Source organism: Phyllobates terribilis, unplaced genomic scaffold (genome assembly GCF_046119375.1).
Source record: "Phyllobates terribilis strain yellow unplaced genomic scaffold, ASM4611937v1 Scaffold_5__5_contigs__length_657084704, whole genome shotgun sequence".
NCBI lineage: Eukaryota > Metazoa > Chordata > Amphibia > Anura > Dendrobatidae > Phyllobates > Phyllobates terribilis.
The window spans coordinates 50,820,438-50,964,616 of NW_027362765.1; the positions used below are offsets into that span (position 1 = coordinate 50,820,438).

The 144,179-nt window shown below is 45.4% G+C and overlaps 2 protein-coding genes and 1 long non-coding RNA gene across 6 annotated transcripts; 2 read left to right on the forward strand and 1 right to left on the reverse strand.

The window, feature by feature from the left end:
* Positions 1 to 9,618: 9,618 nt before the first annotated feature.
* On the forward strand, positions 9,619 to 65,506 carry LOC141271928 (oocyte zinc finger protein XlCOF8.4-like). The gene is made up of 7 exons (XM_073682176.1): positions 9,619 to 9,674; positions 32,395 to 32,550; positions 32,680 to 32,859; positions 32,942 to 33,065; positions 33,149 to 33,246; positions 33,445 to 33,535; positions 65,001 to 65,506. The coding sequence occupies exons 1-7, from the start codon at positions 9,654 to 9,656 to the stop codon at positions 65,504 to 65,506; spliced, it is 1,176 nt and encodes a 391-aa protein (XP_073538277.1). The 5' UTR covers positions 9,619 to 9,653.
* Positions 65,507 to 101,610: 36,104 nt separating this feature from the next.
* On the reverse strand, positions 101,611 to 112,841 carry LOC141271943 (uncharacterized). Its single transcript, XR_012321948.1, has 3 exons — positions 112,086 to 112,841; positions 111,541 to 111,842; positions 101,611 to 102,481 (listed from the first exon to the last, which is right to left on the reverse strand). It is a non-coding gene; the product is annotated as an uncharacterized lncRNA (long non-coding RNA).
* LOC141271924 (gastrula zinc finger protein XlCGF66.1-like) lies at positions 112,842 to 135,471 on the forward strand. 4 transcript variants are annotated; one of them, XM_073682166.1, is made up of 8 exons: positions 112,842 to 112,930; positions 114,208 to 114,368; positions 114,442 to 114,591; positions 114,721 to 114,900; positions 114,982 to 115,105; positions 115,189 to 115,283; positions 115,482 to 115,572; positions 133,886 to 135,471. In XM_073682166.1, exons 3-8 carry the CDS (start codon positions 114,514 to 114,516, stop codon positions 134,632 to 134,634), a joined length of 1,317 nt encoding a protein of 438 aa, XP_073538267.1. In that variant the 5' UTR covers positions 112,842 to 112,930; positions 114,208 to 114,368; positions 114,442 to 114,513; the 3' UTR covers positions 134,635 to 135,471. The 4 variants fall into 4 exon arrangements, with proteins under 4 accessions (XP_073538267.1, XP_073538270.1, XP_073538271.1 ...); XM_073682169.1 differs by having other exon boundaries at positions 133,889 to 135,471; XM_073682170.1 differs by lacking the exon at positions 114,721 to 114,900.
* The last annotated feature ends 8,708 nt before the right edge of the window (positions 135,472 to 144,179 follow it).

Here is a 144,179-nt window from a genome sequence, read left to right on the forward strand (position 1 = left end):
GTTCCGCTCTGCTTGCTCACCGCACCAGCAGTTCCTCTCTGCTCTGCTTTGTCCTCCGCTCCGGCGGTTTCGCTTTACTCTGCTTGTCTACCGCATCTGCGGCTCTGTACCTGTCTCCCAGTATGTACTGGACCCTATCCAGCCTGCGCTCCAACCTGCTAGTACCTCCTTGTCTGCACTCCAGCCGTGCTTGCCAGTACAGTGGTGGCCAAAAGTATTGGCACCCCTGCAATTCTGTCAGATAATACTCAGTTTCTTCCTGAAAATGATTGCAATCACAAATTCTTTGGTAGTATTATCTTCATTTAATTTGTCTTTAATGAAAAAACACAAAATGAATTGTCCTAAAGCCAAATTGGATACAATTCCACACCAAACCTAAAAAAGGGGGTGGAAAAAAGTATTGGCACTGTTTGAAAAATCATGTGATGCTTCTCTAATTCGTGTAATTAACAGCACCTGTAACTTACCTGTGGCACCTAACAGGTGTTGGCAATAACTAAATCACACTTGCAGCCAGTTAACATGGATTAAAGTTGACTCAACCTCTGTCTTGTGTCCTTGTGTGTACCACATTGAGCATGGAGAAAAGAAAGAAGACCAAAGAACTGTCTGAGGACTTGAGAAACCAAATTGTGAGGAAGCATGAGCAATCTCAAGGCTACAAGTCCATCTCCAAAGACCTGAATGTTCCTGTGTCTTCCGTGCGCAGTGTCATCAAGAAGTTTAAAGCCCATGGCACTGTGGCTAACCTCCCTAGATGTGGATGGAAAAGAAAAATTGACGAGACATTTCAACGCAAGATTGTGCGGATGGAGGATAAAGAACCTCGACTAACATCCAAACAAGTTCAAGCTGCCCTGCAGTCCGAGGGTACCACAGTGTCAACCCGTACTATTCGTCGGCATCTGAATGAAAAGGGACTGTATGGTAGGATACCCAGGAAGACCCCACTTCTTACCCCGAGACATTAAAAAGCCAGGCTGGAGTTTGCCAAAACTTACCTGAGAAAGCCTAAAACATTTTGGAAGAATGTTCTCTGGTCAGATGAGACAAAAGTAGAGCTTTTTGGCAAAAAGCATCAACATAGAGTGTACAGGGAAAAAAAAGAGGCATTCAAAGAAAAGAACACTGTCCCTACAGTCAAACATGGCGGAGGTTCCCTGATGTTTTGGGGTTGCTTTGCTGCCTCTGGCACTGGACTGCTTGACCGTGTGCATGGCATTATGAAGTCTGAAGACTACCAACAAATTTTGCAGCATAATGTAGGGCCCAGTGTGAGAAAGCTGGGTCTCCCTCAGAGGTCATGGGTCTTCCAGCAGGACAATGACCCAAAACACACTTCCAAAAGCACTATAAAATGGTTTGAGAGAAAGCACTGGAGACTTCTAAGGTGGCCAGCAATGAGTCCAGACCTGAATCCCATAGAACACCTGTGGAGAGATCTCAAAATGGCAGTTTGGAGAAGGCACCCTTGAAATATCAGGGACCTGGAGCAGTTTGCCAAAGAAGAATGGTCTACAATTCCAGCAGAGCATTGTAAGAAACTCATTGATGGTTACCGGAAGCGGTTGTTCGCAGTTATTTTGGCTAAAGGTTGTGCAACCAAGTATTAGGCTGAGGGTGCCAATACTTTTGTCTGGCCCATTTTTGGAGTTTTGTGTGAAATGATCAATGATTTGATTTTTGCTTCATTCTCTTTTGTGTTTTTTCCTTGCAAGCAAATTAAATGAAGATAATAATACCAAAGAATTTGTGATTGCAATAATTTTCAGGAAGAAACTGAGTATTATCTGACAGAATTGCAGGGGTGCCAATACTTTTGGTCACCACTGTATCTCCCTGTCTGCATACCAGCCGTGCTTGCCAGTGCCCACCTGTCTGCATACCAGCCGTGCTTGCTAGTGCCCACCTGTATGCATACCAGCCGTACTTGCCAGTACCCACCTGTCAGCATACCAGCCGTACTTGCCAATACCCACCTGCCTGTATGCCAGTCTAACCTACCTGTTCCTGCATTCCCCGGTGTGAGTCAACAACTGTGACCGGGGTCTGACCTGGAGTCGCACCTGGTCCCTCTGCTCGGTTCCTCCTTGGTCCACGGAGTAGACTAAGCCGCCGTGCGACCTTGGTCGGATCGGGTTGATACTTAGTTACGCCCCTCCAGGCACTCCTCGGTTCATGGTACAGTGGGATCACTAATCACGCTCACGCCAGTCAGTCCGGGCGCGAGCGTAACACTGAGTATGATGTGCTCTATACTGCATATATACTGAGTATGCTGTGCTGTATACATACTGTATATAATGACAGAGAGAACACGTCCCCATAGTTCTGCAGCTCATAAAGAGGCGGCTGACAGAGGAGTCCCTGCACTACCAGGCTTCAGATGATTCAAATGAGCGTCTTACGTGGAACCGAGAACTCTAGCACCACGTGATACTCGTCACTGCTTGATACTCAAAGTATTAAAAAAATGTTTACTCACTATTCTAATCACCTTTCCCTACACCCTCACATTCTGTAATCTGGTTGGGGGTGAGGGGGTGTGAGCGAGGCTTGTTGCCAGCTTCCCCATGATAAAAATATTTCTAATGTGTGTGTGCATGTATGATGTGTATATCTATGTATTTCAGTGTGTATGTCTATATGTATATCTGTTTATGTTGCATCGGCGTCTCTGTCTCCTGCTAGGCAGAGACGCCGTCCCTCTCACCTTCCTGTTCAGCGCGCGGCGTCCTCCAGCGCTCCTTCCCTCACTGCTGCCGGCGCGCGCTCCTTCCCGGGCACTGTGCTTAGGGCGCGCGCGCTCCCCCTCTCTTAAAGGGGCCGCGCGCGTCGTCCTAAGGAGTCCCCGGCCAATTGCCGGAGGACTTCCCATATATAAGGCACCTCCTCCAAAATGGAGGTGCCCGAGCAAAGTTGTTTGCACTGTGTCTGATCTGTGCTTCAGCCCTCAGGTCCCGCTGCTAGCCTGACTTCTCGTCCTGCCTGCCAGCCTGTTATCTGCCCGTTTCCTGCCGAGCCTGCTCACCTGTTACCTGCCAGTTACCTGCCTTGTCTGTCTGCCCGCTCACCTGGCAGCACCCGCCTGTTACCTGCTGTGTCCGTCAGCCCGCTCATCTGGGAGCACCCGCCTGTTACCTGCCTCGTCTGTCTGCCCGCTCACCTGGGAGCGCCCACCTGTTACCTGCCAGTTACCTGCCTCGTCTGTCTGCCGGCTCACCTGGGAGCGTCCACCAGTTACCTGCCAGTTACCCGCCTCGTCTGTCTGCCCTCTCACCTGGGAGCACCTGCCTGTTTCCTGCCAGGAGACCCTTCCGTCACTTGCTGTGACCACCTTCCTGGTAAACTTAAAGACGGCTACTTGCCCTGCTTCCTCGAACTGTGACCACCTGTCTGCTACCAGAGACTTCCGCCTGCTTGCCGTGTCTATCCGCCATACCGGTCAGTCCCAGCCATCTGACCCGTGGGAGCCACCTGCTCTCTTACAAGGTCGTCCCCAAAGTAGCACCTGGTCCCTCAGCCCGGATCCGCCCTGGTCACGGTGTCGTTTGCTGCCGTACGACCAGAGTCGGTTCGGGTGGATACTTAGTCACGCCCCTCTGGGTCCCTCCTTGCACCTTGGCACAGAGGTTCCACCACCCGGACCCGTAACAGTTTATATGTAATTTTGTCTTCGAATACGTATCTGTACGTCTGCCAGTATGTGAACGTTTCTGTGTATGTCTGCATAATATATGTATGCATATCTGCGAACTGTGTGCAATCATGTGTGCGCGCATGTCTGCGTACTGTGTGCATGTCTGCATATGTGAAAGATGAGGGGGCAGGCTGGGCCCTGTGTTGTATACCTATATTTCTCTGCCATATCTGTGCATCATGAATCGTGGTATGTGTTATAGGGGCCTACTGAGATTCTTTCGCCCAGGGCCCACGAAAACCTGGAGCCGGCCCTCCCAGCTTCACTGCCGCAAATTCTGGTGGAGAGAAGAGGCAAAACTGCAAGCGTGATGTTACAACAACATGCCCCCAGAGGCACTGACTGGGCCTCAGGTGATTGTCATGACTTTCGCATTGAAGACATGGTGCATAGTTATGTCAGAGGACTTTTTCCTGCCAGAAGCTGCAATACTGAATAAAGCAGGCCAAACAATATGCACACGACAGGAGAGAACCCAGAGCATACTAGGGGACATTCAATTTGCATTGAATAACTTCAATATGAATACATTTCTCCTGTGACAAACTTGAACTTCAGCAGATCATAATCTATAATATAACCGGAGATATGTCCTTCTGGCCAAAGCCTCGGCGCCTGCACATACCGCACTGCAGCTCCCTCTGTATTGGGACTCAGCTGTCAGTCAGGATCGGGGCTGCGGTTACAGCGGCCGCTCTGTATTCTCAGAGCGATGACTGAACCAGCGCCACCCCCATGACTGAAACCGAATGCTGGTGGGGAGAATAAAATTAATTTTCTCCCAGCTGTATTTGGCTGTGTGCAGGCACCGGGCAGCATAATAACGTTGTTAACCAGCAGATTAATCACATATCTACAGGTAAACAGCGTTATTTCTGATGACAGGTTCCCTTTCATTTTGTTGTACAATACTTCAATAAAATGGCGCCAGAGTTGCCGCGCTATCCACATCTGTGAATTCAATAAAATGGCGCCGAAAATCGTAGAATGCGCATTTGCTGACTCCGGCGCCATTTTATTGACGTAATGTACTACTACGTTAACATAGCTGTGCGCATGCACCGCCCATTGCCATTATTCCTATGGCCGGCGAATGCGCACTGCTATGTTGTTATAGTACATAACTTCAATAAATGGCGCTGGAGTCAGCAAGTGTGCATACTGCGATCTCTGGCGCCATTTTATTGAGGACACTGTATATGCGAATTCACAGACTGTGTCTCAAAAAAATTGCCAATAAAAATGCTCGCCACCCGGTTGTAGAACGGATTCTATAGCTAGTCCGCATATATAGATATATATGTATGTAAGCACATGATGACAAAGAGTTGGGCCATGTACAAACACTCAGTATTTGATGAGTTTTTTACCTCAGTATTTGTAAGCCAAATCCAGGAGTGGAATAATCAGAGGAAAAGTATAAGGCTATGTGCCCACGATACAGAAATGCTCAGGATTTTTTCCTGAGAGTTTCTGCATCTACCTGGCTGAAAAAAACGCATGCGGATTGTAGATGCGTTTTTCATACCGGGGACATGCGGATGTGAAGCGTTCTTCACTGGCATTTCCGCATGCGGGTGTCAAGCGCTTTCCAAGCGATTTTAGCATCACTTGGAAAGTGCTTGACAACTCGGTCACACTATATAAATCCATGCAAACGGCATGGATTTATATAGTGTGACCCGAGAGAATGTCAAAAAATAAACCTATACCTACCTTCCGATGGCCCCTGCAGTCTTGCTGCGCTACTGTGCTGGCTGCCGGCAGATCACGGTACGCTGTACTGAAGGACCTGCCGTCACATGACTGTGACGTCACCCCAGGTCCTTCAGTCCTGCACGATCTATCGGCAAGCACAGGGAAGGAGTCCGGGGGCCGTCGGAAGGTGAATATAATCTTTATTTTTTATTTTATTCTTTTTTTTACAGCTTTTGGGTACCTGGGTGTGGAGGAGAGTCTCCTCTCCTCCACACCCGGGTACCATCCGCACATTAGAACGCGCCAATTACGCAAGTACAGATGCAGTCTTGCGGAATTGGCATGTTCTAATGCAAGTCAATGGCAGCGAAAACGCAGCACTTCCGCAAAATAATTGGTAGTGCTGCTTTTTTTTCCGCAATGATAATCCGCCGCGGAAATTTCCGCAGCATGTGCACAGCACATGCGGATTATCATTGGGGGACATGGCAGGCCTTCTACCATGCGTTTTTTAAGCGTTTCTGCAGTGTTTTTGCCGCTGCGGAAATGCTTAAAAAATGCATCGTGGGCACACAGCCTTATAGAAACACGTCACCACTTTTGTATTTATCACTGGCTCCTGGTTTTAGGTTGCAAATACTGAGGAAATAAAACTCACCAAATACTCAGTGTGCACGTGGCTTTTAGTGTTTTGTGAATGGGGGAAAGGAGAACAAGTACTATTATTACAAAAGGAATGTCGATTCCTGAGAAGGAACACAGCAATGGGGAAGGAGACTGGGTCAACTGCCGCATCACTGCATCTACTATGAAAAAGAGGCAGCTGCGGTCACATGAGCCGTTTTTGAATCCCTCCTGCACAGTACGATGTGATGGGATTAAAGTCAACAAGAAATCATATAAAAAGGGATTTTTTAATCTTGTTATCCAGTTTAAACATTTCTCTGTGAACATTTATACCTTTTTTAGGAGCTTTTATCCATAAAAAGTGTGTCACGGCACAACACCATTAAAAAAAATGTGTGATTATGAGGAGGATTTGGTCAGGTTGTGCTCAGTTTCTGCTCTAAAAACTCAGTGTAAGTTAGCATATGTTCACACTTATTTTTTGGAGCAAAAACTGAGCAGAATCTCTCCAAATCCTCCTCAAATACTCAAAACTTGGTTCTCGCGATGTATTGATATAAGTACCGCTTTCATTTTTTTGCGGTCCTTGGGATTGGTTCAGTATGGCATCACGGCCCTTGAACCAAAAAATGTTGTGCACCTCTGCACTAAAGGTTCCAATTTAGAATATGTGGGGGCATTGTGAAATTATATATCTTCCGAATATCTATTCTGTCTTATCTATCCATCTATCTCTTCTTTTTTGGGGCACTTGCCTGCTTCAATTTCCCAGTTCCTTTGATAGGTGTGTAAAAATCGGTCGCCATAAGGATGCTAAACGAGAATATAATCGCACAGTCACCTTACATCAATTCAACCATACGGATTCCACTCGTCCAACCTATCCGGAGCGGAACAGGACCGACTTTTTATACACGAATGTGAGAGAGCCCTTAGGGTATGTGCACACGATCAGTGTTCACTGCGGATTGGACGCAGCGCAAGTGTGCTGCTTGCAATCCGCAGCGGCCAGATGTTACAGCATAGTGGATAAGATTTATACAAATCCCAAGCCCACTATGTGTCTGCGGCACACCCGCGGAAACTGACATTCGGCGCGTCTTTCCAGACCGCAGCATCAATTTCTCCAACGGGTCCACATGTGGACTTTCCCCATAGACCTAATCTTTATGGGGAAAGTCTGCATGTGAGAAAAAAAAAAACCACGCCGCCGCTCATTTGCATAATGAGCAGAAGCCGGAGGCGGCTTCTCCACAGCCTCGGGGCCGCAGCTGGCTCCAGATCGTGTGGACCTAGCCTTACACTGCAAACAGACTTTACACCATACCAGCAACCATCGATATTCTGAGACATGGCTGTGGCGAGGTCAATGGGCTAAAAGAGGAAGCCCCTCATATACACACTGCTCTGCTCCGTACACCTCATACACACTGCTCGGCTCCTCACACATAGTAAACACACGCGGATTCGCTCCGTACACACGCGGCTCCGCTCCGTACGCCTCGTACACACACGCGGCTCCGCACCGCACACCTCGTACACGCGCGGCTCCGCTCCGTACACCTCGTACACGCGCGGCTCCGCTCCATACACCTCGTACACGCGCGGCTCCGCTCCGTACACCTCGTACACGCGCGGCTCCGCTCCGTACACCTCGTACACAGGCGGCTCCGCTCCGTACACCTCGTACACACGCGGCTCCGCTCCGTACACCTCGTACACAGGCGGCTCCGCTCCGTACACCTCATACACACGCGGCTCCGCTCCGTACACCTCGTACACAGGCGGCTCCGCTCCGTACACCTCGTACACAGGCGGCTCCGCTCCGTACACCTCGTACACAGGCGGCTCCGCTCCGTACACCTCGTACACAGGCGGCTCCACTCCGTACACCTCGTACACGCGCGGCTCCGCTCCGTACACCTCGTACACGCACGGCTCCGCTCCGTACACCTCGTACACGCGCGGCTCCGCTCCGTACACCTCGTACACGCGCGGCTCCGCTCCGTACACCTCGTACACGCGCGGCTCCGCTCCGTACACCTCGTACACGCGCGGCTCCGCTCCGTACACCTCGTACACGCGCGGCTCCGCTCCGTACACCTCGTACACAGGCGGCTCCGCTCCGTACACACGCGGCTCCGCTCCGTACACAGGCGGCTCCGCTCCGTACACCTCGTACACGCGCGGCTCCGCTCCGTACACCTCGTACACACGCGGCTCCACTCCGTACACCTCGTACACAGGCGGCTCCGCTCCGTACACCTCGTACACATGTGGCTCCCCTCCGTACACCTCGTACACACGCGGCTCCGCTCCGTACACCTCGTACACAGGCGGCTCCGCTCCGTACACCTCGTACACAGGCGGCTCCGCTCCGTACACCTCGTACACAAGCGGCTCCGCTCCGTACACCTCGTACACACGCGGCTCCGCTCCGTACACCTCGTACACAGACGGCTCCGCTCCGTACACCTCGTACACAGGTTGCTCCGCTCCGTACACCTCGTACACGCGCGGCTCTACTCCGTACACCTCGTACACGCGCGGCTCTACTCCGTACACCTCGTACACGCGAGGCTCCTCTCCGTACACCTCGTACACACGCGGCTCTGTTCCATACACCTCGTACACAGGCAGCTCCGCTCCGTACACCTCGTACACATGCGGCTCCGCTCCGTACACCTCGTACACGCGCGGCTCTGCTCCGTACACCTCGTACACGCGAGGCTCTGCTCCGTACACCTCGTACACAGGCGGCTCCGCTCCGTACACCTCGTACACACGCGGCTCCGCTCCGTACACAGGCGGCTCCGCTCCGTACACCTCGTACACGCGCGGCTCCGCTCCGTACACCTCGTACACACGCGGCTCCACTCCGTACACCTCGTACACAGGCGGCTCCGCTCCGTACACCTCGTACACACGCGGCTCCGCTCCGTACACCTCGTACACAGGCGGCTCCGCTCCGTACACCTCGTACACAGGCGGCTCCGCTCCGTACACCTCGTACACACGCGGCTCCGCTCCGTACACCTCGTACACACGCGGCTCCGCTCCGTACACCTCGTACACACGCGGCTCCGCTCCGTACACCTCGTACACACGCGGCTCCGCTCCGTACACCTCGTACACAGGTTGCTCCGCTCCGTACACCTCGTACACGCGCGGCTCTACTCCGTACACCTCGTACACGCGAGGCTCCTCTCCGTACACCTCGTACACACGCGGCTCCGTTCCATACACCTCGTACACAGGCAGCTCCGCTCCGTACACCTCGTACACATGCGGCTCCGCTCCGTACACCTCGTACACAGGCGGCTCCGCTCCGTACACCTCGTACACGCGCGGCTCCGCTCCGTACACCTCGTACACGCGTGTCTCCGCTCCGTACACCTCGTACACGCACGGCTCCGCTCCGTACACCTCGTACACACGCGGCTCTGCTACATCCACACTGTAAACCTCTCCTGACCCCACACATAACCTTCACCTCATCCAGCACCATGACAACCAGCACAGCAGAGTCCTGCATCCACTGAGGCCCCTGATCATGTGACCCCTGACTCCTCCCCTCCTGTGACCTCATCACAGGTCCTGTGCGCACAGAACAGCCATATATGTGATGGCGGCTCTGCAGGTGGAGGTATGTGGAGATTCCCCATTACTGGGCGCAGGGGGCATTAACCCCTCCATTCCTGGAGATAGTGTCCCCCAGTTCTGCCATGTGTATATGTACAGACCAAAAGTTTGGACACACCATCTCATTTAAAGATTTTTCTGTATTTTCATGACTATGAAAATTGTACATTCACACTGAAGGCATCAAAACTATGAATTAACACATGTGGAATTATATACTTAACAAAAACGTGTGAAACAACTGAAAATATGTCTTATATTCTAGGTTCTTCAAAGTAGCCACCTTTTGCTTTGATGACTGCTTTGCACACTCTTGGCATTCTCTTGATGAGCTTCCAGAGGTAGTCTCCGGACATGGTATTCCAACAATCTTGAAGGAGTTCCCAGAGATGCTTAGCACTTGTTGGCCCCTTTGCCTTCACTCTGTGGTCCAGCTCACCCCAAACCATCTCGATTGGGTTCAGGTCTGGTGACTGTGGAGCCCAGGTCATCTGGCGTAGCACCCCATCACTCTCCTTCTTGGTCAAATAGCCCTTACGCAGCCTCTAGGTGTGTTTGGGGTCATTGTCCTGTTGAAAAATAAATGATTGCCCAACTAAACGCAAACTGGATGGAATAGCATGCCGCTGCAAGATGCTGTGGTAGCCATGCTGGTTCAGTATGCCTTCAATTTTGAATAAATCCCCAACAGTGTCACCAGCAAAGCACCATCACACCTCCTCCTCCATGCTTCACGGTGGGAACCAGGCATGTAGAGTCCATCCGTTCACCTTTTCTGCGTCGCACAAAGACACAGTGGTTGGAACCAAAGATCTCAAATTTGGACTCATCAGACCAAAGCAAAGATTTCCACTGGTCTAATGTCCATTCCTTGTGTTCTTTAGCCCAAACAAGTCTCTTCTGCTTGTTGCCTGTCCTTAGCAGTGGTTTCCTAGCAGTTATTTTACCATGAAGGCCTGCTGCACAAAGTCTCCTCTTAACAGTTGTTGTAGAGATGTGTCTGCTGCTAGAACTCTGTGTGGCATTGACCTGGTCTCTAATCTGAGCTGCTGTTAACCTGCGATTTCTGAGGCTGGTGACTCGGATAAACTTATCCTCAGAAGCAGAGGTGACTCTTGGTCTTCTTTTCCTGGGGCGGTCCTCATGTGAGCCAGTTTCTTTGTAGCGCTTAATGGTATTTGCGACTGCACTTGGGGACACTTTCAAAGTATTCCCAATTTTTTGCACTGACTGACCTTCAGGCTGTGTGCCCACGAAACGCTTGGTAATCCGTCCCCCATGGTCCCCAATGACAAGCCGCAATGTCAATGCCCATGCGGATTTTTCCGCAGCATTTATGCTGCGCTCAAGAATCGGCAACATGTCCATTAATTTTGCGGACACGCAGCGTAATCGCCGCCATTGACTTGCATTGGACCGCGTGACATCCGCATCACTACATGTGCACAAGCGGATATCACACGGTTCAATGTGCGGATGGTACCCAGGTCTGGAGGAGAGGAGACTCTCATCCAGACCTGGGTACCATAGAAACTGTAAAAAAAAGAATTTAAAATAAAAAATAAAGATTATACTTACCTTCCGATGTCCTCCCGGTGTTTTCTCCCCTTCGTCTGGTCTGCTGTATGGTCTGCCACATGACTCAATGACGTCACCGCAGGTCCTTCACACCACCGCGAGCAGTGCAAGAGACCGGACGCGGCGGAGAAATCACCGGGAGGACATCGGAAGGTAAGTATAATCTTTATTTTTTACCATTCTTATTCTTTTTTTTTTTAACTAACTTGGTCACACTACTATATATCCATGCCGGTTGCATGGATTTATATAGTGTTAACAAGTTGTCAAGCACTTTTCCAAGTGATGCTAAAATCGCTTGGAAAAGCGCTTGATAACCCGCATGCGAAAATGCATGCAAAAACGCTTGACAAACGCTTCTACCTGGCAGGAAAAACGCATGTAAAATCTGCAGCATTTCTCCATCGTGGGCACATAGCCTCATTTCTTAAAGTAATGATGGTCACTTGTTTTTCTTTACTTAGCTGCTTTTTTCTTGCCAGAGACCAAGGTGACTCTTGGTCTTCCTTTCCTGGGGTGGTCCTCATGTGAGCCAGTTTCTTTGTAGCGCTTGATGGTTTTTGCAACTGCACTTGGGGACACTTTCAAAGTTTGCCCAATTTTTCGGACTGACTGACCTTCATTTCTTAAAGTGATGAAGGCCACTCGTTGTTATTTACTTAGCTGCTTTTTTCTTGCCATAATACAAATTCTAACAGTCTATTCAGTAGGACTATCAGCTGTGTATCCACCTGACTTCTGCACAACACAACTGATGGTCCCAACCCCATTTATAAGGCAAGAAATCCCACTTATTAAACCTGACAGGGCACACCTGTGAAGTGAAAACCATTTCCGGTGACTACCTCTTGAAGCTCATCAAGAGAATGCCAAAAGTGTGCAAAGCAGTCATCAAAGCAAAAGGTGGCTACTTTGAAGAACCTAGAATATAAGACATATTTTCAGTTGTTTCACACTTTTTTGTTAACTATATAATTCCACATGTGTTAATTCATAGTTTTGATGCCTTCAGCGTGAATGTACAATTTTCATAGTCATGAAAATACAGAAAAATCTTTAAATGAGGTGTGTCCAAACTTTTGGTCTGTACTGTAATATAACGCTGGATGTGCTCATGTATACAGGGGACATTAACCCCTCCATTCCCGGAGATAGTGCCCCCCCTTCCCCCAGTTCTGCCATGTGTACAATACAGACCAAAAGTTGGACACACCTTCTCATTTAAAGATTTTTCATCTTTTCATGACTTTGAAAATTGTACATTCACACTGAAGGCTACAAAACTAAGAATTAACACATGTGGAATTATATACTTAACAAAAAAGTGTGAAACAACTGAAAATATGTCTTATATTCTAGGTTCTTCAAAGTAACCACCTTTTGCTTTGATGACTGCTTTGCACACTCTTGGCATTCTCTTGATGAGCTTCAAGAGGTAGTCACCGGAAATGGTTTTCACTTCACAGGTGTGCCCTGTCAGGTTTAATAAGTGGGATTTCTTGCCTTATAAATGTGGGTTGGGACCATCAGTTGTGTTGTGCAGAAGTCTGGTGGATACACAGCTGATAATCCTAATGAATAGACTGTTAGAATTTGTATTATGGCAAAAAAAAAGCAGCTAAGTAAAGAAAAACGAGAGGCCATCATTACTTTAAGAAATGAAGGTCAGTCAGTCCGAAAAATTGGGAAAACGTTGAAAGTGTCCCCAAGTGCAGTTGTAAAAACCATCAAGCGCTACAAAGAAACTGGCTCACATGAGGACCGCCCCAGGAAAGGAAGACCAAGAGTCACCTCTGCTTCTGAGGAAAAGTTTATCCGAGTCACCAGCCTCAGAAATCACAGGTTAACAGCAGCTCAGATTAGAGACCAGCTCTCAGAATGTGACAATGCAAAATCAAATTCTTTTTTGTAAAATACTGGTTTTAGTATGTAATAATTGCAAAGCATAAAAAAACTATAAATCTGGTATCGCTGTAATCGTACCGACTCGACAAACAAATCGGTCTTATCACATTTACCGCACGGTGAATTGCACAAAAAATAAGAAAAACAGTAACTGAATTGCTTGTTTTTGTTCATTCTGCGTCTGAAAAATCTGAATAAAAAGCAATCATCATTTTTTGTGCCCCCAAAATGGTACCAAAAAATCTGCAACTTGTCCCACAATAAAATAAGCCATCATACAGCTCTGTTCGCCAAAAAATAAAATAGTTACAGCTCTCAGAATATGGCAACGAAAATAACTACTTTTTATATAAAAAAAACATTTTTACTGTGTGATAGCAGCAAAACCTAAAAAAAAAACCATATAAATCTGGTATCGCTGTCATCGCACCGACACGAAGAATAAATCCGCCTTATCACTTATACTGCATGGTGAACCGCGAAAAAATAAAAATAAGAATTATTCTTGAACTGTTGTCTATTTCTTCATTCTGCCTCCAAAAAAATCGGAATAAGGCTTAGCTCATGATTATCCTGCTCTCTCCGCTGAGCTCTTACGTTGGGGTTTCCGTGTAAATTCACCAAAACCGCAATTCTGACAAAAAACCCAGATGGAGCCACTCACTTATGAGACTGATGGAGTCCCTTTGGACTGGTCTCTGTTCCAGCGGCGTACAGTGATTTTAGCCTTTTTTTAGCGCACAAGTGAGGACGACCACAGATCTGTGTGCGCCTACAAAGATGAAGACCACCGGAGCAGACGTCAAACGGGCTCCAAAGTGTCTCCATTTGTCTCTTTGAGGTGGGTGGTTCCTTTTGGGGTTTCGTGTGAATCGCATTTTATGGGATTTAGACGGAAACCCCGACGTAAGTGCTCAGTGTAGACAGGCAGTCCAGTCTTATTCAGGAAGCAATCTAAAGTTATGTACCCCGAAATATTACTACTAAAACCTCAAATTTATCACACACAAAACCAGCCACCTCTCAGGTCCTTTATCTGTCACTGGGACTATAGGGGGTCCCACGTTACTGGTAGAACAAAGACTCTGGAAAAGCAACGGCTCCCACCCCCTCAAATAAAATCCAGTGAATTCTGCACTCCCAAATCCAAATGCCCCCTCCTTCTGAGCCCTACTGTGCCTAAACTGCAGTAATCGGCCACATGTTTGGCATTATTGTAGCAGGGAGAGCACTTAATTTATGGAGAAATGTATGGTGGCAGTATACTTTATGGGGGCACAATGTATGGACACTAAACTGGCATATTTGGAATTTTCCAGAATAAAGCCTGGCGTGGATGTTACATGATAGTCACTGCAGCAGTAGATGAATTCATGGAGATGTGTAATTTCTACAATGGGGTCACTTTTGTTTTTTTCTGCTATTCTGGCACCTTAGGGGCTCAGCAAATGTTGCCCACAAACTATTCTACCAAAATCTATGCTCCAAAAGCCAAATAGTGCTCCTTCCTTCTCAGCCCTGACGTTTGGCCTAACAGTAATTTCTGGTGACATATGGAGCATCATCGCTTTCGGGAGAAATAGCATAACAAATTATGGGGTCCGTTTTCTTCTATTATCCATTGCAAAAATTACAAATTTGGGGCTAAAACTACATTTTTGTGAAAAAAATGAAAATTTTCAGTATGACGACCTAATGTTATCAAATTCTGTGTAGTACCTGTGGGTTCAAAGTGCTCACTATACCCCTGGATGAAATCCTTGAGGGATGTAGTGTCCAAAATGGGGTCACTTTGGGGGGGTTCCCACTGTTAAGGCACTTCAGGGGCTCTCCAAACGCAACATGACACCCGCAGACCATTCCATCAAAGTCTGCATTCCAAACGTCACTCCTTCTTTTCCAAGCCCTGCCGTGTGCCCAAACAATGGTATTCCCCTACATATAGGGTATGTCCATACTCAAGAGCAATTGCACAACAAATTTTGGGGTCCATTTTCTCCTGTTACCCTTGTGAAAATAAAAAAATTGAGGCTAAAAGTACATTTTTGTGGGAAAAAAATTGATTTCTTAATTTCACGGCTCTACTTTATAAACTTCTGTGAAGCTTCTGGGGGTTCAAGGCGTTCCCCACACATCTAGATAAGTTCCCTGAGGGGTCTAGTTTCCAAAATGGTGTCAATTGTGGGGGATTTCCACTATTTAGCCACATCAGGGGCTCCCTAACTTGACATAGTGTTCACTAATTATTCAAGCAAATTTTACATTCAAACAGACAATTGGTGCTCCTTCCCTTCCGAACCCTGCCGTGTGCCCAAACAGTGTTTTTTCCTCCACTTATGGGATATCAGCATGCTCAGGAGAAATTGCACAACAAATTTTGTGGTCCATTTTCTCTAGTTACCCTTGCAAAAATAAAAAAAATTGGGTCTGAAGTAAACATTTTGTGAAAAAAAGTTAAAATGTTCATTTTTACCCTCCACGTTCCTCCAGTTCCTGTGAAGCAATTGAAGGGTTAATAAGCTTCTGGAATGTGGTTTTGAGCACTTTGAGGGGTGCAGTTTTTAGAATGGTGTTACTTTTGGGTATTTTATGTCATATAGATCCCTCAAAGTCTCTTCAAATGTGATGTGGTCCCTAATACATGGTTTTGTAAATTTTGTTGGAAAAATGAGAAATCGCTGGTCAACTTTTAACCCTTATAACTTCTGAACAAAAAAAACTTTGGTTAGAAAATTGTTCTGATGTAAAGTAGACATGTGGGAAGTGTTATTTATTAACTATTTATTTTGCGTGACATATCTCTCTGATTTAAGGTCATGAAAATTCAAAGTTTGAAAATTGCTAAATTTTCACCAAATTTCCGTTTCTTTCACAAGTAAACGCAAGTGATATCGAATAAATTTTACCACTATCATGAAGTACAATATGTCACGACAAAACAGTCTCTGAATCAGTGGGATCCGTTGAAGTGTTCCCGAGTAATTACCTCATAAAGTGACACTGGTCAGAATTGTAAAATTTGTCCTTCGTCATTAAGGACATAATTGGCTCCATCCTTCAGGGGCTCCGTCCTTCATACATATTTCATAAGCAGGTTGATTCTGTGTTGTAGCATTAAATTTTGAGTTAATCAGAAAAGAACAGATCAGTAGAAGCTGTATTGTTAAGGTAATGTTGTTGTTGAATGTATGTATGTATATAACTTGGCAAGACAACAAAGAGTAAACAAAACATTAACAATACGTCAGCTGATGTTTTTCTCGGACTCGCCTCAACATTAAGCTCATTATGTAGTTAGATAAGTAGGTGGTGGACAATAATGTGATCCACCCTGGGATATTAGTGTTCTAGATGGATATCTATGTGTGGGTTGGATCTGAGAACTGAGGAGAAGGATGTATTATTGCTTCACTTAAGAAGAATTTGAAAAAGTCAATTTCTGTGAGGCCTGTAGCGTCAGATTATATTAATGAAATCCTTAATAACCGGTTGATAATTTTCAGGGGGTGAAGTTCATATAGGATCAGTTGCTGTAGGGGTTGTCTGGGTCCTAGGACACCTTGCTTGTGATCCCTACTCACAGGAATTAGGAGGAAGAGGAATGGGGGATCTTCCTCACTGTCCGAATCCGTGTCGGAGACAAGGAAAGCGTATGCCTCCTCTGGTGAATTGTGGCTTCTTGACGAATGGACCGTTTTTATTTTATTCTTGTAACCAGTGGGGCTGTGTGTTTAAGTGGTGATTTTACACGTGTAGGCGTGTTTAAAGGGTACTATTTATTAAATTTACAAAAAATAAAAATCAGATGTAAAAAAAAGTTTGTATAAAAAATTACTTTCACTACACTATTATTTTAATGCAAAAGAAAAACAGAGGCCCGCTCTCCTAATTTGCTACCTCCCTACGTATAAAGCTACTCTACTATTATTTTTTTTCTACACAAAACTCTGACATCACTTACACTGGGATGTCCAGTACTATACCTATAGGGCAATTCTCTGGAAAGTGAAACCATGGTGTCAAATTTCAAATTTGTGTTAGAGATTGAATTTTCATTCTTTTTAGAAAGAACACACTCTAAATTAATGGAAAAAACTATAGCCACATAAATATTGAGCAGATTGTCTTAGAATTCGCTTTGTAAACTTGAATGTTTCTTAATAGGAAAAAAACACACAAAAGTATCTTATTTTGAAACAAGTTCCACCCAATAACTATCAGTCGCATTTAACTCTATTTATTTATGATGAAAGACACATCAGTTCACTACAAATTGCACACATGAAAGAATGGGTAGTTGCATTCTTGAACACTTGAGACTATACTTTAAATTCCACATTTCATTGTGCAGTGCATCACGCAAAATCTTCATTTTTTCTTCTTGTGCAAATAAAAAGTACATACATATTATTAAATATTGAAATACACTTTCAAAACAGAGTAATAACTAAGAAAATATAATTGAAATAATTCCCATATGGTCCACTGAGAAACAAAAAACAATATATCATGTGTCTCGTGCATCACGGCTCAAAGCACATTATCTTCAAACTTGTACTGTCCTCTTGAGTTCACCAGGACTGGAGTTGTTGTTTTCTTTAGAATTTGTCCTACTGATTAAAGTAACTTATCAGCCTTCACTGGCCATTTCCAATAGGTAGTTTTACCTGCCTGTACCATGATGGATGTCTCATATTCATTCTCTACTCTTCCCGTTATTTCACCAGGATAGAGTTTCCCATCATACTTGACTATGGCCCAGTCACCTGTTGTATAGCAGGCTGAACTAGCTGCATTCATTTCTACTCCAGGGCTAAGAGCATTCTTAAAAGCAAGCAAACATTTATTTGGAGAAGCTTTAAGTATATGCATGGACTTAATCTCTGGAATTGGGACACTTTTACAATTTCTGTCTCTGGAAATGTCTTGGTCATTTATTAAGAGAACTCTTGTCTTTGGCATTAGTTCTTTTACTAATTTTGAAAAGTCTGAAGCATTTTGCACAATTGGTGCTGATGCAGATTTACTCATAACTAGAGATGAGCGTTGTTCTACTCAAACTGTTCGCCAATCTCAAATTCGAGCTGTTTTGGGCGGTGTTCGAGCCGTTCGGCGAACACGAACAATTTGAGAAAAATTCGGCTGTTCGAGGTTATGTTCGATAACTGTTCGTGCACCAAAATCATAACTGGATTTTTTCTCAATAATGATGAAAATTAATGTTAATACGCAGTTTGAGTGTACAGCGGGGTGGGGGGAGGGGCAGGGGATGGATCTCTGCAGGAACAATGAAGATCTCCATTTTTTTTTTCTCTTTCCCGCATTTACAGTGGGGAGGTGCAATCTGTCAGCCTATCAGCAGCGCACATACGGAGCGAAGTGCTTTTTTTCACACAAGCAAGGGCATGTGTCATTGGCAGTGTATGTCACATGTCCTTGCCCTATAAGACCAAGCCATTTTCCCCGTCGCCACCATTTTCTCACTGCTGCAGCTGCGTGTTAGACGGCACCGCTGTTGCTGTGTGCGCTATACCTTGTTAATTTCAAGCCAATTTTCGCACAAATCTACAGATAGCTTGGGATTAGGGAATAGTTGTGATTGCAGTCCTTTTAAGGACTAGGTTACAGCATTTCCTACGACTTTTATCAGGCAGGTCTGTGCTCTTAAATAGATAGATTGTGGGAGTAAAGACTAATTGTAATTGGAGTCCTTTTCAGGACTAGGTTACATCAGTTCCTATCAGTTTTTGCCAGGCAGGTCTGTGCCAGTGCTGTGCAAGTTTTTTTCACAGCATTTGGCTGAATCTAGCAAAGCTAATCCTTTTTGGCCTATTGCAGAGTGTGTTAGTCAGTGGAGTACCCTATCTGTGTTGCAAGATATACCACCTGTGTATAGAATACCAATTTTTTTACTGCACCTAGTGAAGTAAAATCTTTTGGGCATATCATCATTCTATTAGTCCATCTATACTGACCTCCATCAGGTTGCAAATTGAATATAATTTTTTTCTGCATCTAGCTCTGAAAAAATATTGGGCTTCTAGCTGTGTGTGGGACTTTCTCTATTAGTCCATCTATACTGACCTCCATCAGGTTGCAAATTAAAAATAATTTTTATCTGCATCTACCTCTGAAAAAATATTTGGGCTTCTAGCTGTGTGTGGGACTTGTTCTATTAATCCATCTATACAGACCTCCATCAGGTTGCAAACTGAATATAATTTTTTTCTGCATCTAGCTCTGAAAAAATATTTGGCCTTCTAGCAGTGTGTGGGACTTGTTCTATTAGTCCACCTATACTGACCTCCATCAGGTTGCAAATTCAAAATAATTTTTTGTCTGCATCTAGCTCTGAAAATATATTTGGCCTTCTAGCAGTGTGTGGGACTTTCTCTATTAGTCCATCTATACTGACCTCCATCAGGTTGCAAACTGAATATATTTTTTTTCTGCATCTACCTCTGAAAAAATATTGGGCTTGTAGCTGTGCGTGGGACTTGTTCTATTAATCCATCTATACAGACCTCCATCAGGTTGCAAACTGAATAAAAAATTTTTCTGCATCTACCTCTGAAAAAATATTTGGGCTTCTAGCTGTGTGTGGGACTTGTTCTATTAGTCCATCTATACTGACCTCCATCAGGTTGCAAATTGAATATAATTTTTTTCTGCATCTAACCCAGCCAATAGTTTTGGCCTAATACCACAGTTTGGCCACTCAGCTCTGCTCGGTTCCCATCCATTGTTTTTTTTGTGCAAACAACTCCAGAGTTGTGAATTAGTTAACCACCAAAATGAGTGGAAAAAGGCCTGCTGCTGGTGGAAAGGGGAATAGGCGTGTTGGGAAGGGGAAAAAAGGTTGTGTCCGTGGGGTAGGTGTTAAAGCAACAGTAACATCTGCAGAAGAAAGACCATCTTCCAGCCAAACTAAAATGTCTACTTCTTTTAGCGGACAATGTGATAAGATCCCTTTCTTACGGCCACGCCAATCGCTACAAATTCCAGATGAGGCACAAAAACAGCAGGTGCTTCAACCGATATCAAGTGCTCCTTTAAGTGGGCTCTCCTCCACATCAACTTCAACATCACAAATACTCCAGTCCTCAAAGGTGTCACCCCAATCGCACTTGCTTCCTCACAGCTCCCAAATCTCCAGCTGCCCGTCTGAGTATGAGGTAGAACAGATGGTTGAGTCTGCAGAGCTGTTTACTCATACTATAGCCTGGGAATCAGAGGTCGACTCCAGCGCTTCTGTGAATCCAGACGAGGAAATGATCTGCACTGATGCCCAGAATCTTTATGAGTCGGATCCAGGACCAGACGTTCTGACCATAATGTAGACCCTCATTCCCAAACTGTAACTCCTGTTGGTGGAGACAATGAGGAAGACGATGATAAGACTCAAATACCTGATTGGAGCGACAACTTTAGTTTTTTGTCAGGGCAGGAACAGGTTGGCTCTGAGGACGACGGGTGTGATAACGCACAGGGTGATGATGATGAGGTTGGAGATCCCACTTACTGTCAACCCACAGTCAGCCAAGAGATGAGGTCAGCAGAGGAGGTGGAGGAAGATGCTAGTGACGACGAGGTCAGGTTGCGCCTTCCTGGACAGAGACGTAGTACTGGAAGCACGTCAACAACTGCATCCTCAAACACAACTCTGCCTCTCACCACAAGTCGTGGTGGCTCTTCAGGTCGCATGGGTGCTAAGCCTTGCATAGCCTGGGCATTTTTTCAGATCGATAAAGATGACCCAACTCGTGTTATCTGTAACATTTGTCAGCAAAAGCTAAGTAGAGGCCAAAAAATACATAGTTTGAGTACTTCATGCATGAACCGGCACATGGACATGAAGCATAAGTTGCAGTGGGAAGCTCAGTGTGCTACAATGCGGCCTAGCCGGCCGGGCCAACCACCGTCTGCCATGTCTTGTGCATCCGCGGCCTCTTCATCCTCTGTGACTGGGGGAACAGCAGTCACACCTGTTTTGGGGCGCAGACCTGCCACCTCTTTACCCGCAACAGCCAGCGTAATTGGCAGGTCATCATTTTCTTTGGAGGTGGTAACACCAGCTGGTGTTGAGCGCTGTCCGACATCGATAGCACCACCTTTGGATCAAGGCAACCTAACATGTCCGCCTGCATCTTCCTCACAGACCGGCAGTTTGCCGGGGACACCCTTATCAACCCCGTCTAAGCACAATAGCCAGCCCTCGGTCCCTCAGATGTGGACAAGTAAAAGACCATTTCCTCCTAGCCATGAGAAAGCTAAGAGGTTGAATTTCACCATCTGCAAGCTCTTGGCTACAGAAATGCTGCCTTTCCGCCTGGTGGACACAGAGGATTTTCGAGACCTTATGTCCGTCGCAGTGCCCCAGTACCAGATGCCCAGTCGGCACTACTTCTCAAAGAAAGGTGTGCCTGCGCTCCACCAGCATGTCGCACACAACATCACCGCTTCTTTGAGAAACTCTGTGTGTGACAGGGTGCATTTCACCACAGACACTTGGACGAGTAGGCATGGACAGGGGCGTTACATGTCGCTGACTGGGCACTGGGTAACTATGGTGACAGCAGGACAAGGGGCTGCTGTCCAAGTCTTGCCGTCCCCACGAGTTGTGCGTCAATCCTCTTTATGTCAAAGTTCCTCCACTGCTTCTGCCTCCTCAACCTCCTCTCGGTCTTCCACCTGCACCCAAAGCCTGTCTGGTCATGCCACAAGCTTTCTAACTGCGCAGAAGGGATCCTGCACACCTCCTTACTATGCTGGCAGTAGGGCTCAACGTCATCAGGCAGTTTTTACATTGAAATGTCTGGGAAATGTGGGTCACACAGCTGAGGAGTTGTGGTCAGCTCTGGAGAACCAATTTCATGAATGGTTGTCTCCACTGGACCTGAAACCAGGGAAGGCCGTGTGCGACAATGCTGCAAACCTGGGTGCGGCCCTTCGCCGGGGCAATGTCACACACGTGCCTTGTATGGCTCACGTGTTGAACCTGGTTGTCCAGCAATTTTTAGCCCACTATCCCAGACTAGATGGCCTTCTGCAGAGGGCACGGTCGCTGTGTGCTCACTTCCGCCGTTCGCATCCCGCAGCTCAGCGACTTACATCTCTACAGAAGTCGCTGGGCCTGCCACTTCACCGGCTAAAATGCGATGTGCCTACCCGGTGGAATTCAACTCTGCACATGTTGCAGCGACTGTGGCAGCACCGACAAGCCCTGGTGCAATACGTTCTGACGTATAGCCTGGGCCAACGAGATCCAGAGGTGGGGCAAATCACGCTGGAGGAGTGGTCTCAGATCAGGGACCTATGCACCCTTCTGCACAGTTTTGAAATGGCGACGAAGATGTTTAGTGCTGACGATGCCATTATCAGCATGACTATTCCGGTGATTTACATGCTGGAGCACATGTTAAACAGAATTCGGAGTCAGGTGGTGGCACAAGAGGAGGTGGAGGAAGTAGAGGAGGAGGAGTTGTATGCGGAAGGGCTAACATCTGCAAGGTCCAGACGGTCGGCAGCACCAAGGCGGCAAGCATGTGAGGGTGGGGGAGATGGTTTTACCAGGGCGCATGGTAGCAGCCAAACTAGTGAGGAAGGTGCAGGAGCCCAGGAAGAAGTGGAGGACGAACTGATGGAAGACTCATCAGATGAGGGAGACCTTGATCACATTTCTGTTGTGCGAGGTTGGGGGGAGAGGACAGAGGAAGGAAGCATGATTGTTACCTCGCCACCAACACAACAGGGACTTGGTGCTCCTGGATGCGCAACACACATGAGTGCCTTCTTGCTGCACTACCTGCAACATGACCCTCGAATTGTGAGAATTAGAAATAATCCTGACTACTGGGTTGCCACACTGTTAGATCCCCGGTACAAAAGTAAATTTGCAGAAATTATTCCTGCCATAGAAAGGGATGCACGCATGCAGGAGTATCAGCAGAGACTGTTGCAGAATCTTACATGTGCTTTTCCACAAAATGCCAGTGGTGCACGTAGTGAATCTCACAGTTCCAACTTGCCAACCGTGGGACCGTCAAGTGTTTAGCACTCAAACCGTAACAGAACCACAGTATCTGCTGGTAACATCAATTTTGCGGAATCATTTCACCACTTTTTTAGCCCATCCTTTGCAAGGCCACAGGAGACAAGAAGTCTGACACATAGTCAACGCCTAGAGACGATGGTACAGGAGTATCTCCAAGTAAACATTGAAGCCATGACTGTGTCACTGGACCCTTGCTCTTTTTGGGCTTCCAATCTGGATAAATGGCCAGAGCTAGCCACTTACGCCTTGGAGATCTTGTCATGCCCCGCAGCCAGCGTTCTGTCTGAACGTGTGTTCAGCGCTGCTGGTGGTGTGCTGACAGATAAGCGCACGCGGCTCTCCACTGATAATGTAGACAGACTCACGTTCATAAAGATGAACAAATCATGGATCCGAAACGACTTTTCTACCCCTGTGTCATCCTGGGGAGAGTAAAAGCTTGATGATTGGTTAAAATCACCCTACCAACCGTTTTAAGCTTTCAAATTACTAATCATGTTTATCTGTATCTTGACTGGAAAATAATTTGGGCTTTGTAGCAGTGTGCAGCACTGATTCTATTAGGCCATCTATACTAAAGCTTCACCAGATTTAAAATTAATAATAATTTTTAGCTGCATCTAGCCCGGAAAATAATTTTGGGGCTCCGAGATGCGCAAGACACATAAGTGCCTTCTTGCTGCACTACCTGCAGCATGACCCTCATATTGTCAGAATTCGAAGTAATCATGACTACTGGGTTGCCACACTCTTAGATCCCCCAAACTTTTCGATCAACCTTTTCATTTTAATAAAGACCAAAAAAATGGTCATTTTTGAAATTATAAGCATTAGCAGGTTGTTAGAAACTGAAATCAAACAGTTTTCAACTCAAAACTTTATTTTAGGTGATGTTACATTTTCACATAGGACCCCTTGTTCGAAAGGAGCTTCTGAACTCTCTCGTCCATTGAATTTGTCAGGTTTTGGATGGTTTCTGCTTCAATTGTTTTGCATGAGGACAGAATACCCTCCCAGAGCTGTTGCTTAGATGTGAACTGCCTCCCGCCATCATAGACACTCCTTTTAATGATGCTCCAAAGGTTCTGAATGGGGTAGAGGTCAGGGGAGCATGGGGGTCACACCATAAGTTTGTCCCCTTTTATGCCCATATCAGCCAGAGATGCAGATGTTTTATGTGCAGCATGAGATGGTGCATTATCATGCAAAAAAATGATCTTGCTGTGAAATACACGGTTCTTCTTCTTGAACCATGGCAGGAAGTGCTGTTTGAGAAAATCCACATACATTATGGAGTTCATCTTTAGCGCCTTCAGGGATCCTAAAGGGGCCGACAATCTCTCTCCCCATGATTCCAGCCCAAAACATTACTCCACCTCCTCCTTGTTGGCGCTGTAGCCGTGTTTGCGTGGGGTGTCCATCAACCAGCCATCCTCCACTCCATCCATCTGGACCATCGAGCGCTGCACTGCACTCATCCGTGAACAAAACAGTTTTGAAATCAGTCTTCATGTAATGTTTGGCCCACTGGAGCTGTTTCTGCTTGTGTGAAGTGGATAGAGGAGGTCGACAGGATGGCGTATGCACAGCTGCAAACCTCTGAAGGACCCTGCATCTTGTTGTTCGGGGGACGTTGGAGGCACCAGCAGCTTCAAAAACTTGTCTGCTGCTATGACAAGGCTTTTTTGCCGCTGCTCTTTCAACCTGACGTAATTGCCTGTAGGAAAGAGTCCTCAATTTGCCCTTATCAGCACGCACACGTGTGTACTGTGAATCAGCTACATACTTCTTGATTGCCAAGACACTTCATCCTGATCATCGCACAATGTTGATTGTAGTCATGCCTTGACCTAAACACTCCACAATTTGTTGCTTCTCAGCAGCCGACACATCCTTTTTCTTTCCCATTTTGGCAGAAAATGTAGGCTGCTTAATAATGTGAGACAGCCTTCTTAAGTAGTCTTGCCTTTCATTGGACACACCTGCCAAACTAATTAGCACAGGTGTCTGCAGTTGCTTACAGTGATATAAAGAGCCCTGACACACATCACCATCAATGAGTTTAACTGACAAACAAACAAATTCTTCCCTTATCACTCCTAAACACTTTTTGCATAATAATTTGGAACAAAACACCAGTGGTTCACGTAGTGAATCTTACAGTTCTAACTTGCCAACCGTGGTCTGTATGGAGTTGTTCAATAAAGGGCCCAAAATTAAGATAACATAGATGGGAGAGGTCTCTATGAATAGGAATTCCTAAGTATTTGATACCCTGTGAGGGCCAGGCAAAGGGAAAGTTGGACTGGATGGAATCCTATATGGATTTGGGGAGGGAGACATCGAGGGCCTCAGACTTCGCTGCATTGATTTTAAAATTTGACCATGTAACAAAGTGATCTATTTCAGCCATAACAGCATGGATGGATATATGTGATTGAGTGATATATACTAGGACATCATCAGCAAATAGAGAGCACTTGTACTCGGTGCCTCCCACCTCAATCCACCTAATATTGGGGTTATGGCGAATTGATGAGAGCAGGTGCTCCGTCACTAGGATGTATAAGAGAGGGGACAGAGAACATCCCTGCCTTGTCCCATTGGTGATTGTGAAAGGTGATGAAAATGTTCTGACGCGCCCCCTGGGCCTTGGGACACCCGGAGCCGGACCCTTTTTGGTGGATGCTGGTGGTTGTAGTCTCCGTGGCGGCGACCCGGTTCCGTGGCTCAGGGCGGTCTAACCAGTGGCGGAACTATTTATGTGGTTTTGATGTTTAAATGTCCGACTACGCCACCCGTGGATTGCGGTCAGAGTGAACCGCCGCTCCAGGGCAGACCGCTGAGGCTGGTGTTGTGGGTGCAGCAGAGCGTAGCATAACTCCCCACGGGAGGAGTATAGCCTCAGGGCAGTGTATGCGGAGGATGGGGGTGATGGTGCAGGGCAGCAGCAGTAACGACACGGAGTCAGTGATGCAGTCCAGGGCCTTTACTCACAGTTCTTATTATCCAGACCACGTCTGCAGGTAACGGCTGCCCACGTCGTACTGTGCTCACCAGGTGAGGGGCTCAGACAACTCCCAGATAACTTTGGAGCGCTTCACAGGACCCCCTTTGTGTGTCCTTTGTCTGGCCTTTCTTACCAACCCTTCTGTCCGGCTGCCTCAGGCCTCCTCTTGGTAAACTTGGCGCCAGTTTCCCTGACCCTATGTGGTGCCTTCCTAGCGGGTGTAGCGAGGGGCTGCGCCACATAAAATGTCACAGCCTCCTGTTTCTAGCTGAGGGTCGTTTCCTGCCTCCACTAGTTTCGGGGACCGGTCTCCCCCTTTGGCCTGACCCCTCCACGTAGGTGGATTCGGGCGTGCGGTGGCGACTCGCCCGTCCGCACCCCTGGGATCCCTTCGTTCCTCGTTCCTGGAGCCTTCTCCGCTCCTCTTCCTTCCTTCTCCCTCTTCCAGGCCTGGGCCTCTGTTACTAGGCCCGCCTCCGGAGCAGAGCTCATGCAGAGCCCCTGCTCCCTGCCACTTCTGCTCAGACTTCTCTGCACTGAACTAAGATGGTGCCCACCTTTTATACTCCCTTCTCAATGCACCAAGGAACTGCTTCCTCCCTGCTCCTGCACTACAGGGTTCCCCTTCCTCAGTGTTCCCTCCCCCCACTCCAGCCAGGGACAGGGACTGTCGTGCCCATCTCAGGGGCATATTGGTCGCCCTGCCCCACGGCAATGTGGTGTAATGCATGCAGGTGTCGGGTCCTGATCCACACTACATCCTTACCTGAGAGTGAGATATCACACCTCTGGGTGAGGTGCAATACCTCTGTAGCAACCGAGCCCTCAGGGTGTTACAGTTCCATTTATCTTCAGCCTAGGTGACGTATTGCGATACAGGGCCGTGATTTTGGCTATAAAAGGGTCCCCTAGACCCCTACCCCAAGCTTTTTAAGAGAATCATATATGGCGTGCCAGGAGACTCTATGGAATGCTTTCTCAGCATCCAACGAGAGTATCTAATTACAAATTTTTAACTGCATCTAGCCCAGGAAATACTTTGTGCCTAGTAGCAGTGTCTGCTAGTCAGCGGATTATCCCGGCTGTTAAGCAAGCTACACCACCTGTAGTTTGGACACTTAATTTTTTCAAAGGAAATGCTTCGGGACCACGGGATACTCAGTGAAGAGCATCAGGAGGCACCCCAAGGCATAGGGGCTGGGACTGGCAGTAGGATGCCTTGCGGTGGACAGCCGAGCTCGATCCTTATAAAAGCTTTTTAACTGCAGCAGCTTTAGTGGACGCTACTGGAGCTGGAATTACGCGGCTGCTGGCATGAGACTTGCCCTCCAATAGATCCTTGTAAATGGATTTAAAGTGTATTCATTCAAATTAGATAGACAATTTAAATTAAAAAGCTTAGAGCTGCCTCCACCACAGGGGGGCTCGCTCGACCCACCAGCGGACAGGCACCAGTATTGGGAGAGGGGGGCTGGCCGTCAGGGTTCACCGCGGCTCTGGCACAAACCCGGCGACGCGGAGGTGGCACGGGCAGGAGCGGACTGAACGTGTCGGCTTCTCACTTTTTGGATTTTAGAAGGGCATGACATGCCTATATCTGTGTCTCCCCCTCCTTTTACTCCTCCACCTCTTTTCTTTTCGCATGACTATATGTACTTGTCACTTTTCCATGTGTTAGTTGTGTCTTCTGAGCAGTTTGTCAGCTTTTGGACACCTTTGAAGGTGTTTTCTATATGTTTCTATGTGTTTTTGTTTGCCTGCCATTGGTTTTAACGGTGTTCGACGAACAGTTCGGCGAACACACGGGTGTTCGACGAACCGAACCGAACTCGAACACTACGGGGGTGGCTCAACACTACTCATAACATGACTGCGAACGAGAGATTTGTCTCGGCCACCAACGCCATCTACTATCCCCTTCCCGTGAGCTGTAGCAAAATACTTCCACGCGAATGGCTTTCTGTACTTAAAGTCTAATTCTTCTAAAAACTCGGTCATGAATCTGTTTTTGAATTCTGAAGATGGGCCATCAGACCATATGACCTAATCAATGTCTGGAATAGCATCTGGTTTCGGTTCAACAATATCATAAAGTGCACTGATGAAGCAAGCAACAGTATTTTTCTCTTTATATTTTGTATCTGAACATATAAGATATGTTTGGCAGTTGCCATTGAAAGTTGTAGCTGCAGTAAACAATGTTACACTCCCTCTACTCCATAGAGCACTCTGAACTTCACTTTGATATTCACAGCTATAGTTCATTGCAAAATCAATTTGCATTGTACCGACTTGTGGGTTGACTTTGTCTTTAGCAAATTCATTTGCTTGAATACGTTTAGTATTCAAGTGATGAGCCATATACTTGAAACTTTCCTGCGCTAATTCTTGCAGTTCAGCAGCGCAGCCCTCTTTAAGAGAGCAATGAATCCTGTTCTCACTTGACTTCTCCCATTCTCTCCACCATACATTTTGAGTGAGATCAAGTTCTGTGTTGCGCTTTACTCCAGAGCAGCATACATCACATAAACCAGTCCAGCAATTAGAATTCTCATTAGAGTTGCATAGCGTTTTTTCTCAAAGAGATTTTGAATCATAGGGTATTTTTAAACCTTGCAATTTCAAAAAGAAGTTTTCACAAGTCAGACATTTGCATTGATCAGCTGGTGTATCGTGTAAGAGGAGAACATTAGCTGGCCGAAGTTTACAAAATGTAGAAAACCCCACTTCAATTTCAGTAAAGGTATCACAAAATACTGTATAAGCTTCCCTCAGACTAACAGTCAAGTAGTATTTCCTTTCTTTGGTTTTCTTTCCATTTTTCCAAATAGTCATCTCATCTTTCATTCCTGGTGCAGTGTAAACAATATCTGGTTTGTTATAAAATTGAATAACCGTCTCCTGTACTTCAAGCCTAGAACTAAGTGTTTGTTTCTTTGGTGTTTCCAAATTTAAACCTATGTCTGCAACAAGTTTTGCAAGCACTGCTTTCTTTTTTGAAGGAGATTTAGGTAGTGCATTACAGTTTTTTTTAAAAGCCTTTCCAAATGCCTGGGGCGAACAATAAGTTCCACTTGGAGTTGATGGGACTGCAGTGCTGGTAGTATGTTCCCTTACATTATCTGATTTTTTCCTCTTCCTGTATTTAGCCTTCCTTAACCTCTCTTTCCTTCTCAAAATTTGTAGGTCAACTGTATTTTGATTTTCCTTTTCTAGTTTACGTTTTTCTCGCATTCAAAGTTTATTGCTCTCTCGCACTTTATCTGCATTTCTTATCCTGTACTGCTTAGCCCTTTCTTTGTCACTGACATTATTTATTTTCCCCATGCTCTGAAAAATACAAACCAGTTAAAACTACTTTTATATTATCTTAAAAAAATTAGAATATTACAGAATACCTTTTGGGTTCCCTTACACGCATCAACCATCGGCAGAAATTGGTGCTGCCGGCGATTGATGCGTTATCTGCCTGTTAGTGTGTGCTCACACACCTGGCACTGAGCGATAAGTCGCTCATTCGACTTGTGCTGCTGCTAATCAGTTGTTCTTTGGGGGTGTTGCTATGTTAGCTAAGAGCCAACAAGCCATAGGACCTTTGGTGATGTCATGTGAGCGATTTGATTGGCTCAAAAGGGTCATGTGCCGTTTTCAGCCAATGAAATCGCTCATGTGACCCGTGACATCGCCAGGTTCTCCAGCCTCTTAACAGCTAAAAGCACGGAGAGTTCTGCTGTCGATTATATCTTCTAAAAAAAAATATCGCCCAACAACCCATCCCATTCATAATGAGATAAGACACGCTTGTGATTTTTTGGCTCTGCGTCAATGGAGAGAAAAAAAAATCATCGGCGTGTCCTATCTTTCGGCTAGAATCGCTGCCCCTGTGCTAACACAATTTGAACAATTTACTCAAAAATCACCAGAAAATTGTCAAAACTCTGAGATCGCATGCGATAAAGCGGTGTAAAAAATCGCAATCACCTGTGTGCATTAACCCTTAGAGCGTGAGTACCTGATATCTTAATTCCACAACTCTGTAACATCGAGACTGCTGCTTGTTGCAGCCTGTAAGGGCTAAAACACACATGTATTTTCGGTTCGTCCGAAAATCGGGAGCATGTCCGAATTTAATTAATTCGTCCAAAAATACATTTTGAACTCTGTTTAACCCCATTCAAACACATGGGTTTGAATGGGGAGCTATTCTTCACAGAAATTCGCATGCATTGTTAATTAATGATGCAAAATTCTGACACACACAGGGCAGTGTACAGAATTCGTTTTAGCCCTAACCCCCTTGAAACCCATAGGTTTCAATGGTGTCCGATAGTGCGCCGAAATTCGGTCCGAATTTCTGATCGAAAATCGGAACACACTGCGCCAGTGTGTTTTAGCCCTAAGGGTGCCCTTAGTTACTTATCCACCTGAAACTTTCCTTTTTGTTCAGATTTCCTCCAAATAAATAGTTAATCAGTTGCAATATGGAAAGTAAAATAACATTATAACTATATAGGCAGACGACAACTGATGAAGATAAAATTTCTCATCCATCATACATGAAATGTCTCATGTAGGTAGTGTGACAACTGAAGGGAAAAAAATGTCCCGTGCATCACACACAAAATGTCCCGTGCATCACATTCACATTTAGTCATTTTTTAAGTGTATATTTAGGGATTTTTTAAAAAAGGTTCAAGCAATATCAAGAAAAACTATCATTGCAGTCCAAGGCTGAATATGGCTGTGAAAAGCTTCTTCAAATCACAGTAATGAATTAAAGCAAGTAATAAGCTTCTAGCTCATTTCTCTGAGTCCCGTGCATCACGCATATTTTATGTATTTTTTAAAATTCCTTTTTTGATATAAGAATTTTTCTTTTCCTTAAAATGGAATAACAGGAAGGTGTAAAAACTAGTAAAAGTGATTAATCAGTAGACATAAAATAATCTAGGATGTTATATTCATTTAATTACATGTGAATCACGCAATTCCGCTGCAGAAACGCTTAAAAAACTCATGGTAGAAGGCCTGCCATGTTCCCCAATGATAATCCTCATTTGCTGTGCACATGCTGCGGAAATTTCCGCTGCGGATTATCATTGCGGAAAAAAACGCAGCACTACCAATTATTTTGCGGAAGTGATGCGTTTTTGCCGCCATTGACTTGCATTGAATCGCTTGGATTCCGCATCACTGCATCTGTACATGCAGAATCCAAGCGTTTCAATGTGCGGATGGTACCCGGGTGTGGAGGACAGGAGACTCCTCCGGACCCAGGTACCATAGAACCTGTAAAAAAAAGAATAAAATAAAAAATAAATATTATATTTACCTTCTGATGGCCCCCGCTGCACTCGTCCTTCCATGCCGGCAGCTAGCGATGGACTGAAGGACCTGCGCTGACGTCATTTAGTCATGTGATGGCAGGTCCTTCAGTGTACCGCGAGCTGCCGGCAAGCCAGGACGAGTGCAGCGGGGGCCATCAGAAGGTAAGTATAGATTTATTTTTTAACATTCTTTACTCTCATACTATATAAATCCATGCCGTTTGCATGGATTTATATAGTGTGACCAAGTTGTCAAGCACTTTCCAAGTGATGCTAAAATCGCTTGGACAGCACTTATCAACCGGCATGCGGAAATGCATCTGAAGAACGCTTCACATTCGCTTGTCCCTGGCAGGAAAACGCATGAACAATCCACATGTACAATCCGCATGTACAATCCGCATGCGTTTTTTCTGCCAGGGATATGCAGAAACGCTCAGGAAAAATCCGGAGCATTTCTGCATCGTGGGCACATAGCCTACAGGAAATCTGCTGTCCCCTCTGACAGAAGCATGATATAGGGGCAGAGATCCTGATTATAGCGATGTGTCACTTACTGGGTTGTGTGTTGTATTTTGATAAAATCACTATTTTATCTCCTGCAGATCTACCAATTCTCTGAATGCTGAGCTCGATATAACCCTGCCCGCCCCACTGATTGGCAGCTTTCTGTGTACACTGTGCGTAGGCAGAAAGCTGGCAATCAGTGTTGGTGTTATACAGAGCCTTATCAATATGGAGGACTACACGGAAGCAGGTTTACTAATCCTCTAATGGTAATCTACTGCTGATAAAACTGAATTTATCACAACTTTATAATTTTACATTGGCTCATCTTCTTCTCATTCAGGTCTCCACAATATCAGATCCTCTCAGTCTCAGTGGAGATCTTCTATATAAGAGAATTTTCCTGATTGACCCATCAAGGATGGATAGGGACAGGGACAAGATGGCAGAGAGGATATTACACCTCACCCTAGAGATCCTCTTCTGGCTTACTGGAGAGGTGAGAGATTCTGATGACGTTACATTACATCATTCTTATCTATGGGAATAACAGATGGACAGAACTGGAGAGGTGAGGACTCTGGAAATGTCTGTAGTGAGATTTATTAATGTGTCTCTCCATAACCAGGATTACACAGTAGTGAAGAAGACCTCTAGTGATCGCTGTCAGGACCCTGTGTCTGAGTGGTGGGGAAGACCCCTGAGCCCAATCACGGGGCCTCCACCTCACACCCTGATACATGAGGACATCAATGATCAGAAGATCCTAGAACTCACCTACAAGATGATTGAGCTGCTGACTGGAGAGGTGACACTGCTGGGAATGCTGGGACATTATACAGTAACGCTATGAAGTGATCGGGGGATGACTGTATCATTGTATGTGTCAGGTTCCTATAAGGTGTGAGGATGTCACCGTCTATTTCTCCATGGAGGAGTGGGAGTATTTAGAAGGACACAAAGATCTGTACAAGGACGTCATGATGGAGGTTCCCCAGCCCCTCACATCACCAGGTAATAGACGGGACTAAATACACACGGCCTATAATTATCTGTATGTAAAGAATGAATTCAGTCCCTGTATGTGTCTCCTCCAGATCTATCCAGTAAGAGGACAACACCAGAGAGATGTCCCCGTCCTCTTCTTCCACAGGACTGTAAACAAGAAGATCCCGATGTTCTTCAGGATCATCAGGTAGATGGTGAGAAGGTGTCATGAGATCTCCCCTATGATGTGTAGACGGCTGTGAAGGTCTTATGCTCAGTCTTGTTTTATCCACCAGTATTATATGGTTTATACTTGAGTAATGAGAACGGTGGAGATGGCAGGATTAGAGCTGATCATAGATGTGACTTCTCCATCTGTCTGTGACTTTTGCAATATTTGTTTCAGGGTGAAGATCTGACCCATATTAATACTACAGAGACATATGTGAGGGGTGATGAGCGGTGTAAAGAGGAGATTCCTACAGATAAGAGCACAGGTGAGGAGTAACCAATAAACACAGTGAATAGTCTGATATTTTTTAAAAACTTTTATTGTGTAACCGATGTGACTTCCACAAATGATAGATGTCAGCTGAATACTTGTTACGTCAACTTCTGACCTCCTAATTACACATGAATGTTTTGCGAGGCCGAGACCTCTGGCAGCCGCTTTTCTCTTGGAGAACAAAATAATTGGATAATGAAAGGGAATGTATCACACTTTATATTTTTTCAATTATTGGAAAAAAAAATATTAATTTATTATTATTTTTTTAATAATTTAAAAAGTTTTTATATTACACTTTTAACCCCTTATCGAAATATGACGTATGGCTACATCATTTGTCTGGTCACAGACAGGCCGCATCTTTACCGGCAGATGATGGCTGGATTATTCAGCCATCATCTGCCTCTAACAGCTGTGGGAGGAGCGGAGTGGTACATTGATGGGTTACTATGACTGCTGGCGGTCTGCTGAAGACCTCCATGCTCATCATGACTGTTCTACTGTGAAAGCCAGTGTTTAGCTTTCGTTCATAAGAGACCATGATTTTTTATATATAGTAGTGCTGTAGCTCTGCTGTCCATCGTAGGAACGATCAGACTATCACAGAACTAAGGGAACTAACAAATACAGTAAAAAGTGAAGAAAAAAAAAGGTTTTTAAAAAGAAAAAAAGTTGCTCCATTATAAAATAAAGCAATAAAAAAAAAATAATCATTTGGAATCACTATATTCGTAAAAGTTTATTAAATATAAAATAAATTAATGCGATCGGTACACGGTGAAACGAGAAAAATCGAAACCGCCAGAATTTTTGTCCAACATTGCAATAAACGATTAAAGCATCGTACCCCACCCAAAATTGTATACATAAAAACATCAGCTCAGGGTACAAAAAAGAAGTCCTCACTCAGTCCCATATCATGATAATTGAAAATATTACAGGCCTCGAAAAATGGCGACACAAGAAATTCATTTATTTTTTTTTATTTTTTACAAAGGTCAGTTTTACCCCATAGTGAACATGGTAAATAAAAAAACAATTGTGTCATTGCACTTTTTTTTGCAATTTCATCGCACATTGAATTTTTTCCCACTTTCCAGCACATCATATGATAAAATGAATGGTGTCATTCAAAAGTATAATTCTTCCCACAGAAAACTAGCAAACATATGGCTATGTGGACGGACAAATAAAAAAGTTATGGCTTTAGGAAATAGGGAAGGAAAAAATTAAAATGAAAAAAGCGAAATTGGCTGCTGCGTGAAGGGGTTAACATGAGGGGGATCAGCTGCTTAAATACCGGGATGCAGATCCCTGTAAAAATGATGGAATGGGGGGCTATTAGCTATCACTTCTTATCATTGATCCTGTGCGTCTGAGATCACAATAGGTGCGATCAGGGCTGTGGAGTCGGAATCGGAGTCGGTATAAAATGGACCGACTCCAACTCCTAAAATCTATAATAAATTGGGTACAGTAGTTCAATGCAGTTTGTGGGGAATATTTTTTCAGAAGAATTTGGGAAAGTTATGAAATGTCCTATAAATTTCTGTCTTATTCCTGATCTAAGTGTCTAGACTTTTAGCTGAGATGAATCTGTGCTACAGTAAATTTATCACTTAAACATTAGCCATGTATGAGGGAGTCGGAGTCATGGAAATTGAGGAGTCGGAGTTTTGGCTTACCGACTCTACAGCCCTGGGTGCCATTACGTCAATACATCTCTCCAGCTTTGCCTCTGAAAACTGCACAGTCCGGAACAGCAGGAGAATTCTTTTTTTACAGTACATTTTGGTAAACTGTAGTGATATAATACTGTACCAAGGGATTGTGTGACATACTACTAAGCAAGGGGACTGCATGGGGATATAATACTGTGCCAAGGGGGGGCGTGTGAGGGACATCATACTGCATGGGGGGCTGTTTGGAGACATCACACTGTGCAAGAAGACTTTGTGGAGACCTCATACCATGTATGGGGCTGTGTGGGGACATTATACTGTGTAGATGGGCTGTGTGGGGACATAGTAGTCTGCAAGGGGGCTGTGTTGGGACATCATTCAATGTGGGGGGCTCTCTAGTGACATACTGTGCGAGGGAACATTATACTGTTTGAAGGAACTGTGGCACAAGGGCTGAATAACAGAATCAGTATAAATTTATTGTTTTATATAAACTTTATAAAAAGCTGCAAATTATATGGTTTTCTTTAGCTACTACCGGTAAGAATGCAAATTACAATAAGCCCTATCGTTATATATTAACAATAGCAGCGAGTTAGTAGACTTAATTCTGCTCAACATTAAGTGATAAAAATTTAAATAAAACAACAATAATGAGCAGAATTAAGTGTGACCGGTTGGTTAAGTGTGACCCTCTACAATAATCAGTCTCTCATGTGGCGTATTGGGAAAGTTAATTGCCCATGCGTTCTACCCCGGCAGAATTTTTCCTTTCTTGGCCTTGTTTAAGAGAATATGAATGATAACAAAAAACTTTTTCTCCACTTGTGGTTATTGCTTGGGTGAAGCCATTTATTGTCAAACTACTGTGTTTTCTCTTTTTAAATCTTAATGACAACCAAAAACATCCAAATGACCCTGATCAAAAGTTCACATACCCCAGTTCTTAATATAATGTATTGCCCCCTCAAATTCAATGACAACTTGAAGTCTTTCATGGATGAGGTTCTTTATTTTTCAGATGTTAAAGCTGCCCATTCTTCTTGGCAAAAAGCCTCCAGTTCCTGTAAATTCCTGGGCTGTCTAGCATGAACTGCACACTTGAGATCTCCCCAGAGTGGCTCAATGATATTGAGGTCAGGAGACTGAGATGGCCACTCCAGAATCTTCACTTTGTTATGCTGTAGCCAAAGACCGATCAACTTGGCCTTGTGTTTTGGATCGTTGTCATGTTGGAACGTCTACGTACGTCCCATGCGCAGCTTCCAGGCTGATGAGTGCAAATTTGCCTCCATTATTTGCTGATAACGTGCTGCATTCATCTTTCCTTCAACTTTTACCAAGTTTCCTGTGCCTTTGTAGCTCTCACATCCCCAAAACATCAGCTATCCACCTCCGTGCTTAACAGTAGGAATGGTGTTCCTTTCATCATAGGCCTCAATTTTGGTCTCATCACTCCAAATTACCTTGTTCCAGAAGTTTTGAGGCTTGTCTCTGTGCTGTTTGGCGTATTGTAGGCGAGATCCTTTGTGGCATTTGCGCAGTAATCGCTTTTTTCTGGCGACTTGACCATGCAGCCCATTTTTCTCCTTATTATGCATCTTGAAACAGCCACACTGCTAGTTTTCAGAGAGTCCTGAATTTCAGCTGATGTTATTTTTGGGTTTTTCTTTGCACCCCGAACAATTTTCCTGGCAGTTGTGGCCGAAATTTTTGTTGGTCTACCTGACTGTGGTTTGGTTCTTACAGAGCCCCAGATTTTCCATTTGTTAATCACAGTTTGAATGGTGCTGACTGGCATCACCAATTCCTTGGATATTTTTTTTGTATCCCTTTCCTGTCTTATACTGTTCAACTACCTTTTCCCATAGATCCGTTGACAATTCTTTTGCTTTCCCCATGACTCACAATCCAGAAACGTCAGTGGCTGGATGAAAGATGAAAGAGTCTGTCTGGATCCCAGAAACTCAGCTTTTCTGCACACACACTGATTACAAGCAAACAGATCACAGGTGAGGATGTTACCTTTAGTAGAGGCCAAAAAAAAACTTAAAGAGATGTACTGGAATATAATTTGGTGTGCATGTTCCCACTGGCCACTAAATAGACAAAACCTTCTTTTCCTCTTCTTGCTGCTGGCTCCCGGGGTATGCGCACACCTGGAGCGCATGCACCCGGTCTCTTAAAGAGACAGCATGCGCCATCCTAAAGTGTCCCCAGCCAACGGCCGGGAGACACTTATTATTTAAGGCACCTCCACCTGTTGAGAGGTGTTTGAACAATGGCAATGGGTTCATCCTGCTTGTTTGCATGCTTGCTAGTTCTCAGGTCCCCTGTTCTAGTATATTTGCTATGACTACCTGTGTATCAGCCATACCTGCCTGCACTGGCCGTGCTCGCATGTATACCAGCTGTACCTGCCTGCACTTGCCGGGCCTACCTATATACCAACCGTTCATGCCAGCACTTGCCTTGTCTTCCAGTATACCTGCCATGTCTGCCTGTACCAGCCGAGCCTTCCCATTCCTGGCCGTTCCAGCTTCCTGCCGCTTTGTGGGTCAGCTGCCGTATTCGAGCTCCATCCTGGAGTAGCAGCTGGCGTCCATCTGAAGCCAAATCTAACCATACCTTCAGGGACTGTAGCGAAGGGTCTGGTGTTCACCTAGTCACGCCCCTCCAGGCTCCCCTTAGTCCACGGCACTGTGGTTCCATCACCATTTCCGTTACAGTTTGCTTACGCTGTAGAACCCGCTGGCTCTCCATCCTCTCCAGTCTCTGACCTTTACCAGGAAGTCTCCCTCCAGAAGAACAAAATCTTGTCTTATCTGAGGACTGTGACACACTGACATCTGCGGCTGCAGCTCTCCAGTCTACCAGCTATGTCCCTGGTTCCAGACCCCGTCTGTTGGCCCCACCACATTATGACGGTGATCCTACTCTGCCGCGGATTCATCAATCGATGCACACTGCAGTTTGAGCGCTTCACACATCAGTTCTCTTCAGATCCAAAGTGGCATTCATCATGTCCCATCTTATTGGCTAAGCTCAGTCGTGGCTCAATCCAGTATGGGAGAGAGGGGATTTTCTAGTCTCCAACCTCCAGACTTTTCTTGTAGCCTTCTGCAAGGTCTTTGAGCCAGGCTGTGTTTCCTCTGCAGCATCCTCCCTCCTCATATTACTCCAGAGAAATCTCACTGTGTGCCAATATGCCGTCCGTTTTTGTACCCGGTCCTCCAAGCTCGCTTGGAAATATGAGGCATTGGTAGCCACCTTCTAGGGGGGCCTGTCCTGGAGAATTAAGGAAAAGCTGTCTGCTCGAAATGTTCCCACCTCTCCACCTCACCTAGTATCCCTGGCAACCCAGATCGACCTTAGGTCTTCTCTCTTGGATCACTTTCTTGGAACGCTCCTAAAACCTATGAGCTTGGCTCCTACTTTCCAAAGGTCAATCAAGTCACAGACCCCAGTTTCAGCACTTTCCTCTGAAACCATGCTAGTCTACTGAGTGAAACTGGCCGAGTGTCATCAGGAAGTCCGTCGTGCCGAGGGGATGTGCTTCTACAGTGGCAGTTAAGAACATGTAATTCGCTCCTGTCCCGAGAAGCCAGGAAACCCCAAAGCCAAGGGCCAGTAGGAGAGGCTACTCTGGCTATCATCTCTTCCACTGACTCTGTCATTGTTCGCTTCCTGTAGCAACGTCTGTTTCCTGTGGCAACACCCGTTTCATTGAATAGGCCTATCTGGAAATTTCATACAACATGCCGTAACAGATCGATTCCAGATACACCATCCGACGTCTACAGAGTCCTTTAGTAGTATCATCCATAGATGTGAGACCTCTATACAAAGCAGTTCTTTTTTTTCCCAAGCTGGTAGAACTTCAGGTAGGAATGTTGCACTATGAGAAGATCTACTTTTATGTGCTACCAGGTCTGTCCCATTCCCTGTTCCTTGGCCTGCCCTGGTTACGAGCACATGAGCCTGTCTTGGATTGGAGATCTGGTGACATACTTAGTTGGAGTCAGACCTATCACTAGAAATGTCTTGTTCCCATTCGTCCTGCTCGACTTCCAGCTACTCCATCATTCTAAACAGGCTTGCCTCTGACTTATTTGACCTACACGGACGTTTTCGATAAGGAGGCAGAGAGGCTACCACCACACAGGCTGTATGACTGCCTTATAGATATTATTCCTGGTTCTTCTCCTCCTCGAGGTCATATCTACCCTCTGCCCCAGGCAGAGACCCGAGCCATGTCCGAATATATCAAGGAGATCCTAGCCACGGGATTTATCCAGAAATCATCCTTCCCGGCTGGAGCAGGATTCTTCTTTGTTAAGAAAAAAGGATGCCTTTCTCGGTCCCTGTATTTGACTATTGGAGCCTTAACCAGATAGCTATCAAGAATAAGTATCTGTTGCCCCTCATGTCAGAGTTGTTTGATCATCTCAGAGGTTCCAGAGTCTTCACTAACCTTGTTCTGCAGGGAGCATATAACCTGATCTGAATTCTCCAGGGGGGACGAATGGAAGACTGCCTCTAACGCCCCGGAATGGTTATTATGACTAATGTGTAATGCCATTTTGGCTCTGCAATACCTTAGTAGTCTTCCAAGAACTAGTGAATGATATCTTCTGGGACGTACTCTACTCTTGTATGGTGGTTTACCTGGACAACATACTCGTGTTCTCCCCACTCTACCCACTTATAGGCGGGATGTTCGACAGATCCTTCAGAGGTTGAGGAAGAGGAAGAGCCATTTGTACTCCAAGTTTGAGAATTGCATCTTCGAGCAAACCTCTCTTCCCTTCCTAGGATACATCATCTCCGAGACCGGACTGAGAATAAATCCAGAGAAAGTGTCTGCCGTTCTGAAGTAGCCTGGTCCTGATGGCCTGAAAGCTATCCAGCGGTTTCTGAGATTCGCAAATTACTACTGCCAGTTCATTCCACATTTCTCCCCTCGGACCACCCCAATTTCAGCCCTGGCCCGAAACGGTGCTAATCCTAGGGTATGGACTGAAAGTGTCTTTTCTTCCTTAAAACAAACTTTCTCTTCAGCTCCAGTGCTGGATAGACCTGACAGTAATAAGCAATTCTTTTTGAGGTGGATGCTTCTTTCTAGGTCCTTTCTGTCTTCTAACCAGGAGGAAGAGCCTGAGCGCATCATTGAGTCCTCCAATATGCTTATTGTCGTTCCATTGGACTTGTCTAGGGTCCCATCTAGAAAGTCCTTTGTCGCTGAACCAGACATGAAGCGGGTTCTTCAGTGGGGTCACTCAACTAAATTGACTGGTTATATTGGACAGAATAAAATGTCTCTTCTCATTTCTCGGCATTATTGGTGGCTATCCCTACTAATAGATATTGCAGATTTCTTCTCGGCCTGTCCGTCCTGTGCTCAGAATAAGACTCCGAAAAAGCTTTCGTCTGGTCAGTTACTTCCTCTGCCCATACGGTCAGCTGCCTGGCAGTACATCGCGATTCATCACTAATCTTCTAATCTCGGTCGGAAGTACCATCATTTGGGTAGTTGTGGATCGCATCTCAAAGATGGTCCACTTTACTCCATTGTCTGGTCTCCCTTACCCTTCTGTGCTTGCTGAGAAGTTTATCCAGCATATCTTCACGAGTTACCTCTCCAAATAGTTCCTTATAGAGGCGTCCGGTTCACATCTCTGTTCTGGAGAGCTACCTCTAATCTACTAAATGTAACGCTGGACTTCTCTTCAGCCTACGATCCCCAATCCAATTGCCAGGTAGAGCGGGTCAACCAGATCCTAACCAACCTCCTCTAGCATTTCGTCAATACTCACCACAGTGATTGGGCCGAACTCCTGCCTTGGGCTGAATTCTCCTACATTAACCATGTGAGTGAGCCCTCTGCTTAATCTTGTTTTTTTTATTGTGTTACGTCAACATGCCAATGTTCCATTCCCTTTAGCTACTACCTCTGACGTCCCATCGGCCGAAGCTCTCACCAAGGGCTTCTCTGGAATTTGGGAGGACACCAAGGCCACATTGGGGAAGTCTTCAGAATAGATGAAGGGACATGCGGACAAGAGACGTCTGCACCTGCCTCAGTTTCATTCTGGGGACAAGGTTTGGCTTTCTTGTAAGTTTGTCCAGCTCAAGCTACTTTCATTCAAGTTGGGTCCTCATTTTATCGGTCCTTTTGAGGTTCTTAAACAGATAAATGCTGTATCCTAAAATCTCAAGCTCCCAGCCTCTTAACGTTTCCTGAACTCTTTCCACGTGTCTCACTCAAGCCTGTCATCTTAAGCTCTCTTTTCAAGGATCAGAGTACCTTTCCTGCTCCATGCGGCTCTAAAGATGTCTTCAAGGAGATAATATTCTGGCTACTAAAAGGGTAAGAGGAAAAACGTTTTTTCTTGTGGATTGGAAGGGGTTCGGTCCTGAGGAGAGGTCGTGGGAGCCCAAGGAGAACATCCATGCCTCTCATGCTCCTGGAGAGATTCCTTGGAGACTTGAAGAAGAGGGGGCGTGACAACATGACAACACAGCATTTATTCTTAATTAGGCCAGATTTATTTTTCAGTAGATCAGGAGACACCGACCATTGTTCATATCAAATATACCAAAAATGCCATCTAATATACAGGGAAAGTGGGCAACCATCTGTATTACAGATGTCTGTCCACCTGCATGCTGAAACAGCATAAATAAAGGAGGAGAAAAATGCAACATATATTGCAAAAGTGTATTTATTCAGTAGTGCACAATAAAACACATGAAAATAGAGACAATGAGGTAATCAGATGAAAAGGTGCTGACAAGTCAGGTAAGTATATATGATATGCCTATATTAAATTCATAAGTTAGCGTAATTACACCCTACTCACTCTAGTAATTAAAATTAAAACAGTAGGAAACTAGTAAATTCAAGCGGGTGAATGAAAATCACTAAATAGGCGCATGTATCATAGTCCCACTGGCTATTAGATAGACAAAAGTGAGGGTGGAACAGTCTAAAAAATATAGAATTCTGTGTCCCAACCCATGTGCCAAAGGATCATATTATCCTTGCAAGATAGTTACCTGGCAGAAAAACACAGCACAGATGGAGGAGAAGAAGTGGTTAAGGTGAAAGCCCAATGCATGTTTCGCCGGCGTCCCAGGCCGCTTTATCAAGGGCAAAGAGTAATGTCCTTACAATATCCCAGGATGCATATATATACATATCAAGTCCCAAAATGTCCGGAGTGCAAACAGCTGATCGGCGAGGCACGCACCCGGAAGTGGCCAGCTATGCCGGGGGCGTGCCTCGCGGATCACATGACGTGGGGCCTGTGTGCCATGTACGGCGCACGCGCGTGGCCCAGGGAACGTGCCGATCGCTCGCCCCGGCTGTCAGACCACCAACTGCGCATGCGCGAGAACAACAGTCCCATGCAGGCGCAGGGCGGTCAGCAGACAGCCAGGCCTGCGAGCGACACGACCCACACCGCGGGCACGCTCTCAACCACGTCAAAGGACAGCACGAGACACTGCTTGGAAAAGGTTGGATATAACGGGGAATACCAGCAAGAGAGGAGGCGATGAGACATAATCAGAGAGAAGCCAGGCATATAAATACTAAATAACAAAATCATTTTCAAAAACAATACAAGTTCAAATATAAATATAAATACAGTTAGTCCTCAGGTTACGACGGTCTCGAGTTACGTCTTTTCGTGGTTACGATGCTTTATACGACGCTCATTCCTACTTACGAGGTTTAGCGTCGTAAGTCGAACTGTACTGCTGCCCCAGTATCTCCAGCACCTTCTGCAGCTTCCTCCCAATAAGTAAGCCTGTTCTCTCTTTGGAATTGTTATCTTTGTTTATTATAGTACTGTACACTGTTTATTACTGTTACAGCATTACAGTACAGTATTTCATTATTAAACGAACTATACTGCACAATATTTTACTGTACCTATTTTTATTGATAATTATGTAGGGTACTGTGTTAGGATAGGTGTTTGGATAGGCTAAGTGTTTGCAGTACTGTACTATTATTATGGTACAGTACTGTATGAACCTATGATCCGACTTACGTCGAAATTCGGTTTACGACGCCGCGTAAGAACGGATCAACGTCGTAAGTCGAGGATTACCTGTATATCCAAAAGATCATATATGCATAACTGGCAACAATCATGAATCCTGGTAGTCATAACTCCCGTCTAGGCATTGGGTCCAATAGCTATATCCAAATCTCATTGTTTTCCGGACACAGATGGGATTAAGAGGACTTTCATAGATGTGGACTAATGAAAAGAGGAAAAAAGACAAAAATGAACACCAAATAAAACCAATTAAAACCGCATATGGATTAAATCCTCTTAAAATCACCCAACCCACATGTGTCAATACATACATGTGGGAATGGAGGTGTACAGGATAAAATTGCGGCTATAGGAAAGGAGAGAAACTTAGAGACTCGTTCAAACCATTGGGTGTCACTGTGTTCAAGCACATGATCCATTGTGACTCTTTTTGGGCAAGTGTCTTCCTGACATTGCCCCCCCAGATACCCATGTGTATTACATCAATGCCACGCACCATAAAAGAGCGGGGATTGCAATCATGTTTGGCTTTAAAATGGCGTGGTATCGTCTTAAGTTGACTTGGGTCATTTGCTGAACTGGCCACCACAATGTCCCTTACATGCTCCCTTATGCGTACCCGCAGCTCTCTTGATGTCAAACCGACATAAATGAGTGAGCAGCTGCAGGTAGCATAATAGATGACATTTGACGTACCGCAAGTAATATGATGTCTAATATCAAATGTCTTCATGCCATCAGCCGAGCAAAAGTTAGTACAGCGTAGGACATTGGGGCATGTCATACAGTGTCCACATTTGTAATTACCCAGTATCGGACCACTCGAACCAAATGGATATGATATGGGTGCTACATAATGGCTATTCGTCAAAATATCACCGAGATTCCGACATCTCCTAGGTGTCATAGATGGACTGTCTCTGAGGTGTCCCCTCAGGGCAGGCTCCATCATCAATATGCCCCAGTGTTTTTGAAGGATTGCTCTCATATGGTCCCACTCATGGTTATAGGTGGAGATGAACCGAATGGTATCATTCTTCCCCAATGTTGGTGTCTTTATTTTCATGTGTTTTATTGTGCACTACTGAATAAATACACTTTTGCAATATATGCTGAATTTTTCTCCTCCTTTATTTATTCATTGTTCATATCAGCCTGAACATTGACTCTTGAATTGATGTTTAGCCTTACGAGACAGGAATGCAGGGAAACTGAACAATGTTTGCTTGATTACCCATTGTTTATCAGTCCATGCAGCTTGTTGACCAGCAAACATTGATGGAAAAACTATGCAGATTGACTGACTGAATACTCGTCCCACCTTCCCTCTGACCTGTGGATGATGACCTGAAGGACAGATGTGGGTATAAAAAGGACTGCTATCCTTCTGCAGAAAGACTCTTCATGACAGTAGGCACCATGGCTCCAGCCGGAGGAATACAGATTTGAGACATTCTATAGGAAACCAACTTAAAGGGAACCTGTCATGTCATTTGGAGCTTGTAAACTGTCCCCAGGTTGTTGTTAGTGATGCAATGTGCATCACCAACATGCTCATTTGCAAAAACCACTTTATATACTTATATCTTACTTGCTCGTTTAGTTACAGGGGTGTTCTTCACTGTATTCAATCCGACTTTTCGCCACCCACTCAATTCCCACGGCTCCAGCTGGAGGAAAACAGATCTGATCCATTGACCATCACTGAACCCATGGAAAAATTTGGAGAAGCTAGGTTGGGACAATGAGATCACCTGGCCACGTACCTCAATCGACTTTCAGCTTCCTAAACTTGTTGTGCCTCCTTTGTGGGTGGCCGCCAAAATCGGGGTGCCACTGGTGGGGGTAGTCGGCCCTGGAAGCCCTGAAGTTGCAGGGGCTCTAATCCCGGTGAGACGCTGCAATTTGCACCATCTTCTGTATTCACTGAGACTGTGCTGTATGTTATTGTCTGTTTGTGGTTCAATAAAGTGTTGCCACAATGTTTTACCCTCACCCTGTATTGTCTGAGTAGTATTATGCCCACGGGGAATTAGTGCGGGCGTTCAGTGGGATGAACCTTGATCCATGCGGTCTTTCTAAAGACTACTGAGCCAGCGGATGAAAGCACCCACTGACCCTCGTGTCTCCACAGGAGGGAACTACTGTAGCGTCAGCATCCCTGAAAGCTTCCCATCCTCCTCTCCTCTGGCATGGACGCCGACTCACTCACCGCCCTGGCCCTCATGCCGCGCTTCCTCTACTTGCTGCTGCCTCTTGGGGTCTGCACACACCTGGCAGATCCTTGGGCACTGCTCTTTAGGACGACGCGCTCTCTCTCTTTGACAGACCAGGTGCTCGTGCATTTAAGTGTCCCCAGGAAGTGTCTGGGAGACACTTTTTATTTAAGGCACCTCCACCTATTAGGAGGTGCCTGAGCTACGTTTTCACTCTGCTTGTTTGCATACTTGCTAGTCCTCAGGTCTCCTGTTCTAGTATACCTGCTATGCCTGCCTGTATACCATCCGTACCTGCCTGCAACTGCTGTGCCTGTATTACAGCCGAACCTGCTGTGCCTATAACCAGCCGTACCTGCCTGTACCTGCTCTGCTCTTCGGGGTCAGTTGTCGTGTGTCCGAGGTCCATCTTGCAGTAGCACCTGACGTCAGTCTAAAGCCAAATCTAACCACACCTTCATGGGCTCCAGCGAAGAGTCTCTTGTTCGCCTAGTCATACCCCTCCAGGCTATCCTCAGTCCACGGCACAGTGGTTCCACCACCATTCCCATTACAGCAGTAAATAAGTAGCAAGATTGCATTAAAATAATATAGGGTTCTCAGTTAATGTGAATAAGGGCAGAGAAGGACTGAGACCCGACTAATGGACACCCGATCATGGAGGGCTAGTGAGGGCGATTTTACAGTGTGTATGGTTATTTGGAGCCATCATACTGATTAGAAGGTTGTGGGGGGCCGTTCTACTGAATGGAGGCCCATTATACTGTATAAAGGGCTGTGTGGTGATCACAGTTGGGGCATCATACTGTGCTGAGGTCACCATATTTTGCGGGGAGAGGGTTGAGGGGGAGGGGAATACAGTGGGGTCATCATACCGTGTGTGTGGAGGGTGCTGTGGAAGAATTCACTGTGGGGATATTATACTGTGTTTCGGCAGGACAATATAGTTAGCATCATACTTTATGGCAGCAATGAAAGGGCAATCTAGGGGCTTCAATAAGAGGAAAAAGACTTTTTAAGGGCTGCAAGATTGTGAAATACAGTACAGACCAAAAGTTTGGACACACCTCATTTAAAGATTTTTCCGTATTTTCAAGACTATGAAAATTGTACATTCACACTGAAGCCATCAAAACAATGAATTAACACATGTGGAATTATATACTTAACAAAAAAGTGTGAAACAACTGAAGATGTGTCTTATATTCTAGGTTCTTCTAAGTAGCCACCTTTTGCTTTGATGACTGCTTTGCACACTCTTGGCATTCTCTTGATGAGCTCAAGAGGTAGTCACCGGAAATGGTCTTCCAACAATCTTGAAGGAGTTCCCAGAGATGCTTAGCACTTGTTGGTCCTTTTGCCTTCACTCTGCGGTCCAGCTCACCCCAAACCATCTTGATTGGGTTCAGGTCTGGTGACTGTGGAGGCCAAGTCATCTGGCGTAGCACCCCATCACTCTCCTTCTTGGCCAAATAGCCCTTACACAGCCTGGAGGTGTGTTTGGGGTCATTGTCCTATTGAAAAATAAATGATGGTTCAACTAAACGCAAACCGGATGGAATAGCATGCCGCTGCAAGATGCTGTGGTAGCCATGCTGGTTCAGTATGCCTTCAATTTTGAATAAATCCCCAACATTGTCACCAGCAAAGCACCCCCACACCATCACACCTCCTCCTCCATGCTTCAGGGTGGGAACCAGGCATGTAGCGTCCATCCGTTCACCTTTTCTGCGTCGCACAAAGACACGGTGGTTGGAACCAACGATCTCAAATTTGGACTCATCAGACCAAAGCACAGATTTCCACTGGTCTAATGTCCATTCCTTGTGTTCTTTAGCCCAAACAAGTCTCTTCTGCTTGTTGCCTGTCCTTAGCAGTGGTTTCCTAGCAGGTATTTTACCATGAAGGCCTGCTGCACAAAGTCTCCTCTTAACAGTTGCTGAAGAGATGTGTCTGCTGCAAGAACTCTCTGTGGCATTGACCTGGTCTCTAATCTGAGCTGCTGTTAACCTGCGATTTCTGAGGCTAGTGACTCTGATAAACTTATCCTCAGAAGCAGAGGTGACTCTTGGCTTTCCTTTCCTGTGGCGGTCCTCATGTGAGCCAGTTTCTTTGTAATGGTTTTTGCAACTGCACTTGGGGACACTTTGAAAGTTTTCCCAATTTTTGGGACTGACTGAACTTCATTTCTTAAAGAATGATGGCCACTCGTTTTTCTTTACTTAGCTGCTTTTTTCTTGCCATAATACAAATTCTAACAGTCTATTCAGTAGGACTATCAACTGTGTATCCACCAGACTTCTGCACAACATAACTGATGGTCCCAACCCCATTTATAAGGCAAGAAATCCCAATTATTAAACCTGACAGGGCACACCAGTGAAGTGAAAACCATTTCCGGTGACTACCTCTTGAAGCTCATCAAGAGAATGCCAAGAGTGTGCAAAGCAGTCATCAAAGCAAAAGGTGGCTACTTTGAAGAACCTAGAATATAAGACATATTTTCAATTGTTTCACACTTTTTTGTTAAGTATTTAATTCCACATGTGTTAATTCATAGTTTTGATGCCTTCAGTGTGAATGTACAATTTTCATAGTCATGAAAATACAGAAAAATCTTTAAATGAGAAGGTGTGTCCAAACTTTTGGTCTGTACTGTATGTTCTTCTGTGACCCCGCCGAATATTACGTTTTTTGGGGGGGTGAGGAGGGCAAGCCGAACTGGAACTTCTGTTGTGTGGCTTCATGATTTCTATGTACGCCTCTGCTTCATACATGATATTACTGTTCTCCTAGCCATCTTACTCTGTGCTAAAATGCATGTAGGGAAAGAATAAGGCTATGTTCACACACGTTTTTTCTGCTGCTAACTTTTCTCTGGTAGAAGAACAGCTGCGTTAAAAATGCAGGTTTTGTTGTGTTTTTTGTTGCGTTTTTGCTGCGTTTTTTTGACCACCTAGTACTTCCTATGGGTGAAAAAAACGCTGCAAAACGCAGGTACGTTTTCTGCTGCAAAAGCACTGAAAGAAGTGACATGCTCTATTTTCCAAAAACACAACCATGTCACAAAATATGCAGCAAAGAAAGCAACATGTGTGAACAGAGAATTCTGGTTTCTCATAGACTTTGCTGGTACTGCAAAACACAGCTGAAAATTTGCATAAAAATCTGCTGCAAAATACGTTGCAAAACCCTATGTGTGTGAACATTAGAGATGAGCGTTGTTCTACTCGAACTGTTCGCCAATCTCAAATTCGAGCTGTTTTGGGCGGTGTTCGAGCCGTTCGGCGAACACGAACAATTTGAGAAAAATTCGGCTTTTCGAGGTTATGTTCGATAACTGTTCGTGCACCAAAATCATAACTGGATTTTTTCTCAGTAATGATGAAAATGAATGCTAATACGCAGTTTGAGTGTACAGCGGGGTGGGGGGAGGGGCAGGGGATGGATCTCTGCAGGAATAATGAAGATCTCCATTTTTTTTTCTCTTTCCCGCATTTACAGTGGGGAGGTGCAATCTGTCAGCCTATCAGCAGCGCACACACGGAGCGAAGTGCTTTTTTTCACACAAGCAAGGGCATGTGTCATTGGCAGTGTATGTCACATGTCCTTGCCCTATAAGACCAAGCCATTTTCCCCGTCGCCACCATTTTCTCACTGCTGCAGCTGCGTGTTAGACGGCACCGCTGTTGCTGTGTGCGCTATACCTTGTTAATTTCAAGCCAATTTTCGCACAAATCTACAGATAGCTTGGGAGTAGGGAATAGTTGTGATTGCAGTCCTTTTAAGGACTAGGTTACAGCATTTCCTACGACTTTTATCAGGCAGGTCTGTGCTCTTAAATAGATAGGTTGTGGGAGTAAAGACTAATTGTAATTGGAGTCCTTTTCAGGACTAGGTTACATCAGTTCCTATCAGTTTTTGCCAGGCAGGTCTGTGCCAGTGCTGTGCAAGTTTTTTTCACAGCATTTGGCTGAATCTATCAAAGCTAATCCTTTTTGGCCTATTGCAGAGTGTGTTAGTCAGTGGAGTAGCCTATCTGTGTTGCAAGATATACCACCTGTGTATAGAATACCAATTTTTTTACTGCACCTAGTGAAGTAAAATCTTTTGGGCATAGCATCATTCTATTAGTCCATCTATACTGACCTCCATCAGGTTGCAAATTGAATATAATTTTTTTCTGCATCTAGCTCTGAAAAAATATTGGGCTTCTAGCTGTGTGTGGGACTTGTTGTATTAGTCCATCTATACTGACCTCCATCAGGTTGCAAACTGAATATATTTTTTTCTGCATCTACCTCTGAAAAAATATTGGGCTTCTAGCTGTGTGTGGGACTTGTTCTATTAATCCATCTATACAGACCTCCATCAGGTTGCAAACTGAATATATTTTTTTCTGCATCTACCTCTGAAAAAATATTGGGCTTCTAGCTGTGTGTGGGACTTGTTGTATTAGTCCATCTATACTGACCTCCATCAGGTTGCAAATTGAATATAATTTTTATCTGCATCTACAGTACCTCTGAAAAAATATTTGGGCTTCTAGCTGTGTGTGGGACTTGTTCTATTAGTCCATCTATACTGACCTCCATCAGGTTGCAAATTGAATATAATTTTTATCTGCATCTAGCTCTGAAAAAATATTTGGCCTTCTAGCAGTGTGTGGGACTTTCTCTATTAGTCCATCTATACTGACCTCCATCAGGTTGCAAATTAAAAATAATTTTTATCTGCATCTACCTCTGAAAAAATATTTGGGCTTCTAGCTGTGTGTGGGACTTGTTCTATTAATCCATCTATACTGACCTCCATCAGGTTGCAAACTGAATATATTTTTTTCTGCATCTACCTCTGAAAAAATATTGGGCTTCTAGCTGTGTGTGGGACTTGTTGTATTAGTCCATCTATACTGACCTCCATCAGGTTGCAAACTGAATATATTTTTTTCTGCATCTACCTCTGAAAAAATATTGGGCTTCTAGCTGTGTGTGGGACTTGTTCTATTAATCCATCTATACAGACCTCCATCAGGTTGCAAACTGAATATATTTTTTTCTGCATCTACCTCTGAAAAAATATGTGGCCTTCTAGCAGTGTGTGGGACTTTCTCTATTAGTCCATCTATACTGACCTCCATCAGGTTGCAAACTGAATATAATTTTTTTCTGCATCTAGCTCTGAAAAAATATTTGGCCTTCTAGCAGTGTGTGGGACATTCTCTATTAGTCCATCTATACTGACCTCCATCAGGTTGCAAATTCAAAATAATTTTTTGTCTGCATCTAGCTCTGAAAAAATATTGGGCTTCTAGCTGTGTGTGGGACTTGTTGTATTAGTCCATCTATACTGACCTCCATCAGGTTGCAAATTAAAAATAATTTTTATCTGCATCTACAGTACCTCTGAAAAAATATTTGGGCTTCTAGCTGTGTGTGGGACTTGTTCTATTAGTCCATCTATACTGACCTCCATCAGGTTGCAAATTGAATATAATTTTTATCTGCATCTAGCTCTGAAAAAATATTTGGCCTTCTAGAAGTGTGTGGGACTTTCTCTATTAGTCCATCTATACTGACCTCCATCATGTTGCAAATTAAAAATAATTTTTATCTGCATCTACCTCTGAAAAAATATTTGGGCTTCTAGCTGTGTGTGGGACTTGTTCTATTAGTCCATCTATACTGACCTCCATCAGGTTGCAAATTGAATATAATTTTTATCTGCATCTAGCTCTGAAAAAATATTTGGCCTTCTAGCAGTGTGTGGGACTTTCTCTATTAGTCCATCTATACTGACCTCCATCAGGTTGCAAATTAAAAATAATTTTTATCTGCATCTACCTCTGAAAAAATATTTGGGCTTCTAGCTGTGTGTGGGACTTGTTCTATTAATCCATCTATACAGACCTCCATCAGGGTGCAAACTGAATATATTTTTTTCTGCATCTACCTCTGAAAAAATATTGGGCTTCTAGCTGTGTGTGGGACTTGTTGTATTAGTCCATCTATACTGACCTCCATCAGGTTGCAAACTGAATATATTTTTTTCTGCATCTACCTCTGAAAAAATATTGGGCTTCTAGCTGTGTGTGGGACTTGTTCTATTAATCCATCTATACAGACCTCCATCAGGTTGCAAACTGAATATATTTTTTTCTGCATCTACCTCTGAAAAAATATGTGGCCTTCTAGCAGTGTGTGGGACTTTCTCTATTAGTCCATCTATACTGACCTCCATCAGGTTGCAAATTGAATATAATTTTTATCTGCATCTAGCTCTGAAAAAATATTTGGCCTTCTAGCAGTGTGTGGGACTTTCTCTATTAGTCCATCTATACTGACCTCCATCAGGTTGCAAATTAAAAATAATTTTTATCTGCATCTACCTCTGAAAAAATATTTGGGCTTCTAGCAGTGTGTGGGACTCATTGTATTAGGCCATCTATACCAAGCTCCACCAGCTTTGAAATTAATAATAATTTTTAGCTGCATCTAGCCCTGAAAATAATTTTTCCCAATAGTGGTAGCAATAGAAATATGGGGCGCGCGCCTGGCTAACAAAAATATACGCTTCATAACACAAAACACCAGCCTAGCGCACTGCATTAATAAGATGGCATCATCGTCTCTCCCAGTGCTAGGCCTACTACGCAGACTAGTATTCCTGTGCCTAAAACACAATGTATGGGTCCGCGCTAGCCACTATGCTGAGGGGTATAAAGCTGCTGCTAACGCTTTATAACAATTCAATTGGCAGATTTTCACAGAGCTCTTCCACAACGCCCACCCATCGGGCAACAGTTGCCCACCCTCCCTATGGGATCTAGTGGCGAATAGTTGATGCCATTAATCAGAGCGTCAGTTGCCCCGTCAACGTGGCAAGCATACGGTAAGGCACGGGAAGAGTGGACACGACTAGTAGCAGGCAGACGGGTTGACCAATGTGAACAAGCCAGATCACAAGTCACCATAGAATTTCTCCACCAGCTAATGATGAGGGGCATATCAGGGGCGTCAGCGCAGCGGTGTCTGACCGGAGTAGCATTTCACTTCCAACTACTGAATTGGGGAGATGTGACAAAGATTCATCATCAGACAATCCATAAAAGGGTGGAAAAGGGGTCAGCCAAGTCAGGAATGTAGACGTCCCGTCCCGTGTCACTAAAACTGATTTCTCACATCTTATCCCTAACACCATTAACATGACACTCACAATTTGAAGCAACACTAATGTCTACTGCATTTGTGATCGCCTTCTTCGGGGCGCTATGTATAAGCGAATTAGTCCCTCAATCCAAAATTACCACCAGTGGACGCTTATTACACCAGGAAGTAGTCATAGCCAATAATTCAATACGTGTACGCATACACCAATCGAAAACGGTTCCAGCGGGCAGGGGTACTTGGGTACTTCTACAACCCACAAACGGTACACTGAGTCGGGTAACAATTGTAAAAACATATCTAACCATCAGATCACAAAGTAATTTCTTCGTATCACACATTGATGGAACGCCATTATCAAGATACCTGTTCCAAGCTATATTTAATAAATGCATAACATCGGCAGGGAACCACCCCAAAGATTACGGGACACACTCATTCCGCATAGGTGCGGCCACGGAAGCAGCAAGAGCAGGACTGTCAGAAACGGAAGTTCAGAGGATAGGGAGATGGCGATCCACGTGTTTGGCGAGATACATAAGACCGGACTTGTTATCCTAACGTGGTTTGTTTCTTTTACAGGTGACGCTAAGCCAACAGTGTGAGTGTAAGGCCACTCGTATATATATTGGGCACAAAAAAGGGCGAAAGTCCGCCCAGGCGGGAGGAAATTAGAGTTTCATAACACATATTTCAACTGGAGAGGTATTAGAGGCCTGCTATGGCCACAGGTACTAATGGAGGTAATCAAGGTAGGGAGAGAGGCAAGAGGTCCGGTCATCTTAGTTATACAGGCCGGGGGAAACAACCTAGGTCATCACAAGAGCGCATAACTAATGGTAATAATGAAACTAGACACTGAGCGCTTCAGAGAATTTTTCACAAAATTAGCTATAGTATGGTCAGAGATTGTGCCGATAGCGGTATGGCAAGGTGCGCGAGACATCACGGCCATCGAATGGACAAGGCGGGTAATAAATATTCGGATGGCAAAATTTAGAAGAGACAGAGGCGGTGTAGTGATACGACACCGACAATTGGAAGGAGATAAAGCAGGCCTCATACGGCCCGACGGTGTTCACTTAATAGATATTGGACTGGACATATTCCTGTCAGGACTCCAGGACGGAGTGGAACAAGCGTTAAGAGTGATGGGTGGGGGTCAGAGTCCTGCATACGAGTACGCTGGATCCTCCGTGGCCTGGAAATAGAAAGGACATGTTGGAGAGTTACACTTGTTGGCCAACTTGCCGGAGTGGGGACCCAGGGCATGCTGCAACAAGCTGAATTATTTTAGAAATGAAATGCCTTTCTAATGAAATGAGTATAAAGAGTTAATAAAGCTGTGACCGATCCTCACCCATCCAGTTGTAAGAGTTACATTATTGGGTTGTCCATGACAGGGGGGCGGTAGGGGGGCTGAGCATCTGGGTTTGGTTGGGGGTCCCCACAGTCTGCCTAGGCTAGATTAATTTAAAAATTCTTATTAGATACACAGGCGGTGCAGCTTGCTTCGCAGCTGGGCTACTACGCCCAAAGTATTGCCTAGGCTAGATGCAGTTAAAAATTCTACGCTGACTAGCAGACACTGAAGATTTGGAGCAGACCTCTGAGTAAACAGCTCTTCAGACTCAACCATCTGTGTTACCCCAAGCCATAGTGTATGTAGTTTCTTACAGTTAAAAGGGGGGGGTGCGACCCAACCCACCTGGAATTGACGATGCCAACGTCACGTAAGACACAGCAAGGGGACTCCCAAAATTGTGGCACAGACACCACTTAACCCTAGAACGCATACCTGTGGCCTTGCAGGCCCGCCCAGTTAATTGTTTTCTATTTTCTGCAAGATTGCTTTAGTTAGAATTTTGAAACTCTAGGTATTCTTCATGTATATAGTTGTTTGTCATTTGAGTTTGAGTTATTCCATGTTATTTGCACACGGGCCTAAAGGGCCCCAGGTATGTGAAAGTGTAGATTTTTATGGTCATGCGTTCTAGGGTTAAGTGGCATCAATTGCCCCACTGTTGCTTAAAACGGTTGGTGAGGTGATTTTACCAAATCCCCAAGCTTTTAGTCTCCCAAGGATGACACAGGGGTAGAAATGTCCTTGCGAATCCATGATTTGATCATCTTTATGAACGTGAGTCTGTCTACATTCTCAGTGGACAGCCGCGTGCGCTTATCTGTCAGCACACCACCAGCAGCGCTGAACACACGTTCAGACAGAACGCTGGCTGCATGGCATGACAAGATCTCCAAGGCGTGAGTGGCGAGCTCCGGCGATTTTTCAAGATTGGAATATCAAAATGAGCAAAGGTCCAGTGACACAGTCATGGCTGCGATGTTCACTTGGAGATTCTCCTGTACCATCCTCTCTAGGCATTGACTATGTGTCAGACTTCTCCTGTGGCCTTGCAAAGGATGGTCTAAAAAAGTGGTGAAACGATTCCACAAAATTGCTGTTACCAGCAGATACTGTGTTACTGTTACTGTTTGAGTGATGAAGACTCGACAGTCCCACCGTTGGCAAGTTAGAACTGTGAGATTCACTACGTGCACCACTGGTGTTTTGTGGAAAAGCACATGTAAGATTCTGCAACAGATACTCCTGCATTCGTCAATACCTTTTTATGGCAGGAATTATTTCGGCAAATATACTTTTGTACCGGGGATCTAAGAGTGTGGCAACCCAGTAGTCGGGATTACTTCGAATTCTGACAATCCGAGGGTCATGTTGCAGGTAGTGCAGCAAGAAGGCACTCATGTGTCTTGCGCATCCAGAAGGACCAAGTCCTTGTTGTGTTGGTAGCGAGGTAAGAATCATGCTTCCTTCCTCTGCCCTCTCCCTCCAACCTCGCACAACAGAAATGTGATCAAGGTCTCCCTCATCTGATGAGTCTTCCATGCTCATTGCCAGTTCGTCCTCCACTTCTTCCTCGGCTCCTGCACCTTCCTCAACAGTTTGGCTGCTACCATGCGCCCTGGTTAATCCCTCTCCCCCACCCTCCCATGCCTGCCGCCTTGGTGCTGCCAACCGTCTGGACCTTGGAGATGTTATCCCTTCCGCATACGACTCCTCCTCTACTTCCTCCACCTCCTCTTGTCCCACCACCTGACTCCGAATTCTGTTTAACATGTGCTCCAGCATGTAAATCACCGTAATAGTCATGCTGATAATGGCATCGTCAGCACTAAACATCTTCGTCGCCATTTCAAGACTGTGCAGAAGGGTGCATAGGTCCCTGATCTGAGACCACTCCTCCAGCGTGATTTGCCCCACCTCTGGATCTCGTTGGCCCAGGCTATACGTCAGAACGTATTGCACCAGGGCTTGTCGGTGCTGCCACAGTCGCTGCAACATGTGCAGAGTTGAATTCCACCGTGTCGGCACATCGCATTTCAGCCGGTGAACTGGCAGGCCCAACGACTTCTGTAGAGATGTAAGTCGTTGAACTGCGGGATGCGAATGGCGGAAGTGAGCACACAGCGACCGTGCACTCTGCAGAAGGCCATCTAGTCCGGGATAGTGGGCTAAAAATTGCTGGACAACCAGGTTCAACATGTGAGCCATACAAGGCACGTGTGTGACATTGCCCCGGCGAAGTGCCGCACCCAGGTTTGCAGCATTGTCGCACATGGCTTTCCCTGGTTGCAGGTCCAGTGGAGACAACCTTTCATGAAACTGGGTCTCCAGAGCTGACCAAAACTCCTCAGCTGTGTGACTCACATTTCCCAGACATTTCAAAGTAAACACTGATGACGTTGAGCCCTGCTGCCAGCATAGTAAGGAGGTGTGCAGGATTCCTTCTGCGCAGTTAGAAAGCAGGTGGCATTACCAGACAGGCTTTGGGTGCAGGTGGAGGACCGAGAGGAGGTTGAGGAGGCAGAAGCAGTGGAGGAAGTTCGAGATAAAGAGGATTAACACACAACTCGTGGGGACGGTAAGACTTGGACAGCAGCCCCTTGACCTGCTATCACCATAGTTACCCAGTGCCCAGTCAGCGACATGTAACGCCCCTGTCCATGCCTTCTCGTCCAAGTGTCTGTGGTGAAGTGCACCCTGTCACACACAGAGTTTCTCAAAGAAGCGGTGATGTTGTGTGCGACATGCTAGTGGAGCGCAGGCACACCTTTCTTTGAGAAGTAGTGCCGACTGGACATCTGGTACTGGGGCACTGTGACGGACATAAGGTCTTGAAAATCCTCTGTGTCCTCCAGGTGGAAAGGCAGCATTTCTGTAGCCAACAGCTTGCAGATGGTGAAATTCAACCTCTTAGCTTTCTCATGGCTAGGAGGAAATGGTCTTTTACTTTTCCACATCTGAGGGACCGAGGGCTGGCTGTTGTGCTTAGATGGTGTTGAGTAGGGTGTCCCCGGCAACTGCCGGTCTGTGAGGAAGATGCAGGCGGACATGTTAGGTTGCCTTGATCCAAAGGTGGTGCTCTCGATGTCGGAGAGCGCTCAACACCAGCAGGTGTTTCCACTTCCCAATGAACTGACGACCTGCCAATCACACTGGCTGTTGCGGGTAAAGAGGTGGCAGGTCTGCGTCCAAAAACATGTGTGACTGCTGTCCCCCCAGTCACAGAGGATGAAGAGGCTGCGGATGCACAAGATGGGGCAGACGGTGGTTGGCCCAGCCGGCTAGGCCGCATTGTAGCACAGTGAGCTTCCCACTGCAACTTATGCTTCATATCCATGTGACGGTACATGCATGAAGTACTCAAACTATGTATTTTTTGGCCTCTACTTAGCTTTTGCTGACAAATATTACAGATAACACGAGTTGGGTCATCCTTATCAATCTGAATAAATGCCCAGGCTATGCAAGGCTTAGAGCCCATGTGACCTGAAGAGCCACTACGACTTGTGGTCAGAGGCAGAGTTGTGGTTGAGGATGCAGTTGTTGACGTGCTTCCAGTACTCCGTCTCTGTTCAGGAAGGCGCAACCTAACCTCGTCGTCAATAGCATCTGTGATGCCCCGCTGCGCTTGGTATCACAGATCCTACAAGAGTGCATTGATGGAATCCTCCACAAGAGGCCCCCATAAACATTCACACATCTCCACCTTCCACCTCAGACCAGCAGAGGGAGCCCGTTAGGGATATAAATAGGGAAGGTGGAGCTAGGCAGTTCAGTTCCTCTGAAGAGTTCCTGCAGTAGAGAAGCCTAAGAGAGGTCAGTCTGCAGTGGAGCTCAGTCTAGTCTAGAGAACGCAGCTAATAGTTCAGCAGTGGAGCACGAGGCTCCTGCTTGCTAGATTCAGGGAGCCCAGATAGAGCTTAAGGTGTGCCGGTGCCGTAAGATCAGTGAAGCGCGGCAAGCTGCCGTTAGTGTGTATAGCCTAGTGAGGGCCCGAGTAGGCCGAAGGCGAGTGGCGAGTTAGTACATAAGGGGCAGAGGAGCTTAACCAGCTCACCCCGAAGCATTTACCGGACACAGGATCCGAGCTTACCGGTATCTCTATGACCCAGTAAGGCATAACCGGAATCCCTGGAGAACTACAAGTCCCAGGATCGCTAAGGTGCTGATATGTAACAGAGCCAGGAGACGCTTAGGCCCCGCATACTGGGAGCGTGAACTCCAAGAGAAGGCCCTACCACAAGGTCAGCCAGCGCAGGACAGAGACAAAGTTAGGCCTAGCTCCAGGCAGGTCAGAAACTTACTACGCAGAGGCAAGAAACAGGAGGCCCTACACCCGCTCATTGGGGAGGATCCTGATATGCACCCTTCACCCTACAGTGCTCTGGGATGTGCCTGAATTTCCACCAGTAAAAGGTACTGAAGTGACTACCGTGTCCGTTCCCGTTCTTGCTCTGACCCAGCTGCGTCTCGCCTGTCCTGCATTCCCCCTGCATACGCTGCCCTGAGACCTAGCTCCACCTGTGGGGAGCTATACCATCGAGCTGCCTGATCACCGGCCTCAGTGGACTGCTGCAGCGCTGGTGCTTGTCACCAGATACCACAGGTGGCGTCATGAACTCTTATAAAATTAACAATTATCCACCCTTTTAAAGAGAGACCCCAGGGTACGGGCCAGGGAGCCGACCACCGCGACATCCCCAAGGCCAGGCAAATGCCCGGGTACCGAGTCATCCCCATCCCCAGGGCTAGTCACATCCTCCTCCACCTCCTCTGCTGACCTCATCGACTGTCTGACTGTGGGTTGACAGTAAGTGGGATCTCCAACCTCGTCATCATCACCCTGTGTGTTATCACACCCGTCGCCCTCAGAGCCAACCTCTTCCTGCCCTGACCGAAAAGTCAAGTTGTCGCTCCAATCAGGTATTTGAGTCTCATCATCGTCTTCATCATTGTCTCCACCAACAGGAGTTACAGTTTGGGAACAAGGGTCTACATTATGCTCAGAACCTTCTTCATCTGGTCCTGGATCCAACTTATAAAGATTCTGGGCATCGGATCAGATCATTTCCTCATCTGGATTAACAGAAGCTCTGGAGCAGACCTCCGTTTCCCAGGCTATAGTATGAGTAAACAGCTGGGCAGACTCAGCCATCTGTGTTACCCCATACTCAGACGGGCAGCTGGAGACTTGGGAGCTGTGAGGAAGCAAGTGCGATTGGGGTGACACCTCTGAGGACTGGAGTATTTGTGATGTTGAAATTGAGGTGATGGAGAGCCCACTTGAAGGAGCACTTGATATCCGTTGAAGCACCTGCTGTTTTTGTGCCTCATCTAGAATTTGTAGCGATGGGCGTGTCCGTAAGAATGGGATCGTATCACATTGTCCACGAAAAGAAGTCGACATCTTAGTTTGGCTGGAAGATGGTCTTTCTTCTGCAGATGTTGCTCCCCCCCCCACCGTGGGGGGCCTCGACCCACCGGCGGACAGGCACCAGTATTGGGATAGGGGGGCTGGCCGTCAGGGTCCACCGCGGCTCTGGCACAAACCCGGCGACACAGAGGTGGCACAGGCAGGAACGGACTGGCCGTGTCGGCTTCTCACTTTTTGGATTTTAGAAGGGCATGACATGCCTATATCTGTGTCTCCCCCTCCTTTTACTCCTCCACCTCTTTTCTTTTCGCATGACTATATGTACTTGTCACTTTTCCATGTGTTAGTTGTGTCTTCTGAGCAGTTTGTCAGCTTTTGGACACCTTTGAAGGTGTTTTCTATGTGTTTCTATGTGTTTTTGTTTGCCTGCCATTGGTTTTAACGGTGTTCGAAGGTGTTCGACGAACAGTTCGACGAACAGTTCGGCGAACACACGGGTGTTCGACGAACCGAACCGAACTCGAACACTACGGGGGTGGCTCAACACTAGTGAACATAGCCTAAGACTGACAGAAGTTGACTCAAAAGTCCCTTTGTGTCTTTCCTGGGAACACAGTGATCACAGGCACACTGAAACATGAAACAATGAAGATTCTGGCTTCAGCAAAGAGTTGGAAATCAGAGCTGAAATTCATGGTGGTCTAACAAGTGTATGGTAGCGCTATTCATCACGCTGGGGGTACTCGCTTCACCGGATCAATTAAAGCACACATGCAACGTTTTCTGGTAACATGTAGTCCAGCAGTTTATTACACATCATAAAGCGCACATAACATAGTCCATCTCAGTAGCTCGCAGGAATGTTACACATGTTTCCCGGTGCCTTTTCAGTGGCAGCTATGCCTGCTTGGCTTCAAATACAGACTTCAGCAAGGTACAGCAACAATATTCACTTATAGCGCCGATTTACCTTTGCCGGGTCTCAGCTGCTTCTGTCAGCTCGGTTCTGCCACCGCTGTGGCTTTAAGGCTTCCCAGATGTGGCTTCCGGGCCATGTGCCTTCCAAGGCTACTGGTATCTCAAACACGGGGATCCAGCCTCTGCCTTCCAGGCTTCACCAGGTCTCTCTCTCTCTGTTTCAAAAACTACCAGGATTTATATATCCTTTTGTGCACACAGGACCTGTGATGATGTCACAGACATGTGATCAGTCACCTGAGGGGGAGGTGAATGGTCAGCCAGAACACTCCCCCTGGACATTTTAGCAATGCAGCAAGCTGCTGCATTACATATCCCCCCGCGTCTGTTCAAACTTGTGGGGTTGAAAACATAGTATACACAATCACATTATAACCCACGGTTCACACAGAGACAATGTACTTGACAATTGCGCTGCTCAGCCTCTGGAACATTAGTCATCAACATTATCCCATTCCTTAGGAACCTACCATCTGTCATTGTCACTAACTTCGTTAAGTCACATTTCCGAGTCGTAACCTTGTCAGACCTCCCAAGCTCCCAGCGGTCAGTCGTAACCTTGTCAGACCTCCCCCGCTCCTAGCGGTCAATACAGCAGTGTGACTTACTTGCCCTTGTATCTACGGTCAGGTCTGACTTCGTGCTGTCGCTTACTCTATTGGATCGTTTGTATGGGCCTCTCAGACCTGAGTTACTGGAGGTCTCACTACCTCTAAACTCACGCCCACTATCCTCAGGACATCTTCAAAGGTCTCTAACTTCTACTGTAGCCGTCCTATTATTTGAAGGGCCCTTTCTCTGCCTGGTCTCACAATTTATAGACGGCTGCCGTTTTCTGCTGCTCAGACGATGCTGTCTTTCCATTCGCAGTCTGGTGAGATTCAACTGTTCTACCTCTCGCAGGTAGGTCACTCGGTACTCCATCAGCATGCGTATATATGCAAGACTTTCTTCCATTCCTACAGCGGAGAATGACACCATGCCGTCTTCATCTGGTATCCAGTCCTGGCGATCACGTGGACTGCTTACTTTCATCACACCAGACTTCTTTACCATCATTTGCATGGCTTGACCATTTCTCCCAATGAGCTTTCTTAGCAGAGCATGAGGCACCCGGATGACTTCTTCCCACAGACTTTGCGCTTTTCTCATAAGCTCCAGTTGTCTAATGGCTTGTTCTGTCTTCAACCAGACAAACCGCTTCGTGCGAATACATCGCCAGTGTATGTCACTTAGGATAGCCACCCTCTTCACTGTGACTTCGGTCGTGGATAGGACCACCAGCTATTTAGCTTCTGAGGTCGAATACACCTTACAGGCTCCCACGGCCTTCTTAAACTCTTCATGCACTGACTCTCTGGTGCATTCTTCTCTCAAATCTTTGGGTACATCTATGAGGCACTTATACTGAGACGTTTCTGTCTCACCAGTGGTCTCCAAATAATCCTCTGGCTCAGGTTTCAGGGATAACTGACTTTCAGCTTCTTCACCCTGTGTGCTTCCCCTGAGCTGACTCACAGCAAAAATTCTCGTCTTGACCACTTTCATTTCATACTTATCTTCTTCGATAGACTCCTCCATCTTGTAGATTCTATCCTTAAGGCATGTCTCTGCCCTGTGGAGATCATCACAGAACGTCTGCAGCTCCTTCCCCTGAGCTTCCAGTCCTGGGATCTTTCTGCGAAGATGATCATTCTCATCCCGGGTGTCCTGTAGAGTGGTCTCAATCACTCGGCGCATGTGCTCTGCATCCGCCTTATCATCCTCTAGTTTTTCCTTAACCTTGAGGAGATCCTCATAGTCTCTCTTAATTTGTTTCAGATCTTTACTGAGTTCACCATACTCCTTCTTGGATTCACACAGCTCCCGGTTGAACTGTTCGCGCAGTCGTGCTAGGTTTTGATCACGTCGAGACACTTCATCCTGCAGCGCCTCTTTTAAGGCAGATAGCTCTAATTGTACCAGGGAGAAACGATCCTTCATCTAGCACAGCTCCTCTTCAAACTCCGCTTTTCAAGCTCCAACTAAAAAACCTCCTCTTTATTTTTCTGGAACTTTTCCTTCCATTTGTTGATTTCCTCGCTGCTTTCCTCCAGTTCTCGCTGCAAGTTCCTCACAACCTGATTTATTTTCTGCTGTTCAGACTCCAGGCTCAGCTGGTCTGAGGACACGTTCTCCATGTTTTTCTTTAGTTGCTGCACGTCACTCTGATACTGCTGCCTGACAAGCTCCAGCTCTTGGTCAGGATTGACCACCTACTCCTTCAGGGCTGTTGGTTCCTGATACTTCTGTCTCAGTAGATCATCCTTCTTGTAACTAATCTGCAGAACTGCATCCAACTCTTCCTCCTTATCTTCATTGTTGTCTGATACTGTACCGGAGGTTGCTACTGGCAACATCACATCCTCTTCCCTCCTGATCTCAGGAGGATCCACATTCGAAATAAAGGCACAAAACATTGCATTTTCTTTATTTGCCCTTTCAGCAAAGTCTACAGGAGCAACCTTTTTGTGGCCCTTGCGCCGTCGATGACGAGAGGGGACTTTCTCACCTCATCTAGCTCCTCCTGACTGAACTCTCTTTCTACTTTCGTAGTGTCACCGTCAGCTATGGGGTCTGTGTCACTCCCCATGGTGTTGTGGACCAACAAGTCACCTCCCGCTTTGACGTCAACCCCTTCTACTGGAGCTACCCCGTTATCAACGGTCAAATTGTTATTTTTAGGCAGTACCAACCCACAACCAGTAACCAATTTTGGTTTTCTATACTCCACGCTCTTTTGAAACTCTGCCCCCTTTTTAGACTCCGCCCCTTTTGGACACCCACACCTGTAGGGGGATTTTTACAATAAAAACCAGCAATAGTCTTAGGACCCAGTTCACAACATCTCTTACTACCTCCCTGGGCACTCTGGGATAGTGCCGGTGCCACAGGAGAACTCAAGACATGGTCCGCAACAGCCATTCTGTAAAGGGCCAACAGCTCCTGCCCTTCCTGTACCAAGAACTGTTGTCGTTTCTCAAATGCCCGTTGTGAGTCCTGTTGTCGTTTCTCAAATACTAGCTGTTGTTTCTCACATGCCTGCTGCTGCGATTTTAACAGGCACTTTAATCGTTCAACAGCTTCAGTCTCATCTGCTGCTCCCTTCACAGCCCTCTTTATCTGCTCCTGCATTTCTTCAGGAACCTCTATTTTGCTGAAGAGCGTTTGCAGCTGGACATCTAACCACTTCTCCCTTCCGTCTGGGGATACTGCTCCATTCATAGCCATCGCAGTACACTGTTCACACTAGACACTTCACACCGCTCTCCCCCGGAAAAATTTTGTGGCCCACCAAGCCACAGGAAACCAGGTTTGAGTGCGACGACAATTTTCGTAACCCCGCCGAGTTACAGCCAGATGCTTTAATCTTCGTGACCCCGCCGAGCCACAGCAAACCAGGTTTGAGTGCGATGACAATTTTCGTAACCCCGCCGAGTTACAGCCAGATGCTTTAATCTAAGTGACCCCGCCGAGCTACAGCAAGATGCTTGTATCCACATTCGTCGTCCTGTGCCATTACCCCTAGCAACCAGGCTGCAGTTGCCCGCATTCTCCAACCACATGTAAGGTAGCTCTATTCATCACGCTGGGGGTACTCACTTCACCGGATTAATTAAAGCACACATGCAACGTTTTCCAGTAACATGTAGTCCAGCAGTTTATTACACATCATAAACCGCACATAACATAGTCCATCTCAGTGGCTCGCAGGAATGTTACACATGTATCCTAGAGCCTTTTCAGTGGCAGCTATGCCCGCTTGGCTTCAAATACAGACTTCAGCAAGGTACAGCAATAATATTCACTTATAGCGCCGATTTACCTTTGCCGGGTCTCAGCTGCTTCTGTCAGCTGGGTTCTGCCACCGCTGTGACTTTAAGGCTTCCCAGATGTGGCCTCCGGGCCACGTGCCTTCCAAGGCTACTGGTTTCTCAAACACAGGGATCCAGCCTCTGCCTTCCAGGCTTCACCAGGCCTCTCTCTCTCTGTTTCAAACACCACCAGGATTTATATATCCTTTTGTGCACACAGGACCTGTGATGATGTCACAGTCATGTGATCAGTCACCTGAGGGGGAGGTAAATGGTCAGCCAGAACACACCCCCTGGACATTTTAGCAATGCAGCAAGCCGCTGCATTACACAAGACATACCTAAGTCTTTGCGCTGAGATTCTATTGTTGGATAGTGATTTGTTTTGTGATTAGTGCTCACACTTCTTGCATAGCTGTTGGACAAATGCTTGTTGGGCGAACAGTTACCTCCCTCAACTTCACCATGCATGTAATTTTGGTTTTGAATCAAGTCTCTACCAGACATCTCTGGTGGCTTATTTTCCATGAGAACAAAATATTAGGAAATTCAATATATTCTATTTATACACGTTAGAAGTATAGTCCATTCTGCCCAAATTGCAGAGTTTGGGGGATTTTCCTCCAATGTAGTTGGGGGCGTCAGGTATTAATAGGAAATTTGCTACATGTTTTGCAATTTATATTGAAATTTTAATTTAGAAATGTTTAGAAATTTAAAAATGTAATACCAGATTTTTTTCTTGGCAGAAGACTATGCTAGAAGCTCAGAAGGACATCTGATATCTTCAGATGATCGTGGCATGATAGAAGATGTGCATGAAATGAATTTATTCCTTCCAGCTATACTTTCAACCCTTCAAAGCAAAGATTTGTCATCTGATCATTTTCAACAAGTCCTATCTACTAATTCATTACATACTGTTAAACAAGATAATCATCACCAAAGCAGTGTTGAAAATGAAAAAATGTACAAAGAAGAAAGACCATTTTCATGTTCAGAATGTGGCAGTTGTTTTAAAATTAAATCAAATCTTGTGAAACATGAGAGAATTCACACTGGGGAGAGGCCATTTCCATGTTCAGAATGTAGCAAATTTTTTTCCCAGCATTCAGTTCTTGTTAGGCATCAGAGAATTCACACAGGGGAGAAGCCGTTTTCATGTTCAGAATGTGGAAAATGTTTTGGCCAAAAATCACATCTTACTGCGCATCAGAGAATTCACACAGGGGAGAAGCCATTTCCATGTTCATAATGTGGCAGATGTTTTGGCTACAAATCACACCTTACTGTGCATCAGAGAATTCACACCGGGGAGAAGCCATTTTCATGTTCAGAATGTGGAAAATGTTTTCATCAGAATTCAGTTCTTGTTAGGCATCAGAGAATTCACACCGGGTAGAAGCCATTTTCATGTTCAGAATGTGGAAAATATTTTGGCCAAAAATCACATCTTATTGCGCATCTGAGAATTCACACAGGGGAGAAGCCATTTTCATGTTCAGAATGTGGGAAATGTTTTAGCCATAAACCATGTCTTATTGCGCATCAGAGAATTCACTTAGGGGAGAAGCCATTTTCATGTTAGAATGTGACAGATGTTTTACTAATAAAGCAAATCTTGTTATACATGAGAGAATTCACACTGGGGAAAGGCAATTTCCATGTTCAGAATGTGGGAAGTCTTTCAATTGGAGATCATATCGTGTTAATCATAAAAAGACTCACACAAATGAGAAGCAATTTTCATGTTTAGATTGTTGGAAATGTTTTAAACGGAAATCTTCCCTTGTTTCTCATCAGAGACTTCACATAACTGAACGTAGGAAACATTTTAGTGTAAATTTTCTTTTCTTGTACATCAAAGAACTCACCGATTGAAGAAGTCATTTTCTTGTTCACATTGCATTTAAAAAAAAGCATTGTTCAGAAATCAAATCTTATTGGGAATCAAAAACCTCATACAGGGGAGAAACCATTTTCATGCTCCAAGTAAATATTCAAAGAAATCAGATCTTGTTAAAAACCAAACAGGGAAAAATGTTATTTTAATGTACTATGTGCAGTAAATGGTTTAACCAAATATATATTTTTAACTCATTTCCTTTAAAAATGGTACAAGAAAAAATACAACATTGCATTAAAGTCCATAGGTCATCAAAATATGTACTAATGGGTGAGGACACCTATTTCGGCAGAGTTTGGTTTATCTAACATCTATACAGTGGCTTTAAAAACTGTCCATTTCTAACTTAAAATTCTGCTTCTTGTGAAAAATGGCCACTAACCTTTGACCATTATCAAAATTGGGCTGGCATCAATGGCACAAAAGCCTTAACCTCTTTAAAAGGAAGCAGACTCAAAAGATACCAGCAGCTCCTGTGTTCCTGGTGAAGCCTTGGAAACGTTGGAAGATGATTAGCGAAAACCACTTTTCAGCAACTCTCTATACAGCGTCTCATATCCATCACTGCCTACCGGACTGCACCATCATCCACAATGTATCTGTACTCTGCACACCCATATACATTAACTCTTGATCGCAATGCAAGTCTTATTAAGTGGGGAAATGTGATTTGAATATTTGTGAAATGTTTTCTTTAGGCAGTTGTTTTTGTATGTTTTATTAGAATGGCATCAGATGAAAGTTCCAGAATCATCTGCTTTATCCACTGTATCCTCGTTTCCTTATTTTTTTTAATCCAGGCCGGCTAATCCAAAGAGGAGCCGCTGATTCTGGCAAGTAAAAGGCAGTTTTCAAGGCTCCCATCCAAAGACCACAAAATACTGACCTGGCCCTTGAACCTTATTAGCTCATCTCAACTCTTAGTCAAAATGGCCACAAATTGTTGAGCAGTACATTCATGGCCAAACATTTTTAGACTGACAAATTTTGTTTTTTACAATATTTCTGCTTCATTCTTTTTATCGTTATTTAAGTACATTTATAACAATTTCAGGTTTTTTACCTTTTATTAACAAATACATTTAAGTTTATGTAATGACTCAATATTTACAGTGTTGACCCTTATTTTTCAGACTTCTTCAAATTTTTTTCACAGAGTCTGAGTCAAATCTTGACTGATGGTAATTTATTCTTGTCTAATCACTGCTTGGAGTTAATCACAATCTCTGTGTTTTTGTTTGTCCACCCGCTTTTTGAGGACTGACCACAGTTTTTCAATGGGATTGAGATCGGGAGTAGCTTTTGGCCATGGACCCATATTGGCAATGTCTTGTTCAATGCTCCACTTTTGCCTTGCCATCATACTGGAAAAAGCATTGTTCATCACCAAATTGCTTATTGGATGGTTGGGAGAAGTTGCTCTTGGAGGATGTTTAGATGCATTCTTTATTCATGGCAGTGTTCTTGGCAAATTGTGAGTGAGGCCACTCCATGAATGAAAAGCCCCCACACATGAATGGTCTCAGGAAGCTTTTTTGGTTGACATGACACAGGACTTATGGTAGAGCTCAACTTTTCTTTTTCAGACAACCATTCTTTCGGATGGCTTCATTATGGGCGACAGTGCAGCAGTTTGGGTTCTTATTCTGGGAGTAGGAGTGCCGTTCACGCAGGGAGCTTATTCCTGAATTGGTCTTCTAATTAACTGCCTTTTATGAGCCTTTGGGTGAGGTGAGGCTCATACTATTTTAAACATCTAGCTGCCTGTAGTGGCCAGTTATAAGTTCCCTTACTCAAATTCACATGTGTTTTTTTGCCACTGCCCGGCTTATTGATTTCTATTTCTGACCTTGGCCTGTGTTTAGACCCATTGGCCCCTGCTTAAGTCCATATACTTGTACAAGGTTTAAATGGTGAAGGGCCCCTGAGGTCTTCTAGATGGAGTGGCTAGCACGAAGCCTGTCTGTGTAAACCTTATTAAGAGTTGCCAGGATACCAAATACAGACCCCCGTCACGGCGGACAATTCAGGGCACTGTGCATCATCATTTTTTACTAAATGGATATGACTGTGGTGCTCCAGTATAGCCCAATATGCAACACAAGCACCAAGAATTTTATCATCTCTGCTAATTCGATGGTGGCTCCCCAGTGAGGGGTTTTAGGTAACATAAATGTATAAGTTAATCTGGATCAGTACATCACTGCATTCCAAAAACCGTAATGTCAATTAGTTAATGAACAAAGTTGCATGAGGGCTTATTTTTGGGGGTGACAAGTTCAGGTTAGTTATGTGGATTCTTTTAGGGTGAGGATTAGTAAAAAAATAGCAACATTGTGCCCGATTCATTAGGACTGGCGTTTTGTACAGACATAATGAAATAAGTGCATCTTGCAACTGTCATGACATGAGTCGACGTACATCTCGGTCATAATTTATGCCATCCTTGTGGCATCAATGATGATGAATTTGTCAGGTACACTTGGTCATGCCCATTTTTCAAAAAGTTGAAGGAGCTGGATTGGACTGGTGTAAAAACACGTAAAGTTCCTGTATAAAGTTCTTGATGAATCAAACATATTGGGGTTTTTTTGGTCTCTATTTTTACACAAAAAATCTATAAAGCAATCACGGCATGTTGTTGGGTTTACTAAGCGCCGGGAGCACCAAGGCTGATTGATTTAGAAAACCTGTTGCTATGGAGGACCACAGTGGACATTCGACAAGGGCAGAGCTAATCAAATTGCTCATCTCAAATGTATTAGAGCTGTCAGTTTTAGGGCTCGCTCACACTGGCGTAAAATACAGAGGCGTGCAATGCAAGAAAACATCGTATTGCACTCTGATCAATGTTACTCAATGAGTCAGTGCTAATTTGCCTATTTTTTCTTGGGTCTAATCGGTGTCAGGAAAAAAATCGCAGCATTCTGTGATTGGCTGAGTACATTGAAGTATTCAGCAGGAGAGAAAATTAGGTAGATAAAATATATCTTTTAATGATCTGCTTAAAAAGACGATACCTAAAACTTAAAGTGCAAGTGCTTCAAATATTATTATTATTTATATAGCGCCATTGATTCCATGGTTCTGTACATAAGGGGTTACATACCAAGATACAGACATGACTTACAGAAAACAAAACTAACAATGATAGACTGACACAGAGGGAAGAGGACCCTGTCCTTACGGGCTCACATTCTACAGGAACGGGGAAGGAGACAGGTTGGGGGGTTGCAGTAGCTCCGGTGTTGAGGTGGCAGCTAGCAAGGTCATGGGAGACTGTAAGCTTGTTTAAAGAGATGGGTTTTCAGGTTTCATCTGAAGGATCCAAATGTGGAGGCTAATCGGACGTGTTGAGGCACAGAATTCGATAGGATGGGGGATATTCAGGAGACATCTTGGAGGCGATTGGGTGAGGAATGAATAAGTGTGGAGGAGAGTAGGAGGTCTTGGGAGGACCAGAGATTATGTGAGGGAATATATCGGGAGATTAGTTCAGAGATGTACGGAGGGGAAAGGTTATGGATGGCTTTGTAGGTCAGTGTTTGTAGTTACGCTGGGCAATTGGAGCCAGCGAAGGGATTTGCAAAGAGGGGTAGTGGAGGAATAGCGAGGTGAGAGATGAACCAGTCGTGCAGCAGAGTTGAGGATGGAATGGAGGGGTGTTAGGTAGGCCACAGAGGAGGATGTTGCAGTAGTCGAGGTGGGAGATAATGAGGGCATGCACAACCAGTTTAGTAGATTAAGGGTTGAGGAAAGGATGGATTCTGGAAATTTTTTTGAGCTGGAGGCGACAGGAGGTGGCGAGAGCTTGGATGTGGGGTTTGAAGGACAGGGCAGAGTCGAGGGTTACTCCAAGGCAGCGGATTGCCAGTACTGGGGAAAGTGTGGTGTCATTTATTGTGATAGAAAGATCAGGTGGGGAAGATATGCGAGATGGGGGAAAGATGATGAGTTCAGTTTTGTCCACATTGAGCTTGAGGAAGCGAGAGGAGAAGGAGGAGGATATGGCTAATAGACATGCTGGAATTCTGGAGAGCAGAGAGTTGACATCTGGGCCAGGGAGGTAGATCTGGGTGTCATCAGCGTACAGATGGTATTGGAAGCCATGGGATTTTATGAGCTGTCTCAGGCCAAGGGTACAGATTGAGAAGAGTAGGGGTCCTAGGACAGAGCCTTGAGGGACTCCAACAGAGAGGGGGCGGGGTGAGGAGGTAGCGTGGGAGTGGAAGACACTAAATGTGTGGTTGGAAAAGTACGAGGAGATCCAAGATAGGGCAAGGTCTTTGACGCCAAAGGAAGAGAGGATCTGTAGTAGGATGCAGTGTTCAACTGTGTCAAAGGCAGAGGACAGGTCAAGAAGAAGGAGTACAGAGAATTGTCTGTTAGCTTTGGTTGTAAGTAAGTCATTAGTAATTTTGGTAAGGGCAGTTTCGGTGGAATGGTGGGAGCGGAAGCCATATTGTCAGTTGTCGAAGAAAGAGTTAGATGAGAAGTGAGAGAAAAGTTCAGTGTGAACGTGTTGCTCAAGGTGTTTGGAGGCAAATGGGAGCAGCAATATGGGGCGGTAGCTGGACAAGACGGTTTGGTCGAGGGATGGCTTTTTGAGGATGGGCGTGATTGTCGCATGTTTGAAGGCAGCGGGGAAGGTACCAGAAGTTAATGATAGGTTGAAGAAATGGGTTAGGGATGGGATGAGTGTGGGGGTGAGGTTGTGGAGGGGAGGTGATGGGATGGGGTTGAGTGCACAAGTGGTGAGGTGTGATTTTCAGAGGAGATGAGTGAGGTCTCCTTCCGTGATGTTGGAAAGGGAGATTATGGGGGAAGGGCAATGGTATGGGAAACAAAGGGGTTTTAGTGGTCGGACAGTAAAGACTTGCGACGTTTGGTCAATCCTTGTTTATGAAGTGTGCGGTAAACTCCTCAGCAGAGATGACAGAGGTCGGAGGGGGCAGTGGAGGGCGGAGGAGAGAGTTAAAAGTGTTGAATAACTGTTTGGGGTTGTGGAAGATATGAGGGTTGTGAAGGAGGCCTGTTTACCAGAGGTGAGGGCTGATTTGAATGCGAGTGTTGCTTATTTGAATGCAGTGAAGTCATCTTGTGAATGTGTGTTTTTCCAACTCCGCTCTGCAACCTTGGACGCTTGCCGAAGCTGTTTAGTGAGGTTGTTGTGCCTGGGTTTCCTATTGACTCTTCGCGCTCTGCCATGCATGAGAGGGGCGACCAAGTCAATAGCTGATGTGAGAGTGGCATTGTAGAAAGCAGTGTCGTGGAGTGAGGATATGGATGTCAGTGTTAGAATAGAGTCAGAGAGTGTGTGTGTGTCTAGATGTGCAAGGTTTCTGCGGGGTTTTGCTAGTTGCTGGACATGGGTGACAGGTGAGGAGGACAGGGATGAGAAAGTGAGTAGATGGTGGTCAGATAAGGGTAAGGGGGAGGTTGTGAGGTTAGATAAGGAGCAGAATCGGGTGAAGATGAGGTCTGGTGTGTGTCAGTCTGTGTGGATGGCTAAGGAGGACCACTGAGTAAGTCCAAAGGATGAAGTAAGCGACAGGAGTTTGGATGCTGTTGACTGGCGAATGTCAGTGGAGATGTAATCGCCTATGATGATTGTGAGAATGTCAGCAGAGAGAAAGTAAAGAAGCCAGGAGGAGAATTGGTAAATAAAGGAAGTGACCGGGCCCGGAGGTCTGTATATGACAGCCACTTTGAGGTTGGAGGGAGAGTAGATGCAGACAAAGTGGATTTCAAAAGAAGGGAGGGTAGAGGTGGGATAGGGTTAAAGGTGCAGTTGGTAGAAAGGAGAAAACTCACTCCTCCACCATGTCTGTTACCAGGTCGAGGAGTATGGGTGAAGTGGAGGCCATCATAACACAGCGCAGCAGGGGAGGCAGTGTCGGAGGGTGTCAACCATGTTTCTGTGATGCCCAGGAAGGAGAGATGACGAGAGGTAAAGAGGTCGTGGACAAAATGGAGCTTGTTGCAGATAGAGCATGCATTCCAGAGTGCTCCAGATAGAGGGAGCAGGGGGGTGGACGTCAGGGGCACGGGTTTTATGTAGGAGAGGTTGCTGTAGTTTGCAGTTGGTTGGAAGCGATTGGAGGAGGAATTGGTGGGAGGTGTGAGTCGTGGGGGTCCAGTATTGGGAGATATGTCGCCAGCAGTGAGGAGAAGCAGAGAGAGGGAGAGCAGGTGGGAGAAGAAGAGTATCCGTCCTGTTTTATGTTTTGGTAGGATCGATCTGAGGTTGAGGAGCAGATCTGCAGATGAGGTCAGGTGGGGGGGTAAGAGGGAAGGAGAGATGATTATTTGGGTAGAGAGTGCTGGGGTTTGGGGATAGCAAAGGAGAGTAAGGATTAGTGGTGCAAAGACAGGAAGGGCGTATGTAAGCATAATGAAGGTTTAAGTGTGAATGAGAAAGAGAAACTAAGCACAATTAGTAAATAGTTACTCCTACCTTCTGGCCTATTTCAGCATATTTCAGATAAGACCCTTAAGCACGAGCCTTCAGAGCCAGACCTCTGGATATATGAAGCACATGGAGTTTGATCAGCTGTGATCAGGAGGAAGGAGCCAAGAGTGTCCACAGTGGGTACAGTAAAAAACAAAAATGTTCACAAAAAATTAAGCTCCTCTGTTGTGCCCCTGCATTGCTTCTGCCCTAACAAGGGCAGATCCCAAGTATTAGACTAAACTAATGTACCCCATTCAATCAAAAAGTGTATCCTGTATGCGGGTATGATCCCTACGCATCTCCTCCCCCATGTGGGGGATTCATCCGGGGATATAAAACAATCATGGGTGCGGGTTCCTGAAATGGCAGTTAACCAGAAGTCTAGCTAGTGTAGTCACTGCTATCTAAAGTAGTTTTGTCTGTAACACATTCGATCCACCATTTTTAAATGTTCCCCACTTTACTACCGGCGTCTGAGGTAATTTCCGTTTTTTAATTGGACCTCATTATTAGGGAGGGAGTGTTTATTTGTGTGGCTCATAAGTATATACCATGATGCGACCTTTGGACCGCATCATGGAACGCACCCTTTTCAATCAATGTATGGGTCTACCACATTATGCCATCACGTTTCCGGTTTGAGGATCAGATTCAACATCCTAATGTTACACCACCCACCAAATCACTGACTCCCACTGGTAAACCATAACATGGGGCCGCACCACTGTGGTGACGACCACAGTAGGTATTAGTGGTAAATATAGTGTACAACGCCCTGAATTTACAGGTAAGGTCCACAAGGGGGTTTACTGTAAGAAAAGCAAAATAATTTTGGCCAAACTGCAACAATCCGGAGTCCCAGATTGCCTTGAAAAAATATTAAACATAGTCACATCTGCTTCCAGGCAGATTCCATACAACAGCGAGATCAATGAATGAGAACAAATCAAAATATGGAGTAGGAGGAGAGTGGGAAGAAACTAAAATGGGCGAAGGGGGGAGAACGGAGACAAATCCATGATTCAAATGAAGCAACAAAAATTAAGTTGCTCATTGAGGCCCTGGGGTTGATATGTAGCCGAAAAATCCAACATAGCTCCCTTTGCAAAATGATTTTATCAAAATTACCCACGCTTATGGTCGATACCCCTAAATTTAATAGCTTTTAGATTCCCACCATGGGATTCGTTGATATGCTTCACCAATGGGGTATCTCTTTTATTACGAATGTCTCCTATGTGCTCCCCCCACTCTCCTCCTGAACTCCCTGTTGGTTTTGCCAAAATAACTTTTTCCACAGCAGCAGGTGGCCTTATGAATAACTCCTTGAGTTTTGCAATTGATGAAAGCTTTCACCACAAACGTTTCACCAGTAACATCATTGCCAAACCTCACCTAAAAGATCCCAATGGTTTTGCCGGTAATCACTTCTTACTAGTTGATGTGGGGGATAAGTGACTGTGTACTACTCTTGCAGTAGGTTATCTAGGGAAACACCCCAACAACATCCTTAATGTGCTCGTCCATTTTTAGTACACTCCAATGTTTCTTGAGAATCTTTTAAAGCTGATGCCCCGTTGTCAAAGATAGAAATGAGATGAACAGGGTTGTTCTCATTATTTCTGTTCATAGGTACTAGTAATCCCTCTCTGTCTTGTCTTAAAGCATGGTGAAAAGCTTCCCTCAGCACACGGTCAGGGTACCCCCTGTCATGAAATCTAAGGCACAGGTCATCCGCCTTATTTTTTAAATCTTCCATCCCTGAGCAATTTCGTCTTAGTCTCAGGTACTGACCCTTGGGGATACCCTTTTTCTGGGGATAAGGATCCCCAGAAATATCCTATCTCAATAAGGAGTTCGTGGAAGTAGGTTTACGATATACAGTAGTGTGCAAAGAATCTCCTTTTGCAGATTTAGAGATCAGAATATCAAGGAAAGGTAATTGGATAGGGTTGATTTCAAAAGTGAACCATAATCCAAAAGTGCTATGGTTCAAACATTCAATGAAAGCTCGAAAGGAGTCCTCGGTGTCTTTCCAAAGAATAAAAGCATCATCTATGAATCTAACCCATAGATGAATAGATCTACTATAATCCTTGAGTTCTTCGGTAAATACGACGGTATCCTCCCACCAGCCCAGGAACAGGTTGGCATAACTTGGAGCACATGGATTGCCCATGGCCTTGCCCCTGAGCTAGTGGAGGATCTTACCATCAAAAGTAAAAAAAATGTTATTTAGAATGAATTTGAGGAGATTCAACACAAACTCGTTATGAGCTTTGAATTGTTGGCCTCTGGTATCAAGAAAATGTTTAACATCTTTAATTCCCTGATCATGTGGTATAGACGAGTATAACGCCTCGATATCAATGCTGGCAAGCATGACTTGGGTATCAGTTGGGATGCCATTCAATCTTCTGAGGTCCATTGTGTAGCTGATGTAGGAAGGAAGTGTGCTGACAAAGGGTCTCAGGATTTCATCTAAATATATGCCCACATTATGACACACACTTCCAATCCCCGGCACGATGGGTCTCCCCTTTAGAGGAAAATAACTCTTATGTAATTTCGGCAGCCCGTAAAAGGTGGCCATGACCGGATGTTGAGGGAGGAAAAAAAAGAATTTTTCCTGACTTATAATACTATCAGTTTTAGCTAGGTGTAGCATAGTTTTAAGACATTTCTTGGATTCACCTATCAGATTATCTGTTACCCGAACATACGTGGATTGGTCATAAAGTAGAGAAAGACACATATTTTTATATAGTAATACATCCATCATCACAATATTACCCTCTTTGTCGGAGGGATTTATGACGATGGATGTGTCCTTCTCCAGCGTACAAAGGGCTGACATTTGCTTTCTTGACAAGTTGTGTCTTATATCAGTCACTTTCATGTTTTTAATATCCTCTGTCACTAGGTTCAAAAACACATCAATCGCTGAAAGGTCCCCCCCAATTGCAGGCATTTTAGAGCTGGGGTTTTTTAAGGTTGTAAACGGGCCCTGTCCCACTATTGATGGCATTGGTTGGTCTATTCCTGCTAACAGTTGAATGTCTGCCCAAAAATTCCTGTGGGATAGTTAACCCCTTTACAACCCAAGGTGGTTTGCACGTTAATGACCAGGCCAATTTTTACGAATCTGACCACTGTCACTTTATGAGGTAATTACTCTGGAACGCTTCAACGGATCCCCCTGATTCTGAGATTGTTTTTTTTCATGACATATTGTACTTCATGATTGTGGTAAAATTTCTTCATTATCACTTGCGTTTGTGAAAAAAACGGAAATCTGGCAAAAATTTTGCAATTTTCAAAATTTGAATTTTTATGCCCTTAAATCAGAGAGATATGTCACACAAAATAGTTAATAAATAACATTTCCCACATGTCTACTTTACATCAGCACAATTTTGGAACCAACATTTTTTTTATTGGGGAGCTATAAGGGTTAAAATTTGACCAGCGATTTCTCATTTTTCCAACAAAATTTACAAAACCATTTTTTTAGGGACCACATCATATTTGAAGTCACTTTGAGGGGTCTTCATGACAGAAAATACCCAAAAGTGACACCATTCTAAAAACTGCACCCCTCAAGGTGCTCAAAACCACATTCAAGAACTTTATTAGCCCTTCAGGTGCTTCACAGGAATTTTTGTAACGCGGAAGAAAAAAATTAACATTTAACTTTTTTCACAAAAAAGTTACTTTAGACCCAATTTTTTTTTTTTGCAGGGGTAACAGGAAAAAATGGACCCCAAAATTTGTTGTGCAATTTCCCCTGGGCATGCAGATACCCCATATGTGGGGAAAAACCACTGTTTGGGCGCACGGCAGGGTTCGGAAGGGAAGGAGCGCCATTTGACTTTTTGAATGTAAAATTTGCTTGAATAATTAGCGGACGCCATGTTGCATTTGGGGAGCCCCTGATGTGCCTAAACAGTGGAAACCCCCCACAAGTGACACCATTTTGGAAACTAGACCCCTCAGGGAACTTATCTAGATGTGTGGTGAGCACCTTGAACCCCCAGGTGCTTCACAGAAGTTTAGAACATTGAGCCGTAAAAATAAAATTTTCACATTTTTCCCACAAAAATGTTTTTGAGCCCCCACTTTTACATTTTCATAATGGTAATAGGAGAAATTGCACCATGCAGTTTGTTGTGCAATTTCTCCTGAGTAAGCAGATGCCCCATGTGTGGGGGAAAACCACTGTTTGGGCGCACGGCAGGGTTTGGAAGGGAAGAAGCGCCATTTGACTTTTTGAATGTAAAATTTGCTTGAATAATTAGCAGATGCCATGTTGCGTTTGGAGAGCCCCTGATGTACCTAAACAGTGGAAACCACCCACAAGTGACACCATTTTGGAAACTAGACCCATCAGGGAACTTATCTAGATGTGTGGTGAGCACCTTGAACCCCCAAGTCCTTTACAGAAGTTTATAACATGGAGCCGTGAAAATAAAAAAATCTAACTTTTTCCACAAAAATGATGTTTTAGCCCCAATTTTTTTATTTTCACAAGGGTAAGAGGAGAAAATGGACCCTGAGTACGCCAATACCCCATATGAGGGGAAAATACAGTGTTTGGGCGCATGTGCCTAAATAGTAGAAACCTCCCACAAGTGACCCCATTTTGGAAACTACACCCCTCAAGGATTTTATCAAGGGGTATAGTGAACATTTTGAACCCAGAGGTACGATACAGAATTTGATAACATTAGGTCATCATATTGAATAAGTTGTCATTGTCATTAGTCTTGAGCGCAAGTGCTCGCTACTTGAGTTTGCATCGGGTACTCAGGTATGCACCATGTATCGCGGGTGCTTGAGTGACATGCTCCAGTCCCTGCCCGCATGTTTCACGGTTATTAGACACCCAAAAAAAACATGCGGGGATCGCTCATGTATGGCAGGTAATCGCCGCGAGATTTTTTGGGCCGCGAGGCATATGAGGCAGAGACTCGAGCATGTCACTTGAGCACCCGCGATACTCAGTGCATATCCGAGCACCCGATCCAAACTCAAGTAGCGAGCACTTGCTCTCAACACTAGTCGCCATACCGTCATTTTTTTTTTTTTTTTTTTACTTTTGAAAAAAAAAACCTCTAACCCCAACCCTAAGCCCAACCCTAACTCCAACCCTAAGCCCAACCCTAACTCCAACCCCAACCCTAACACCAACCCCAGCTCTAGCGTTTATTTTTTTACGCTGTTCCTAGTGCAGTATAAGTGATTAGACTACTTTATTCTTCGGGTCGGTGCGACTACAGAGATACCAGAATCATATCGGGTTTTTATGACTGACAGCTGTCACACACTAAAAGACACATATTTTGTAAAATCTAGTTTTTGCATTGCCATATTTTGAGAGCTATAATTTTTCCATATTTTGTCCGACAGAGTCAAGTGATGGCTTGTTTTTTGCGGGATGAGTTGACGTTTTTATTGGTACCATTTTCGGGCACGTGACATTTTTTGATCGCTTTCTATTCCGATTTTTGGGAGGCAGAATAAAATCTGCTCCACGTGTGGTAAAATTGGTAAGGCAGCTTTATTCTACGGGTCAGTACGTTTACAACGGCACCACATTTATATAGTTTTTCTATGTTTTGGCGCTTTTACACAAAAGCTATTTTATAGAAAAAAATATTTTTTGCATCGCTTTATTCTGAGAGCTATAACTTTTTTATTTTTCAGCTGATGGAGCTTGTTTTTTGCGGGACGAGATGACGTTTTCAGCGCTACCATTTTTATTTACATCCATCTTTTTGATCGCGTGTTATTCCATTTTTTTGTTTGGCGGTATGATGATAAAGCATTTTTTTTTTTGCTTCGTTTTTTATTTCTTTTTTTTACCGTGTTCACTGAAGGGGTTAACTAGTGGGATAGTTTTATAGGTCAGGTCGTTCCGGACGCGGCGATACCAAATATGTGTACTTTTATTGTTTGTTGTTTTTTTTTTCCATAATAATATTTATTGATGGGTACATTATATTTTTATTTTTGGAGGATTATTTTTTTTATTTATTTTTTAATATTTTTACAATTTTTTTTTTCACTTTCTGAAAGTTTTTTTATTTGTATACTTTGTCCTACTATGGGACTTTCACTTTTTTTTATTCTGATTGCCTGAATAGCATAGGGATGGAGCACCATCCCTGTGCCATGCAGGCAGTCAGCGTTGCACAGGTAGAAGATCGTTTGGTCATGTACTGCGCATGACCAAACAATCTTACTGCTGTCTGGTGACCCGGATGTTTTCATGACGACATCGGGTCATCATGGCAACATCTGGGAAGCCGCGGCAGACAGCGCTGGAGGCCGGAAAAGGAGGTGAGTATCCCGATCACCTCCCCTTGCCACTGCAATGCTGTGATCGACTTCAATCGCAGCATTGCGAGGGTTAAGGTGCTGGGAGCGGTGCGGGACCGCTCCCTGCACATAGTACTGGGTGTCAGCTGTGACAATCAGTGTATTTTTATGTATATACAGTACAGACCAAAAGTTTGGACACACCTTCTCATTTAAAGATTTTTCTGTATTTTCTTGACTATGAAAATTGTACATTCACACTGAAGGCATCAAAACTATGAATTAACACATGTGGAATTATATACTTAACAAAAAAGTGTGAAACAATTGAAAATATGTCTTATATTCTAGGTTCTTCAAAGTAGCCACCTTTTGCAGATATGTTTAACAGACAGCTCATACACCTTGTTGCGAAGGACGGTGTACCATTATCATTATTTGCACGACCAGCTTTTACAGCTCTTAATGGAGAAATGGCCCGCAAACTTGGTGTTTGTATGGAAAGAGAAAGTATTAGAAAATTAGTGACTGAAGAAGGCATTAACCGAAAAAGATCTTAAAAAGACTCTCAAGAGACACTTTGTGTTTCTTAAAATGGATACCTGCTGTGTTTCAGAGGGAGGTGCCAGCGATATTCATTACTACTTGTAAAGGCTTTAGCAGAGCAGTACTTCGTCCTCTCTGGAGCTTGAGGATGTGTGCGCATTTGTCTGGATTCGTCTAAGCAAATTCCCCTGTTTGTCCACCCTTGTTGCCTTTAGTGTTTAGTGGAGATTGACTAGTGCTCATCTCCTCCCTTCCCTAGCCTTAGCCATACGCCAGGGAAAGACAGGGCGAGGCACGCATGCGGCGACTGGTGAAGAGCCAATACATGGACGTTAGGGGAGACAGGGTGACGCTAGATCAACCTAGGAGGTCTCCACTTTCCCCCTTTCCCTAGAGTCTGGGCTCCCTCTTCTTTGTGCTGTAGTCTTTCCCACACCTAGTGTGACAGCAGCCTCTCTGGTGGTTGTAATAGTGAGGAAGGACGTAGCCTTCCCTTGGCCCTAGGTAGTTAAAAGAAGTGTTCCTGTAGTTAGACCTCTCTGAACTGTTGGTAGGCCAAGCTAGGGGGTTAGCTTTAGTGGCCCAGTTAGTAGAGTAGAGGGGGAACTTAGTGCCTGATCAAGCCCTGCGTAACATAGAGCTTGTTCCTGGCATAATTCCTTGTGGGCTGCGGTACCTGTAAACAGCCACAAGATGCCACTGTTCTGGGTGCAGATGTCAGGTTGAGTCTGCTAGCAGGGTTACAGACAGGGATGAGTTAAGACTGTGTGATGACAGCTCACTGAGGGTGGGCACATTAGGAAAATCTCTGTTTAGTTTCCAGTATCAGGAAGTGATTATTCAGTAAGAGTTTGGACAGCAAAGTGTTCAGGCAGCCTGACTATAGTGGCTGCTAGGGTAGACGGGAGCTCCATACCCTCAGACAGTGGGATCACCAGTGTGCAAGTCTCCCCACACAAGAGCACAAGTCCTGTCAGCCTGCTGGAGAAACTCATCAAACGTAGTGAGGACCCGGGGCACTTCTAGTCTGCAGGAAGCAGAGGAAGATAAATAGGACTCCAGGCTAAGACGTGGGGGAGAGATATCGGATCCAGGTCACTGTCAGTATTTCAGAAGAGTCTCTTGGGCCAGAGATTAGAGTCACAGAGATGCTTCGCTTAAAGAGGGAGCCAGGGCTGAAGGAGTTACCTGCACCTGTGGGAGAGATGATAACCTGTTGGGCCTTATCCATTATTTCTGCCTGTAAATATTGTACATATTCCTCTTCCCCAAGTAAAGTCCAAGTTCTGGTTAAGAACCTCGTGTCCTCTGAATTTATTGCTGCACTGGTCCCAGAAGAGAAATGCCTGGAGACAGCCGCGATCGGATGGCTTGAAGTAAGTGAAGAGCACTACATACACAGCCACACTTCAGAGGGAGGACACGTATTGTCTGTAGGGTGCCATAGCGAGAGGGGGCTACAGCTCGCCCACAACTACCTCGCTGGGGCACCTTACATGGTGACAGAGGGAGAGGAGTGGGAGTCTCCTACTGCACAGCCCCTTGTGAGGAATGTAGGGGAGGCATTGGACCCTAATGTGAATGTTGGGTGAACTGCCCGGAGACACAGGAAGGCTCCTTGTACGGCTCAAGTGGACTCAACTCATAAGAGCCCATGGACCCAGTTGCACTCAGCAGTTGAGATTAGGGCTGGGACGGAGTGTCCTGCTGGATCAGAAAGGGGGTCCCTATCTGGGACAGGCACAGCGGCATCACTGGGGTCAGCTTCATTGTCATCTGATGAGGAGCAGGACTCTGGACCACCTTTAACCCCCTCCGCATGGAGAAAATTCCTGTCTCTTTTGCCTTCTAAAAATGATTTTAAAATATTGATTTCTGAGGTGAAAGAAGCCTGCAGATCTGAAATTACATGTGTGAGGCAGGACTTTCAGCACCTGGCAGGCCGCATAGAGGTGTTGGAGGAGGGCCAGGATGCTACACATACCATTTGCATTGATTGCACGACGTGGAGGAGTCTCGTCTATCCTGAGATCTGTGGGGATCTGTGGCGCCCCTGAGGGTTCAGTCGCCACAGGGGTACTGCACCTCAGATAGAGGTGTGGTATCTCCTCTTCCAGGTAAGGATGGAGCATCTCACAGGACCCCACTTCACCACTCAACACTACACCACTCCTGTCCTGAAGGGGGCCTAAATGCACCAGGGTGCTGTCCCGGTCCGGGATAGAGGAGATGGGGGAACCAAAGATAGGGGGAAACATGTAGTGGGTCAAGGTGGAGGACACACTTTTAAGAAACACTTATTCATTCACATTTAATCTACGGCCATCTTAAGTTCAAGGTCTTTGATTGAGGGTCTTCTGTCAGGGTCCAGCAAGAGGCTGTAGCTGGCGGAAGGTTCGCGGTCCTCGTACTCTGGCCTTGAGACGAGGAGCGGGTCAGAGTTAACCACTGTCTCTACCCGGTCAAGGTCCTGACCTAAGAAGGCCTTGGAGGGGAGCGGAGGAGATAGGCTCCACAGGCAAAAGGATCCCAGGGGGATACGGATGGAGCAGAGTCGCCACCTGTATTCTTTACTCTGGCCTAGCCAGAGCGATTCCTGCTGCAAGAGGGGTAACCGGCCCCCGACATCTGACTTTGCTACTTCACGTCTCAGTCAGAAAAGCCCGGAGGCTTATTGGATCCCAGGGGGATATGGACGGAGCGGAGTCGCCACCTGTATCTCTTAAACTGCGTTTATCCAGTGGGACCCGGCCTTACACCACGTTCATACCACACACAGTCAGGAGAAGACTTAGTGGGAGAAATTACTAAGGAGAGGAACACACACCAGAGGGGTCTCGACAGGTGCTCCTGATCTGCCTGGGAAGTGCTGAACCCCCTTCCCGGTGGCCGCAGTACGCCGTGTGTAGCAGAGAGAAGCTTTGTGGCTGATAGTTCATCTTAAGTGAGTAAAGACCCGGATGACTTTATACACTGCCTCAGCTTGTTATTTCCTGCGTGGCACTGCACCCACCATTTCTTTTCACACTGCCCTGAGGCCTGCTCCGTCTGTGGGGAGCCGTTCCATCTTAGCTGCCCCTAGCACCAGCCTCAGTGGACTGTTGCAGCGCCGGTGTCCATCACTGGAGACCACAGGTGGCGTAGTCGAAATACCACTCATCTTTGAAAGCCCAATACCTTCTTTTTATTGTGACAGCCCTGGGCATGGAACAGGTCGAGGCCACGACTGCATCCCCTGCGACCCCTACACTGACCCGGCTCCGAGTAACCCCACCGCTCAGGGAGGGCTAGTGCGCCCCACAAACTTGGCGTAGTCGGCAGGATTGCGTGCCCGCAGCAACGGAAAAGAATAATCCCCATTGCTGACGGGTACTGTGCGCCTTTTCACAAAAAGACTGTCATTTCACACTCATGTGGCTCCCGCCCCGGAAGAACGGACGCCATTATGTGCAAAAACAACAGCAACCAAAGTCCTCCCATCGTGGGCCTGGCTCCCCAATGGCGCCAAAAGTGCAGACCTCCCCCTCCAGCAGAGACAGTCCGCATAGTAGTGTCCGTCAAGATGGATGGGACGTCCCAAGGAGTGCCTGTCAGCCAGCCGCCCTGGAGCCGCCCCAAAAGAAGGAGGAGAAACAAACCGCACCCAGCAGCAAAGATGGAAGCAGCAAAGGAGATGTCCTCTGTCGCTGGCCCACCTGCTGCTACCCCCCTCACTATAGAGGGAATTTACCTGACCGCGGAGGAGGCCGACTTCCTCCGTGGTGAAACGCAGGACCTGACCCGGAGGGTCGAAGAGGCCCAGCGACTGGCCGCCACAGAGTGGAGAGAAGAGGTGTTGCAGAGGATCAGGGCCCGCCGCCAGAGCTCGTCGCACCTGACAAGTGAGGCTCCAGCCCAGGTGGAGGAAGCCCAGGAGGCCCCGTGCAGCCCAAGTGCGGGTAAGACTGAAACCTCTATCCCTGGCGCGGGACGCACCGAAGCCCTCCTAGATATCCTGCCGGCACCCCTATCCCCGGGTGCCATCGTATGGGAGTCGCTCCTGGCTCCAGAGGCCGAGGCCCAAGCCACCGCCACTACCAGAGACCTGGCATGCCTCCCGACTCCCGTGCCGGAACCGCCTGCGTTTACCTGGGCGAACACCTGCCCCAACCCGGACTGGTCCGCACCAACAGAGGGCCCGCAGCAGCCCCTGTTACAGCCGCTACCCGCACCTCCGGTCACCTGTCAAGCGGCCGAAGAGTTTGCCTGGGACAACCGGGGGGGGCTACCTGATGGGCTTCCCCCGGGAGACCCAGGCTGAAGCGCGTAGGCGGGAGGAGAGCTGCAGAAAAGAGCTCCTCCAGTTTGAGAAGGAGCGGCGAGACAGGAGGGTCCGCTGTGAGCGTCTGGAGGTGCGTGCCAAGGCTGCCAAAACACAGGCCCGCCAGGCGGAGGTCACCCGCCCAAGCCCCCGGGAAGAAGGCGTTATCGTGTGCTTCCACCAGGTGGCAGGATGGGGCTTCATCCACAGCCCACAGTTCGACCGAGACATGTTCATCACCTGGCGGGATGCCGAGCCGCTGCTGGAGCAGGGCCACCCTGGCCGGAACCTCTACCTGTTGCAGCGCCGGTGTCCATCACCGGGGACCACAGGTGGCGTAGTCAAAATACCACTTATCCTTGAAAGCCCAATACCTTCTTTTTATTGTGACAGCCCTGGACACGGAACGGGTCGAGGCCACGACTGCATCCCCCGCGACCCCTACACTGGCCCGGCTCCGAGTAACCCCACCGCTCAGGGACGGCTAGTGCGCCCCACAGATCTAACTGCCTTTTGTGAAACTTTGAGAATTTATCCCTACCCAAGATCGTGGACTTGGATGCCCCGCAGCCTTCTGGGGCACCCTTAGCACTCTGGAAGAAGAAGAGGGGGGGGGGTTGATGGGGGCAGGACGGCGACGGACAGCGGTCCCTTGGTCCCCCCGTCCATGTTGACTTTTTCCTAGAGACGCTGAGGGTCTCTCCAGCTCACTAGATCGGGCTAGTGTATTTTTCTATTTGTACTGTCCGGTACTTTTATTTGCTTAAATGATGCGATTTTTGCCATAAATTAGTACTGTGGGATACCTACAGGTTCATTAGCTTTTGGTGTTCAGTAGGGGGGTGTGAGGAAAGGCACTGACACTTCTTCCTCGGTAGCTCCGGGGACTCTCCTCCCCAATTTTCTCTCATTAGGGACCCTTTTTTGTGTCTTATTTCTTTCTCAGTAGGTCTTTCATTAGTGAAGCCACTTGGGTCACCTGCAGCCTTACTGATTGATATCTTGTGGGCTCATTTGTTGCCACAGGAGATGTACTTTACCAGGAAATTTTCTGGGAATCTTGAGCTTATTGAATAGTTTTTTATGTTATCTATATATGTTAATTGTTGTCTTTGTCTAGATACCCCCTTTTTGTGTCCTCCTCCTCCCCCACCACAAGATCAACTATTCATGCCCTTGAGTTGTGAGGGGTGCAGGGTGGTAGTAGTGGCGAGGGACTGTTGTTTTGTTCCTACTCCCTGACAAAGACAAATGTCCCAATTCTGTTCTGTGAGTGTGGTGCAGAACACTCACGTTTTGGTCACAGATCTCTGCTGTCTTCGGTTTTTCCACTTCAGGAGCCGCCACGCACACAATAGGGGACTTCCACTCAATTTTATAAAAAATAACTTAACAGTCCAACTTCAACATGAGGGAACATGCAGTATTGGGTACATCCTTTTCCAGGTTCACATTTCATTGCACAGCATATTTTAATATTCACCGTCCGTTTGTCCTGAACTGTCCCTTCCATAGTCGACCTCTTTGGCCTCTGAGACTCTCGCAGATTTAACAGTCCCGTTCCATTTTCTCTGTACTATTTCCCCGTCCGACTTCCCCTTCTGGGAAGATTTTGAGACAAGCTACTCTGCTGACTCCTGTGGACCGTAGGCCCCGAACGTTAAGGGAAAGTCGTTTTAGAGTTCCTGACTAACGTTCCTCTGCTGCTGGTCGGACCGGGTTTCTGTGCCCCCTGGACCTCCAACTGCTGCACTTCACATCTCTCCCTCAGACTCTAACTAACTAACTGACAGGAAAAACTGTTGCTCTGCCCTGGACCAAACTCCTCCCCCTTTTGACTGGGCCAATCACCAATCGTCCTTAGGTTGCTGGGCAGACTTGTTATTACCCTAGCTCCTCTTACACTGGAGCTATTGCTAAACACATTAACTGTTTCTATCCTAAACTATTGTGCCCACCACTGCACTGTACCAGGTTTCTGATCTAATACTCTATCTATATCTAACCTATACTGACCCTATAACTAACACATCAGACATTAGGTCACATACATATATATATATATATATATAAACACAGAGTGTTCTGGTGTCCTTGATGAGGGTCATCACAAGAGAGTGAGTAATATTATTATATCAACTTTTAGACAATCATTAACATGTAAACATGACACATTTACTATCTTTAAATGTTAAGGGGCTTAACTCCCCCAAAAAGCAAATAACCTTACGGGAGTTGAGAGCAAAAATTGTTCTCCTCCAGGAGACCCACTATGATTAATCTGGAACCTTCCACTTTGCAGATATCCACTATCCTATTGTATATTCAGCCTTCAATAGGAATAAGAAGGGGGTAGTGACTATATTGACTTCCTTGACCTGCCCACTTCAGGTGACTAGTTCCCACCTGGACTCAGATGGCAGATACATCATATTGGAGGCCCTCCTTGGGGGTAAACCCATTATTTTATGCAATATTTATGCTCCAAATGCGGGTCAGATTCGATTCATAAAAAGAGTATTTTCCCTTCTTCGGGGCCTGAGTGCAGCACCTTTGATAGAGGGAGGGGATTTTAATGTCCCATTCTCTGAATCCTTAGATAGGTACTCAATAAGAGGCTTACCTCCATCAGTAAATTTAGTTAATGTGGCAAAAAACTTTAGGAGGTTGATTAGATCTCATTCGCTGTTTGACCTGTGGAGGATTGCCCACCCTAAAGAGAGATTCTACTCCTTCTACTCACCTCCTCATAGCACTTACACTAGAATAGATTTCTTCTTTGGCAACATCACTATACTTAGGATGATGTCTAATGTGGAGATGGACCCCATTACGTGGTCAGACCATGCCCCAATTCTCTTAGACTTGAAATCAACATTCCCATCAGTACGGACATGCCACTGGAGATTGAATGAATTCTTGATAAAAGATCCTAACATTAAGCAAATAATACTGGATCATCTAAAAGAATTCTTTCTAATTAATATGGGCTCGGTGTCCTCTCCCTCAGTACTTTGGGAGGCACATAAGGCGGTAATGAGGGGTCATTGCATTAGGGAGGGGACTAGGTTAAAAAAAAATACAAATCATTCACGCTAGACTCATCTCCGAAATTAAACACTTGGAGAGAAAGTTGGTGGTTGAGCCATATAGGAGGGTTCTGAGGAAGCTGATAACCACAAGAGCGGAATTGAAAGATCTTGCTATGCGTAAAGTGGAGAAGATGCTTTTATATTCTAGACCGAAATATTATGAGAAGGGCAATAAGGCCCATACCCTTCTGGCCAATTGAAGGAATGCTCTGTGGCCCTGGCTCCTCAGGCTCTTAGAGACGAGAAGGGAATAATTCATTATTACCCTGCTAAGGTCTTGAAAATATTTTATAAATTCTACAAAAACCTTTATAATCTGCAAGACCCTCTTCCAGTGAATCAGGATAGGAGGGCCGAGCTTTTGAAGTGCCATTTGTCTAAACTTAATCTGCCGGTTCTTCCCCCAGAGGCAGTTGACTCTTTGAATAAGATTATTACATCAGAAGAAATGGAGGAAATTCTTAAGGACCTCCCCTCGGGTAAATCTCCAGGTCCAGATGGCCTTACTTGTACTAGAAGTCTTTTGGAGAGTTGCTGTTTCCTCACATGGTTAAAATGTTTAACTCTTTTCTGGAGGGCTCACCCATTCCAGAAACTCTGTCCCACTCTTTTCTTACTTATCCATAAGTCTGGCAGAGACCCATTAGATTGCTCAAATTATAGACCCATTGCACTTCTCAACTCGGACTTGAAAATATTTACTCGCCTTCTTCCTGATAGATTGAATCGATGACTTCCGCAGCTTATACACAGGGACCAGATGGGGTTTGTCCCGTTCTGTCAGGGGAGAGACAAAGCATTACTCCTAAGCCTGCATGTGGAGAAAGCTTTTGACCGCCTCAACTGATCCTTCGTGTTTGAGACTGTGGGGGAATTCGAGATTTTGGGATCCTTTCTTACAGCGTTAAAAGTGCTTTAAAAAATTCCCTCTGCGTCTATTAAATTACCCCTTTGCTCTTCCCCTTCCTTTAAAATCTTTAATGGAACAAGACAGGGGTGCCCCTTATCCCCCTTTTGTTTGCACTATGCATAGAACCACTGGCAGCAGCTGTTCGAATTAATCCCAATATAGAAGGGGTGACAGTGAGAGACAAGATTTTTAAGATTTCATTGTTCGCTGACGATGTCCTATTGACTTATTTAGGGAGCTAAAAGGCCTACTAGCCAAGTGGAAGACTTTGACAATTTCCCTAATCGGTAGAATAGCAGCAATTAAAATTTCCTACTTCCTAAATTAATGTATTTTTTCGAAACCCTCCCAGTCAAAGTCCCTCTGAGTGAACTCAAATCCTTACAGCCTGGCTTCCTGAGATTTATTGGGGGTGAGAAACGTCATAGAAAATTGAAACAAATTCTGATTATCCATAAACTTCATGATGGCTTGTCTGTTCCTGATATCACTAAATATTATTGGGCCGCCCACCTACATAGAATTCCTTCTTGGGCTTCACCTTGCGCATATAAAAAATGGACTGAGATAGAGAAATTTTGGTTAGCACTTATCCACCCAAACTCATTATTATGGTCGCCAAATCCCATTAAACTAACGGCCCCAATTTTAGGTCCCATTCAGTTAACAAAGGATATTTAGGAACGTTTCGGCTTATCCTCCCCAAACTCACCAATGGTCGCCTTCATTTTCCAACCCTTATTATCCAATAATTCTGACCTGAAAGTACAAAATATTAATGTTCTGGTATCACACTGCGGAACTTTTGCATAAACTTGACCCCGGGCTTCCAGATGTCTGCTGGCGCTGTGGTTCCTTGGGTGGTTCTCAGTTTCATATTTTTACTTTCAAAATTGTTTTATTGAAATATTTTCTTAACAACATAGAGTATAACCTCTCTTATATAATATGTTTTCCACACGGAAGTCTCAGACAGCGAAGTGTACACTCCGATATATAACATATAGAAACAAAAAAAGGAAAAATAAGAAGGAAAAGTAGGGAAAGAAGGGAGGGGATGGGAGTTTCTTTGTTGGAAACCTCAACTTAATGATTAATATTTGCATACAACAGTAATTATCGGAATTTACAGTGAGAAGTTTCCAACTAAAGTTACTAAATGACAAGCACACTATGTATAGCAATATGGCATGTTATATCACCATCTATATTAGATTAGGTTCGTCAGTCGGGTACAACATCACAGCACCTTGTTTACCCGTATAGATCACTTACGGGGAGATATTTATGGAGCAAGTCGGGAGGGGCTCTAGGTGGGAGTCTATCCAGCGGGTCCAGACTTCAAAGAATAATTCCAATGTATCAGTCTTAGTAGCTTCAATTCGTTCATACATCATAATGTTATCTAGTTTCTTTTTTTACTAAAGATAAAGAGAGAATTGGTGTTTTCCATTGAGAAGCCATGTGGATTCGGGCAGCCATGGTAAGATAACTAAGTAGGCTGAATGTTTTATTGGCCAAGCCTAGAAGCCTATTACCAAACAGTAGAACTGCAGGATCAAGCCAAACAGACCCCCCTATTACACCTTTAATAAGAGATTTAACCTCTTGCCAGAAAGTTATCAAAAGAGGGCATGACCAGCATATATGTTTCATGTCTCCTGGAGCATCGCATCCTCTAAAACATCTATCCGTGACATTATGGTAAATTTTATGTCATTTTACCGGGACGTAGTAGGCTCTGTGTAGGACTTTCAATGAAGTCTCAGTGAGCGAAGTCTGGTGGCTACATTTTGATAAAACTTCACAACATCGGTTCCACCTGTCAATAGACATGTTAATTCCAAGGTTGTTTTCCCATTGTTCTATACAAAGTTTTCTGCCTCGGGGGAAGATTGAATATAGAGTACAGCAGTGAGATAAACCCTCGCCCAAAAGGATTGTACATGCATTTTCTTTCAAACACTGTAGGTGGGGTGGGAGGTCTATCGTTGGAATTTTTTTTTAGTGTAAGACTTGATTAATGGGCATCATTTCACCTAAGGGGGGGTTATACTTCTGTACGATTTCCAGTCTAGAGATGACGGATTTATTGGATGCCTAGAGGTGATATGTTAGTTATTACCCTCATCCTCCACCATTTAAAGGAATTTGGCTCGAGTCCATGTGTGAACATAGGATTATTAAATAGTGACAATAAAGGGAAAGGATTAGATTGCATTTTGAATTGAAAACGGAGCTTTCTCCTTAGTGTGAGGTAGTGATAGGTATATGGAGAGAGGGTAACTAATTTGAAAGGTAGTTAATCTGTCGCCCACATTAAGCCTGAGATGGAGTATGGTGAAATAAAGGAGTTTTCGAGATCAATCCATCTAGGTTTCCCTGATGGAGAAGAAATTGTATTGCGTTATTTGCGCCGCTTTGTAATAAAGGGAGATGTTAGGGAGTGATACTCCTCCTTGTCGTCTATGATAAAATAGGATTCGTTGGGATATCCTGGGGCGTTTTTTATGCCATACAAATTTAGAGAATGTATGTCTGAAAAAATTTTGCTCGGTATTGTGATAAGTAGAGATATGATTAGGTGTAGAAAACGTGGTAATGTTACCATTTTTATTGAATGAACATAGCCAGGAGAGGCAAGAGGAGGACCATTTGTTGAGATCAATCTCTAGTTGCAGAATTAAAGGAGTATAGTTCCATTTAAAAAGTATTGACTTATTTGTAGATAGGTTAGTGGCGCTCATAGCAATTGGGACATGACAACCACAGGGGTCTGCTGCAGACCCTGAGTTGTCATGCCCACCCATTGGTGACCCACGATCACGTGATGGGGTCACCGATGGGCGGGGCCTAGGATGCGCTTCCCGGAAGCGCGAGTTAAATGCCGCTGTCAGAGATTAACACCCGCGATTCCACCCATGGCTGTTGCAGGCACATGTCAGCTGTAAGAATCAGCTGACGTGCCCGGTTCAGTGCGGGCTCAGCGCCGATCCTGGAATAGGTCTTGTGTGTAAGGGAGTAATAAGTATATCCTCTCTTCTGGTCATTTGCCTCCTTCCGTGAGTCGGCTAGGTTATGTTGTTTTAAGAGTGAATGAATTTTTTTTTTATCCGATTTAGTTATATCCAACCTGTTCTGTGCAGTGCTATCTAGATCAGGATTCAGGGTAAAATTGAAATCTTCGCACCAAATTAAATGGTGGCAATTAGTGGTTGATATTTTTTGTTTATTATTTTCCTGAACGTATATAGCTGCGCTGAAGCAGGTAAGTAGCTATTAATTATGCAAATTTCCTGTCCCCGAAGTGAGCCCAGTAGGATAATGAAGCACCCTTCTGGGTCCGAATAAAAAGTTGTGATATGCAGAGGGAAATTAAGTCGGATAAAGATGGCCACTCCTTTTTGTTTTTTTCTCATGTAATTCAATGAAAAATCTAGAATATTGTGGGTTAAAGTATTTAGGGTAAGAGGAAGAGGAGAAATGGGTCTCTTGAAGACATAGCATGTCAGGGTTATGTTTGGAGTAATCCATGAATGCTTTTTTACGTTTCGTGGTTGAAACCCACGGACATTGTGAGATAATACCCTACACATGATGGTCAAGAGTCTGTATGCTATAGTGACCTCTCTTTTTTTTTTTAGGTCTCTGTTATCGTTTGACCGACATGACCAAATTTTTGCCCTAAAATGGCCTTCGTCTTGTTTAGTGTACTGGTTCCCAACGCTGGAAACAGGGGTGTTATAAGGGTAGAAGGGGAGGGATAGAACAAATAAAGTGCTCAAATAGTACAAAAGAAAATGGGTGAAACACCCAACTTGGTTGGTGATGTGGAATCCTATATTAACAGGGGGATCGCGGACGATCACCAGGTTTGAGCAACATGTTAATTCCCTGGATTTGGGTTTAACAGATTATAAATCAAAACCAATTTAGTCCTAGTATTACTGAATATTAAACAAGCTTAACGTATCATAACATATAACAGTGTTAATCAATTGGTAATAACAAAGATCAGCAATGGCATAACACCAAATCAATCATGAATTAGTAAATTGTACGCTATTTGAAATAATGACGAAACAAGGGTTGTTATTTCTACACTTCAGGTGATACGGGCAGGTCGGCTCCTTGATCTGCCCGCTTCCTTCCATTCTCTTGCAGGGCGTTGAGCACGGGGGGGGGGGTGAGTTTCATATTTTTTGGACCTGTAAAATAATTATAGGATTTTGGGAATCAGTCAAACCTCTTCTTCAGAGGGTATTATTTACTGATGTTCCCTTGGATCCACTTACATACCTGCTGAACGTTACCCCTAGGGCAGTGATGGCGAACCTTTTAGAGACTGAGTGCCCAACCGGCAACCCAAAACCTACTTATTTATCGCAAAGTGCCAACACGGCAATTTAACTAGGGGCTGAAGCAGACATCACAGGAGACTTGCAAAATACTCCCCACACACACTGCCCCTCTGCAAAATACATACACATACTGCCTCTCTGCAAAATACACACACATACTGCCCCTCTGCAAAATACATACACATACTGCCTCTCTGCAAAATACATACACATACTGCCCCTCTGCAAAATACATACACATACTGCCTCTCTGCAAAATACACACACACACTGCCCCTCTACAAAATACACACACATACTGCCCCTCTGCAAAATACATACACATACTGCCCCTCTGCAAAATACACACACATACTGCCCCTCTGCAAAATACATACACATACTGCCTCTCTGCAAAATGCACACACACACACACACACACACACACACACTGTTCCTCTGCAAAATACACACAGTGCCACTCTGCAAAATACACACACACACTGCCCCTCTGCAATATACACTGCTCAAAAAAATAAAGGGAACACTCAAATAACACATCCTCATTGAATACTTTGTTCTGTACAAAGTTGAATGTGCTGACAACAAAATCACACAAAAATCATCAACGGAAATCAAATTTATTAACAAATGGAGGCCTGGATTTGGAGTCACCCCCAAAATTAAAGTGGAAAAACACACTACAGGCTGATCCAACTTTGATGTAATGTCCTTAAAACAAGTCAAAATGAGGCTCAGTATTTTGTGTGGCCTCCACGTGCCTGTATGCCCTCCCTACAACGCCTGGGCATGCTCCTGATGAGGTTGCGGATGGTCTCCTGTGGGATCTCCTCCCAGACCTGGACTAAAGCATCCGCCAACTCTTGGACAGTCTGTGGTGCAACGTGACGTTGGTGGATGGAGCGAGACATGATGTCCCAGATGTGCTCAATCGGATTCAGGTCTGGGGAATGGGTGGGCCAGTCCACAGCTTCAGTGCCTTCATCTTGCAGGAACTGCTGACGCCAGTGGTGACTTTGCCAATCCTGGTGTTCTGTGGCAAATGCCAAGCGTCCTGCACGGTGTTGGGCTGTGAGCACAACCCACATCTGTGGACGTCGGGCCCTCTTACCACCCTCATGAAGTCGGTTTCTAACCGTTTGTGCAGACACATGCACATTTGTGGCCTGCTGGAGGTCATTTTGCAGGGCTCTGGCAGTGCTCTTCCTGTTCCTCCTTGCACAAAGGCGGAGGTAGCGGTCCTGCTGCTGGGTTGTTGCCCTCCTATCGCCCCCTCCACGTCTCCTGGTGTACTGGCCTATCTCCTGGTAGCGCCTCCAGCCTCTGGATACTACGCTGACAGACATAGCAAACTTTCTTGCCACAGCACGCATTGATGTGCCATCCTGGATGAGCCGCACTACCTGAGCAACTTCTGTGGGTCGTAGAGTCCGTCTCATGCAACCATGAGTGTGAAAGCACAACCAACATTCAAAAGTGACCAAAACATCAGCCAGAAAGCATTGGTACTGAGATGAAGTCTGTGGTCCCCACCTGCAGAACCACTCCTTTACTGAGTATGTCTTGATAATTGCCAATAATTTCCATCTATTGTCTATTCCATTTGCACAACAGTATGTGAAATTGATTGTCAATCGGTGTTGCTTCCTAAGTGGACAGTTTGATTTCACTGAAGCTTGATTTACTTGGAGTTATATTCTGTTGTTTAAGTGTTCCCTTTATTTTTTTGAGCAGTCTATATACACACACATTGGGCCGGCTCCAGGTTTTTGTGGACCCAGGGCAAAGAGTCTGTGGGCCCCTTTCACACATATTACGATTAATGATGCACAGATACAGCAGAGAAATATAGGTTTACAACACAGGGCCCAGCCTGCCCCCTCATCCTTCACATATGCAGACATGCACACACACACACATGGTACGCAGACATGCACACACACACATGGTACGCAGACATGTATACACGGTACGCTGATATGCACACATACAATATGCAAACATGCCCACACATACAGTACGCTGACATTTATACAGAGTACACAGACATTTATACAGAGCACACAGACACACACATACAATATGCAGACATGCACACACATACAATACAATACGCAGACATGCACACACATACAGTACGCAGACATGTATACACATTACGCATATATGTATACACAGTACGCAGACATGCACACACATACAGTATGCAGACATTTATACACAGTACGCAGACAAGTATACGCAGTACGCAGACATGTATACACAGTACGCAGACATGCACTCACATACAGAACTCAGACATGCGCACATACAGTACGCAGACATGCACTCACATACAGTACGCAGACATGCACTCACATACAGAACACAGACATGCACTCACATACAGAACACAGACATGCACACATACAGTACTCAGACATGCGCGCACACACTACGCAGACATGCGCACACACAGTACGCAGACATGCGCACACACACATACGTAGACATGCGCACACACACACACGTAGACATGTGCACACACACATACGTAGACATGCGCACACACACAAATACATATACATACTGTACATATACATATTTGAAGACAAATTGACAAAAACAAATATAAACAGACATAAATATACACACTGCTACACTGCCATACACACTGACATACATAGATATACACATAATACATGCACACACACAGGCACATTAGACTTTTTTTTAATATGGTGACTCTGGCAACAAGCCTCGCTCACTTCTCCCCGGCTTGTGTCACATCTAGCGACCCTGTCATGTGGCTGTGAATGGCGCGCTGCTTTATTGCCGTCACTTAAATAGACATGGCCGCGCGCCATGCACCATGCGGCTGTGTCTGCTAGTACTGATGCAGCCGGGTTGGCACTGCACCTTTAATTTTGCTTTTGCGTCGCCCTGGCTGCGTCATTACTAGCAGACAAAGCCGCACAGTGTACTGCGCGCTGCCATCTCTGCTTAAGCGACAACAATTAAGCAGCGCCGGCGGCCCTGCACAGCAGGCGGGGGGCCAGCCAGGGCCCCGACGGCGAGTGGCCCCCCCCTTTTGACCAGGGGCCCGACACTTGCCCGGGTGCTGATGCTGGCTCCGAACACACACATTGCCCCTCTGCACAATATACACACACATATACTCACTGTTCCTCTACAAAATATATATATATATATATACGCACACACACACACTCAGCCCTCTGGAAAATACACACAGACACACACATTGCCCCTCTGAATAAAGCAGCCCCCCATCCCCACACACTGCCTCTAACCAAACTCCTGCTGGAGCTCTTACCAATTCCCTACTCACAGCGCACTGTCTCTGCTCCTCTGCGGCCCTGGCGCAGGCTGCAGTGTGATGAGGTCAGTAGCTGGATGACATCATCACACTGCTGCATGTCGGACCCAGGACTGACAGCCGCTCGCTCCTCTGCCTCAGTCCGCGCAGCACTGTTCAAATGTATTCACGTTTAAAAGACGCAAATGCATTTGAACATGGGAGCAGAGTGGCGTGCGGGCGGTGGGCCTGGCCTGCGTACCCACAGGGAGGGCTCTGAGTGCCACTTCTGGCACATGTGCCATAGGTTCGCCACTGCTGCCCTGCCTAGGCAAATGGGTAAGAACTCCTCAAAACTGCTACTGTGGCGCCCTTGAGGGTTCGACCGCCACAGGAATGCTGCACTTCTTCCATGAAGTGTGGTGTTCCTCCTCTGAGGTAAGGCCGGTGTGATGGTAGTGATCTAGCCTTTTGCATCCAACACCACATTTCCACCAGAGGGAGCTAGTATGCACTAGGTGCTGCTCCCCTGGTTACAGGGAGACTGGGGAAGACAAAGTGGTAGGAACCAGTTAGTGGGTGTGGGTGGAGGAACGGTTAGTTGGTGACACTTCAAATTTCATATTTAATAGAATGCCATCTTGGTCCTTGGTCCTTCATACCTTTTGGTTCTTTCGGTCCATCTGACCTGTGTGGTCTCTGGCAGTCTTCTAGTGGTCCTACTGTGCTGTCACCTACTGTGTGTTAATGTGACTTCCCTCCGGGAGCGCAGATCCTGTGTGGGCCTGCACCGGCATGGGACACAGCCCTCGTACCATGTTCATGGGACGAGAGGAAGGTTATAGACTTGGGAATGTCTCAACCCAGCCAAGGACTAGGATCAAGAAGGCCCGGGAGCTTTAGAGTGTGGCTCCCTAGCAGATGGGTCCCGGGGAGGATTCAGACGGAGCGGAGTACGCCACCTGTCCTCTCCTACCTGATCTATTCAGAGGGATTCCGGCTGCAAGAGGGGTACCGGCCCCCGATACCCGACCTCGTACTCTACGTCCAGGACGGGAAAGCCCGGTTAGGCCCTGAGGATCCCGTCGGGCTTCGGATGGAGAGGAATTGCCACCCGAGCCCTACACCTGAGAGGAGCTCAGAGGGAGACCTGGCCTATCCACACACGCACAGACGGGAAGGGGTAAAGTCTGTAGTGCAGGAACACTCTGGTGTAGGGTCGCTACCGAACACTGGACTTACTCGGAGGTAGTCGGACCCCCGTCCCTGGTGGCCGCAGGACTCTGCGAGGAGCAGGGAGTCGCCTTCCCGCTAATACATCTGAGTGAGTAAAGCCTTGGAAGTTCACCCCTATGGCCTCCGGACTGTTCATTACGCGCCATACCAAGAGACGAGGTGCCCGTACTCCCGCACTACTACCCCCCCTCTATCCCGCCTAGCCTGCCCTGAGGCCCTGCTCCGCCTGTGGGGAGCAGCGAGAACTTTAGCCGCCATGACACCGGGCCTCAGCGTACTGAAGCCGCGCTGGTGGCCTCTCACCAGACACCACAGGTGGCGTAGTCGACAAATACCACTCAACCCTGAAAGCCCTTACATCCTTTTTAATGTGACGGCCCTGGGCACGGAACGGGTCAAGGCCACGGCTGCATCCCCCTCAAACATCTGACCCGGCTCCGAGTATCCCCCATCTTCCCAGGGCAGGGCTGCGAGCGTCACATCACTTCACTTGCTGACAGTGGCCAGATGTTTAATAGCACTCACTGGAAGAGGGGTGATTCCCCCTCTCGTAGGGATCTATTAAGTAAAATTTCTGATATTAGGAGGATGGAATACATGACAGCCATTTTAAATGATAGATTGGTTCTACTTGATACAATTTGCGCCCCTTGGGATTACTACTGGGCACAACATAATAGCTGATTGGTTTACACTGTCCCTCCCTTTCCCTATCTGTCTGTGTCTTATGTCAATTAATCTGTATAGTTATAAGATATAAAATATAAAGCCTCCGGATGATTTGGAAGGAATTTTTATTTACTGCCGGAGGACCTTAGGGTGAGGGGGGCGGTGGGGTGAGCTTGCTTTTCGGGTTCATTCTATTCTGACCCTATTGATTTTGTTAAGAATGTTTGTATTAGGCTCTAAGACAAAGAAGGTCTTCTTAGTTATATAAATGTTTTCATTCCACCTGTTCAAACCATTTAATATGCTAAATGTTGTTTGTTATATTTTATACTTTATTAAAAATTACAGTTTTAAAAAAAATGGATGCCTGCACACGACACCGAGTGAACTATTTTGCTATCACGTTCGATATGTTTGTGACAACAAAGAAATAGTTACCAAGACGCTGGCAGTAAAAGACACTAAAGCTCATCACACCAGCCAGTTTCTCCAGGCCTTAGTGGAAAAGTTCTGCAAGATTACAAACTCAAAAAAGAACAGGTTCTTGCTATTGTAACAGACAATGCTTCAAACATGATAAGTACAATTAAACTGATGAATGAGAGGAATGAACAACAGCTAGAAGAAAATTTAGGATTCAGTATGTTTGAGATGGAAGGCCACAGTGCTGTTCATGTAACTGAGGAACAAACAGATATTACAACAGAAGAACAGCACAATGATTCTTTACAATTAGATGATCTTGTTGAAGCTGCTTCACACCTCTTTCCTATTCATCACATGCGCTGTGTTGTACATGCGCTGTGTTGTACATGCGCTGTGTTGTACATGCGCTGTGTTGTACATGCGCTGTGTTGTACATGCGCTGTATTGTACATGCGCTGTGTTGTGCACACGCTTCAGCTGGCAATAAGAGACAGTCTGCAAGAGGGACATGCTGCAACTCTGATCAGCAAAGTGAGGAAATTGGCTACTGCTGCCAGAACCCCTAAAATTGATTCCATCTTGAAGAGACGTGCTGGGAAAGGGGCAATTGCGGATACAGCCACTCGGTGGGGCAGCACCTATTTAATGATTGAGCGATTGCTTGAGTTGAAACCCTTTCTTGTAGATATGGCGAACCCTCAGGTAACCCTAAATGAAGGACAATGGACAGGTGGCTGAATTGAAGGAATTGCTTCATCACCCATTTACAGTAACTAAAAAGTTACAAGCTGAGGATTTAACTCCTGGCATTTTCATAAGGGAGTGGAAGAACTTGTTGTTTTGCCTGTCCCAAAGAGGAGGTTTAATCGCCGATGGTATTGCTGCTTCAATGAAACAGAGAGAGACACTGTTATTAGAAAATAAAATTTTTCTGGCAGCTGTTTATGTGGACCCAAGTCATTGTATATTGCTGGATGATCAACAGCTTCCTAAAGGAAAGGAAGCTCTGACTGAGGTAGCAGTTAGGATGAGCCGGCTACAGGACGGCCAAGAGCAAGAGGACTTGGGTCCTGCCAGTGCTGCTGCTGCCATATCTTCAGCCTCATCAGGTGAGAAATTAAATTTCGAGAAGTATTTGAACAACATGGAGCATGCAAAGCGTTGCCACAGGGAAAAAGATTCCATTCCCATAGAAAACAGTGACCATATTTCAGCAAAATTTTTCACTTGCTTTCAAAGAAGTAGAAGAGTTCAATAATTCACCAATTCCTTTATACCCCGAAATTGTTAGAGATGTTGCCTATGTGGTTACTGTTCTGTCACCAACCCAAGTTAATGTAGACAGGTTGTTCTCTAGCCTTAAAATAATTAGGTCATATTTGAGGTCATCTATGAAGGATGATTTCTCAGATCAACTTCATAGACCACACAAATGTTATTCAGTACGTTTTTGTTGAAAACTGTATTTTTTCCACTTACTGCATAGTGTATAATAAAATTGTAAATATGCAAAAGCTTCTTTTTGTTCTAAAGTTGTATTCCAATAAATATATTTTATGTTCTACCTAAATAGAATGATTATTGTATCATAATAATGATTAAAATCCCGATGTTACCATTTACTACAGTAAATTTATCACTTAAACATGAACCATTTATGAGGGAGTCAGAGTTGTGGAGTCGTAGTCGGTGAAATTTTGCTGCATTGTCAGCAGACTTAACATATAACTTTTAATATATCATTTAAAAACCATAGTATAGTGGGAAACACACACACAAAAAAACATATATAATAGATAAAGCCCTTATCCCTGTATAGGAGGAGTGACAACAATGGTTATCCGATTTCAGGGCAAAGAATATCAGTTTCTCAGATTACCTCACTTAGCTAACACCAATCTCCTGTTTAGAGAAAGTATTATATATACACATGAGGCGAGGAAAGAAAAAAGGAACAATCTCACCGATCCTGTGGACTGGGTCGTCCCATCCGTAGCTCCTCAGATTGCCTGGATGGTGGTCAATAGCTGACCCTGTTTCACTGGCTGAACCTAGGACCCCAAGACTCCTGCCCTTACAAGGGCAATCCACAGCTGACCCTGAGTTGTTAGTCAGCCCTAAGATGACCGTAAGTAGTGCCTCCCGACGCGTTTCCTCAACATCGGGTGATTCATCAGGGGATTGGCACAAGCAAACTCAATGATGTAGGGTATAGTACCCCTCGATCAGGGTATAACACTAATGCAATAACTAATGATGTCTGATCTTACGCATCTCTTTACATAGTGTCGTCATAACAAATATACCAGTTCTAGTGGTTACATACACTAGTAGTACCAACATTTATGTAATGAAAGGGTAAATGAATATACTCTTATCCCCATTTCCACTATATGAGGTCTACCATTTGGTCTGGGGTTATTGTCTGCAGCTCATGTATATAGGGAATGTTTGGGGACAGCATTTATATCAAGGTCACCATGCGGAAGTGTGAAGGTAGCAGGCGTGCTAAAGTACAGGTTCCCTCTACACCCAGGAGAAGCCATTCATAGGCCTGGTGACCACATACTAGATATAAATCCTTAGGCAATATGCAGGGTATGATGTCAGTGAGTCTTCCATGGGCGTACCCAGGATCAAAACTGGGGGGGGGGGGGGGGGGGCAAGCCATGGTCACAGATACCGAAGAGAAATATATATATAGTACAATGCAAAGATTTCACTTCTTACATTACATGTGTGATATCTATTGTAAATTCCACAATAGCTCAGAAACCGGCGAATCGCTCCACACTGTATACTGGCCGCCATAAAATGCCCCATACAGGATACTGGTCCCCATATCACGCTCCATACAGGATACTGGCCCCCATATAATGCTCCATACAGAATACTGGCCCCCATATAACGCTCCATACAGAACACTGGCTCCCATATAATGCTCCATACAGGATACTGGCCCCCATATAACGCTCCATACAGAATACTGGCTCCCATATAATGCTCCATACAGGATACTGGCCCCCATATAACGCTCCATGCAGGATACAGGCCCCCATATAATGCTCCATACAGAATACTGGCCCCCATATAACGCTCCATACAGGATACTGGGCCCCATATAATGCTCCATACAGAATACTGGCCCCCATAAAATGCTCCATACAGAATACTGGCCCCCATATAACACTCCATATAGGATATTGGCCCCCATATAACGCTCCATGCAGGATACTGGCCCCCATATAACGCTCCATACAGAATACTGGCCCCCATATAATGCTCCATACAGAATACTGGCCCCCATATAACGCTCCATGCAGGCTGTTCCCCACACATAATGCCTCATGCAGCCTGTTCCCCCCCACATAATGCCCCACGCAGGCTGTTCCCCCCACATAATGCCCCACGCAGGCTGTTCCCCCCACATAATGCCCCATGCAGGCTGTTCCCCCCATATAATGCCCCATGTAGGATGTCACCCCACCTTATAATCCCCCATGCAGGATGACACCCCCCCTTCCTTATAATACCCAATGCAGGATGTCACACCCCCTCCCTTATAATGCCCCATGCAGGATGTCACACACACCCCCTCCCTTATAATGCCCCATGCAGGATGTCACCCCCCCCTCCTCCCTTATAATGCCCCATGCAGGATGTCACCCCCCCTTATAATGCCCCATGCAGGATGTCACCCCCCCCTTATAATGCCCCATGCAGGATATCATCCCCCCTTATAATGCCCCATGCAGGATGTCACCCCCCCTTATAATGCCCCATGCAGGATGTCACACACCCCCACCTCACCCCCCTCCCTTATATTGCCACAGGCCTCGCCTCCATATAATAAAAAAAAAAATCAAATACTCACCTCACATCTCACCTGCTGCCACTGCTCCGGACTCTGGCGTCGCCGGCCTCATCCCGCTCTGCGCTTTGACTGCTCAGGAGATAGTGCAGTGTAAAGACGTCACCGCGCCCTCTGACCTGAGACGTCACAGTGCAGCAGCCGCGGAGGATGCAGGAGCTGCTGCGGAGGCACGGGGAGGGGTAAGTAGTGTGCTGGGTGCCGGGGCCCTGAGCATGCGGGGGGGAGCGGGCGCTGACGGTGAGGGCCCCCCCCGCCTGCTCAGGTGCGCCGGGTGCTGACGCCGGCCCTGGAATGCGGCTTGTGAGCCTGCTTTTAGGGGGGGGGGGGCGGGGGTCTCCCATGACAACGTATATAAGTCAAAAGTCCTTGCATCAGAGGTTTTCTCTGTCGTAACGAGCAGTATCAAAAGTCTCTTCATGGAAGCAGCTATAGTTGAAAACCTCATATGACATAGTATCAGAGGATATTGGGCTATCAGTGCATATCCAGCAATTCTTAGGGCAGTCTTTAGAAACTATGTCTCACAGCAGGACTTGCTGATACTTATCAGTTTGCTGTCCCAGTCCTCACCTCCTTTAGTACCTCATTGAGAGTTAGGGAAAAGGATGCAATTGCCATCAACATGGTCCAAAGGGCCGGGTCATCATCTTTGCTGCTGCCAGGGATCAGGACTTTTTTCAGTGGCTGAGATTAATCCAAGTATCTTTGCCTTGGAGGTTGACAGAAATAGCAGTGGTCGGTACTCACTGTATCTGGGCTCAGTGGTCTCCTCATATGTCTCTTGACCACGACCCAGTCTTCTGGTACCAATGTGTGGGCCGCTTATACAATTGGGTTCTGGAGGAAAGAACACGGTTATGAGTAACAGTCAGATATTTGTGCAACTCTAAGACATATTCAGTGAGGGAACTGTAAGAGGCCTGCAGCTGCAGCGGGAAATACAACTCTATCTTAAGGACACTACCAAACAGTATGTCATAGTCGACAGCCTCTCTCTACCCCTTGGGGCAGTCCTCACTGAATATAATGCAACGGGTAAGCACTCTACCCAGGACAAGTGTGTTTCCTCCATGCACTTCAGGATTTCTAATTTCAGAGTACCATTAACGTTACACCCTCCCACTACTTTGTGAGTGATAAGGAACATGGAAAACCTGTTCAATCCCCAGAATGGCCATGATCTGTTTCATCAGTTCTCTAGTGAAGTGTGTCTCTGTTACTCTCTGTGGTTTTGGTTACCCCATATCTACAAACCAACTCACTTATCAAAATTTTGTTTTGAACTTTGGTCACAGCCCAAGCTTCAGGCAACCAAGGGAAGAGATCAATGCATACTAGGACGTATTCATAAGTACCCACCTTAGGTAACTGTATGTAGTCTCTGAAATGGGTAATCTGGTTTTGGCGTGCATTTTACTAGAACTCGAATAGGTCTACCGGGGTTATGTTTTGCACATACGAGACATACTTTGTAGCCACATTAGGGAACCTTGGGGAGCACCAGTTTTGAAGCACCACTGCACACATAACACCCTTTGAGTTGTGTACCGGGGGAATGTGCTAGGGAAGCCATTATGGGGAACAGGCAGCGTGGGAGGCAAATCCTGGTGTTTACCTGCCATACCCCTGACTCTGACCATACAGCACCCGCTTTGGCCCATGCGTTCTGTTCGTGTGGGGGAGCCTGGATCTGGAAGACCTACAGTTGTTCACGATCAACGGCCACTAGGGCTTCCTGAACTCTTGGGCACTGAGTCCCCTAGCGGCGCCATGTCTGCTATGGCCAGTATTCCAGTCAGAGATAGTCGTGCTGCTTCCTTAGCCGCCTGGTCGGCCAAGGCATTCCTTTCTGCAAGGGGAGTTTATTCCTGTGTGTGTGCCGATAGCTGCCCTTCAGAGAAGGGTGAGTTCTGTGAGTAGCTGCTTTACAGCCTCATAGGTTTGCCAGCAGAGGCCAGAAAATTATGGCTCTGCCAAATGGCGCTAAAGTCATGTATGACCTTTTAAAACATATCTCAAGTCCGAAAATACATAAATCTCTTTTTACTTTTTCCCAGATTGCATGCTGCAGCGAGTGCCTTCAGTGCAGCCTCTGGTGTAGAGCCACTAGAGGAGAGTGGTTCATGTATTACTGCCTTACCATTGTGGACTACTGCATACCCGGTGATGAACTGTCCTTGATCACTGTACCGAGCTCTGGAACCATCTACAAAATACTCAGCAGAGGGGTTAGTCAGGGTACATCAGTAATATCCAACAAGCCCTATGTGTCTGCCTCCATCAGTGCCTGACAGTCATGTTCATGTGTCAATGTCACACTGAGCTTCCTCATCTGCTAGTTTGAAAAACAAGGGCGGATCTTGACTCATCCTCCCTCCCTCTTCCCCACCCTAATATTCTCCTCCCTTTTCTAAATCCAATGGTAATAACGTAGCTGGATTTAGAACATTACAGCATTTGATAGTTATATGGTGGAAAATGAAACGGGGAGGTTATAGTGACAATAATACCTCCTCTCTGGAGCTCTCGGAGTTATCATGTATCACCTCATTCTCCACAGTGCTTATAGGATGCTACTTTATACAGAGGGATGGACACCTGGTTTAAGTTTTACTGCCACCGGGGAATGGGTAGTTTTGTAACATGTCCATAGCTGGCTGGGTATCTTCTCGAACCAAGTATTTAGGGAATGGGGTTCAGAGCGTGTACTGTCCTGGGCTGTATGAACTGTCAGGGACAAGAGACTACACAGGGTGTCTTCATCTAAGGGGGTAGTCATCTTGGGGCCATTTGGACTAAATTCTATGCAGGCTCCAATTTGCTGCAACACTTCTGTCCCTAACAAATTAAAATATACATCAGGGGAAACTAAAACCTGGGTCACAATTGAAATTGAATCATGAAAATTCAGTCAGAGGGGCTGAGTCATTTGTAATTTAGTAGCTCGTCTCTCCACCCCTTCACAACTTACCTATTCGGGGGACAGTATGCCTTCTGAGATGTGTTCTTGCTTTAATACTGTACTGGCTGCTCCAGTATCTATCATGAATGTAACAGTTTGTCCCTCCCCAGAGAAATGGGGACAGTGAGTGTGGGTCCCTGAGGGGTGACAATGGGCACAGGGAGGCATCTGCATTGCCAGTTTCCTATAGGGGGTTCAGGATAGTAGCTGTTGATTTTGCAGGACATTTGGCAGTAAAAAGTCCTTTTTTTTCCCTTTCCCACAACACCAACATGTACTTTTCTGCAGTCTCTATCTCTTAATGATTGCTTCCCCCACTCCCCCTCCTTCTCCCCTTTCTTGCTGCAGGGTCCTAATTAACTCTTTCTTTGACATGCTTTCTACTGCAGCACCTAGGGCTGAATCCTTCAGATCAACCTATTGCGCCACTCCTGGCGATTAGTGCGCTTTACGGTCTGGACTATATGTCTAAGACCATTCATGATTCACAGCAGCAATAGTAAGGGGTTACTGTAAAATGACTGAGACTAGATCATCCCATGTGGCCCGATATGTCTCCTCAACCCCATAGAGAAGCATTATAAATGTTAGGGGATCCAGGAGCTGGGTACAAAGAGTGATCAGGGCCATTATTTTATTGGCTATACCAATGGTGGATCATGTACCAGCAAATTATTTTCTATCATAGGAGGTAGAAAGTGTCCATGACTCGTGGTCCTCATGGAGGGCAGAGGCGCCTTGGACATCCATGGACATGGGGCCCCACAAGACACAGTAATTACCCCATTGGGATTCTGTACACAGTATCTGCAATTCCTGCATAAGGCAGGGGTGTCACAAAGGATGCAAGTACAGAGACTACAGGGATCTCTGTGTTTTCATACGATCATAGATTGCCATATTTTTTGGACTATAAAACGCAATTTTTTCCTCCAAAATTTTGGAGGAAAGTGGGGGCTGCGTATTATAGTCCGATATACACTGCTCAAAAAAATAAAGAGAACACTTAAACAACAGAATATAACTCCAAGTAAATCAAACTTCTGTGAAATCAAACAGTCCACTTGGAGGAGTGTTTAAACTAGGGATTGGGGGGGAGGGTATTCATTTTATAGGTGGGGAAGATAGTGCAGATAGTGACCTGGGCACAAATAAAGAAATTGGGGGTGGGGTTAGAACAGTCAATAAAGTAAGAAGGAATAGAGGTACAGAGAGATACATAAAATGCATGTACACTAATGCCAAAAGCCTCACCAACAAAATGGAGGAATTAGAATTAATTTTGTTGGAAAATAATTATGACATGGTAGGGATATCTGAGACGTGGCTGGACGAGAGCCATGACTGGGCAGTTAATTTACAGGGCTATAGTCTGTTCAGAAATGACCGTACAAACAAGCGAGGGGGGGGGTGTTTATATGTAAAATCATCCTTAAAACCTGTCTTGCGGGAGGATATATGTGAATCTAATGAAAATGTAGAGTCCCTGTGGGTGGAGATAAGGGGAGGGGGAAAAAATAATAAATTACTGATAGGGGTTTGTTATAAGTCTCCAAAAATAATGGAAGTAGCGGAGAATATCCTCGTAAAGCAAATAGATGAAGCAGCGACTCAAGGAGAAGTCATTATTATGGGAGACTTCAACTACCCTGAAATACATTGGGGGACAGAAACATGTAGTTCAAGCAAAGGAAATAGGTTTTTGACTACTATGAGAGACAATTACCTTTCACAACTGGTTCAGGACCCAACAAGAAGGGGGGCACTATTAGACCTAATATTAACCAATAGGCCAGACCGCATATCAAATATACGAGTTGGGGGTCACTTGGGTAATAGTGATCACAAAATAATATGTTTTCATGTAACCTTTAATAAGATGTGTAGTAGAGGGGTAACAAGGACACTAAACTTCAGGAAGGCAAATTTCCAACGGTTAAGAGATGATCTTAGTGTAATAAACTGGGACGATATCCTGAGACATAAAGCTACACAAAGCAAATGGGAGACATTTATTAACATCCTGAATAGGACCTGTGCACAATATATACCCCTTGGGAATAAACATGCTAGAAATAGAAGGAAACCACTATGGCTAAATAGAGCTGTAAGGGGCGCAATAAGTGACAAAAAGAAAGCATTTAGAGAACTAAAGCAAGTAGGTAGTGATGAGGCATTAAATAAATATAGAAAATTAAATAAATTTTGTGAAAAACAAATCAAGGCAGCAAAGATTGAGGCAGAGAGAATCATTGCCAGAGAAAGTAAAAATAACCCCAAAATATTCTTTAACTACATAAATAGTAAAAAACTAAAAAATGATAGTGTTGGCCCCCTTAAAAATAGTCTGGGTGAAATGGTGGATGAGGATGAGGAAAAAGCCAATATGCTAAATGATTTTTTTTCAACCGTATTTACACAAGAAAATCGCATGACAGAAAACATGATTAGTGATAACAAAAATTCTCCAGTAAATGTCACTTGCTTTACCCAGCTGGAAGTACGGCGGCGTCTAAAAATCACTAAAGTTGACAAATCCCCGGGCCCGGATGGGATACACCCGCGAGTACTGCAGGAATTAAGTAATGTCATAGATAGACCATTATTTTTAATCTTTAAAGATTCCATAATAACAGGATCTGTACCACAGGACTGGCGTATAGCAAATGTGGTGCCAATATTCAAAAAGGGGACAAAAACTGAACTTGGAAATTATAGGCCGGTAAGCTTAACCTCTACTGTGGGTAAAATCCTGGAGGGTTTCCTATGAGATGCTATATTAGAGTATCTGAAGAAGAATAACCTCATGACCCAATATCAACATGGGTTTACGAGGGACCGTTCCAGTCAAACTAGAATCATAGAATCATAGAATCATAGAATGGTTGAGTTGGAAGGGACCTCCTGGGTCATCTGGTCCAACCCCCTGCTCAAAGCAGGATTCACTAGATCATCTCAGACAGATGTCTGTCCAGCCTCTGTTTGAAAACTAATCTGATCAGCTTTTATGAGGAGGCAAGTTCTGGACTGGACCAAGGAAATGCAGTGGATGTTGTGTATTTGGACTTTTCAAAAGCTTTTGATACGGTTCCACACAAAAGGTTGATACATAAAATGAGAACATTGGGGATAGGGGAAAATATATGTATGTGGGTTAAGAATTGGCTCAGTGATAGGAAACAAAGGGTGGTTATTAATGGAAAACACTCAGACTGGGTCTCAGTTAACAGTGGGGTACCACAGGAGTCAGTATTGGCCCCCCTTCTTTTTAACATATTTATTAATGACCTTGTAGGGGGCATACAGAGTAATATTTCAATATTTGCAGATGACACTAAACTCTGCAGGGTAATCAATACAGAGGAGGACAATTTTATATTACAGGAGGATCTATGTAAACTAGAAGCTTGGGCTGATAAATGGCAAATGAGCTTTAATGGGGATAAATGTAAGGTAATGCACTTGGGCAGAGGAAATAAAATGTATAATTATATGCTTAATTGTAAAACACTGGGCAAAACTGTAACTGAAAAAGACCTGGGTGTATTGGTGGACGACAAGCTCACGTTTAGTGGCCAGTGTCAGGCTGCTGCTGCAAAGGCAAATAAAATAATGGGATGCATTAAAAGAGGCATAGATGCTCATGAGGAGAACATAATTTTACCTCAATACAAGTCATTAGTGCGACCACACTTAGAATACTGTGTACAGTTCTGGTCTCCGGTGTATAAGAAAGACATAGCTGAACTAGAGCGGGTGCAGAGAAGAGCGACCAAGGTTATTAGAGGACTGGGGGGTCTGCAATACCAAGACAGGTTATTACACTTGGGGTTATTTACTGTGGAAAAAAGAAGGCTTAGGGGTGATCTTATTACTATGTACAAGTATATGAGGGGACAGTACGAAGACCTTTCTACTGATCTTTTTAGTCTGAGGCCTGAGACGGGGACAAGGGGGCATCTTCTACGTCTGGAGGAAAGAAGGTTTAATCATAATCACAGACGGGGATTCTTTACTGTAAGAGCAGTGAGACTATGGAACTCTCTGCCGCATGATGTTGCAATGAGTTTATTCACTGTTAAAATTTAAGAAGGGCATGGATGCCTTTCTTGAAAAGTATAATATTACAGGTTATAAATGCTAGATTCCTTGATAGGGTGTTGATCCAGGGAACTAGTCTGATTGTCGTATGGAGTCGGGAAGGAATTTTTTTCCCCAATGTGGAGCTTAGTGTTTGCCACATGTTTTTTTTTGCCTTCCTCTGGATCAACAAGTTAGGCTATGGGTTGAACTAGATAGACTTAGTCTTCCTTCAGCCTTAAAAAACTATGTTACTATGTTACTTAGGAAGCAACACTGATTGACAATCAATTTCACATGCTGTTGTGCAAATGGAATACACAGTAGATGGAAATTATTGGCAATTATCAAGACACCCTCAATAAAGGAATGGTTCTGCAGGTGGGGACCACAGACCACATCTCAGTACCAATCCTTTCTGGCTGATGTTTTGGTCACTTTTGAATGTTGATTGTGCTTTCACACTCATGGTAGCATGAGACGGACTCTACAACCCACAGAAGTTGCTCAGCTAGTGCAGCTCATCCAGGATGGCACATCCATGCGAGCTGTGGCAAGAAGGTTTGCTGTGTCTGTCAGCGTAGTGTCCAGAGGCTGGAGGCGCTACCAGGAGACAGGCCAGTACACCAGGAGACGTGGAGGGGGCCGTAGGAAGGCAACAACCCAGCAGCAGGACCGCTACCTCCGCCTTTGTGCAAGGAGGAACAAGAGGAGCACTGCCAGAGCCCTGCAAAATGACCTCCAGCAGGCCACATATGTGCATGTGTCTGCAGAAACAGTTAGAAACTGACTCCATGAGGGTGGTATGAGGGCCCGACGTCCACAGATGGGGGTTGTGCTCACAGCCCAACACTGTGCAGGTTGCTTGGCATTTGCCACAAAACACCAGGATTGGCAAAGTCGCCACTGGTGCCCTGTGCTCTTCACAGATGAAAGCTGGTTCACACTGAGCACATGTGACAGATGTGACAGAGTCTGGAGACCCTGTGGAGAGCGATCTGCTGCCTGCAACATCCTTCAGCATGACCGGTTTGGCAGTGGGTCAGTAATGGTGTGGGGTGGCATTTCTTTGGAGGGCCGCACAGCCCTCCATGTGCTCCCCAGAGGTAGCCTGACTGCCATTAGGTACCGAGATGAGACCCTCAGACCCCTTGTGAGACTATATGCTGGTGCGGCTGGCCCTGGGTTCCTCCTAATGCAGGATAATTCCAGACCTCATGTGGCTGGAGTGTGTCAGCAGTTCCTGCAAGATGAAGGCATTGAATCTATGGACTGGCCCGTCCGTTCCCCAGACCTGAATCCGATTGAGTACATCTGGAACATCATGTCCCGCTCCATCCACCAACGTCACGTTGCACCACAGACTGTCCAGTAGTTGGCGGATGCTTTAGTCCAGGTCTGGGAGGAGATCCCACAGGAGACCATCCGCAACCTCATTAGGAGCATTCCCAGGCATTGTAGGGAGGTCATACAGGCACGTGGAGGCCACACACAATACTGAGCCTCATTTTGACTTGTTTTAAGGACATTATATCAAAGTTGGATCAGCCTGCAGTGTGTTTTTACACTTAAATTTTGGGGGTGACTCAAAATCCAGGCCTCCATTGGTTAATAAATTTGATTTCCATTGATGATTTTTGTGTGATTTTGTTGTCAGCACATTCAACTTTGTACGTAACAAAGTATTCAATGAGAATATTTCATTCATTCAGATCTAGGATGCGTTATTTGAGTGTTCTCTTTATTTTTTTGAGCAGTGTACACTGTGTTCCAAATTATTATGCAAATAATATTTTCTCAGATTTTCCCAAATTACCTATATGAATTGCAGTCATTGTAATTTTCCAGTCAAATAACTATTAGAGTACAATTGAAAGGTTTTTGTACAAACGGCCTATGATAACAGTATATTTTTAAAAAAATAAAAAACTCAAACTGCACTCAAAATGCATGTTCCAAATTATTATGCACAGCAGAGTTTTCAACCTTTTCATTTTAATAAAGAACAAAAAAATGGTCATTTTTTAAATTATAAGCATTAGCAGGTTATTACAAACTGAAATCAAACACTTTTCAACTCAAAACTTTATTCTAGGTGATGTTACATTTGCACATAGGACCCCTTGTTGGAAAGGAGCTTCTGAACTCTCTCGTCCATTGAATTTGTCAGGTTTTGGATGGTTTCTGCTTTAATTGTTTTGCATGAGGACAGAATACCCTCCCAGAGCTGATGCTTAGATGTGAACTGCCTCCCGCCATCATAGACACACCTTTTGATGATGCTCCAGAGGTTCTCAATGGAGTTGAGGTCAGGGAAGCATCGGTGCCACACCATAAGTTTGTCCCCTTTTATGCCCATATCAACCAGAGATGCAGATGTGTTATGTGCAGCATGAGACGGGTCATTATCATGCATGAAATGATCTCGATGGTCCAGATGGATGGAGTGGAGGATGGCTGGTTGATGGACACCCCATGCAAACACGGCTACGGCGCTAACAAGGAGGAGGTGGAGTAATGTTTTGGGCTGGAATCATGGGGAGAGAAATTGTCGGCCCTTTTAGGATCCCTGAAGGGGTAAAGATGAACTCCATAATGTATGTTGAGTTTCTCAAACAGCACTTCCTTCCATGGTTCAAGAAGAAGAACCGTGCATTCTGCAGCAAGATCATTTTCATGCATGATAATGCCCCGTCTCATGCTGCACATAACACATCTGCATCTCTGGCTGCTATGGGCATAAAAGGGGACAAACTTATGGTGTGGCACCCATGCGCTTGTTCAGACCACCAATTGCCCATCTTGGAGCCCTTTAGGTAACACTGAATGTTTAGTAACACAATGGGCTACTCACCGCGGATCATCATTCAGTGTTCCGAGAGAGATATCCTTGCAGTCGGGTCCAAAGGATGTCCAGTTCTGACAATCCTGGATTTCGGTAATGATGTGGAAAACTGTATAGAAGGTTTTAGGAGAAACTCAAAGGGTTTCACACGTTTGCCAACTTTGATCAAATCAGGTAGTCGATCCATCGGAGACAAGAGAACACACAACCAATTCTGTGTCCCAGACTTGTCTGCCTTCAGATGCCTGGTCACAAGTTTTTATTATAAACCACAAAGACAAGGAAAGTGGGAGTGGCTTACATTACGTTACCTAAAACGGAAGATAAGTTGGTAAAAACAAAGTCGTAAATTATGTCTTCTGCTGCATTCCTTAGGAGGTTGGTTATAACTAGTTTACTATGCGTTCAGAAACAAATGAAGGCTTTAATACATCTCTATATCAGAGACAACACCCTGTTTTTTAAGAATAACACTTATAAAGCTAATATTAAAATACAAAATTATCAAAGATATATGAATTGTATAAATAATAAAGCAAAGTATAAATATTTACCATAACAACTGACAATCAGACTTTTAGACCATACTAGCAACCATCGGTATTCTGGGATAGGGCTGTGGTGAGGTCAATGGGCTAAAAGAGGAAGCCCCCTCATACACACACTGCTCCGCTCCGTACACCTCGTACACACGCGGCTCCGCTCCATACACCTCGTACACACGCGGCTCTGCTCCGTACACCTCATACTCACGTGGCTCTGTTCTGTACACCTCGCACACACGCGGCTCCATTCCATACACCTCGTATGCACGTAGCTCAGCTCCGTACACACGCGGCTCCACTCCGTACACCTCGTACACACGCGGCTCCGCTCTGTACACCTCGTACATATGCGGCTCCGCTCCGTACACCTCATACACACGTGGCTCTGTTCCGTACACCTTGTACACAGGTGGCTCTGCTCCGTACACCTCGCACACACGCGGCTCCGCTCCATACACCTCGTATGCACGTAGCTCTGCTCTGTACTCCTCATACACACGCGGCTCCGCTCCGTACACCTCGTACACACGTGGCTCTGCTCCGTACACCTCGTACACACGCGGCTCCACTCTGTACACCTCGTACACACGGCTCCGCTCCGTACACCTCGTACACACGGCTCTGCTCCGTACACCTCGTACACACGCGGCTCTTCTACATCCACACTCTAAATCCCTCCTGACCCCACACATAACCTTCACCTCATCCAGCACCATGACAACCAGCACAGCAGAGTCCTGCATCCACTGAGGCCCCTGATCATGTGACCCCTGACTCCTCCCCTCCTGTGACCTCATCACAGGTCCTGTGCGCACAGAACAGCCATATATGTGGTGGCGGCTCTGCAGGTGGAGGTATGTGGGGAGACCCCATTACTGGGTGCGGGGGCATTAACCCCTCCATTCCTGGAGATAGTGCCCCCTTCCCCCAGTTCTGCCATGTGTATATGTGCAGTAATATAACGCTTGATGTGCTCATGTATACAGGGGGCATTAACCCCTCCATTACCTGAGATAGTGAACCCTTCCCCCAGTTCTGCCATGTGTATATGTACAGTAATATAACGCTGGATGTGCTCATGTATACAGGGGGCATTAACCCCTCCATTCCCGGAGATAGTGCCCCCTTCCCCCAGTTCTGCCATGTGTATATTTGCAGTAATATAACGCTGGATGTGCTCATGTATACAGGGGACATTAACCCCTTTATTCCTGGAGATGGTGCCCCCTTCCACTTATCCTGGGGGAGATTGTGGAGCAGAATAAGGGAGAAAACAAGAACACGTTACATTGTAGGATCGGATTGTGGATTTTATACCGTGATGGAAATTTCTGTGGAAAAAATTGGGGCCTCATTTATCATAATTTCTAAAATAAAATTTATTTTCCTACAGCAACCAATCAGAGCTCAGCTTTCATTTCTTGAACTACTCCAGTAAAATGAAAGCTGGAATATTATTAGTTGATATTATTTTGGAGAATTCTAGTTGGATAACTTTTATAATGGGAAAATGTGAAATATGCCTTTATAATTCTATAGGGAGGTGGTGGACAATAATGTCATCCACCCTGGGATATTACTTAGTGTAACACCGTACATGTACAGCGGTTTGCGGAAACGCACTCCCTGAAGCGTCGTATATATACACCAGATGTCGTGAAGGGGTTAATAGGAAGGAGAAGCTAGGAATATTTTTTCTTTATATGAAGAACTTGCAGTGGAGCCTTCTCCTAGCTTAAGGCTCTGTTCACGTCTTTGCAGAACAGAACAAAAGAATCTGAAGCCCTGTTGTGTACAGAGCATTAACGTTACTTTAGTATTACTTGCTTATCATACATATAAGGGAGATATGTTTTGGGCTCTATTCATATTATTTTCATATTTCTGTTCTGTTTTAGGGACAGAAATACGAAAATAGCCAGGTCCACAACCCTTGGCATACCAGAAACCTGTGGCACCAGACAGACCCTATTGAGGGTTTAATGAATTTCCCTTACATACTTTAAATGGACTTTGCTGCCCCGTCTGAGAGAAGCATGATATAGGGGCAGCGATCCTGATTATTTTGGTGTGTCACTTACTGGGCTGCATGTTGTATTTTTTTAAAATCACACTGTTTTATCTACTGCAGATCTACCAACTCCCTGAACGCTGAGCTCTGTGCATACCACTGATTGGCGCCTTTCTGTGTACACCGTGCATAGGCAGAAAGCTGCCCATCTGTGGTGAGGTTTTACAAAGCCCTTTGAATATGCAGGACTACACGGCAGCAGATTTACTGATCCTCTAATGGTAATCTGCTGATATAACTGTTATTTTATCAAAACTTTATGATTTCACATTGACTCATCTTCTTTTCTTTCAGGTCTCTAAAATATCGGATTCTCTCAGTGGAGATCTTCTATAGAAGAGAATTTTTCTGACTGACTCATCAAGGATGGATATGGACAGGGACAAGATGGTGGAGAAGATATTACACCTCACCCTAGAGATCCTCTTCCGGCTTACTGGAGAGGTGAGAGATTCTGATGACGTCACATTACATCATTCGTATCTATGGGAATAACAGATGGACAGAACAGGAGAGGTGAGGACTCTGGAAATGTCTGTAGTGAGATTTATTAATGTGTCCCTCCATAACCAGGATTACACAGTAGTGAAGAAGACCTCTAGTGATCGCTGTCAGGCTCCTGTGTCTGAGGGATGGGGCAGAACCCTGAGCCCAATCACAGGGTCTCCACCTCACCCCCTGATACATAAGGACATCAATGACTGGAAGATAATAGAACTCACCTACAAGATGATTGAGCTGCTGACTGGAGAGGTGACACTGCTGGGAATGCTGGGACATTATACAGTAACTCTATGAAGTGATCGGGGATGATGGTATCATTGTATGTGCCAGGTTCCTATAAGGTGTCAGGATGTCACGGTCTATTTCTCCATGGAGGAGTGGGAGTATTTAGAAGGACACAAAGATCAGTACAAGGACGTCATGATGGAGATTCCCCAGCCCCTCTCATCACCAGGTAATAGACGGGACTGAATACACATGGCCTATAATTATCTGTATTTAAAGAATGAATTCAGTCCCTGTATGTGTTTCCTCCAGTTTTATCCAGTAAGCGGACAACACCAGAGAGATGTCCCCATCTTCTTCCACAGGACTGTAAACAAGAAAGACCCAATATTCCTCAGGATCATCAGGTAGATGGAGAGAAGGTGTCATGAGATCTCCCCAATGATGTGTAGACGGCTGTGAAGGTCTTGTGTTTAGTCTTGTTTTATCCATCAATATTAGATGTTTTATACTTGTGTAATGAGAATGGTGGAGATGGCAGGATTAGAGCTGATCATAGATGTGACTTCTCCATCTGTCTGTGACTTTTACAATATTTGTTTCAGGGTAAAGATCTCCCCCATATTAATACTACAGAGACATATGTGAGGGGTGATGAGCGGTGTAAAGAGGAGATTCCTACAGATAACAGCACAGGTGAGGAGTAACCACTACATGCAGTGAATAGTCTGATATTTTTTAAAAACTTTTATTGTGTAACTGATGTGACTTCCAAAAATGATAGATGTCAACTGAATTCTTGTTCCGTCAACTTCTGACCTCATCTTACACATGAATGTCTTGCGAGGCCGAGACCTCTGGCAGCAGCTTTTCTCTTGGAGCACAAAAGAATTGGATAATGAAAGGGAATGTATCAAAAAAAATTTTTTTACAACAATTGAAAAAATATAAAGTACTAATTTATTATTATTTTTTTAATAATTTAAAAAGTTTTGATATTCTACTTTTAACCCCTTATCGAAATATGACGTACAGCTACATCATTTGTCTGGTCACAGACAGGCCGCAACTTTCCAGGCAAATGATGGCTGTATTATTCAGCCATCATCTGCCTCTGATAGCTGTGGGAGGAGCAGAGTGGGACGTTGATGGGTTACCATGACAGCTGGGGGTCTGCTGAAGACCTCCATGCTCGTCATGACTGTTCTACCGTGAAAGCCAGCATTTAGCTTTCGTTCATAAGAGACCATGATTTTTTATATATAGTAGTGCTGTAGCTCTGCTGTCCATCGTAGGAACGATCAGACTATTACAGATTCAAGTCCCCTAAGGGAACTAACAAATACAGTAAAAAGTGAAGAAAAAAAAGTTTTTAAAAAGAAAAAAAGTTGCTCCATTAAAAAATAAAGCAATAAAAAGAAAAAAATCATTTGGAATTGCTATATTCGTAAAAGTTTATTAAAATATAAAATAAATTAATCCCATCGGTAAGCGGCGTAACGAGAAAAAATCAAACCACCAGAATTTTTGTCCAACATTGCAATAAACGATTAAAACATCTTACCTCCCCCAAAATGGTATACATAAAAACATCAGCTCAGGGTACAAAAAAGAAGTCCTCACACAGTCCCATATTATAATTGAAAATGGTACAGGTCTTGGAAAATGACGACACAAGAAATTTATTTTTTTTACAAAGGTCAGTTTTACCGCATAGTGAACATGGTAAATAAAAAAACAATTGTGTCATTGCACTTTTTCTTTGCAATTTCAGCGCACATTGAATTTTTCCCGCTTTCCAGCGCCTCATATGATAAAATGAATGGTGTCATTCAAAAGTATAATTCTTCCCACAGAAAACAAGCTAACATATGGCTATGTGGACGGACAAATAAAAAGGTTATGGCTTTAGGAAATAGGGGAGGAAAAAATGAAAATGAACAAAACGAAATTGCCTGCTGCGTGAAGGGGTTAACATGAGGGGGATCAGCTGCTTAAATACCGGGATGCAGATCCCTGTGAAAACAATGATGGAATGGGGGGCTTTTAGCTATCACTTCTATAATTGGTCCTGTGCGTCTCAGATCACAATAGGTGCGATCAGGGCTGTGGAGTCAGAATCGGAGTCGGTATAAAATGGACCGACTCCAACTCCTAAAATCTATAATAAATTGGGTACAGTAGTTTAATACAGTTTGTGGAGAATATTTTTTTCATAAGAATTTGGGAAAGTTATGAAATGTCCTATAATTGTCTGTCCTATTCCTCACCTAAGGGGTCTAGACTTTAAGCTGAGATGAATCTGTGCTACAGTAAATTTATCACTTAAACATGAGCCATGTATGAGGGAGTCACAGTCGTGGAGTCGGTGTCATGGAAATTGAGGAGTCGGAGTTTTGGCTTACCGACTCTACAGCCCTGGGTGCGATGACGTCAATACATCTCTCCAGCTTTGCCTCTGAAAACTGCACAGTCCGGAACAGCAGGAGAATTATTTTTTTTACAGTACATTTTGGTAAACTGTAGTGATATAATACTGTACCAGGGGATTGTGTGACATACTACTGAGCAAGGGGACTGCATGGGGATATAATACTGTGCCAAGGGGGGGCGTGTGAGGGACATCATACCGCATGAGGTGCTGTTTGGAGACATCATATTGTGCAAGAAGGCTTTCTGGAGACCTCATACCATGTATAGGGCTGTGTAGTGACATTATACTGTGTAGGTGGGCTGTGTTGGGACATTATACTGTGTAGATGGGCTGTGTGGGGACATAGTAGTGTGCAAGGGGGCTATGTTGGGACATCATACAATGTGGGGGGCTCTCTAGTGACATACTGTGCGAGGCAACATTATACTGTTTGAAGGAACTGTGGCATAAGGGCTGAATAACAGAATAAGTATAATTTACTGTTTTATATAAACTTCATAAAAAGCTGCAAATTATATGGTTTTGTTTAGCTACTACCGGTAAGAATACAAGTTACAATAAGCCCTATCGTCATATATTAACAATAGCAGCGAGTTAGTAGACTTAATTCTGCTCAACATTAAGTGATACAAATTAACATAAAACAATAATAATGAGCAGAATTAAGTGTGACTGGTTGGTTCAGCCCTCTACAATAATCAGTCTCTCATGTGGCTTATTGGGAAAGTTAATTGCCCACGCGTTCTGTCAGAAACTGTCATGGGGGATACTGCGACAGAGAGTGGCCTCCTCTATTTCAGGTTTCGGAAGATCGCAGCATATGTCTACAGTTGTGCTGAAAAGTTTACATACCCCAGCAGAATTTTCCCTTTCTTGGCTTTGTTTCAGAGAATATGAATGATAACAAAATATCTTTTTCTCCACTCATGGTTATTGGTTGGGTGAAGCCATTTATTGTCAGACTACTGTGTTTTCTTTTTTTAAATCTTAATGACAACCAAAAACATTCAAATGACCCTGATCAAAAGTTCACATACCACTGTTCTTAATACCGTGTATTGCCCCCACTAACATCAATGACAGCTTGAAGTCTTTTGTGGATGAGGTTCTTTATTTTCTCAGATGGTAAAGCTGTCCATTCTTCTTGGTAAAAAAGCCTCCAGTTCCTGTAAATTCCTGGGCTGTCTAGCATGAACTGCGCATTTGAGAACTCCCCAGAGTGGCTCAATGATATTGAGGTCAGGAGACTTTGTTCTGCTGTAGCCAATGACAGGTCGACTTGGCCTTGTGTTTTGGATCGTTGTCATGTTGGAATGTCCAAGTACGTCCCATGCGTGGCTTCCGGGCGTATGAGTGCAAATTTGCCTCCAGTATTTGCTGATAACGTGCTGCATTCATCTTTCCTTCAACATTTACCAAATTTCCTGTGCCTTTGTAGCTCTTACATCCCCAAAATATCAGCGATCCACCTCCGTGCTTTACAGTAGGAATGGTGTTCCTTTCATCATAGGCCTTGTTGACCCCTCTTTAAATGTAACGTTTATGGTTGTAGCCAAAAAGTTCAATTATGGTCTCATCACTCCAAATTACCTTGTTCCAGAAGTTTTGAGGCTTGTCTCGGTGCTGTTTGGCGTATTGCACGCGAGATACTTTGTGGGATTTGTGCAGTAATGGCTTTCTTCTGGCAACTCGACCATACAGCCCATTTTTCTTCAAGTGCCTCCTTATTGTGCATCTTGAAACAGCCACACCGCTACTTTTCAGAGAGTCCTGAATCTCAGCTGATGTTATTTGTGGGTTTTTCTTTGCATCCCGAACAATTTTCCTGGCAGTTGTGGCCGAAATTTTTGTTGGTCTACCTGACTGTGGTTTGGTTTTTACAGAGCCCGAGATTTTCCATTTGTTAATCACAGTTTGAATACTGCTGACTGGCATCACCAATTCCTTGGATATTTTTTTTGTATCCCTTTCTTGTCTTATACAGTTCAACTATCTTTTCCCGTAGATCTGTTGACAATTCTTTTGCTTTCCTCATGACTCACAATCTAGAAACGTCAGTGGCTGGATGAAAGATGAAAGAGTCTGTCTGGATCCCAGAAACTCACTCAGCTTTTCTGCACACACACTGATTACAAGCAAACAGATCACAGGTGAGGATGTTACCTTTAGTAGAGGTAAAAAAAAAACTTAAAGAGATGTACTGGAATATAATTTGGTGTGCATGTTCCCACTGGTCACTAAATAGACAAAACCTTGTTTTCCTCTTCTTGCTGCTGGCTCCCGGGGTATTCGCACACCTGGCAGATCCCCAGGCACTGTGCTTAAGGCGCGCGTGCACACGGTCTCTGAAAGAGACAGCATGCGCCATCCTAAAGTGACCCCAGCCAACGTCCGGGAGACACTTATTATTTAAGGCACCTCCACCTCTTGGGAGGTGTTTGAGCAATGGGTTCACCCTGCTTGTTTGCATGCTTGCTAGTTCTCAGGTTCCCTGTTCTAATATATTTGCTATGACTATCTGTGTACCAGCCATACCTGCCTGCATCGGCCGTGCTCGCATGTATACCAGCTGTACCTGCCTGCACTTGCCGGGCCTACCGATATATCAACCGTTCATGCCAGCACCTGCCTTGTCTTCCAGTATACCTGCCATGTCTGCCTGTACCAGCCGAGCCTTCCCATTCCTGGCCTTTCCAGCTTCCTGCCGCTTTGGGGGTCAGCTGCCATATTCGAGCTCCATACTGGAGTAGCACCTGGTGTCCATCTGAAGCCAAATCTAACCATACCTTCAGGGACTCTAGCGAAGGGTCTGGTGTTCACCTAGTCACGCCCCTCCAGGCTCCCCTTGGTCCACGGCACTGTGGTTCCACCACCGTTTCCGTTACAGTTTGCTTACGCTATAGAACCCGCTGGCTCTCCATCCTCTCCAGTCTCTGACCTTTACCAGGAAGTCTCCCTCCAGAAGAACAAAATCTTGTCTTATCTGAGGACTGTGACACACTGACCTCTGCGGCTGCAGCTCTCCAGTCTACCAGCTATGTTCCTGGTTCCAGACCCCGTCTGTTGGCCCCACCACATTATGACTGTGATCCTACTCTATGCCTCGGATTCATCAATCCATGCACGCTGCTGTTTGAGCGCTTCACACATCAGTTCTCTTCAGATCCAAAGTGGCATTCATCATGTCCCATCTTATTGGCTAAGCTCAGTGGTGGCTCCATCCAGTATGGGAGAGAGGGGATTTTCTAGTCTCCAACCTCCAGACTTTTCTAGTAGCCTTCCGCAAGGTCTTTCAGCCAGGCTGTGTTTCCTCTGCAGCATCCTCCCTCCTCATATTTCTCCAGAGAAATCTCACTGTGCGCCAATATGCCGTCCGTTTTCGTACCCGGTCCTCCAAGCTCGCTTGGTAATGCGAGGCATTGGTAGCCGCCTTCTAGGGGGGCCTGTTGGGGAGAATTAAGGAAGAGATGTCCGGTTGAAATGTTCCCACCTCTCCACCTCACCTGATATCCCTGGCAACCCAGATCGACCTTAGGTCTTCTCTCTTGGATCACTTTCTTGGAACGCTCCTAAAACCTATGAGCTTGGCTCCTACTTTCCAAAGTCCAATCAAGCCACAGACCCCAGTTTCAGCACTTTCCTCTGAAACCATGCAAGTCGACTGGGTGAAACTGGCCGAGTGTCATCAGGAAGTCTGTCGTGCCGAGGGTATGTGCTTCTACAGTGGCAGTTAAGAACATGTAATTCGCTCCTGTCCCAAGAAGCCAGGAAACGCCAAAGCCAAGGGCCAGTAGGAGAGGCAACCCTTGCTATCATCTCCTCCACTGACTCTGTCATTGTCCGTTTTCTGTGGCAACATAAGTTTCATTGAATAGGCCTATCTGGAAATTTCATACAACATGCCGTAGCAGATCGATTCCAGATCCTCATCTGACGTCTGCTGAGTTCTTTAGTAGTATCATCCGTAGATGTGAGACCTCTATACGAAGCCGTTTTTTTTCCAAGCTGGTAGAACTTCGGGTAGGAATGGTTAATTTTTTTTCCAAGCCGATAGAACTTTGGGTAGGAATGTTGCACTCTGAGAAGATCTCCTTTTATGTGCTACCAGGTCTGTCCCATTCCCTGTTCCTGGGCCTGCCCTGGCTACGAGCACATGAGCCTGACTTGGACTGGAGACATACATGGTTGGAGTCAGACTTGTCACTAGAAATGTCATGTTCCCATTCTTCCTGCTCGACTTCCGGCTACTACATCAAACTAACCAGGCTTGCCTCTGACTTATTTCCTACACGGACGTTTTCGATAAGGAGGTGGAGAGGCTACCACCAAACAGGCTGTTTGACTGCCCTATAGATCTTCTTCCTGGTTCTTCTCCTCCTCGAGCCCATATCTACCCTCTGCCCCAGGCAGAGACCTGAGCCATGTCCAAATATATCAAGGAGATCCTAGCCAGGGGATTTATCCAGAAATCATCCTTCCCGTCTGGAGCAGGATTCTTGTTTGTTAAGAAAATAGGATGGCTTTCTCTGTCCCTGTATTGACTATTGGAGCCTTAACCACATAGCTATCAAGAATAAGTATATCCTGCCCCTCATGTCAGAGTTATTTGATCGTCACAGTGGTTCCAGTATCTTCACTAAACTTGATCTGCGGGGAGCATATAACCTAATCCGAATACGCCAGGGGAATGAATGAAAGACTGCCTTTAACACCACGGAATGGCCATTATGAGTAATGCGTAATACCGTTTGGGCTCTACAATACCTTAGCAGTCTTCCAAGAATTAGTGAATATCTTCTGGGACCTACTCGACTCTTGTGTGGTGGTTTACCTGGACAACATACTGGTGTTCTTCCCCAATCTACCCACTCACAGGTGGGATGTTCGTCAGGTCCTGCAGAGGTTGAGGAAGAGCCGTTTGTATCCCAAGTTTGAGAATTGCGTCTTCGAGCAAATCTCTCTTCCCTTCCTAGGATACATCATCTCTGAGACCGGACTGAGAATAGATCCAGAGAAAGTGTCTGCCGTTCTGAAGTGGCCTCGTCCTGACGACCTGAAAGCTACCCAGCGGTTTCTGAGATTCGCAAATTACTACCACCAGTTCATTCCACATTTCTCCTCGCATCACCCAATGTTTGACCTGGCCCGAAACGGTGCTAACCCTAGTGTATGGACTCCGGAGGCTGAAAGTGCCTTTTTTTCCTTAAAACAAGATTTCTCTTCAGCTCCAGTGCTGCATAGACCTGACAGTAATAAGCAGTTATTTTTTAGGTGGATGCTTCTTCCTCAGCGGCTGGTGCCGTTCTTACTCAGAAGTCTCCTGCTGGACATATGGTGACCTGCTGTTTCTTTTCCAAAGCCTTCTTGGCCGCGGAACACAACTACTCGATAGGCGATCGAGAACTGTTGGCGATTAAATTTGCTTTGGAGGATTGGCGCTTTCTACTTTAATAAGCATTTTATCTTGTAATTTTCTATTCTGACCACAAGAACTTAGCCTATCTTCAGTCCGCGCAGCAGCTAAATTCGTGTCAAGCCAGGTGGTCTTTGTTCTTCGCCCGCTTTGATTTTGTTTTCTATTTCCGGCTGGCAGACAAGAACATCAAGGCGGATGCGCTTTCTAGTTCCTTTCTGTCTTCTAACCAGGAGGAGGAGCCTCAGCACATCATTGAGTCCTCCAATATTCTTCCTGTCTCTCCTTTTGACTTGTCTCGGGTCCCATCCAGAAACACCTTTGTCGCTGAACCAGACATGAAGCGGGTTCTTCATTGGGGTCTCTCAACTGAATTGGCCAGTCATGTTGGACAGAAAAAATGTCTCTTCTCATTTCTCGCCATTATTGATGGCCATCCCTGTGCAAAAATATTGCAGATTTTCCCTTCCCCAATGACAGCACACATGAGAGAGTAGGATCCGCCCGTGTTACTGGACAGGAAGCCCTGAGCACAAAATAAAAAGGCAACTCCCACTTCCTCCTTCAATGTGGTTTCCTGCCGTCAAGGATGAGCAGCCTTGAGCACATGTCTGGAGCAGCCGTGAATCATGGAACACCATGTGGTGTTCTATAGCAGCCTCTAGTAAGAATGACAGTGAGTACAGGGGCCCAGTTGGGCTCTGAAATGCTAACATCAGTCTGGGATAATCTACTTTCAATGATTCAGTACCTACCTACCAACGTTTGATATTTGGCCTAGGGCTTTGTGGTTCGGTAACACAGCATGAGAAGGTGGCTTGCAGCCTGACGGCTTAGGTGCTGTGGCTTAGGTGCATTGAGCCTCATGGCTGGCCTTGCGGCTTGTGCGTTGAGCCTCGCGGCTTGTGCGTCAAGCCTCGCGGCTTGTGCGTTGAGCCTCGCGGCTTGTGCATCGAGCCTCGTGGCTGGCTTTGCGGCTTGTGGGTCGAGCCTCGTGGCTGGCTTTGCAGCTTGTGGGTCGAGCCTCGTGGCTGGCTTTGCGGCTTGTGGGTCGAGCCTCGTGGCAGGCTTTGCGACTTGTGTGTCGAACTTTGTGGCTGGCCTCGTGGCTTGTGCATCGAGCCGCGTGGCTGGCCTCGTGGCTTGTGCATCGAGCTGCGTGGCTGACCGCATTACAATTGAAGTCTGGTCTTATGTCTCATGTTGGCCAGCCTGAAGGTTTTTCAGGATGCTTCATAGTTGTGGAAGACCCTGCCAAGTTAGGTCTAAGATTATCCTCAGCTGTCTGTCTCATGTTGGGACTTGATGGGGCTTTGATGGAGTATGACTTTCAGTGGTATGTACAGCTATGGCTTTGCCTGGTTAGCCAGGCATCTTGGGGCTTGTACATCTGTTATCACTAAGGTCTCAAAGCTTCACTACCCTTTTCTAGCAATATTGCTGATTTTGGTAAGGAGGGTTCCGGACGATACCCACGGTCTGTGTTGATTCTATTAAGTACAGTCCAAAGGATAGCTGGTGAGTAACAGGTTCCAGTCAATCCCTCGTACTTGGATAGCATATTGAACTAGTCTGCATTTAACATCTGTGTCCCAGTGGTCCTCTTGGTTAAGGGTGTAAATGGTGGCGCTAATCAGAGTAAAGCCAATTTAAGTCTAGTTGATCTTCTGGGATCATTAGATAAATTGGCTGACAAACATCTACAGCTCCGTTCCCCCCTCTTAGTTGGAGGTGCAAGATGGACACTTCAGAGCTAAGCTTAATAAAACCGCGAAGTACAGTTAAAGCTCCTAGCTGGAGTCTCCAAATGACCTTTTGGTCGTTGAGTGATTAAGCTCTCTATACCCCAATCTATTCCCTGATAGAGAATGGTAGGAGGAACTTGATTGTGCCAAGTCGAACGGCACTATACCAGTCTGCCCTCCTAACGGAGGTGCATGTTGTACTCACCGGTAGGGGGCTGCAAAACCACATTTGACCCAATCTAGCCCCCGGGTATAGAGTGATCAGAATCTTGACCATGCCAAGGGGGGCGGCACTATACCGGTCTGACCTCCCTAAGGGAGGTATGAGTTAGATTCACCGGTAGGGAAGTTGATAAACCACCAATTGCCCCAATCTACCCTCCTGGTATTGAATGGTAAGATGAACCTGGTTGTGACAAGCCGCGCAGCACTACCGGTCTTCCCTCCTAAGGGAGGCATGAGTTGGACTCGCCGGCATGGGACTGACGAACTAGTAAATATCCCAGTTCATCTTCCTAATAAATGGAGATGCACGACAGACATGATTATACCGGATCTGGTAAAATTATTTCAAGACCAGTGTATCCTCCCAGTTAAAAGTGGGAAAGATGGATTAATTGGAAATTAAGTCAGTGGAGCCATATTGCACAATAAGTATTCTTGGGATTGAAGTCATAAACTGGTAGATTTAACTAAGTGGCAAGTTGGTGAAATATCCAGTCTGTGCGCTCTTGAAGTAATAACATGGCAACTCTGCAATAAAACCTGTAAAAAGAGGAATCAGTGGATGAGTTAAAATGTCCGCGTACCAATGAGACTCCTGTGTTTGAAGGAGAAGCATCTTTGCTAGTTAAGACGAATTACTTCACACTGAGGTAAGACCGTTCTGATTATTACTCAAGCACAGGATGATACAGTTGTGCTCAAAAGTTTACATACCCCAGCAGAATTTTTGCTTTCTTGGCCTTGTTTCAGAGAATATGAATGATAACAAAATTTTTTTTCTCCACTCATGGTTATTGGTTGAAGCCAGTTATTGTCAAACTACTGGGTTTTCTCTTTTTAAATCTTAATAACAACCAAAAACATCAAAATGACGCTGATCAAAAGTTCACATACCCCAGTTCTTAATTCCGTGTATTGCCCCCTTTAACATCAATGACAGCTTGCAGACTTTTGTGGTAGTTGTGGATGAGGTTCTTTATTTTCTCCGATGGTAAAGCTGTCCATTCTTCTTAGCAAAAAGCCTTCAGTTCCTGTAAATTCCTGGGCTGTCTAGCATGAACCGCGCTCTTGAGAACTCCCCAGAATGGCTCAATGATATTGAGGTCAGGACACTGAGATGGCCACTCCAGGACCTTCACTTTGTTCTGCTGCAGCCAATGACAGGAATCCCAGCAATCTGGGATGCTCTATCTACACTTGATAGCATAAAGTTGGGTAGTTTTGAACAATTATGTGATCATTGGTGAAGGGAAAAGGTTTCTTACGGTCCAGATCTTGGCCTTAAGGGGGGCCTTCAATGGAAAATGGCAACAATATTAAGGTAGAAACCCTGGTCAAAGACTATTTAAGGTTACCAGGTACTATAAATCGATTAACTTCTGCTTCCATTAACCGGCAGAGTCTTGGTACCAGTTCCTATATACTTCAGTTGTTGGTTAGGTGATTTAATGAGAACAGAAAATCTAATAAAATCTGAGAAAGATATTCAGATATGCATATAAGTGTAGTCTCTAGATATAAACCTTCTCTGGGAGATAAAGAGGAAAGACTTGTTGTAAATGTCCTTTTTACTCTTATTGGCGCTTTTGGTTAAAGCTCCAAATCGATAGACATTATGTTTATTGAATGATATCTAAAACTTTCACAATCTTTCTTCCTGAAGCACTATCTGTTGAGCTAGAATATTCTGGGGATCTTTCTACAGGTGTAAGATCCTGCAAGGGTGCTCCCTCCCTATTAGAGGATTCTTTTACTATCGTCTCTCATGTGTGCTGTCATGGGGGAAGGGAAAAATGGTAATTACTTACCTGTAATTTGATTTTCCTGAAACCCATGACAGCATCCTAATTTCCCTCCCTTTGGCTTTTGGTTCATGATTGTTCTTAATCTTCTCTTCTCATAATGAATAATGGGCTTGAGTGAATGTATAAATAAGAATGATGAATTGGGTGACTCTTACTTGACTCCTGGAAACCACATTGAAGGAGGAAGTGGGAGTTGCCTTTTTATTTTGTGCTCAGGTTTTCCTGTCCATTAATAGGGGCGGATCCTACTCTCTCATGTGTGCTGTCATAGGTTTCAGGAAAATCATATTACCGGTAATTAATTATCATTTCCGTCTCTGCCCGTCCGTCCTTTGCTCAGAATAAGACTCCAAAAATGCTTTCGTCTGGTCGCTTACTTCCTCTGCCCATACCGTCAGCTCCGTGGCAGTACATCGCGATTCATCACTAATCTTCTAGTCTCGGTCGGAAGTACCATCATTTGGATAGTTATGGATCGCATTTCAAAGATGGTCCATTTTACTCCATTGTCTGGTCTCCCTTACCCTTCTGTGCTTGCTGAGAAGTTTATTCAGCATATCTTCTGTCTTCACGGGTTACCTCTCTAAATAGTTTCTGACAGAGGTGTCTGGTTCACCTCTTGGTTCTGGAGACCTACAGTACAGACCAAAAGTTTGGAAACACCTTCTCATTTAAATTTTTTTTCTGTATTTTCATGACTATGAAAATTGTACATTCACACTGAAGGCATCAAAACTATGAATTAACACATGTGGAATTATATACTTAACAAAAAAGTGTGAAACCACTGAAAATACAGTATGTCTTATATTCTAGGTTCTTCAAAGTAGCCACCTTTTGCTTTGATGACTGCTTTGCACACTCTAGTCATTCTCTTGATGAGCTTCAAGAGGTAGTCACCAGAAATGGTCTTCCAACAATCTTGAAGGAGTTCCCAGAGATGCTTAGCACTTGTTGGCCCTTTTGCCTTCACTCTGCGGTCCAGCTCACCCCAAACCATCTCGATTGGGTTCAGGTCTGGTGACTGTGGAGGCCAGGTCATCTGGCGTAGCACCCCATCGCTCTCCTTCTTGGTCAAATAGCCCTTACACAGCCTGGAGGTGTGTTTGGGGTCATTATCCTGTTGAAAAATAAATGATGGTCCAACTAAACGCAAACCGAATGGAATAGCATGCCGCTGCAAGATGCTGTGGTTGCCATGCTGGTTCAGTATGCCTTCAATTTTGAATAACTCCCCAACAGTGTCACCAGCAAAGCACCTCCACACCATCACACCTCCTCCTCCATGCTTCACGATGGGAACTAGGCATGTAGAGTCCATCCGTTCACCTTTTCTGCGTCGCACAGAAGCCAAAAAACGTTGGAACCAAAAATCTCAAATTTGGACTCATCAGACCAAAGCACAGATTTCCACTGGTCTAATGTCCATTCCTTGTGTTCTTTAGCCCAGACAAGTCTCTTCTGCTTGTTGTCTGTCCTTAGCAGTGGTTTCCTAGCAGCTATTTTACCATGAAGGACTGATTTTCCTTTCTTGGGGCGGTCCTCATGTGAGCCAGTTTCTTTGTAGCGCTTGATGGTTTTTGCAACTGCACTTGGGAACACTTTCAAAGTTTTCCCAAGTTTTCGCATTGACTGACCTTCATTTCTTAAAGTAATGATGGCCACTCGTTTTTCTTTACTTAGCTTCTTTTTTCTTGCCATAATACAAATTCTAACAGTCTATTCAGTAGGACTATCAGCTGTGTATCCACCAGACTTCTGCACAACAAAACTGATGGTCCCAACCCCATTTATAAGGCAAGAAATCCCACTTATTAAACCTTACAGGGCACACCTGTGAAGTGAAAACTATTTCCGGTGACTACCTCTTGAAGCTCATCAAGAGAATGCCAAGAGTGTGCAAAGCAGTCATCAAAGCAAAAGGTGGCTACTTTGAAGAACCTAGAATATAAGACATATTTTCAGTTGTTTCACATTTTTTTGTTAAGTATATAATTCCACATGTGTTAATTCATAGCTTTGATGCATTCAGTGTGAATGTACAATTTTCATAGTCATGAAAATACAGAAAAATCTTTAAATGAGAAGGTGTGTCCAAACTTTTGGTCTGTACTGTACCTCTAAGCTACTAAATGTAACGCTGAACTTCTCTTCAGCTTACCATTCGCAATCCCATCGCCAGGTAGAGCGGGTCCACCAGATCCTAACCAACTTCCTGCAGCATTTCGTCAATGCTCACCACAGTGATTGGCATGAACTCCTGCCTTGGGCTGAATTCTCCTACATTAACCATGTGAGTGAGTCCTCTACTAAATCTCGTTTTTATATTGTGTAAGGTCAGCACCCCAATGTTCCATTTCCTGTAGCTACTACCTCTGACGTCCCGGCGGCCGAAGCTCTTACCAAGGGTTTCTCTAGAATTTGGGAGGACACCAAGGCCACATTGGTGAAGTCTTCAGAATGGATGAAGGGACATGCGGACAAAAAGGCGTCTGCACCCGCCTCCGTTTCGTCCTAGGGACAAAGTTTGGCTTTCATGTAAGTTTGTCCGGCTCAAGCTACTTTTGTGCAAGTTGGGTCCTCATTTTATCGGTCCTTTCGAGGTTCTCAAACAGTTAAATGCTGTATCCTACAAGCTTCCAGCCTCTTTACGTTTCCCCAACACTTTACACGTGTCTCTCCTCAAGCCTGTCATCTTAAGCTCCTTCTTCGAGGATCAGAGTACCACTCCTGCTTCATACAGCTCTGAAGATGTCTTCAAGGTAGAGAATATTCTAGCTACTAAAAGGGTAAGAGGAAAAACTTTCTTTTTTCTTGTGGATTGGAAGGGGTTCGGTCCTGAGGAGAAGTCCTGGGAGCCCAAGGAGAATACACATGCCTCTATGCTCCTGGAGAGATTCCTTGGAGACTTGAAGAAGAGGGGGCATGACAACATGACAACACAGCATTTATTCTTAATTAGGCCACATGTATTTTTCAGTAGGTTAGGAGACAAAAAACATTGTTCATATTAGCCTGAACATTGACTCTTGAATTGATGTTTAGCCTTGGGAGATAGGGATGCAGGGTAACTGAACAATGTTTGCTAAAATGTTGATTACCCATTGTGTATCAATCAGTCCATGCAGTTTGTTGACCAGCAAACATTGACGGATAAACTATGCAGATTGATTGAATACTCGAACAGTAAGAGTTAACCTCATCCCACCTTCCCCCTGACCTGTGAATGATGACCTGAAGGACAGATGTGGGTATAAAAAGGACCGCTATCCTTCTGCAGAAAGACTCTACATGACAGTAGCCAAGGCACCATGGCTTCAGCAGGAGGAATACAGATTTGAGACACTTTATAGGACACCAGCTTAAGGGACCATGGCCCCAGCTGGAAGAATACAGATCTGAAAATCTGCGCTATAATCATTTGCAAAAACCACTTTATATACTTATATCTTACTTGCTTGTTTAGTCATAGGGGTGTTCTTCACTGCATTCAGTACGGCTTGTCGCCGCCCACTCAATTTGCCATGGAGGGCTAGTGAGGGCGATTTTACAGTGTGTATGGTTATTTTGAGCCATCATACTGAATGAAAGTTTGTGGGGGTCGTTTTACTGAATGGAGGCCCATTATACTGTATGGAGAGCTTTGTGGTGATCACAGTTGGGGCATCATACTGTGTTGAGGTCACCATACTTTGCGGGGAGAAGGTTGAGGAGGATACAGTAGGGTCATCATACCGTGTGTGTGGAGAGTACTGTGGGGGTATTATACTGTGTTTTGGCAGGACAATATAGTTACCTTCATACTTTATGGCAGCAATGAAAGGGCAATCTAGGGGCTTCAATAAGAGGAAAAATACTTTTTAAGGGCTGCAAAATTGTGAATATGCTCTTCTGTGACCACGCCGAATATTATGTTTTTTTGGGGGGGGTGGGGCGTGCCGAACTGCAACTTCTGCTGTGTGGCTCCATGATTTCTATGTATGCCCCTGCTTCATACATGATATTACTGTTCTCTTATCCATCTTACTCTGTGCTAAAATGCATGTAGGGAAAGAATAAGACGGACAGCAGTTGACTCAAAAGTCCCTTTTATGTTTCATTCCTGGGAACACAGTGATCACAGGCACACTGAAACATGAAACAATGAAGATTTGGCTTCAGCAAAGAGTCCATGTCAGGCTATGTACCCACGTAGCAGATTTGTTGAAGAGCGTTTTTGCCTCTCTCTGGCAGAAAAAAACGCATGCAGATTTACATGCGTTTTTTCTGCCAGAGAGAAGCGTTTTTTTCAGATTTTTACATGCGTTTTCCCATGCGTTTTTTCAAGCAGTTTTCCAAGCGATTTTGAGCATCACTTGGAAAAGTGCTTGACAAGTTGGTCACACAATATAATTCCATGCAACCGGCATCGATTTATAATGTGTGAACAACTGATGCTTTAAATGCAGCATCTATAGTAAAAAAAAATGAGAATTAAAATGTTAAAAATAAAAAAACTCTGTATATTCACCTCTCCGGCGTCCCCCGGTCTGCTCTCCGGTCTCCTCCAGTCTGTTCCCGGCCACGTCGTCTCTCTTCAGCGTCCCGCAGTGTACTGTCAGGACCTGCGGTGACGTCATTTAGTCAGCTGATGGTCACGCGACAATCACCTGACCACCGACGTCAGCGGTCGCGTGACCATCAGGTGACTAAATGACGTCACTGCAGGTCCTGACAGCACACTGTGGGACGCTGAAGAGAGAGGACGCAGCCGGGAGCAGACTGGAAGAGACCGGAGAGCAGACCAGGGGCCGCCGGAGAGGTGAATATACAGGTTTTGTTTATTTTTAACTTTTTTATTTCTTTTTTTCACCGCGTGGTAGCCGGGATGAAGAGGATTTGTAGTCTCCTCTTCATCCCGGGTACCACACGCACCGCGATTACGCTGCAAATTCGCGGCCATTGAATTTAATTGAAACGCAGCAAATCCACATATACAGTACAGACCAAAAGTTTGGACACACCTTCTCATTTAAAGATTTTTCTGTATTTTCATGACTTTGAAAATTGTACATTCGCACTGAAGGCATCAAAACTATGAATTACCACATGTGGAATTATATACCTAGCAAAAAAGTGTGAAACAACTGAAAATATGTCTTATATTCTAGGTTCTCCAAAGTAGCCACCTTTTTACTTTGATGACTGCTTTGCACACTCTTGGCATTCTCTTGATGAGCTTCAAGAGGTAGTCACCGGAAATGTTTTTCACTTCACAGGGGTGCCCTGTCAGGTTTAATAAGTGGGATTTCTTGCCTTATAAATGGGGTTGGGACCATCAGTTGCATTGTGAAGAAGTCAGGTGGATACACAGCTGATAGTCCTAGTGAAAAGACTGTTAGAATTTGTATTATGGCAAGAAAAAAGCAGCTAAGTAAAGAAAAATGAGTGGCCATCATTACTTTAAGAAATGAAGGTCAGTCAGTCTGAAAAATTGGGCAAACTTTGAATGTGTCCCCAAGTGCAGTTGCAAAAACCATCAAGCGCTACAAAGAAACTGGCTCACATGAGGACCGCCCCAGGAAAGAAAGACCAAGAGTCACCTCTGCTTCTGAGGATAAGTTTATCCGAGTCACCAGCCTCAGAAATCGCAGGTTAACAGCAGCTCAGATTAGAAACCAGGTCAATGCCACACAAAGTTCTAGCAGCAGACACATCTCTGTCCAAATTTGAGATCTTTGGTTCCAACCACCGTGTCTTTGTGCGACGCAGAAAAGGTGAAAGGATGGATTCTACATGCCTGGTTCCCACCGTGAAGCATGGAGGAGGAGGTGCGATGGTGTTGGGGTGCTTTGCTGGTGACACTGTTGGGGATTTATTCAAAATTGAAGGCATACTGAACCAGCATGGCTTCCACAGCATCTTGCAGCGGCATGCTATTCCATCCGGTTTGCATTTAGTTGGACCATCATTTATTTTTCAACAGGACAATGACCCCAAACACACCTCCAGGCTATGTAAGGGCTATTTGACCAAGAGAGAGAGTGATAGGGTGCTACGCCAGATGATCTGGCCTCCACAGTCACCAGACCTGAGCCCAATCGAGATGGTTTGGGGTGAGTTGGACCGCAGAGTGAAGGCAAAAGGGCCAACAAGTGCTAAGCATCTCTGGGAACTCCTTCAAGATTGTTGGAAGACCATTTCCGGTGGCTACCTCTTGAAGCTCATCAAGAGAATGCCAAGAGTGTGCAAAGCAGTCATCAAAGCAAAAGGTGGCTACTTTGAAGAACCTAGAATATAAGACATTTTCAGTTGTTTCACACTTTTTTGTTAAGTATATAATTCCACATGTGTTAATTCATAGTTTTGATGCCTTCAGTGTGAATGTACAATTTTAAAAGTCATGAAAATACAGAAAAATCTTTAAATGAGAAGGTGTGTCCAAACTTTTGGTCTGTACTGTACCTGCGGGTTTGCTGCGTTTCAATGTTCCTCAATGGCCGTGAATTTGCAGAGCGTAATCACGGTAGAAATGGTCATGCTGCGTTTTGCAACGCAATGCGAATTCGGCATGCAAATTAGCGCATCATGTGCACAGCACATCCGAATTCACATTGCTTTGTATGGCAGACTGTTTTGCAAGCATTTTCGCAGTGTTTTCACAGCCATAAAAACGCCGCAAAAACGCCGCAAAAACGCTACATGGGCACATGGCCTCAGTCCTTGCACTGAGATTCTATTGTTGGAGACTTATTTGTTTTGTGATTAGTGCTCACACTTTTTGCATAGCTGTTGGACAAATGTTGTTTAGTAGTGTTGAGCGAGTATATTCTATTAACCCTTTCGCCGAGTATGCTCGGGCTGAGCTCAGAGTATTTACAGCTGCTCGGTGATATGGTTGAATCGCTCCCGTGTGCATGATTTGCAACTGTTTGACAGCTTTATTACATGTGAGGAATGTCTATTTCTTACACATTCCTCACATGTAATAAAACTGTCAAACAGTTGCAAATCATGCACACGGGAGCGATTCAGCCATATCACCGAGCAGCTGTAAATACTCTGAGCTCGCCCGAGCATACTCGGACAGAACATACTCGCTCAACCTTATTGTTTAGCCAACAGCTACCTCCCTCAACTTCACCAGACATCTCTGGTGGCTTATTCACTATGAGAACAGAATAATAGGACATTCAATATATTCTGTTTATACACACTAGAAGTGTAGTTCATTCTGCCCAAATTGCAGAGTTTGAGGGATTTTCCTCCAATGTAGCTGGGGCCTTAGGTCAAGTATTACATGTTTTGCAATTTATATTGAAATTTTAATTTAGAAATGTTATTTAACAAATTATAATTTTTTGGTGCTAAAATTTAAAAAAGTAATACCAGATTTTTTTCTTGGCAGAAGACTATGCTAGAAGCTCAGAAGGACATCTGATATCTTCAGATGATCGTGGCATGATAGAAGATGTGCATGAAATGAATTTATTCATTCCAGCTATACCTTCAACCCTTGATAGCAAAGATTTGTCATCTGATTATCTTCAACAAGTCCTATCTACTAATTCATTACATACTGTTAAACAAGATAATCATCACCAAAGGAGTGTTGAACATCAAAAAGTTTACAAAGAAGAAAGACCATTTTCATGTTCAGAATGTGGCAGACGTTTTAAAATTAAATCAAAACTTGTGAAACATGAGAGAATTCACACCGGGGAGAGGCCATTTCCATGTTCAGAATGCAGTAAATGTTTTACCCATAAATCATTTCTTGTAAGGCATCAGAGAAGTCACACAGGGGAGAGGCCATTTCCATGTTCAGAATGTAGTAAATGTTATATCCACTATTCAGATCTTGTTAGGCATCAGAGAACTCACACAGGGGTGAAGCCATTTTCATGTTCTGAATGTGGAAAATGTTTTACATATAAATCAGATTATAATGCACATCAGAGAATTCACACAGGGGTGAAGCCATTTTCATGTTCGGAATGTGGGAAATGTTTTGCCCACAATGTATATCTTAATGTCCATCAGAGAATTCACACAGGAGAGAAGCCATTTTCATGTTCAGAATGTGGGAAATGTTTTACACGGAAATCTTCCCTTATTTCTCATCAGAGAACTCACATAAGGGCAAAGTCATTTTAATCTTTTGAATATAGGAAACATTTTGGTGTAAATCCACTTTTCTTTTCTTGCGCATCAAAGAACTCATCAATTAAAAGACTAATTTTCATGTTCAGATTGCGGTAAAAAAGTGTTGTTCAGAAATCAAATCTTATCGGCAATGTAAAACCTCATACAGGGAATAAAACATTTTCATGCTTCAAGTAAATATTCAGAGAAATCAGGTCTTGTTAAAAACCAAACAGGTAAAAAAGCTATTTTAATGTACTGATGTACTGTATGTAGTAAATGGTTTAAACAAAAAGTCGTTTGTTTTTTTTAACTCCTTTTCTTTAAAAATACTGCAAGAAAAAATAGAACATTGCATTAAAGTCATAGGTCATCAAAATATGTACTAATTGGTGAGAACACCTATTTTGGCAGAGCTTGGTTTATCTTACATCTATCCAATGGCTTTAAAAACTGTCCATTTCAAACTTAAAATTACGCTTCTTATTGAAAACGGCGACTAAAATTTGGCCATACCAATGTCAAAATTGGCATCAGTGGCACCAAAACCTAACCTCTTTGAAAGGAAGCAGACTCAAAATGACACCAGCTGCTCCTGTGTTCCTGGTGAAGCCTCGGAAACATTGGAAGATGATTAGCGAAAACCACTGTGCAGCAACTCTCTAAACATTGTTTCATAGCCATCACTGCCTACCAGACTGCACCTTCATCCACAATGTATCTGTACTCTGCACACCCATACATTAACTCTTGATCGAAATGCAAGTCATATTGCTAAGTTGAGAAATGTGATTTGAATATTTGTGAAATGTTTTCTTTAGGCAGTTGTTTTTGTATGTTGTATTAGAATGCACCAGATAAAAAATTCTAGAATCATCTCATTTACCCACTGTATCCTCATTTCCGTTTTGTTTTAGCCAAGCGGGCTAATCAAAAGAGGAGTCGCAGATTCCGGCAAGTAAAAGGCAGTTGTCAGGGCTCCAAACCAAGGACCATTGAATACTGACCTGGCCCCTGAACCAGGTCCTGCCAGGTTTAGCTCATCTCAACTCTTAGTCACAATGATCACACATTGTTGTGCTGTACAGTCATGGCCAAACTGTTTTAGACTGACACAGATAGCGTCAGTGTTTTTATCGTTACTTAAGTACATTGATAACTATTTCATTTTTTTTTTTACAATTTATTAACAAATACATTAAGTTTAGGTAATGTGAGTGAAATACGCTCTCTTCTATGCCTTCCGAACTCCAAATTACTAAGATTTGTTTTACGAGTGCTCGGGAAATCAATACAGCACAACCTTGTATGGTGTACTAGAAAAGACTTCTGCTTTATTAGCACATGTGGCACTTTAAATAGGGTCAGAGACAAAGGAATAGTTCCCTCTGACCTATGAACCAATAGTAACCTTAGGGGGGTGAATAGTAATGTGAAACCTCACTGCCCATCAGTGTTACCCGATGACCATTACATAAGAGTGAAAACAAAATGGATACCAAAAACAAGCAAGATGGATTCTTTTCTCTCACATTTCCCCCCTTTTGTGACCAATTATGGCATCTCAGTAGGTATATAGGAGCGCGCTAGTCACGTCCTCTGGACTTTCCTACCTGCTTCACCTCAGTTCCCTACCTAAACACCTATAATTGTATCACAACAATGGATCTTTTCTTGTCTGGGGTCCATAGTATGCAACCAGGGGTTCTGTGACACGGTTTTCCTTACATATAGACCTGAGTAACTTAGTTGTAACAGATCAGCGCTTTTACGACTACATATATCAACAAGCAGAATGGTAATAATTTCATACATGTATGTATAATCCCTGAGAGCCTCCCACCTTGACCATTGAACCAATTAGTGGGATTCAGGAAAGAGAATGTTTCTCCCACAAGGAGTCCTTGATTGCGTCATGTTCCTGTAACCACTTATCCCTTATCTCGGTTATCTTCTGTATATCAGTCCTAACCTGGAGATTTCCCATAACGTCAATGTAATGACAACATGCCGGACCGATGATCTGACACATCCCACCATAGCGGTCAGGTGGTCCAGCACTATGGTGTGTTGTCAGTGACTACAATTAGCTGCTTCTGTATTATATTAGATGCATTAAGGACATCAAGCACCTGGAAGATTTGGTCATCTAAATAATCAGTCGCCTCTACCAGCTTATCCCACATCTGCGTTTTGAATGGGTAAATTAATACGCTGCTATCAATCTTATTTGCCACCCCCATTTCTACAAAATGAGGTTTACCATTGGGTCTGGGATTGTTGTCTGCAGCTCATCTGTATAATGTGTGTAGAGGGATTGCTTTAACATTTACTCTGATATGAGGCACTATGAAAGTTGATGGGGTCAGGAAGGCCAGTGTGCAGACCCCTGTGAAGTTATTAGGTAACCACTTGTAGGCCTGATGTCCACATACAATATATAAACTCTCTGGTGTTCCCATAACAGTGTTATTGAATAGACTAGCAATCCATTTAGACAATAAGGTGGAACTTAATATGTCCATCATTTCTTCCTGATACTGAGTGTCATTTGACATAATACCTGATATCAGTCTTTCCAAGGTGATGTTTACACAGTGAAGCTCAGGATTAAGCGTGGCATCGACCGCTACACGCTGTGTGATGTCGGTACAGACCCATTACACTCAGAATGCTCAGCAATAGAGAAAGCGATGTCTCTGGATGCAGCTACAAGAGATGAAGTTCAGATAACAGGAGAGGTCGACACGACTAGAAGCCCAAGGCATTCCTGTCTGTCTTAGAGGCAGACCTCTCCTGTTGAACAACAACCACGGCTCAGTCACCCATGCAGCTACAGGCAAACCTACAGCTTTCTCTTTCCTGTTGTTATCTAGCTTAGTGGGAAAAGTGAGGTTACTCAAATAGAAATTTCTTTCAAAGTCACTGGAATGGCTAAATAAGGCATAGTATTGGAGCTCACAGGGTTGTGAGCGCAAATTCAACAGTCTTTTGGTAATGTACTCGTGTCCATGTCTCTTAAAAGTACTTGGAGATGTCTAGTGAATTTATTATCCCAGTCATCATTCAGAACCTCATTTAATGTCTTTGCTAGAGGCAATGCCACCACTATCCCCATTAGAACTGGCAAAAAGGTCATCATTCTGCTGGTGGAGTGACTCATTCACAGTGGCTGGCGTGTATCCAGATTTTCCCTCAAGCTTCACTGAAGTTGCTGTGGTCAGAAGAACTTGGAATAGCCCATCAAATCTTGGATCAAGTCTTTTTCTGACATGTCTTTTTAGGACCACCCAGTCTCCAGGCTTGAGATCATGTGTTCCAGACACTGATTCAGGGTCTGGAATGGAAGAATACACCTGTTTATGCACACTGTTTAGGCGATTATGCAAGGCTTGCACATAGCTAGTCAGGCTGTCATTCTGCATCTGAAGTGACTGTGGGATATATGACCCTGTTCTAGGTACTGAACCAAAAAGTATCTCATATGGAGAGAGACCTGTTTTTCTACCTGGAGTGTACCTTATTGAGAAAAGAGCTAGAGGCAAGCATTCGGTCCATGGTTTGCCGGTTTCCTCTTTTGCCTTCTTAATCTTTAACTTTAATGTCCCATTCAGTCTTTCTACCTTCCCACTACTCTGTGGATGGTAAGGTGTGTGTAAACCCTGCTCAATTCCCAAAGACTTTAAGATCTCTCTCATGATCTCTCCAGTGAAATGCGTACCTCTATCCCTCTCAATCACTTCAGGAACCCCATATGTACATACCTCCTCATTCATGAGTTTTTGCGCAGTAACCTTGTTGCTTTCTGCACCGGATATGCCTCAGGTCAACCTGAAAAGAGATCAACACACACAAGCACGAACTCATATACCCCTACTCGTGGTAGTTGTGTGGCGCCCTGCTGTGCATTGGTGCCACAGAACCCAGAAGGGTGCATGGATGGACTTCTCCACAAGAGGCCCTCACACATTCACACACCTCCTCCACCCTACCACCTCAGACCAGCAGAGGGAGCCCGGTAGGGATATATATAGGGAGGGTGGAGCTAGGCAGCTTAGATTAGTTCCTGCTGAGACACGGAGAGGGACAGAGCTCAGAGTGAGCTGAGAGTGTGCTGACACTCTGAGAGCAGTGAAGAAAGAAGCAAGCTGGCTGCTGTGCTTAGGCGAGCCAAGGCCTACAGCACGTGTGGAAGCCTAGTGAGGGCCTTGAGTGGGCCGAAGGCGAGAGGAGGAGGAAGAAGTAGTGAGGGTGCAGAGGAGCACACCAGGCTCACCCCGATATATATACCGGACACCGGGTCCGCGCCTACAGGGACCCTTTACGCCCAGTAGGAACCACCGGAACCCCTGGATAACTAAAGGTCCCAGGTTCACCAAACACTGACTAAAGTACCAGGGCTAGCAGTCACGGAGGTCGCAGCATCCAGGGAGAGTGATCTCCAAAGAGAAAGCCCTACCACCAGGTCAGCAGGTGCTAAGAGAGACAGTAACCAAGCTAGGCCTAGCTCCAGGCAGGTCAGAAGCTTAGAGAAAGCAATGGATCAGGGGGCCCTATACCCGCTCACTGGGGAGAGTCCAAAAGTGTGCCCTTCACCTGGAGTACCCTGGACCATGCCTGCAGAATCACCAGTAAAGGTACTGAAGCTTACCCCTGTGTGAGTGTTCATCCTTTCTCCGGGACCGTCCTGCCATCTCTCCCCTGCACCACCATCCAGTACATCCCCCACACTGCCCTGAGGCCTGCTCCACCTGTGGGGAGCCATTCCATCACAAGCTGCCCTAGCATCTGCCTCAGAGGACTGCTCCGCAGCAGCGGCACCCTGTAGCCGCATTCCACAGGTAGCGTCACGAATAATCCCAAAAACCCCATATAATAGAAGTTCCCCTTTTCACTGACCGCCCTGGGTCACGGACCGGGCCAGCCACCGTGATATCCCCCGCCAACCAGAGGCCCGGCTGCTGAGCACCGTCATGTCTTGGCGTCACGAACAGGATTGCGTGCCCGTTGTCACCGGGTACTGTGCGCCTTTATTGAACTGAACTGTATGTTAAACTGCGGTGAGGACCGCCGCCATTATCGCGCTGCAGCGCGGGAAGAAGAGGGGCATAACCGTGGGAACCTAGGAGGCATAATTGCTAAAACGCGCGAAGCCAGGACACGCCCTGCCCCTGACGTCGAACCAGGAAGCGTCAGGTCCTGGAAGGAGCCAGAGGACGCTCTGGCGTCAGACACGAGCGACGCAAGGTCCTGGAAGAAGACCGTCGCCCGCGGAGCTGCGGCCTACCTGTTGAAGAAGGTAGGCTCCGGTTCACTAGGGGGGCGCAACAATGGCCGACGACCAGCAAGCTGCCGGAGCACCGGTTAACGCTCCTGATGCCCAAATTGCGCCCGGCGCTGCACAGGCCGGAGCAGGCGCTGCACAGGCCGGAGCAGCCGCTCCACCAGCAGGGGTCATGACCCCATTATTACCTATGGCCCTGCCGTATATCCCTGGAGCGAAGAAGCTCCCCCAGTATAACAGCAAACCGGACACCCTGTCTGGATTCAAGAGAAGAATATGCGGGGTGTGCTAGATATGTATTCTTTGACCGGCAAACAGAGAGCTGCTGTAGTTTTGGGACAATTGACTGGTGCCGCAGAGCGGGAGGTTGAAACCTGGCCAGCCTCAGACCAGGAATCAGTATCCATCATCTTTAAGAGATTGCAGACTGTGTTTGAAAACCGCACCGAGACGGATCTCAGGATGAGGTTCTACCACTGTGTCCAGAAAACTGAGGACAGTATCCGGGACTATGCCTGGCGCTTACAGGAAGCCCTGCAGGCCCTGAAACAGGTTAGTCCAGCCAGCATACAAGATGAAAATAAAATGCTGACGGAACAGTTTATCTGGGGGTTAAGGTCCCAGGAGGAGAGCAGAACGGTACGGTGGTGGGCCTTAGATCATCCAGATGCCACCTTTGACACCCTTGAGGACATGGCTATAAAGGGTCTGCAGCACCTGGAACAACAGATACTGCTTTCCAACGTTACCAGGGTGGGGCCACCCCAGTGCCCGCAGCACCCACTGCTCCTCCACTAATGGCCGAAACAAAGATGCCAACAGTGCCTCCTACGGAGCTGGACAGCCTACGCTCTGAAGTGCGCCAGTTAAGTAAAACCCTGGCCACTGTCCTGAGCACCCTGCAGCTACACAAGGAGCCCGGGGTCAGATGGAAGGATACTACTCGCCGACAGCCCTGAGGATATGCCCTGGATGAGGAGAAGAAGGAGGACAATGCCACCCTGTAGGAGTACAACGCCGCCCCGGAGGAGGACAACGCCACCCCGTGGGAGGACCAGCGACCAACGTCACCCTCCAGGAGAATTCATCTGCTACCGCTGCCTGAAGGCAGGCCACACAGTGTGGAACTGTCCTTTAAACGAACAAACCCTTGGGCCGAGGGCCGACACCCAGGAGTAAATCAAGCAGGCCCATCAAACTGGTACCATCGGTTCGTGGGAGGAAGACATTTCCTGTACATTGTGCTGGATGGCATCGCGACACCTGCCCTTCTGGACACTGGATCTCAGGTAACCATCATGCCAGATGTCCTCTACAAAAGGTTCTGGTCCATAGACGAACTTCGCCCACCAGCTCAAAATCTTTCCGTGTATGCCTCCAATGGCCTTCCCCTTAACCTAGTCGGGGTTAAGGATGTGGCAGTAAAGGTGGGAAGAGTGGAACTGAAGGACCAGGGACTAATTGTAGTAGAGACTAATCCTGATGATACAGACTTGTATATGGTACTTGGCACAAATATTGTCGGTAACTGTTTGGGAGAAGTGTTGTTTTTGCTCCAACAGATGGCCGACACTGCCAAACCAGGGCAGAGGAGGGTGCTCCAGAAAGAGATCCGAGCCCTTATGTACCAGCAACAGGTAAAGCTATCAGGTGGTGAAATTGGTAATGTACGGGTGACAGACCCGATACCCATTGTGATTACCCCGATGAGTGAGATGTTGATTTGGTGTAGAGCAGCAATAGGTCTCAAAGGACGGAGCTACCAGGCGGTAGTAGAGCCCCTTAGCTCAGAGCATAGACCTACACTCTTGACTGCCAGAGGGGTAGTGGATGTACGCAATGAGAGGGTGCCCGTACGCCTCCTAAACTATGGGGAGGACGAGGTTAGATTACCACGCTACGCCACTGTTGCTCAACTGTACACAGTAGATGACAACTGCATACACACGGCGGAGTCCTTAACCTCACCAGACGAAGTGGAGGATAATGACCCGGGAACCCAGGTGGGGGATTGGTGTCAACACTGCATGTTAGGACAGACACCACTCCTGCCCATCAGAAACAGGGTGTACATCGAGTGGTTCAGGAATACGAGCAGGTATTCAGTAAACACCCACTTGACTTTGGGAGGATTAAAGGGGTACAACACCATATACCCACAGGTGACCATCCACCCATCAAAGAACGTTACAGGCCCATACCACCAGCACACTACCAGAAGGCGAAGGAGATGTTGCACGACATGAAGAAGGCAGGAGTAGTAAGGGATAGCTGTAGTCCCCGGGCAGCTCCTCTGGTCCTAGTCAGGAAAAAGGATGGAAGCATGAGAATGTGTGTAGATTACCGACAGGTAAATCGCATAACACACAAAGATGCATACCCTTTGCCCCGTATAGAGGAATCCCTGGCTGCATTAAAGTCTGCAAATTACTTCTCCACCCTTGACCTCACTAGTGGGTACTGGCAAGTAGCTGTTGCTGAGGAGGATCGGGAGAAGATGGCCTTCATTACCCCGATGGACTCTGCGAGTTCAATAGTATGCCGTTCGGACTCTGCAACGCCCCCGGAACGTTCCAGAGATTGATGGAGTGCTGCCTGGGACACCGCAACTTTGAGACTGCACTGCTATACCTGGATGACGTGATAGTGTACTCCAAAACGTACGAGGACCATTTGAAGCACCTGGCAGAGGTATTTGAGTCGCTGTCCCAGTATGGGATGAAGCTGAAGCCCTCCAAGTGCCACCTACTCAAGCGAAAGGTACAGTACCTGGGGCACATCGTCAGTCCAGAAGGAGTAGCACCGGACCCGGAGAAGGTCACTGCCATCCTGAAATGGCCGGAGCCGAAGAGCCTTAAGGAGGTACGTCAGTTCCTGGGACTAGTTGGGTATTACCGGAGGTTTGTGAAGGACTATACCAAGAAAGCGGCGCCTTTGCAAGATCTCCTTGTAGGACAGTCCGGGAGAGGCAGAAACCCCCTGTTCCAGTGGGGTAAGGAGCAAGCTGAATCCTTTGAGGTGATGAAGGAGATCCTGACCGGCAAAGAGATCCTAGCCTACCCTGACTACAGCCAACCGTTCCTGATGTAAACTGATGCCAGCAACGAGGGATTGGGAGCTGTGTTAAGTCAGAAGCAGAATGGCCGAGAGAAGGTGATCGCCTATGCAAGCAGGAAGCTCCGCCCGACCGAGAGGAACCCAGAGAACTATAGCAGCTTCAAGTTGGAGTTCCTGGCCCTGGTCTGGGCCATCACCGAGCGGTTCAAGCACTACCTAGCCTCCAGTAAGTTCAATGCCTACACTGATAATAACCCCTTGACTCATCTGGAAACAGCCAAGTTAGGAGCCATGGAACAACGATGGATGGCTCGGCTGTCAAACTACCAGTTCACCATTAAGTACCGGGCAGGCCGCAAGAATGCCAACACCGATGCCCTGTCCAGGATGCCTCACCAGTCGGACACTGAAGAAGAAGTGGATGACCTGGAGGAGATTGAGCTACCTGCCTTCCACCGTAATGGAATGGTCCACGAGCAACGAGCCTCCAGGAGGCATCGCGGTAAGACGTTAAACCCTTCGCCTCACCACAGCTGGAAGGAGACCCAGGACAGCGACCCGGTTCTCAGCCGTATCAAAGAACTGATAACCCAGGAAGGTTCCTCCCTGGAGAAGGACGCGTCTCCACAAGCCAAGCAACTGTGGAATGAGAGAAGCCGGCTGTTTATCTATAGAGAGTAGCTGTACCGAAGGTACGTCAACCCGAGGACCCATGAGAAGGTATGGCAGATCGTAGTGCCTAGGGCGGACATCCAGATGGTGTTGGAGGCCTACCACAATCAAGCGGGGCACTTTGCCTGGAAGAAGCTAGAAACCCTGCTGAAAGGTCGGTTTTATTGAGTTGGAATGCGCAGTTCCATAGAGAGATGGTGCTGGGATTGTGGACCCTGTAGCCTCAGAAGAAAAGACTACTGCATCCAGAAGGCACCCCTGCAACCCATCAAGACAACTCAACCCTTGGAGATCGTGGCCCTGGATCATGTCAAGCTGTCACCCAGAAGGTCAGGATATTTCTATGCCCTGACCATGGTGGATCACTACTCCCGGTTCCTGGTGGTCGCCCCAGTCAAGGATCTGACGACAGAAAGTGCGGCGAAGACGTTTCAGGCATACTTCTGCAGGCCCCATGGATACCCGGAGCAGGTGCTGACAGATCAAGGCCCTGCCTTTGAAGCCAAATTGTTCAAGGAGTTCTGCCATCTGTACGGGTGTAAGA

What these genes read in the sequence shown, in the direction of transcription:
- LOC141271924 (XM_073682166.1), top strand. Translation starts at nt 114,514, where the DNA reads ATGGATATGGACAGGGACAAGATGGTGGAGAAGATATTACACCTCACC. An exon ending in TTGAGCTGCTGACTGGAGAG is followed by an intron (nt 114,901 to 114,981) that starts GTGACACTGCTG and finishes TGTATGTGCCAG; the next exon opens with GTTCCTATAAGGTGTCAGGA. An exon ending in ATATTCCTCAGGATCATCAG is followed by an intron (nt 115,284 to 115,481) that starts GTAGATGGAGAG and finishes TATTTGTTTCAG; the next exon opens with GGTAAAGATCTCCCCCATAT.
- LOC141271928 (XM_073682176.1), top strand. Translation starts at nt 9,654, where the DNA reads ATGGCGGCTCTGCAGGTGGAG. An exon ending in ATGTTCTTCAGGATCATCAG is followed by an intron (nt 33,247 to 33,444) that starts GTAGATGGTGAG and finishes TATTTGTTTCAG; the next exon opens with GGTGAAGATCTGACCCATAT. An exon ending in TCCTACAGATAAGAGCACAG is followed by an intron (nt 33,536 to 65,000) that starts GTGAGGAGTAAC and finishes TTTTCTTGGCAG; the next exon opens with AAGACTATGCTAGAAGCTCA.